The 144179-nt window shown below is 44.6% G+C and overlaps 3 protein-coding genes and 1 pseudogene across 5 annotated transcripts in view; 1 reads left to right on the top strand and 3 right to left on the bottom strand.

The window, feature by feature from the left end:
* Window positions 1-43944, bottom strand: part of LOC130875493 (sodium/glucose cotransporter 1-like) — a 65734-nt gene extending 21790 nt beyond the window's left edge. For 2 of the 3 annotated variants that reach the window (XM_057771391.1, XM_057771392.1), the window contains exons 1-7: window positions 43810-43944; window positions 30668-30739; window positions 26672-26776; window positions 25183-25242; window positions 23947-24051; window positions 5680-5785; window positions 4494-4574 (exon numbers count right to left, since the gene is read on the bottom strand). In XM_057771391.1, coding sequence (XP_057627374.1) covers window positions 4494-4574; window positions 5680-5785; window positions 23947-24051; window positions 25183-25242; window positions 26672-26776; window positions 30668-30739; window positions 43810-43944 — 664 coding nt within the window. The remainder of the gene's footprint in view (window positions 1-4493; window positions 4575-5679; window positions 5786-23946; window positions 24052-25182; window positions 25243-26671; window positions 26777-30667; window positions 30740-43809) is intronic. The other variant, XM_057771393.1, reaches the window with a different exon arrangement.
* LOC130875494 (phosphoglycerate kinase 1-like) lies at window positions 16761-18190 on the bottom strand (annotated as a pseudogene).
* Window positions 43945-67641: 23697 nt separating the features above from the next.
* On the bottom strand, window positions 67642-142093 carry Slc5a1 (solute carrier family 5 member 1). Its single transcript, XM_057771199.1, has 15 exons — window positions 141758-142093; window positions 123143-123214; window positions 110837-110941; window positions 109733-109792; window positions 108493-108597; window positions 87310-87415; window positions 86071-86151; window positions 84341-84561; window positions 84013-84148; window positions 82163-82270; window positions 78029-78179; window positions 77271-77439; window positions 74547-74762; window positions 70971-71076; window positions 67642-68618 (listed from the first exon to the last, which is right to left on the bottom strand). The coding sequence occupies exons 1-15, from the start codon at window positions 141890-141892 to the stop codon at window positions 68395-68397; spliced, it is 1995 nt and encodes a 664-aa protein (XP_057627182.1). The 5' UTR covers window positions 141893-142093; the 3' UTR covers window positions 67642-68394.
* LOC130875431 (nucleolin-like) lies at window positions 95370-97813 on the top strand. Its single transcript, XM_057771198.1, is given in 3 exon segments — window positions 95370-96351; window positions 96354-96793; window positions 96795-97813. Coding segments are annotated over 3 exon segments (2142 nt in total). The 5' UTR covers window positions 95370-95504; the 3' UTR covers window positions 97650-97813.
* Window positions 142094-144179: the final 2086 nt, after the last annotated feature.

Raw genomic sequence — 144179 nt, 5'->3', positions numbered from 1 at the left:
ATCAAACTGAGGGCAGAAATCAACAAAATAGAAACTCAGAAAACAGTCCAAAGAATCAATGAAACAAAAACTTGGTTCTTGGAGAAAATCAACAAGATTGACAAACCCCTATCCAAACTAATTAAACGACAGAGAGAGAACACGCAAATAAATAAGATCAGAAATGAAAAGGGGGACATAACCACAGACACAGAGGAAATTCAGAGAATCGTTAGATCTTACTACAAAAGCCTGTATGCCACAAAACTGGAAAATGCAAAAGAGATGGACATGTTTTTAGATAAGTACCATATACCAAACCTAAACCAAGACCAGGTGAACGATCTAAATAGACCTGTTAGTCGTGAAGAATTAGAAACAGTTATCAAAAATCTCCCTTCCAAAAAAAGCCCAGGACCAGATGGTTTCATTGCAGAATTCTACCAGAACTTCCAAAAAGAGCTAATACCTATACTTCTTAATGTATTTCACAATATAGAAACAGAAGAGTCATTGCCAAATTCCTTTTATGAAGCTACAGTTACCCTGATACCAAAACCACACAAAGACCCAACCAAGAAAGAGAATTACAGGCCTATCTCACTCATGAACATCGACGCAAAAATTCTCAATAAAATACTGGCAAACCGAATCCAAGAACACATTAGAAAAGTTATCCATTATGATCAAGTAGGCTTCATTCCAGAGATGCAGGGCTGGTTCAACATACGCAAATCTATCAATGTAATCAACCATATAAATAAACTGAAAGAAAAAAACCATATGATCATTTCATTAGATGCTGAAAAAGCATTCGACAAAATTCAACACTCCTTTATGATAAAGGTCTTGGAGAGATTAGGGATACAAGGGTCATACCTAAATATAATAAAAGCTATTTACAGCAAGCCGACAGCTAACATTAAATTAAATGGAGAAAAACTCAAAGCCATCCCACTAAAATCAGGAACACGACAAGGATGTCCACTCTCTCCATACCTCTTCAATATAGTGCTTGAAGTTCTAGCAATAGCAATAAGACAACATAAGGGGATCAAGGGGATCCGTATTGGAAAGGAAGAAGTTAAGCTTTCATTATTTGCAGATGATATGATAGTATACATAAGCGACCCCCAAAACTCTACCAAAGAACTCCTACAGCTGATAAACACCTTTGGTAATGTGGCAGGTTACAAAATCAACTCCAAAAAATCAGTTGCCTTCCTATACACTAAGGATAAGGAAGCAGAGAGGGAAATCAGAGAAGCATCACCTTTCACGATAGCCATAAATAGCATAAAATACCTTGGGGTAACTCTGACCAAGGAAGTGAAAGATCTATTTGGCAAGAACTTTAAGTCTTTGAAGAAAGAAATTGAAGAGGACACCAGAAAATGGAAGGACCTCCCTTGCTCTTGGATTAGGAGGATCAACATAGTAAAAATGGCAATTCTACCAAAAGCAATCTATAGATTCAACGCAATCCCCATCAAAATCCCATCAAAATTCTTCACAGATCTGGAGAAGACAATAACCAACTTTATATGGAAAAACAAAAAACCCAGGATAGCCAAAACAATCTTATACAATAAAGGATCATCTGGAGGCATTACCATCCCTGACTTCAAACTCTATTACAGAGCTACAGTACTGAAAACGGCTTGGTACTGGCATAAAAACAGAGAAGTCGACCAATGGAATAGAATAGAAGACCCTGACTTTAGCCCACAAACCTATGAACACCTGATTTTCGATAAAGGAGCTAAAAGTATACAATGGAAAAAAGAGAGCATCTTCAACAAATTGTGCTGGCAAAACTGGAAGTCAATCTGTAGAAGAATGAAAATAGATCCATATCTATCACCATGCACAAAACTCAAGTCCAAATGGATTAAAGACCTCAATATCAGTCCAAACACACTGAACCTGATAGAAGAGAAAGTGGGAAGTACTCTACAACACATGGGCACAGGAGAACACTTCCTATGTATAACCCCAGCAGCACAAACACTAAGGACATCATTGAATAAATGGGACCTCCTGAGACTGAGAAGCTTCTGTAAAGCAAAGGACACTGTCACTAAGACAGAAAGGCAACCCACTGACTGGGAGAAGATCTTCACCAACCCCGCAACTGACAAAGGTCTGATATCCAAAATATACAAAGAACTCAAGAAATTAGACCGTAAAAGGTTAATCAATCCAATTATAAAATGGGGCACTGAGCTGAACAGAGACTTTTCAACAGAAGAAGTTCAAATGGCCAAAAGACACTTAAGATCGTGCTCAACTTCCTTAGCAATCAGGGAAATGCAAATCAAGACAACATTAAGATACCATCTTACACCGGTCAGAATGGCTAAAATCAAAAACACCAATGATAGCCTCTGCTGGAGAGGTTGTGGAGAAAGGGGCACTCTCATCCATTGCTGGTGGGAATGCAAACTTGTGCAACCACTTTGGAAAGCAGTGTGGCGGTTTCTCAGGAAAGTCGGGTTCAACCTACCTCTCGACCCAGCAATACCACTATTGGGAATATACCCAAGAGATGCCCAAACATACAACAAAAGTATATGCTCAACTATGTTCATAGCAGCATTGTTTGTAATAGCCAGAACCTGGAAACAACCTAGATGTCCTTCAATGGAAGAATGGATGAAGAAAGTATGGAATATATACATATTAGAGTACTACTCAGCAGTAAAAAACAATGACTTCTTGAATTTTGCATACAAATGGACGGAAATAGAAAACACTATCCTGAGTGAGGTAAGCCAGACCCAAAAAGAGGAACATGGGATGTACTCACTCATATTTGGTTTCTAGCCATAAATAAAGGACATTGAGACTATAATTCGTGATTCTAGAGAAGCTAAATAAGAAGGTGAACCCAAAGAAAAACATATTAGCATCCTCCTGAATATTAACCTTCATCAGGCGATGAAAGAAGACAGAGACAGAGACCAACACTGGAGCACTGGACTGAAGTCTCATGATCCAAAGGAGGAGCAAAAGGAGAGTGAGCACGAGCAAGGAACTCAGGACTGCAAGGGGTGCACCCACACACTGAGGCAATGGGGATGTTCTATCGGGAACTCACCAAGGCCAGCTGGCCGGGGTCTGAAAAAGCATGGGACAAAACCGGTCTCGCTGAACATAATGGACAATGAGGACTACTGAGAACTGAAGAACAATGGCAATGGGTTCTTGATCCTATTGCACGTAATGGCTTTGTGGGAGCCCAGGTAGTTTGGATGCTCACCTTAATAGACCTGGATGGAGGTGGGTGGTCCTTGGACCTCCCACAGGGCAGAGAAACCTGCTTGCTCTCTGGGCTGAGGAGGGAGGAAGACTTGATTGGGGGAGGGGGAGGGAATGGGAGGTGGTGGCGGGGAAGAGGCAGAAATCTTTAATAATTAAATAAATTAATTAATAAAAAAAAAAAAGAAAAAAAATCCCAGCACTAGGGAGGCAGAGCCTGGCAGATATCTGTGAGTTCAAGGCCAGCCTGGTCTACAAGAGATAGTCCCAGGACAGACTGCAAAGCTATAGAGAAACCCTGTCTTGAAAAACCAAAAAAAGAAAAAAAGAAAGAAAGAAAGACAGAAAGAAAAAGAAAAAAGAAAGAAAAAATAAACTCTAAACTCTAGAGTGTAGACAAGAGTCTTTAATGACACCCAGAGGGACCACTAAACATAAAAATCAAAATATTTCTTCTATCTCTTCATGACAGCTAGGATTTCCAATGCTGTCTTTATCAAGAAATGATCAGAGATGCCAGCATCGAGTGAACAATGCAGGATATAGTTTCAGCCTGCAAATAGCCTGTGAATCAATGTGACTTGCTGAGTCGTTAGCCGCATTCATTTTTACCCAGGTTCTCTGCAAACACAGCACCACATTACCACAGGCCTACACTGGAGACCACTGAACCAAGCTATAGGAAGAGACCAGGGGGCAATTCAAGTATTCCTTGGGTCTGCTCCAACAAGGGTTCTTCAGGGGGAAGGTAATCCTATAAGGATGGCCAGACAGGGCTGGGCCACTGCCCTGAGCTATGGGATATTTGTACACTGTGTGAGGATATATTGCTGTGATTTGTTTAATAAAGAGTCAAATGACCAATATCAAAGCAAGAGAGATGGGCAGGATTTCTGGAGCAAGAGAGAGGAAGAGGAGGAGGAATCTATGTATACAGATTATGCCAGGAGATGCAGAAAAATTTGGACATACAAAAATGGAGAGGAGGTTAAGAAAAAAGTCACATAGTAGAACATAGATTAATAAAAGCAGATTAATTAAAGTTACAAGAGCTAGTTGGGGACAAGCCTAAACTAAGATCAAGCTTTCCTAATTAACAATAAGTCTCCATGTCATTATTTGGGAGCTGGCTGGTGGAACAGAGAAAGACTGGTTACATCAGAGCAGGCAGGCAGGCCAGCCAGACTTGCTCTGTCTTCTCAGAACTCTATACCTCTGCCCCCACCTGCTCAGCGAGCCCCAGCCCCACTTACCAAATCCAGTCAGGATACAAGACCCCACGAGCATGATTGCTGTCTGCAAGGTGTCCGTGTAAATCACCGCTGCCAGGCCCCCTAAGCAGGCAAACACAATAGATCACATGGAGCGCAGGATGCCTGCCTGCTTCCTTTTTCTACCACTCTCTCTTAGCCACAGTGCCCCTTCCAAGAAGCTCCGCCCCCTGCCAACACCACCTGCCTGCCTTCCCTCCCCCACCTTCATCCCTCCCCCGCAATCCTGCTGCTCAGAATTTTTTCTGGTCTTCGCCTCTCATGAAAATACCTACACGGCCTGGGAAAGGGAAGACACTTGTCTCTACCTGAGTGGAAAGGGAAGACACTTGTCTCTACCTGAGTGGAAAGGGAAGACACTTGTCTCTACCTGAGTGGAAAGGGAAGACACTTGTGAGCTTAATGCTAGGACAGAGCTCAAAAGAATGTTTGATCTTTTTGACTCTGTAATGGTAGAGATGGAACCCAGGACTACTGTGTGTGTGTGTGTGTGTGTGTGTGTGTACACATGCATGTGACAGACAAATGTGCCAACTGTAAATTACATCCCAGCTTCTCTAAGGAACGTCTTATCTTCAGGTATATCGGGCACTCAGGTGCCCAAGGAACGCAAGTCCCGCTGTGGCTCCTCCCTCTTCCTTCCTGCAAAGAACGCGTGTCTCTGCCATCCTCAAATCTTACTCCGAAACCTCTTTGTATATCTTTCGTCCACTTCAAAATGGTTTCCAATCTAGTCACATTAAATCTAAGGCTCCCAAGGAACCCCGTACCTGTTTATCGCTCATGCTTTGTGTCTCCTCTCTGCCCGCTACTTCGCAGTACCCACCTGTTTGGTACCTGCATTCTCGCCTTGCTCCCGATCCCCGCCCCACCCATTCCTGCCACCATTCTCCCTTCCCTTACATTTTTTTCACCTGGCATACCTCTAATTGTCCTAGCTTTGCCACATTGCCCACAACCTTCAGGCTAAGCTCTCCCGAGCGCCTCTGAAAGGTTGTCCTGACGTTCCTCCTCCCAGCACGGGAGCTTTCACCGAACATTGACATGGCTTGCCGCGGAGACCAAGAAAATAGCCATTCTCAAACCCTCCCTCCTTTTCCCCTTGCAAGTCTAACCCTGCCTAACCCCGAGGCAGATTGGAGCTGCCGATTCGCTTGAATGGACTCACCTGTGATTGTATAAAGGGCGGTGATTGCTAGTAGGATAAAGATGGCCAGGTAGATGTCCAGGCCCAAGGCTAGATTGATGAACAGAGCTCCAGAGAAGATGTCTGCCTGCAAGGAGAGAAGCAAGGCATAGGCAGAAGTGAGAGGGGTCATCTAGTCACAGGGGCCATTCCTGGGTTCCCAAGCAAGCTATATTCATGATAGCAGTTAGTAGTTCACAAGAAAAAGGACTCTGCGGTTAAAAAAAAAAAATCTATTAAATGCTAGCGTAAACTAATTGAAAGGAGCTTTTGTACCACACCCCTTCACCTTTAATATGGACCACATGCTGTGAATACCTAGCTGAGGGTCATGGGACAAGATGCTTCGCAAATACAGAGAGAGAAAGAGAGAGAGAGTCTGTCGGCATCCACCCACCACCTGCTGCCTTTAGCCATTACTTGACTTGTACACACACATTGGTGTGCACGGGTTTATAATCTCTGTCCCCAAAGCAAGTCTGAATGTTTCAGATCTATAAGTGGGAAACCCAGCCCCCACTCCCCGCTTCTTCAGTGAGGTTTAATTTTACCTGCCTGGCCCAAAAAGAGTTCATCGAGAACACCAAGTGCCTCTTGCATGTTACTATTGTTCCCATGTACATTGTCTGGTGTCATTTCAGGGGACTTGTTCCTTGTCACTGGTGAATTCACTGTGTTCTCTACCCAGTGAAGAAAAGCCTTCAAAGCTTTCTTTGCCTCTAAGATAAAGCTACCTGGCAGGAAGGTATGTAGTTGCTAGTATATACCATCAGAGGGCACCAAAATACCGCGTTACAGGAACTCTTTTTAGATTCACAGGTACCGAAATTAGACTTCTCCTCCGGGAGTGTGTGCGGGTTTTTTGTTTGTTTTTGTTTTTATTGCACACAATTGAATACATTTTAGGAAAGTGCAAAAGGAATCCTGTCACACTCCAAGGAGAGGTCAGCGTGGTTGGACTCAGCTCTCTTGCACGCTCCCCCATTCTCAAGTCCCCCTTCCTCACCCCACTGCAGTTGCTTAGCGCCTGCAGTGTTCAGGCCCCTACCACATCCTCTGCACTCTGCTATGGTTTCAGTGCGTCCCCCAAAAGTTCATGAGTTGGAAACATAATGCCCGAATCCATATCCTGATGCTGTTTGTGAGGCCCTGGGGGTTGGGGGTGATTAGGAGTAAATGACACCAGGAGGGCAGGACCCCCACAATGAGATTATTGACTTTCTAAGAAGGAGGAAAGAGAGCCAAGATTGCAAGCCCCTCTTCACCACATGGTGACACAGCCAGAGAGCCTTACCAGCTGCGGGCACAAGGCCTAGATGGACTGGTTTCCAAAGCTGTGAGAAATCTCTGCTCTTTATAAATCTCTGGTGTTTATTACAGTAGCAATGCACGCTGGACCAAGATATCCACCCCGTGGGATCTCTAGTCTCCTGCCTTCACCGATTCCCCAATATCAATTCCATAGCTATGTGCTACGACTTGACCCCACCCTCCCAAGATGGGGCCCACATCTTAGCTCCAGCTCCAGTCTTCTCAAAGCCCTCCTGCAAGATGCTCTCACCCAAAGAGACCTACGTCATCATCATTCCTGGTGAGGAAGGACAGACAGGATGAGGAGAGAAGAGAGGGGATGGTGAGTCTCTCTCTCACACACACACACACACACACACACCGGCAAATGCACACAAGTGGTGTACACACGTGTGTGTGCACACGTGTGTGCAGCTGCTTTTAAGTGTTAACTAACATAAGCCTTATTTTTATAACATGCTAATGTGTCCAACATAGATAAAGGAAACTTTTGTGCTGAATGGAAAAAAAAAAAAACTCTTCCTCTTATGAATTCTCTCCTTTGGACCCCAAAATACCAGGATTCCTGCTAACAATACCGTAGCTAACTGGATACAGCCAAGCAAGTCCACCTTAGAGCTAACTGAATACAGCCAAGCAAGCCCACCTTAGAGCTAACTGAATACAGCCAAGTAAGCCCACCTTAGAGCTAACTGAATACAGCCAAGCAAGCCCACCTTAGAGCTAACTGAATACAGCCAAGCAAGCCCACCTTAGAGCTAACTGGATACAGGAAAGCAAGTCCACCTGGCCCGAGGGCTCTGGGTTTTGTTTTCAGTTCTTCCTATCTGTCTCAACTCTCCGTTTCCCTGTGGAATTTTACAGTTCACCTAGGTTTGCCACGGGTGTGTATTATTTTGATACTAAAAAGTATTGACATTTACTCATTTCTGCCTATGCTTTTGGGGTTGCAGTGAGGCTGAGATTCTCGAGTCTGCTGCTGGATCCCACAAAGTTCTCTTAGTGGAAACAGAGCGTGCATTACTGTGTAAAGCACAAACTGCCAAGGAAGGTTCAAATCTTGTGGTGTTACAAGATGAAAAGTTAAAACTTCAGCAACAGGAGCTGGAGGGGTGGTTCAGTAGTTAAGAGAACTGACTACTCTTCCAGAGACCCAGGTTCAATTCCCAGCCCCACGCGGCAGCTCGCACCTCTCTGTAACTCAGCGACCTGACTGCTGTCGTTTCCACCACCCAGAGTTGCCAGTGTTATGGCAAAATGCCTAGTTGCCCCAAGCGCCGACACTTCCAGGTTCCAAGGCCACGCATGGGCCATCAAACATTCAGGCAACTTACACAGTCACCCAGGGTCCTCAAGCCTACATGATCTATGTGATTTACGTACAGCGTGGTCTTGTGATCTATGTGTAACATGGTCATGTAAACCTCTGTGCGCATGTGCTAGGTGCTAGACAGCCTTTAAAAGCTGAACATGCCACTCCGCGTTCTCTTCCCACACCAGCTCCTGACCAGCCTGAGCATCCCCTTCTCTTAGTCCCTCCTCTTAAAAAATTCTTAAAGTGGGTTTCATAGTTGTGTGTCTTGTGATCTGTAATCACGCCTGGTAATTTCATTGGTGCCAAGACTCCACCGGCTCTGCCCCACTCAATGAGGGTTGGGACCCTGGACTGGGTTGCTCCTGCCCACATTCCATCTGCCGGGCTGCTGAATTCTGTGCACAACACCAGTACTGTGAGTTCCCCCTTCTGGTCAGCTTAACCATTTGCCTGAACCCAAGTAATTGACCATTGGTTGTCCGGCAACCCTCTAGTGTTCTTCAGAACAGGGGAATGCCCCCAGCCACGGCCTTCATGGCTACAGTTGATCCCTTTGCTGACATTCATCTCTGGTAATTCCCCACAGCTGAGGACTGGGATCCCATTTCTCATCTTGGACTATTGACCCTTAGGATACTCTGCCCTGGTCCCCAGCCCCTGCATTGACAGCCTTGGGGCAGCTTGAACCAATCCCTTGCTCTGTCTCAAGGACACTTTTAGACAAGTTAGCTATTGGGTCTCATCTCTCTCTCTCCCTTCCTTGGCTATGGGAAATAAACTTTCCAGTCCTCAGTCCAACCTCTCCCCTGGGATGTCTTTTGGAGACCCTAAAGCCCTTAAGCTTAATGCCTTATTTACAGACTCCTCAGCTTATCCTCCTTTGCCCGAAGAAATGGCCTAACAATAGATAACAATCTAAAGTGGCCGCCTAACAGCACCTTAGATCCAGCTGTTCTGTGGGAGCTTTCTAACGTCTGCCAGTGAACAGGTAGATGGAAAGAGCTCCCATATAGTCAAGCCTTTTTCTATTTAAGTTCTACATCCTCTGTTGTTGCAATCTGTTCAGCTCACATGTTCCTAGCTATGCCATCTAACTCAGAGGAACACCCCACTTGTGTTCTGGACCATGCTAATGAACCCCCAGTTTCCCGACCTCTCCAGCTCTTCCCCTTCCCCCAGCAACTATCCCTCCTCCCTGCTGCCATGCCACTGCCGCTCCACTCTGGCACCCACTTTCACCCCTCCTCTCACGCACTCTCACTCTCGCGCTGCTAAGGAACCTAACCCTGACCAAACCAAACAAGCGACAGTTTTCCCTTTGCAAGAGGTAGCCAGTGTGGAGGGCTGGTCAAGGTACATGTCCCTTGTAGGCCCATATTTCTGTATGGCACAAGAGCCATTAGCCCGGTCTGAGCTGATCATGTATCTCTGCAGACAAGCTGTCTCTGTTTAACAATATCCAGGATGTGCTGCTCCTAGTTTCTTTTGTTATAAACGGAGATTACCTGAGAAGAGATGTTGGCTGAAGCTGATGACTTAAGAGTTAAGAGGTTCGGTGCTTCCTCCCTTTGTAATTTGGAGGATGTCTTATAGAGATGCTAATTCATGGCCTACCTGACTGCTAGCTTACAGGTAGATGTGGACGTGACTTGAGCCCAAGCACCTGGTTGCCTAGGAGACAGCCTGATGTGTTTTCCCGCTCAATTGATGTGATGATATATAAGGTGTTTGGATAATAAAAGAGAGATCTTCGGAGAGATCTTGCCCTTGAAGGATGACCTGTAAGCTGCGTCTGATCCTTCCTTGCGACTCCGTTTCAGCCTAGTTAAGGAATCTGTATTGGACCCACACAGGCCCCGACAGTTCCTTTCTCACTCTCAGAACAAAAGCTGGGTTCTTACACGTCAGATTCTACCTCTTTCATAAAACAATTCCAATATATTACCCAATCTTATAGTCTCGCCTTTCATGATATTTTTATGATCCTAACTAATAACCTACTTCCTGAGAAGCGCAAGCAAGTTTGGGAGCAGGCTAGAATGCATGCAAAGTTCACCAGACTCATGCAGCCCACCTCCCCTACCCTGGGATTGAGGCGGTCCCCAAGCAGGACCCACACTGGGATTACAACACTCCAGGTGGTTTAGCTAGAGATCAGTTTAGACTTGCTTTCGAACAGGTCCCTGTCAGACTGCCCTCAAGCCAGTAAACTCCTAGGACAGGCAGGAAAAATCCTCAAGTCTTGGAACCCTCACAAAGGTTCCCTTGCAGTACATGAATTTAGATCTGGAGAGCCCAGAGGGCTAACACTCCTCATGACCCGTTTCTTTTCCCAGAGCTTCCCCTGCATTAGGCTTAAACGTAAGCTTTTGGAGAGAGGCTCCTTGACTCCATACGCAGAAGTCTTAGGGCTGACTTTTAAGGTGTACCATGGAAGAGATGATAAAGCCTGTAGACAAAAATGCCAAATGTTGGCCAAGGCCGTCCAATTGGCCATGGCGACTACCCATCCTGCCCGTGCCACTCCCTTGCTCCCTTGTCCCCTCAACCCGGGGCTCAAGAGCCACCGGGCTTATGTTTTAAATGCGGAGAAAAAGGCATTGGGCTTGGGCGTGTCCTAATCCTTATACTGAGACCGTGTCCGAAGTGGTTTGATTTTACTCATATGCCCACAGTCAGACAGGTTAGCTATCTCCTTGTTTTGGTAGATACCATGTCTGGGTGGATTTAAACATTTTCCACTACTATCTAACAAGAGGGCCCAGACAGTTTCTGATGTCTTTCTCTGGGAAATTATTCTCCAGTTTGGAATCCCAGCCTCTTTTCAGTCAGATGATAGCCCAGATTTTAACTCCCAGATCTCTCAAACTCTAAGGCTCTTAACATTCCCTGACATTTTCATATCCCATACTATCCTCAGTCCTCAGGGAAGGTAGAACGAACTAACTGCTCCTTAAAAAATATTCTTGTTAAGATGTTACAGGAATTTCACCTTGACTGGATAAAGCTTTTGCCTCTGGCTCTTTTCAGGCTCTGGATCCTTCCCAAAGGACCCTTTTCAGTCTCGCTCTCTGGACCCATGTATGGGTGGGTGGTTCTGATTCCCGGCCTCTCACTCCTCCCTGCTCGCCTGCTCACCTGCTCACCTGCCCACCTGCTCACGTGCTCACCTCATTATTGCATCACCTCTGCCCCCTCTTATGGGATTTAACTGACTACTCACTATCCCAACCATGCGTCAACCCCTGTCATCTCCAATTAACATCGGAGATCTCTCCTCCAGACCAGCACCCCACATCCCTTTTCCCTAAATGACAGGGCCCCTTTAAGATAGTTCTTGTAACTCCCACAGCTGCCAAGTTTGAAGGCCTCCCTCATTGGCTATACCTATCTCACCTCAAACCCTTTACTCCTCCACCTCGGGACACCTGCTCCTCGTATATACGGTAACTCAAATAGGGCTCTGTTCCAAGATGGGATGCTCTGTCTCCAGTTCCAGAAGAATAAAGTCTCACCACCGTACTCAGCTCTCCTGTACCAGGAACTCCATATGCTCTCCTTTCTGATTCTCCCCTTTTCTCTTTCTCCTGTCTGCCTTACCGATTTCTCGGTCTCCAGTGACATATTCAGATTTCCAGCTAACTGCTCAGCTGTTGTTACAGGGACCATCCTTAGCCACAGAGCTGGAGGTGCACACACTGTCAGATGCCCAGGTGGTAAGGAAGAGTAACAGCCTGGGGACATTCACACCCCCAGACTCAAAAAGGAGTCTCACAAAGTAGATTTCAATATAACAGGTTTATCACGGACTGCAGCAGTGTCTCCTGGACGTTAAGGTAATACTGTGATGCTAAAAGGAACAAGTGCCCTAAGGTTTGCTTAGGTAAACATTAATAGTTTTAATTAATAATTTACCCTTCTCTTCCTCCTCTCTTCTCTCACTATATAGCTTCCATAATCTTAACACTAACCAATAAAATCCTAATAAGTTATGCCAACATTATACTATCATGACCATGAGCTTCTTAATGTGTTTAAAATTTATCTCTTTTTATAAACTTAAACGTTCTCATAAGCTCCAGGGAGCCAAACTGGACCCACCTGAACAGACCAGACTCACCCAGGATAAATATCATTTAGCTTCTCCCCGGTCTCTGGCTCCACGGGAAACTTCCTTCTTCATCTCGAGAACCCTGGGGAACCCCCCTCCCTCTATCTTGGGGATCTTCCTCCCTCAATCACAAGGATCAAAATTTTTTCTAAATGTAATCTGCATCACCAGCATCTCATCGGGTCCAGCCTGCCAAGTGGACAGTTCCACAAAACCTGGAGAACACTGAAGTAACCAGCTACCCCATGGCCAGCATCCCAGCTTTCTCAAGTCTCCCAAGATTTCGATGCCCACAAATCAACAGAAAACAGTCTCAAGAGACCTGACGCCCCCATTCCTGCCCCTCTGCTACCCTTAACCCTCCCCCCAATTTTTATAATAAAGAAAAGGGTAAAATGTTATCATTTCCACCACCCAAAGTTGCCAGCGTTCTGGCAAAATGCCTAGCCACCGCAAGCGCTGGTACTTCCGGGTTCCCCAGCTGCGCGTGTGCCATCAAGTGTTCAGGCAAGTGTCCCATACCCAGAAAAATAAATATGGTATATGTTCACTTATATGTGAATGTGAGCCATTAAGTCAATGATAACCAAACTACAATCCAGAGAATCACAGAAGTCTGGCATAGAGAAAGACTGCAGGGAATAGAGAGATCTCCCCAGGAAAGGGAAATAGAACAGGTAATTATATATGGGTCGGGGACTGGAACAGGAGGGTCGAGTGAGGAGAGGAAGGGGAGAGGGAGTTGAAGGGGGGAGTCCAGGGAGAGACGACTGAAATAAAGGGGTATTTTGAGGGGTAGTATAGAAAAACAGTATAGTAGAATCTTCATAAAATATATATACACATATGAAGGCAATATAAATGAAATTGCCAAGGAATGGGGGTATAGAGTCCCAGCTGGACCTCTCTTGCCACCAAATGAAATTTCCAGTACCAAAAATGGGTTATGTCTAATTGAGTTCTTAGCCAAAGGGGTCCCATGGGAACCCCCAAAATGACCCAGGCTATTGCCAAGGCTATAGACTGCTCCCCACAAACTGAAGACAACACCTATACAATGTCCTGAGCTTGAAAAAAGGGGAGATGGTGCCTACATAGCGCCTTCATCCCTATGGGCTTGTGTTCTTGGTACTGGAAGGTACTGCACCTGCTAGTAAAGGAGAAGCATGCACAGCAATGCAGCTACAAACCTTCCATGTGTAAGGGTGCCCTGCCTGCAATGCCAGTACTGTACACCAGTGCAACAGGGGCACAAAGCTTGTGGGAGTAACCAACCAATATCTGATTTGACTTAGGGCTACTTTAGAAGATGGAACCCATACCAGACACTGCTTGGGAGACCAAGAACATGAGACCAGATAACCCAGATACCTGAGGAAACCAAACACTACTTTCCTACTAAAAGAGCAGAGCTATAAACTGGCTCTAAATAGCATTCTGCTATACATTCATAGCCGAGAGCCTTGCTCAGCCGTCTCCATCTGCAGTATATGAGAACAAATATAAAGATCCACAATTGGACAACGTGGTGACTGAAAGACAAGAAACCCTTGAACATAAATTGGATGTCTCCACCCAATCCCTCCATTCATGGTCTAGGGAACCCTCAGAAGAATAGGAAGAAGAGTGTAGAAACCAAGGGAGATGCAGGCCACCAAGGAAACAAGACCTCCTAACCAACAGAACCTATGTGCCCACATGAGCTCATGGAGACTGAGGCAGCATGCACAGGCCTGCACGGGTCTGCATATGGTGTCCTAGAACTGAAAGATGTGCTCCCATGACCCATCTCTAACCCAGAAGCTGTCTCCAATTGATAACCACTTAAAATGAAAATTCAGTGTCTTCAAAAAGTCTCCCTGGGAAAGCAGACTTCTCACTCAGCCACGGTCAGAGACGCTGCCGTCTGCAGTACCAGATACAGAGGCTCACAACTCACAAGGTGAGGACAGTCAGAGACTTTGGACTACTCAATCCTAGATGAGATGTCTCCATCAAATCCTCCCCTTGGGAATCAGGGAACTATGTCGAAGAGGACACAGAAAGATTATAAGACCCAGAAGGGCTGGATGATGCCATGGAAATAGTTTTCCTGGACACAGTAGAACTGAAGAACTCACAGCAGGAATGATTCAACATATGCAAGTAAATAAATGTAATAAGACACATAAATATATTTAAAGATAAAAAATCACATGGTCATCTCAATAGATAAAGGAAAAACCTGTGACAAAATCCTATAATGCCTTCATGATAAAAGTCCCAGAGAATGTAGGACGAGAGGGAACATACTTCAACATAAAATCTATATATGGAAACCCCACCGTCAACATCATCCTAAGTGGAGAAGAGCTTGAAGCAATCCCATGAAGTCAGGAATGAGACAGGGATGTCCACTATCCCCACTCCTTTCAACACTGTGCTTGAGGTATTAGAAAGGGAAGAGAAGAGAGCCCATGAGGCCTCAGCTCTACACCAAGAACTACAGGCAACCGAGGGATGCGGCAGGGAGACGGTCTTTCCCACGGTAAAGAACTCCAGTCGGTTATCTAACACCAAATGATCAGTCTTGATACACACCCACAAGTAACATTCTACAGACTAAGCGGGTTATATTTAGGAATAAATAAACACACACACATATATATATGTATATGTATATATATGCATGTCACAACAATTAATGAAAGAAGAGGCCATGAATGTGAGAGGGAGCAAGTGTGTGTACGTGGGGAGTGGCTAGAGGGAGGGAGGAGGGGAATTAGTGTGATGATGAAGTAATCTCAAGGATAAAAAAAAGGTCTTAACAAAAATGTGTTTACAATTAAAAATAAATCTAAAACCATATATTGAAAGCTAAACGATCACTTTTCTGGAATATGTTCTACACAAACAAAAGTCATCTTGAAGAAAAAATTAGGAAAATAGTAGAATAATTTGTGTATGTGATTTTAAAACAAATAGCACAGAAAGTTATACATTAGAAAGAAACACCCTGGTCTTGGGAGGCCATGCACACTCAGCGAGCTAACAGCTCTGTCACCAGATGCCCTGTGGCCCTGCAGACATCCCCCTCCTGGAGTGGAGAACAGAGCACACACAAGTCCAGGCCACATGTATGTGACCTTCCCAGAACTGGAATTGTTTGAATTAAACCTAGGAGCTTTAAAGCTTTTTAAAATAGTTTCTAATTAAAAATTTCAAATGTTATAAAGAAAACTTACATTTCAAAGTCATCATTGCCAAAGTTGGTCTGCCCTTGTGATTCTTTAATACTCTGCTGAAATATGGGTAGCAACACCAAAGCTCTCTACCCTCCGACAGTGTGATTATGGAGATAAAAACTGGGAATGATTTATAATTTAATAGTTAAAGAGGGGAAAGACAAGACATATGTGTGTTTCTATATATGTGTGCCTGTGTCTGTCTGTGTGTGCACATGCACAAGTATTCATGAATGCATGTCCATACGGTACTGGAGGCTAAACCCAGGACCTTGTGCATGATAGGCAAGTGCTCTGCCCCTGACCTATATTGGGCTGCTGTGCATGTCCTTCTCATAACTCTATAGACATAATATGGACAAGACCAAAATATGGAAGTGTTTATAGATAAATTATAGAATTATGGGTATTTTCAATGCCAAAAATTCTTCTTAAATGCCATTACTTCTGTACACTTCCAAAGATGGTGCAGAAATGTTAAAACAATAGGTTCTTAACTGATATGAGATGTTTATATATGTAGTGAAAATATGAAATCATAGACTGGAAGACTATATCAAGACAGTGTCCACTTTTTAAGAAGTGGACTGAGATCAAGGGTAGATACCACTAAGTTCTGATTTGTTTCTTTTTAAAATAATTGCTTAGATAAATAAAGTCTGAGTGGCATATTAAAAAAGTATGTGTCATATTTTTCTTTTTTTTTTTCAGCGGACATCTTTATTAATAGATCATCAACTTCTCCACATCTACAGCTGGAATTTCATCTTATTTCCATGCTGAGTCATGAACAGTGACAAAGCCAACCAGACGCTACTCAAAGAGGACTAAGCTTGTATAGCTGACTTTCTTTTACAGGCAGAATATATAGATGCACTCTAGAATGCACAATGGCTTTAGTCACTATGGAATTTAAATGGGATCTTGAAGAGTGTAGACAAATCCCTTTGAAGGAAGGACGAGCTGAGATGCTGTGCAACTGTTTAAGGGTTCCTGGTGCTGCATCTCAGTCACCAGCTGAATCTTGCACTAAGACCAAATGAGATGCAGAAAACACACTAAGTTGACTTAGGGGTTGTGCACAGGAACCAAAAAACAGGAAAATACTAAACATTGCTGAGAGCATCCACCCCAGGAAGGACTTTACCTTCCAGGAGCTCTAGACTGGCACCACCCCCAGTGCTCACATGGCTGACTTTATCCTCTGTATTCCATTTGGCACAGCAAGTGGCAGTGTCTCCTATGATAGTGATGCAACCCCTAGAAGTGGCTTTTACCACCTCATCCATGAGGGACTTGGTTCCCCTGGCAAAAGCTTCCCATTCAAAGACCCCAACAGGTCCATTCCAAACAATCTGTGTGGCTTGAGCCACAGCCTCAGCATATTTCTTGCTGCTCTCAGGACCACAGTCCAGGCCCATCCAGCCAGCAGGTATACCAGAGGCCACAGTAGCTTGGCCAGTCTTGGCATTCTCATCAAATTTGTCAGCAGTGACAAAGTCAACGGGCAAGGTAATCTTCACACCATTTTTCTCAGCTTTAGCCATGAGATCTTTGACAGTCTTGGCTCCTTCTTCATCATATAGAGAAGCTCCGATCTCCATGTTGTTGAGCACCTTAAGGAAGGTAAAAGCCATTCCACCACCAATGATCATCTCATTGACTTTGTCCAACATATTATTGATCAGCTGGATCTTGTCTGCAACTTTAGCTCCTCCCAGTATTGCCAGGAAGGGTCGTTCAGGACTCTCCAAAGCTTTGGCAAAGTAGTTCAGCTCCTTCTTCATCAAAAATCCACCAGCCTTCTGTGGCAGATTCACACCCACCATGGAGCTGTGGGCTCGGTGTGCAGTACCAAAAGCATCATTGACATAGACATCCCCAAGTTTGGACAGTGAGGCTCAGAAAGCATCAATTTTGGCTGGTTCAGCTTTAATCTTGTTCCCAGAAGCATCCTTTCCCTTCCCTTCTTCCTCCACATGAAAGCGGAGGTTCTCCAGCAGGATGACTGTTCCAGCTGCTGGGCTGGCACAGGCATTCTCGACTTCTGGGCCCACACAATCCTTTAAGAAGAGAACATCCTTGCCGGGCAGTGGTGGCACACACCTTTAATCTCAGCACTCCGGAGGCAGAGGCAGGCGGATCTCTGTGAGTTCGAGGCCAGCCTGGTCTAGAAAAGCTAGTTCCAGGACAGGAACCAAAAGCCACAAAGAAACCCTGTCTCGAAAAAAAAAAAAAAAAAAAAAAAAAAAGAACATCCTTGCCCAGCAGAGACTTGAGTTCTGCTGCCACTGGCTGCAAGGAGTACTTGTCAGGCATGGGAACACCATCAGGTCGGCCCAAGTGGCTCATAAGGGCAACTGACTTGGCTCCATTGTCCAAGCAGAATTTGATGCTTGGGACAGCAGCCTTGATCCTTTGGTTATTTGTTATCTGGTTGTCCTTCATAGGAACATTGAAGTCCACCCTCATCACGACCCGCTTTCCCTTCACGTCCAGTTTGTCCAAAGTCAGTTTGTTAGAAAGCAACATTTTGGCAACGCGGTAGGATCAAGAGGCTTGGTCCTGAGGAAGAGCCATATTATTCTTTGTACTTTTGAAGTGTGAAATGTTTGGGGTGGGGTTTTCCACTTCTAAACTTGGTGGATGAGTTAGAGAATACACTGACAGTCTTGGTATAAACGTCTCCTGTATCCTCTCTACATCTCATAGGTCATCCCAGATGGCTCCTTTGCTAAGATTCTATTAGTACTAAAAGAGAGAACAGGGCGGAGGAACAAAAAAGAGGAAGAGGAAAAGAAAGGAAAGGGAGGGAGGAAAGAAAGAAACTTTCTCAGTGCTGCTAAACACTACCAACATGAAGTAACAATTTTAAAGTATGTCCTTCAAAGCCAAGAACGGACAGTCTTTTTCAATGGGGGTAGGAAGTCAGGCATGGTAGCATTGGCTCAGAATCCCAACTGTTAGGGACTTGAAGGTCATCACCTCAAGACCTACAGAGTCCAAGGCTAGTCTGGGCAACTTAGGTGAGAATTTATCTCAAAAGTTTTTTTTTATTTTAAATAAGAATATTTTAAATAGTTCAGTGGTGCGGTGATGGCCTAGCATATACAAGGCCCTTGGTTCATTCCCCAGTAATACACACACATAGCCACAAAAATGGCATTGGAAACCATTCTCCCTTATCTTCTATGGCAAAGGCTGAGACAAGAGCACAGCCCAATACAACATAAACACATTGGCTTATGCTCTGTGGGATTTCCAACAAAATCTTGGTTATAGCAGTGGATGAAAGGCTGGGTTCAACCCAAGCAACATCCTTATTACTCTGAGAGCTGTGCTGAACTCTGTCCATGGGACTCTTGGGAAGCAATAAAACATGGTTTTCACTGGGAAACCTCTGAGAGTAACCGAGCCTTGAGCAGGTTACCTGGCCTCAGCTCAGAGGTTTAAAACTCTGGGATTTTTATTTTATTTTATTTTATTGAGACAGGATCACTCTACATAGCCTTGGCTATCCTGAAACACACTATATAGACAGGGATGGCCTTGAACTCACAGAGATCCTCGTGTCTCTGGTCTGAGTGCTAGAATTAAAGGCGTGTACCACCATACCTGCCCAACCCTGGGATTGAGTGTGTGTGTTTTCTGCCCTTTCGGATCCTAACCAAGATATCTCTGAACACACAGTAAGTCCTCCCTGGCACTAAGGTTTCAGATGGAGAAGCCTCATTACTCAAACTTCTCTCTTGCTGTTTGTCTAAGTGAACAGTCCAGGTCATAAGCATCAAACATTAAGCAAGCGCAAAAGCTTTCATCTCTACCCAGAGACCCAAAATGTGCAGCCAGGGTTGCTGTTAAAAGTTTATTGCAGTCATGATCTCTGATAACAGATCCAGGAAATAGAAACATCCAGTTGTCGGTGATTCATAAAATCTGAAGCTTTATCTCAACTGATTGGACGTATTTGATTGAGATACATCATGTCAGCAAATCTTGCAGAACAAAATGCCTCTTGCAGATTGATGCAGCAGGTGTTCAAGTGAACCATTAAAATCCACAGAATGACAAAGAGACGTGATCACAAGATGGCAGCCACAACTGAGACTCCTTGCCCCTGCTAACCTGTACCTGCAATTCCCTGTCTTCCTCTTCTACCAGTGACACACCTACTAAATCCCTACATCCCTCCAAATCCCTTCTAGCAGGTCCTTAACTGTTCCCTGTCTGGATATGAGTCTCACAAACCCTCTGTGCATGCACACACACATGTACACACAAACTCTTCATTTTCCCTGAGGTTTGAATTTTGACCTGATCTCCACAGAGGATTGTAAGATTCATACAACAAAGAGAACTAGATTAAAATATTTGATGTTGGGAAACCTACTACTTATTCCAGTTCTGCTCCCGTTGAGCCTCGCAGAGCCCTTCCCCTCTCTGTTCAGTTTGTCCATCGGTGAATGTCCATCTGCTTAGATGAGACACTCTCTTCCTTTCCATCATTCTCTGGCTTCATCTCACATGAATATGGGACAGGATTGTGAGACTGCAAGCATTGAACATAGAACTGGACAGCTGTGTGTCTGTATCCCAGCTGTGTGTGCACATATGTGTGCGCTGGACAGCTGTGTGTCTGTATCCCAGCTGTGTGTGCACATATGTGTGCACTGGACAGCTGTGTGTCTGTATCCCAGCTGTGTGTGCACATATGTGTGTGCTGGAGAGCTGTGTGTCTGTATCCAGCTGTGTGTGCACATATGTGTGTGCTGGAGAGCTGTGTGTCTGTATCCAGCTGTGTGTGCACATCTGTGTGTGCTGGACAGTTGTGTGTCTGTATCCCAGCTGTGTGTGCACATATGTGTTTGCTGGACAGTTGTGTGTGCTGGACAGCTGTGTGTCTGTATCCCAGCTGTGTGTACACTTGTGAGAGCATATGGGTGCTTGCCTGTGTGCATGTATCCACACATGGAAGTCAGAGGGAAATGTCCAAAGTCAGTTCTGACCTTCCAGCTTCTAAAGACAGGATCTCTCTTGTTTGTTTCTCTATCAGCTACTCCAGGCTAGCAGGCTCATAAACTTGCAGTCAGTTCTTCTATCCCCTTCACTGTGCTTTGGCTGGGATTACAGATGCATTCCACTGCATCTGGCTTTTTGTGTGGGTTCTGGGGATGGAACCCAAGCCAGTAGGCTTTGTTGCTAGTGCTTTTACTAATTGAGCCATCTCCCCAGCCCTAGTGGTGTGGCTTTTGAGAAAATTACCTGGCATCTCTTGGACTCGGTTTCCTCTCTCATGGTTTGGAAAGTAAAATGCACATCTCCAGCCCTGAAGTATACTGGTAAGAGCCAGAGACGGGGAAAGCCCCCAGTGGGAACCAGAGCAGGACTAAGGCATCTTCCTGAACATTTTCAAGACAGCTTTGGGGTTGCTGCTTAGTCAGTGGGTGAAACAAATATTATGTTACCCAGGGCCTCCAGCCAAGAGCCTCAGAATCACACACAGAAGCAGCCTGCAGCTGTGTCCCGTTCAATTGCCACGTGTGGGAAACAGTGACCACTGGGGAACCTGCTCCTCCTTCATGCTGGGCTGCAAGGGCTGGTGCTTGGCTACCTGGGGACTCTCAAGTCCAAGGAGGTTTAATCAGTAACCTGAAGAGTAGGCAAGGTGATAAGGAGAAGAAAACAAAACAAAATGCCTGGCGCTGGTTATTTATACGACTGCCCTATACCAGTCTAAGGGCAGAGAACCCTTTCCATGGCAACCGCAGCCAACAGACCTCACCAGCTTCAACTGTGACTCATGAATCTGCCCTTCAGAACCGACAGCTGTGTTTCCTTTCCTGCTCACTCCCACTCTCACGGCTACGCCAAGACACAGGCCCCTCTGAGCATCCTGTCCCTTCTAAGGTGTCCCCAACCCCACTGTCTACATCCCCTCTGCTCTGTTCAGGTGGTGCCTCCCTTCTTAGGATGCCCGCCCTGCTCTCTTCGGCATTCAGGCACATCCCAGTCAGGGCTCTGCTCGCTGGTCTCTAGAGAAATAAGCACTGGAAAGTCCAGGATTTTCATCTTGTAACTAAAAACTAACCCTGGAAGGGGGAAGGAGGATGAGGAGGCAACAATCAAGTTTTCACCAGTTGAGGACATCATCGGTATGTGTTGGGGTGCGGGGTAAATGGTGATAGAATTCCTGGTTGTGAGCCCCAACTCCTAAGACAATGTCCTCTCGCCCTCACCAGTGACAGCAGGCTCAGAACCACCCCTGGGAAACAGTGCTGGGAGAATTCAGTGTCCGCATACGAAAGAGCGCATGGACCCGGCCTTACATCCACAACTCAAAACAGATCAAACCCAGGAAAGTAAAAGTTAACACTCTTAAGAGAAAGGCTGGAGAGGGCTCAGTAAATACAATGCTTGCTGTGTGTACACAAGAGCCTTAGTTCAAATCCCTAGGCCCCAGGTACTAGGTAGGATCGCAAGGGTTTACAAGCCCAGCACAGGGGTTGGAGACAGCGGATCCCAGCGGTCAGCCAGTCTAGCTGAATGGTGAGCTCCACAGTCAGTGAGAGACCTTGTCTCAAAAAATGAGGTGGGGAACAATAGGAAAAGAATCTAACAATGATTTCTGACTCCATATGTGCATGCATGGAAGTAAATCTCCATTCTCTTGAACTTTACAGCAAATTCTATGAAATATCACCAAAAACATGAGCAACAAATACAAAATCGGCAATTCCACCAAATGTAAAACCTTTGTGCATCAAAGGATACTGTTCAGAAAGTGAAAAGACAAATGCTTGCAAGTTATACACCCGGTAAGATTCTAGAATCGAGAGTATTATAATGAATTTTTCTTATTGAATAATGAGACAAACAATCCAATTTTTAAATCTTTGTATGTAGGCCAGATCAGAGGATAATATAAGAGGGAAAAATAAATGTGGTATGCTAAAAACTTTAAAATATTTTCTTTGAAGAGCAATCAGTTCGATGTGTCCTAACCCTATGAAAACATTTTTATAAGATTGAGAAATTTGGACAGGCCAAACATTAAGTAATCTGAATTTTTAAATTACATCATTTTTTAAGTTTTCATTAAATGTTATAAAGGCATAAGGTCCTTGGTTCCGAAAGTTAAAGGTGTGTATGCTAAAGAATTGAAAGCAAATGCTATGAACTCTAGGATTTGACTTATAAGTCTGCTGAAAAAATGAGAAGGAAATATTGAACCAAGAGCGGCAACGGGTTGCATTGCTAAAGTCAAGCGGTCTGCAGTAGTTTATCGTGCACGACAGTGATGCTGTAAAGCTTGTGTGCAGAAAACGTTTACTGGGATCCAGATTGGTGCAGCTCCCAACCCTCCTCAGAGCTTCTTGAGGAGCTGGAATTGACAGAGACCCATAGCAGGAGCACGTGCAGAGAGTGGGAGACTCTGGAGCACTTGGCCCTGAATGAGATCTCTGTATCCAGTCCTCTGCTCTCAGGATCTATGCATAAGAGGATGAGATCCTGAGCATCTATCTTTCTGCACTTGGCTTATTTCATTTAACATAATGGCCCCCGTGTTCACCCAAATTGTCAAATGCTGAGATTTTTTTTCTAAGACTGAACAGTGGTGTGTGTGTGTGCGTGTGTGCGCGTGCATGTGTGTGTGTGCGTGTATGTGTGTATGTGTGTGTGTGCATGTTTGTGTGTATGCACATGTGTGTGTGCATGCATGTGTGTGTATGTGTGTGTGTGTGCATGCGTGTGTGTGTGTGTGTGGTAGATTTCCACCTATACCTGCTGATGAACATTTTGGTCGATTCTATACCTTGACTACTGTAAATTACACTTCAATAAACCTGGGAGTTTGTTATTTCTTTTACACGCTGCTTCCATTTCCTTTGGATATATTCCCTGGGGTGGGATGACAGCACACGTGACATCTCAACCTTCCTCTAATCTCGTCAGAGCAGCTTTTTCTGAACTTTCATGAACCTGATGCGTTTTCATCTTACACCACAGTGGAGGACAAGGAATCCCACTGAGCTCCATGGCTCCTTGATGCAGAAAGCAGGACTTTTCCCTAAGGAGCAAGAAGGCTAACGCGCAAAGTCCATAGAAATGTATGGTTGCTTCTTGGGATTGTGAGAAGATGAGCCAATGGCCAGCCTCCCTCCCCAATCCCATCACATGGGCCCCTGGCTATGCACTCACTGAGATCTTGGAATAGTGAGAAGATGAGCCAATGGCCAGCCTCCCTCCCCCTTCCCACCCCACCGGCCCCTGAATGGCTATGCACTCACTGAGATCTTGGTTAAAATGTACAGCAACAAGGACAGAACGGAAAGGTAGATCTGGATCCGCTTGCCTCCAAACCGCTTCCGCAGGTACTCTGGCATGGTCACCACCTGGGTGGGATGAAATGGAGCCAAAGTGAACAGAGAGCCCAGGGCAAGCAGATAAATGGAGTCTATCCTGGTATCAGAGCCTCAGGAGTGGTCACGGATTCAAACCCCTTGTTAGCCCAAGAAGCCTACAAAACAGCCAGGTGCCATTTGCTTATTTCAGCTCCACATACCCTGTCCAGTAGATGTAGGGACACCCTAGCTTTCAGCTGCAATGTATCAAAAGCATCCAATAAACACATGTTCTCTAATACACACATGCCTGGATGTAACCAAGGAGGCAGATGCTTACCCTGGAGAAGGTGTATGCAAATGCACGTATGTGTTTGTGTACATCTGTCTCCCTGCATGTGTCTGTGTGTCTGTCTCCCTGCCTGTGTCTGTGTGTATTTTGTTTTCTATATAGTGCATCTACTCTATAAGACAATGGTAGCCTCTTGCCAATGCCCCAGAGAAGTTATTGTAATGTGACGGTCACCTTGTTCTACACAGGCAGTACAAAGGATTGTAGCTGCAGGCCTTCTCAAACATTCTGCTAGCTCCCTTTTGCAAACCCAGCCACACTTCCTGTTTTGCCTATGTCCTTAGCCTGTTGTCTTCTGGGACCAGTTTGTCACCAGCACTCTGTGAGCCTCCAGAAGGTACAGTCTGCAGCTTGTCCTGTGTCACCTCTAGCTTCCGATACAGACACTCACATGGTGGAGGTGCTTATCTATGTCACTGAAGAGGTGATGATGAAGCTATGTCTGGTCAGCCACAGACTCCAAAACGGGAGGTGATGTTGAGCATAAATGAAGAGGGGGGCATAGTTCTTTTTCTCTCTCTGTTTCCCTTCTAGGGGAGGAAGTAACGGGCTCACAGCAGTGTATCATAAGAACACACTCAGAGAAAGGGTGGAGGATGCTTCAGGGGGCTCTGAATAAAGTAGGGTCACTCAGGGACCTTCCTAGATGGAAGAGCAATCAACCTGCACTGAACAGAGCCAGAGGGACTGTTTGATGCCCCTGCACAGAATCGGGAGCTATTTTAAAACCTAGGACTGGAGGTAGACCTGGACAATTCTCCGTCATTTATGCCATAAAGTCCCCTGTGGCCTCCAAGAGGACAAAGTTGGATAATGGAGCGGTTACTTACCCCAGCCTTGATGTAAATGGGGACAAACACCCAGCCCAGCACAACCACAAAAATCAAGGCCTGTAACCAAAACAAGAGGTAACTCAGATCAGGAGAAACTTTCACATCTCTGCTTCTCTCAAGAGATGCTGAACTGCTAAAGAAAATCCCCACCTCTCCCTCTATCCCTTCCTTCCTTAGGGGCTAGGATAGACTTTGCTACTGGCATGGCCTATGGCAAAAGCATGTGAGCAACATTGGGAGAGAACCCAGGATGCTGCCCATCAACCCAGCCCGGACTCCCCACTGTCAACACAGCCCAGATTCCCAGCTAGAGTTCTGAGTTCTCTTTAATCTCTTCCCTGGTTTATAAGGAATAAAATACCACTTAGAGAAGAAGGGAAAGAAAGAAGGGAAGGAAAGAGAAAGGGATGAGGTAGGGAGGGAGGGAAAGAGGGAGGAATGGAATAGGAGGGGAAAAGGAGATCCAGTAGCATTTCCCAACCCCTAACTTGGCTAGAGGAGGCCTTGTCTTTGAGGACCAAGGGAAAGGGGCTCCTGTGACTGTCATAGCTAGCGGGCCTCTCATGTGAACGCTCCTGGAGTCAAACCCCCTCTGTACCCAGGTGCTTCTGAGGATCCCATAAGATCTCAAGATCCTGAACACAGACTGAGCTGGCTGGCTGCTAAGACTTCGCTGTCATCACATACGGGAAGTTTGGTTCTTAGTGTAGAAAGGTGGGGGCACTTTATGAGGTGGCAGAGCATACTGGGACATCTTTGCGTCCTTGAGAGCACTGTTCAGAAGTGACTGGGGTAATTCTAAAGGGACTCCTCAGCTGTTCCCAGTGCGGGGGGGAGTGTTTTTACAAAGCCAGTCTTGGTTCTATCTAACTCATCTTCCTGAGTGGGTGATGTCTTTAATCATTTGCCACTGACGTTCCACGGTCCGGAGGGAGCCTCACAAGAACCTGTACCATGCTGTTTAAACTTCAGCCTTTAACTCTATTAACTAAATAAGTATGTTTTCTTTATAAAGTTAAGCTGTCTCCAACATTTCATTATGGCAATTATGGCAACGGAAATGGAACTGAGGACTGTTAAGTTGGGAGCGTAGACCCCAGCCCCTGGCATCCATCCCAGCCCCAGGCTTTGGAGTTGCTTTAGTCTGGACTTAAAATTCCAGCATGCCAGGTCCTGACTCCTACCTGGGGAGGGTCATGACCACTCCCACAGGGTATTTAAGGGGGCTCCCAGAGGAGAAACACGTGGGTTAGGGTTTCCATGAGCTCCTTGCTGTCCTGTCTCCTGGTAACGCACTCGGCCACTCGAGAGCATCTTACTTAATAAAATGATGGGCATTTTGATTTGGTTTGATTTGACCTAATTGAACGTTTTTTTTTTTTTTTTTTTTTTTTTTTGGCACTGGCGGAGCTGCCCTTTCCTTATTTTTTCTTAACTAGGACTGCTCCTTCTACCTGTAGGACACGGAGCATCAGGTGATACTCACGATCCATTCAGAACCACCCATGGCGATGCCTGAGGCTGCTCCCGTCCCTGCCAGCCCCACAAAGTGGCCACTTCCAATGTTGCTGGCAAAGAGAGAGGCTCCGATCTGGAAACAAAAAGTGATAAATAAATACAGTTAGGTGAGCAGGACACGCTGGCTGGGACAACGGAAGAAGAGACATGCCCGCCAAACGAAGGCACTTGAGCAATCAGAGACCAGCTGGGGTAATTCTAAAGAGACTCATCATTGAAATCTGTGGGACCACATCCCACAGCAGGCATGGGGACTTGGGAAATAACAAAAACACAAAGAGAGGCTCAAAAGAGCAGCAGGTCACATCGACATCCACATCTGTCGGTCATTTTTGAATCTGATTCAACTGTGAGGAGGCCATGGGAAGTCCCCCAGCCCACCAGGTGCCCCTGAGCCTCCTGGGACTGTCTGCTCAGAAGCAAGGCTGAGCCTTTCACCTCCACACCTGTCAGACCAGGTGGCTGGGGCCTAACACAGGTTCTCAGTGACTGTAGACGATGCTCTTGAAGGAAGTCATTTAGAGACCCCTGACCCCAGACTCCTTGTCAAGAAAGAGAGCAGGGCAGGCGACTTATGTGTGGTTTCCTGCCATGAAATTTTGGGATTTTATGTGCTCAGAAGTAACACAAGATACTATTAATGATAACTAGTCTCTAAATCCACACCACATTGCCATTTTTCTTCTACAAAGGTCCTGGAGGTGCCCCAGGAACAATCAAAAACCACCACACTTTTCAGGAACACACATATATATCTGACAAACAATTAAGATGGTGTTCATTAAATCCCCAAGAGTAGGGGATGGGAGGATCAAACTGAAGAGGGGGCTGTGCATGGGAACCGAAGGAGAAAATAGCAACCTGGGCCTGGAGAGATGGCTCAGCAACCAAGAGGACACATTGCTCTTGCAGAGGCCCCAAGTTCAGCTCCCAGCACCCACGTTCCAAGTGGGAATGAGTGCAGGCCTGAAAAGACCAGAGTGGCTGGAGTGTGATGGACAGGGAAGGGTGGCGTGAAAGTGGGCATTCACAGAAGCGGATGCACCCAGACTACCTCGGGCTGCATAACAAGTTCCAAGACAATCTGACTGTGTAGCGATATACTGTCTCTTGTGGGGGAAAAAAGAGTGCCCAGAAGGGGATCACATGGTCAGGCTCTCTAGCCAATGACCTCCAGGGTCACTATCTCTACCCTATACCCCATCCCTCATGTTGGGTCTACAGGAGTGAACTGTTGTGTTAGATTTTGCACGGGGACTGGAGATCTGAGCGCAGGTCCGCATGCTTGCTGTCCTAGTTAGGGTTACTGTTGCTGTGATGAAACACCATGACAAAAGCAAGTTGGGGGGGAAGGGTTATTTGGCTCACACGAGCATCATGGTCCATCATTGAGGGAAGTTGGGACAGAGACTCAAGCAGGGCAGGAACCTGGAGGCAGGAGCTGATGAGAGACCATGGAGGAATTCTGCTGACTGGCTTGCTCATCATGGTTTGCCGAGCCTGCTTCCTTATAGAACCTGTGATCTCTGGTCCAGGGATGGCACCACCCATAACATACTGGGTCCTCCCACCATCAATTAAAAAGAAATATTAATAAGAAAATGCCTTACAGCCAGATCATTTTCTCAACTGAGGTTCCCCCTTTCAGATACCTTTGGCTTGTGTTAAGCTGACATTAAGTGAGCCAGCACACCTGCACGGCAGCACCCACCGAGCCTTCTGCCTGGTGCTGCAGGTCATGCTCAAGCAGACAAAGCCTTTTCAATGACAACGTTTGCTGTTGACAAGCAGAGTTATGTTTGTGTATTTCTAGTTTAGAAATGAAACCGCGACCCCTTCCGCTCCACCATTCCGATTAGCATGGGTATGTGGTGTGGGAAGTCCTTCTGTATATGTGTTGTTTTTATTGGTTAATGAAAAAGCTGTTTCAGCCAGTGGCTTGGCAGAATAGAGCTAGGTGGGAAAACTAAACTGAATGGTGGGAAAAAGAAGGCAGACTCAAGAAGAAGCCATGTAGTTTTCTGCAGAAGACAAATGCACCAGAACCTTGACGGTAAGCCACAGCCACATGACAATACACAGATTAATAGAAATAGTTAATATAAGATATAAGAGTTATCCAGAAATATGCTTAAGCTATTGGCCAAACAGTATTGCAATTAATACAGATTTTCTGTGCAATTATTTTGGGAGTCTGGGCGGCTAGAAAATGAACAAGCAGCTTCCAACAACAATTTGACTTCCAACAACAGGTATGGATGCTCTAGTTTTTTAACTCTGCCATAAGAACCTGAACTCAGTTGCTCTAATGCTTTGAGCTTCACTTTCCTCTACTCTAAACCAAGAATAAGAATCCTTCTTTGCCATTCAGGTGTGGTGCAGTGTACCCTATAACCTCATCACTTGTGAGTAGAGATGGAGGGACAGATGATCAAGTCCAGCCATGGCTAAATAGCAAGTCTGAGGTCAGCCTGGGCTACATGAGATCCTGTCTCAAAAAGAAAAGGGGGATCTGTACCCCACTTTTAAATTGGATTTTTTGGAATTTTGATGTCTAATTTCTTGAGTTCTTTATACATTTTGGAGATCAGTCCTCTGTCTGATGTGGGGTTGGGGAAGATCTTTTCCCATTCAGTAGGCTGCCTTTTTGTCTTATTGACTGTGTCCTTTGCTTTACAGAAGCTTCTCAGTTTCAGGAAGTCCCATTAATTTACTGGTGCTCTCAGTGTCTGTGCTACCAGGGTTATATTTAGGAAATGGTCTCCTGTGCCCATGCATTGAAGCTATTTTCTAGTGCTGGAAGCCTCGCCACCTCTCCAGGGATGGTGACGTCATGGACACTGCGGGAAGACCTGCAGCTTTTTTTTTTTTTTTTTTTTTTTTTTTTTTTTTTTAGTTTTTCAAGACAGGGTTTCTCTGTAGCTTTGGTGCCCATCCTGGAACTAGCTCTTATAGACCAGGCTAGCCTCGAACTCCCAGAGATCCGCCTGCCTCTGCCTCCCGAGTTCTGGGATTACAGCACAGTGCCTCAGCACAGTTCTCAATATCTGTCCTCACATCCACAGGTAAGTACAGTCTTCACCATCATCAAGAAAAGTCCTCTTAGCCAGGAGGTTGTAGTGGCACACGCCTTTTATCCCAGCACTGGGGAGGCAGAGGTAGAGGGACCTTTGAGAGTTCAAGGCCACCCTGGTCTACAATGAGTTCCAGGACAGCCAGGGACCTTGTTTCAAGAAAAAAAAGAAAGAAAAAGAAAAAATAAAATTCCTCTTTACCATAAATGGTGACCATTACTGAAAACCACAACCAGTCAAAATACAGAGTTGTGGAGCCCAACTCTAAGGGACACATCTACAAAACAATTCCTGTACCTAAGGCTTGGAGAATATTGCAGAAGAGGGAATGGAAAATTATAAGCCATAGGATTAGGGAATTTGCCTTGTAATTGTTCTCCTAGGAATGTCAGAAGCTACAGCCATGAAATCTCACCAGCATGACTGCCTAGAATGGGCTGAACAAGGACAACACTAATAAACACACCAAAGTGGTTGTGAAAACCACCAGGTCTCCCGGGTCACCACTCTGCACAAGTAACTATCAACAACTAAGGGGTGTTGAGAGCAGGAGTGATTTTCCCCAGGTAGAGCATACCAACTGGTTACCCAGTACCAAACACTCAGCTCTGAAAACAGGCATGCAGGTAACATTATACAGACCAAGCAGGCTATTGTTGGGAATACGTGTGTGTGTGTGGGGGGGCATATACAAACATATGTATGCATATACATATAAATACGTACATAAACTTGTAACAACAATTAATGAAGAGAGGCCATAAACTTAAAAGAGAGCAAAGAGGGGGTGTTTAGAGGCAAAAAAGGGAGGGGGAAATGATGTGATTGTATTATAATCTCAAAAAGTAAATAATAAAAAAAAGAAAAGTTTTTTTTTCAGAGGAACTTACCGGCCACCATACCATACTTCGGCCCGCCAGGAAGAAGCCTCCAACCGTCCCCCGGTTAGTGGAGAACATTGCCTGAGGGAGAGAGGGTCAAACCTTTAACAGGAAAGTAGAAGAGCAACTGTGCCAATGGAAGGACGTGCCCCGTCCCACGGGCGCGTCCTTGTGTGCATTCCACTCTCTGAAGCACTTTTCACGCCTTGTCTGCCTGCCTCCTTCCCGCCACAGCCTTGGCGCATTCACATGAAGGAGTTCATAGATGCTCGCTTACATTTGATGGACAGAGAAACTGAAGCCTTAGAACTAGCTTACTCAGCTTAGAACATACTTTCTTCTCAGCAGCTCAGGGAACTTTCTCCAAAATTGACCACATGCTTGAACACAAATGAAGACACAAAAGACACAAGACAATTGAAATAGCTCCCTGCATCCTATCTGACCAGCACAGATTAAATAAAGGTGGCTATCAACAACAAGAGAAACAACAAAAAATTTTCAAACTCATGGAAACTGAAGAACTCACTAGTGAATGAAAAATGTGTGAAGACAGAAATTAAGAAAGAAATGAAAGACTTTCTAGAATTGAACGAAAATGAAAATACAGCATGGCCAAACTTATGAGAAACAATGAAGACAGGTCCAAGAGGCAAGCTCATAGCACTAAGTAACTATATCAAAAAATTGGAGAAATCACATATGAATAACTTAACAGCACACCTGAAAACCCTAGAACAAACAGAAGAAATCATACCCAAAATAATTAGAAGGCAAAAATAATCACTCAGGGTTGAAATCAATAAAACAGAAAAAATATAAAGAATCAAAAAAATCAAGAGTTGATTCTTTGATAAAATCAACACAATTGACAAACTCAAAGCCAAACTAATTAAGAGGTGGAGAGAGAAAATCCAAATTCACAAAATTAGAGGCAAAAAGAGCAACATAACAATAGAAATCAAGGAAATCCAGAGATAAGGACATACTTTAAAAACATGTGCTCTACAAAATTAGAAAATCTAAATGAAATGGAAAAATTTTCATATACACAGTCTACCAAGGATAAATAAAAACCAGATAAACAAATTAAACATAATTATAGCCCCTAGTGAAATGGAAGCAGCCATTAAAAGTCTCCTCCCCCCCAAAAAAGCCCAGGGACAGATGGTGTTAGTGCAGAAATTTACCAGACTTTCAAAGAAGAGTTGATGTCAGTACTTCTCAAATAATAATTCCACAAAACAGAAACAGAAGGAATATTGACCAAATCATTTTATGAGGTCACAGTTTCCCTGATACCCAAACCACATAAAGACCCAACAAAGAAAGAGAATTAAAAACTAATTCCCTCGTGAACATAGGTGCAAAAATTCTCAATAAAATACTTGTAAACTAAATTCAGGAATGCATCAGAAAGATCATCCACCATGATCAAATAGGCTTCATCCCAGACATGCAGGGATGCTTCAACATATGTAAATCTACAAATGTAACCCACAATATAAAGAGACTGAAGACAAAAGCGACATGATCATTTCATTTGATATGTAAAAGGACTTTGACAAAATCCAACACCTCTTCATGATAAACGTGCTAAAGAGACTAAGGATACAAGGGACACACGCTACATAAATAAAGGCAGTTTACAGCAAGTTCATAGCCAGCATCAGCTCAAATGGAGAGAAACTTGAAGCAATTTCACTAAAGTCAGGAACAAGATGAGGTTGTACACTCTCTCCACAAATATTTAATATAGTACTTGAAGTCTTAACCAGAGAAACTAAAGAAGATTGAGGGGGTATAAATTGGAAGAGAAGAAGTCAAAGTATCTGTAATTGCAGATGATAAGATAGTGTATGTAAGTGACCCTAAAAATTCTACCAGGAAACTTCTGTATTTGATAACCACTTTCAGCAAAGTAGTGGAATACAAAATTAACACACAAAAGTCAGCAGCCCTCCTATATACAAATGACAAAAGGACTGAGAAAGAAATCAAGGAAATATCACATATCAAAATAGTCTCAAATAGCATAAAATATCTTGCATGCCCAATCATACTACAAAAGCATTTGTTCAACTATGTTCATAGCAGCATTATTTGTAATAGCCAGAACCTGGAAACAGCCTAGATGCCCCTCAATGGAGGAATGGATGAAGAAAGTATGGAATATATACACATTAGAGTACTACTCGGCGGTAAAAAACAATGACTTCTTGATTTTGCATGCAAATGGATGGAAATAGAAAACACTATCCTAAGTGAGATAACCCAGACCCAAAAAGATGAATATCGTATGTACTCACTCATTAGTGGACTCTAGCCATAAACAAAGGACATTAAGCCTATGTTCACAAGCCTAGAGAAGCCAAATAACAAGGTGAACCCAAAGAAAAACATATATAGATCCTCCTGGAAATTGGAAGCAAACAAGATTGCCGGGCAAAAGTTGGGAGCATGGGGGTGAGGGTAGGGGTGAGGATGACGTCGGGAGAAGGGGAGGGGGGAGAAGGAAGGGAGAAGGGAAAGAATGGGGAGAGCTTGGGGGAGTGGGAGGGTGGAGATGGAGGAAGGGCAGATATAGGAGCAGGAAAGAAGATAGCTACATTAAGGGAGTCATTTGAGGGTTGGCAAGAGACTTGGCTCTAGAGGGGATCCCAGGTGCCCACACGGTTGTCCCCAGCTAGGTCCTTGGGCAGCAGAGGAGAGGGTGCCTGAACTGTCCTTGCCCCACTATCACACTGATGATTATCTTGAATATCACCATAGAATCTTTGTCCAGCGACGGATGGAGATAGAGACAGAGACCCTCATCAGAGCAAGGACTGAGCTCCCAAGGTCCAGTTGAAGGGCAGAAAGAGGGAGAAGATGAGCAAGGAAGTCAGGACCGCGAGGGGTTGGTCCACCCACTGAGTCAGTGTGCCTGTTCTAATGGGAGCTCACCAAATCCAGCTGGACTGGGACTGAACGAGCATGTAATCAAACCAGACTCTCTGATTGTGGCTGAATGAGAGCTGACTGAGAAGCCATTGATAAAGGCATTGGGACTTGTTTCTACTGCATGTCCTGACTTTTTAGGACCCTAGACTATTTGGATGCACAGCTTCCTAGGCCTGGATGTAGGGGGGAGGACCTTGAACTTCCCACAGGGCAGGGTTCCTGCCCTCTCTCAAGCAGGAAGGGGGAGGAAGGAGGGTGAGTGGGGGAGTGGGAGGGGAATGGGAGGAGGGGAGGAGGTGTAAATTTTTGAATGAAAAAAAAATCTTAAAAAAGGGATCCAACAATACCACTCTTAGACATGTATACAAAGGATGTGTCATCTACCACAGAGATACTTGCTCAACTATGTTCATTGCTGCTCACTAATAATAATCGGAAATTGGAAACAACCCAGATATCCACCAACAAATGAATGAATAAGAAAAGTTGGTACATTTACCCAGTGGAATATTACTCAACCATTATTTAAAAAAATGAAATCATGAAATTCTCAGGTAAATGGACAAACTAGAAAAAAATTATCCTGAGTGAAGTAACCCAGACCCAGAAAGACAAATATGCTATGCATTTGTTTATTTGGAGATGGTAGCTGTTAAATTGTTGAACAAGCAGCTAGAGTTTGTTTAACTGCAGAAGTTAGGTTGAGAGGAAGGGACTAAGGGTGAGGGAGGTATCTCCCTAGAAGGAGGAATTGAAGAGATAATGATGGATGGAGGCTGGAAAGGGGAACTGGACTGAGGGAATCAAACAGGAAGCTGCAGGGAAGAAGCGGCAATGGAGGGAATACAGGGAGAGACAGCTAAAGCTAAGGGCCGTTTGAGGGGTCATATGGAGACCTAATGCAATAGAAGCTTCCTAAATTATGTACACAGATGAAGGTTCTAAATGAAATCACCAAATAACAGGGTGACCCAACTGGATATTTCTCATCACCAAATGAAGTTTCCAGTACCAGGAATGGGTTATATCGAAGTGAGTTCTTGGCCAAAGAGGTGCCATGTGAATCCCTAAACCCAGGCTATTGCCAAGGCTACCAGAGGTTCTCCACCAGCTGACAGTAAGGCCCTATTGTTGGAGAAAATACCTACACAACTCACTGAACACAGAGAAGCTGAGCTATGCACACCTACAGTTTCACCCCTGCAGACTAGTGCTCATAGTACGAGAAGGTGCTCTGCACACCTCCAAAGGAGAAAGGTAAACCCCAGCCCATCTATAAACCTTCAGTAGACAGTGGTGCCCTACTAGTGACACAAAACTGTGGCCAACTTGTTGAAATAAGTGCGGCAGGGCTGCGTCTCCGGCACCCGGCCGCCCACATGGCTAGCTTATGCCCCGAAATAATTACACGGAAACTGTATTCTTTTAATCACTGCCTGGCCCATTAGCTCCAGCCTCTTATTGGCTAGCTCTTACATATTGATCTAACCCATTTCTAATATTCTGTGTAGTACCACGAGCTGGCTTACCAGGAAAGATCTTAACCTGCGTCTGTCTGGAGTGGGAGAATCATGGCGACTCCTGACTCAGCTTCTTTCTCCCAGCATTCTGTTCTGTTTAATCCGCCTACCTAATTTTCTGTCCTATCAAAGGGGCCAAGACAGTTTCTTTATTACTTAACCAATGAAACAACAGATAGAAAGATGACCCACCTCCATCACCAACTAATTAACCAGCCAATATGTGATTGGATTTAAATCTATTCCATGGAATGGAACGCATGCCCAGCACTGTGTAAGCAGCCAAGACCAGACTGGCTGAACACTACTGTTCTGCTAAAGGAGCACAGCTATCAATGACTCCTAACATTGCTCTGCTCTTCTCACAGGTGTCTTGCTCAGCCGTCATCAGAGAAGCTTCTTCTGCAGCATCTGGGAACAAATACAAAGACCCATGCCGGACAATAAGCAGAGAGTGAGAGACCTTGGAACACTCAGCCCTAGAAGGGAGGTCTCCACCATATCATTCCCCACAGGTCTCAGGAAACTCCATGTAAGAGGAGGCAGAAAGTGTGTAAGAACCAGAGGGGACGAAAGGCACAAGGCCTTCTTGTCAGGGGCCATGAGAAGCAGGTGGCAACTAGTGTAGATGTCAACCCACTAGAGGCATGGTTATCTGATGGAGGATTAACCCTGTTGGGACAGGGTCTGCAGGACCATCAACTCTGGAAGCTGTCAGTCACATTTGCTGAAGCATCTTGGTGTCTCCCCTATACCTGCACTGTAGTGTGTAATCTCATAAGATGTGTATATGTAATCTCATGATTGCGTCTCAATCTATGGGCACATATTATCTGTGGGTGGTCAGGTAGATGACTTCATTTTAGCTATATAGTTCTGATATGAAAAATATATACTAGGACATGCTTCATAACTGGATCTATCTGTCCCACAAGGACTGTGGACACTGGAAACCCTGCCTTGTTCATTGGTTGATTGGGTGACTTACCCCACTCCATGAGACCATTGATAGAATTTAGTCACACAGTCAAAAACCTTGACTCCCACAGCTAAATCTCCGCTTCCTTCCCTGAGATACATTAGAAGCCAGCTCCCTGCAGCTATCTTCCATTTGGCAGGACATGCAGTCAGGAAAGGAGTCTTTCATAAGAGCCACATTTGGGACCTTCAGAGATAAAGGGATGTGCAAGCTCATTTGAGATTGAGTGCCCTAATTCTCCCATAGCTGACTTGGGAAAGCGCTAACCCAGCTGACCCTCAGTGCTAACCCTAAAGAAAAGCCATCCACTCGCTGCACCTACCCATTTTCCCTTCGCATTTTCCATCACTAACCTCTAGTTAATCAAAGCCAATCTACAAATGAGGTATTTTGTCCAAACCCCCTTTAGTCTTTAGAGCTTATTAAACCAACCTTTCTGCTTCCTAATGCTGCTTTGGCGTCTTTCCAGCCACGCCTCCCCAAACCATAAACTGCTGACTGCGTTTCCCCAGAAAGTTCCCATCTGCCTTATGACCCCGAGAGAAACACTAGGTTTGTAACCTTACGATTACCAGAGAACTGCCTTTGTTTTGTGTGTGCATAAAAACTGGAAACTTTGCAGAACAAAAAGAGTGCAGGTTGAAAAGAATAAAACACATGATTCTAAGAGCGAATTGTGAGCTCATTTAGTTACCCCTTAGACTAAGAATTAGATTCTAAGTGCTTTGCTGCGCTGAGGCATCTGTCCTGAGCCTTGGCAGGAGTCAGTAGTGGACTCTGCTGGCCCTCGATACCTTCTAGACACAAGGCTGGCACACATAGGAACTCACAAGCTTGAGGCAGCGCACACGACCTGCACAGGTCTGCAGCAGATGGGCGCTAGAGCTGGGAGGAGGAGGGGACACACGCCCCCACCCCAACCCAGAAGCTGTCTACAGCTGATAGACACTTGCATTAGCTTCCTGCAAGGGAGTCTCACTGGGGAAACAAACCACTCTTAAGAGCAGGGCCATGCTCAGCAGTGGATGTCAATGCAGAATGAGCTTAGTGCTATCTTTGGAGGCTCTTTGTCCCACAATGTTGTGTCGGACATTTTTCTACCCACAGGTCCTTTGCTTACGTATTGGGTCTTCCAGTTTTGTGTTTTTAGGGGATCCCTGTGTGCTTTTATGTCCATGTGTGTTTTGTGTGCTTTTTCTTTGGCTTTTTCTTGGTGGTTGTTCTGTCCTATTCTGATTGTTTGTTTTTCTTTATCTTATTATATTTTATTAGCATCCATATTTTATTAGCCTCTCCTTATCTCTTTCAGAACAGGCCTTGGCTCCAACATTGAATTTCCTGGTGCTTCTTTTCACTTAAACTGCACATGGTATATTTCTTTTTGTCCTGCTTGCTCCTTTAAAATGTAGACCTGCATAAGAGCGATGGCCAACAAACATCGGAACAATCAGAGTCGATATCGGGATGGCTTATCTGGACTGCTCTTCAGTCTCGAGAGGGAGGGGGAATGGAGTGGGGGGAGGGGGAGAGGAGTGGTGAGAGGGGGAGGGGAGTGAGGGGAGGGGGAGGGAAGTGGGGGGAGGGAGAGGAGTTGGAGGAGGGGGAGGGAAATGGGAAACGGGAAGGAGGTGGAAATTTTTTTCAACAACAAAAAAAATAAATTAAAAAAATAAATTGCTTTTACCTCTAATAAAAGAGGAAAAAATCTATATCAAAACATTACTTTATATGTGTTTAAAGATGCACTTAGCAGTACTGTAAAGAATGTCATTTGGTGTCAGAGAAAGGCATGGAAGAAAGCTAAACACTTGGAACATAATCTCCACTGTAACTGACCGTGCTCCTACAACATCCTCTATAGGAACCTAACCTACGAAGGTGGTGGCACTGGGAGAAGGCATCCTTGGATGTGAAGTAGGCTGCACGATTTTGCCATTGTGACTGGGACCAATGCCTTTGTAAAAGACGGTGTCACTTTCTGTCTCTTCCTCTGGGTTCTTGGAGGACCCACAGTTCGAGGTCCTATCTTGGAAACAGAGATGGAGTCCTTATAGTTACCCAAATCTGCTGGTGTCTTCATCCTGGACTTCCTAGCCTTAGGAGCTATAATGCATGAACTTCTGCTGTTGGAAGTGACCCTGTCTCAAGTGTTTGTTGTGTGAACGTGAACAGAAAGGGAAGTGTTTTGAAACCGTTTGACTCTGCTGTGTTGCATGAGCTTGTGTGAATCTATGAGAACACACATCAGCTTCCAAAAGCCATTTCTCCTGAATGTGGGAATATCATAAGATCATCTAAGAATAAAGGGAAACTGAGCATTTCCATAGGCTTCAAATCTCAGCTGGATTTATACTAAAAGAGATGAAATGTAGTTCTGTTGTGAGAATCTGTTTCCTCTTACCTTCACATCTGTGCTCTGTGTCTTACTAGCCACACCCCGATTTAAAAAAAAAAAAAGAAAGAAAAAAAAAAAAGAAATCTCTTCTCTGAACCAAATTACATTACCATTTTTTTTTCAATTTAGTCTCAGGCTGATTCTTGGGACAAGGGCAGAAAACAGTCACATTCTTTCCCAAAATCTCACACTAGTCTCCAGTCCCAATGGATCTCCACCATCTGCACAGCCCTCAGCACTGCTGAATCATAACTTAGTTCAGGGACATCTTGATCATCCAGCTTTTCTATAAAATATCACACTGGTCCACTCTATTATCACATGATGCTGAATGGACCAGTATTGATAAGGCATATGTACATCAGAGGATGGAGAATGTCCAACCAAAATTCAAGAGGCCTCTATCTCAATGAAATTTCCGGCAGTCCAGTGGCATAGGGCATGTAGAGATATTCCTTCTCTAAGGTGAAGATTAAGTTATTGTACCTGGCCCCACCCATAACCGAGAAAGAAGCACAATGCTTAGTAGGCCTATTTAGGTCCTGCTGACAGCACATTCCTCACTTGGGTGTGTTGCTCTGGCCCATCTACTCAAGCTTTGTAAATCGCGAGCTTTGAGTGGAGCCTGGAACAAGGAGATGGCTCAACAGGTGCAGGCTGCTGTGCAGGCTGCTGTACCACTTGGACCACATGATCCTTGACCCAATGGTACTTGAGGGGTCTATGGCAGATAGGGATGCTGTTTGGAGCCTTTGGTAAGCCCCCGTGTGAGAATCACAGAAGAGCCCCTGGGATTTTGAAGAAAGGCACTGTGATTATCTGCAGACAACTATTCTCCCTTTGAGAGACAGCTCTCGGCCTGCTACTGGCCCTTAATGGAAACTGAATGCTTGACAGTTGTTCACCAAATCACTCATGAGCTGGGTGTTATCTGCCCCATCAAGCCATAAAGTAGGTTGTGCTCGGCAACAGAGGCAGAGGCAGTGAATCTCTGTGAGTCTGCGGCCAGCCTGACCTACAGAGTGAGTTCTGAGATGGCCAGGACTGTGTAGAGAACACACATGCACACACATGCACAAGAAAGAAAGAAGGAAAGAAAAGAAGAAAGGAAGGAAGGAAGGAAAGAAGGAAGGAAGGAAGGAAGGAAGGAAGGAAGGAAGGAAGGAAGGAAGGAAACTAGGGTGTTGGGTCCTCAGAGAGAAGATCCAGGTGTAGCTTACAGTTTCCTGATACAGGAAATGGGGCAGTCATGTCCAGAGCATAGGTCACAATCAGATGGAATAGGAGAAACTGAGGACAAGTGGCTTGAACCTGATACAGGGAGGATTTCTTCTCTTCCAGGACTGTCCAGAGATGGAAACTGGGCCCCAGGGGAGAGTTTCCACTGGAATGTTCTAGGTAAAGCTGTTGGTAACTTGTGAAAACTATTTTCTCAAATGTCCAGTGGAGAGATGTGTGAGTACAGAATGAAGAGGACTGGACTCAGTAACGTTAGGCCATCTTCACGTGCACATGAGGAAAGGAGGACATGAGAGCATCTGGACACTCTCACTCAGTGATGGAGCAGGGACAGAGAGCATCTGGACACTCTCACTCAGTGATGGAGCAGGGACAGAGAACATCTGGACACTCTCACTCAGTGATGGAGCAGGGACAGAGAACATCTGGACACTCTCACTCAGTGATGGAGCAGGGACAGAGAACATCTGGACACTCTCACTCAGTGATGGAGCAGGGACAGAGAGCATCTGGACATTCTCACTCAGTGATGGAGCAGGGACAGAGAACATCTGGACACTCTCACTCAGTGATGGAGCAGGGACAGAGAACATCTGGACACTCTCACTCAGTGATGGAGCAGGGACAGAGAAGAGGGTTTTCCAGGAAGGGCAGTGTCTTGAGGGAGGAGAAAGGAAGGTTAGCATTGGTTTTGTGTCATAAGCTCTGCGTTCTAGTCGTCTGGTGCCGATTTGTCTAAATGACTTCTGGCTACCCATTCCTACCCTCATTAATAAAAGGCAAAGGTTGGGCTCTCTGGGGCCATTCCAACCCAAGCAGTCAATGATGCTAATAACTCAAAGGCCATTCTAACTCAGGCAGCAATGACCCTACTGATTCCAACAGCAAGGGTCTTAATGACAAGCAATCATCTGATTAGGCCAAAATAAAACGGGTTTGAGGGCTGAGGAGATGACTCAGAGGTCAAAAGCACTGATTTCTTCCAGAGGACAAAGGTTCAATTCCCAGCACTCACGTGGCAGCTCACAATTATCTATAACTTCAATTCAAGGTGACCTGACACCCTCTTATGAACTCATAAGACACCGTACATGTGTTGTACATAGACATGCATGCAGGCAGCACACCTGTATACATAAAATATAAATTAATAATAATAATAATAAATTTATAAAAAGAAGAATATGGGTCTGATATTGGGTACTTCAGATTTTATGGGTTCTCTCTGCCACATGTTATTTTTATTTTGCCTTATTCTATTACATTTGTAACTCACAATGACGTGTAGCATTTATCCTTGTTCATGAGCCATACAAAAGTGGGCTGGGGATCAAGATTGGGACATTTACTGTAGTTTTTAACAGCTCTGGTTTGGGTTGGTAGCATATCCCAGCAAGAATAAGGTCAGTGTTTCAATTTAAATAGATATAAAATCCCCTAAAGAAACAACGAGAGATAGTGAAGAAAAGGGAAATAAATATCAAACAGGTAATAGGACAAGGCCCAAAGACAATCAATGAAGAACAACGTTGAAAGAATATAGAGCCCACATAGGCAATGCGGGCATGGATGGTGATGGAGGTGAAGGAACAGTAGCTGCAGGTGATTTTCTAAGCCGAGGCGCACAGTGGGCTGGGGTGCGTCTGTGCAGCCCAGAAATAATTCAGAGACCAGAATGCCCATCCCTAATTCAAGCCTTGACACCTCAGTAGGATAAAGAGGAGTGTTAACTGGAAGACATCCATCGTGTCAAATGAGCAAGGTCCAGAAGCACTGGCTAATAGGAGAAGATTAAACATAGACAAATACTAACAGCTCATTAAGTAGCATTTTAACAGGACAGTGACCCTGGTTCACAGATATTTCAAAAGTGCAAACACCATAAAAGTTGTAAACACTCGCAGGACTTGGAGGGAGGGGGCGCTAAAATAAGTCTGGCTAAGAGCAGCGAGATGATCAGTGCCTGGAAAGCGGGCGGTGTAACTAGCAAATGGTGGACTCGCATCTTGGCTCCAACATCTACCAGTCTGAACTGGAGGGGAGAGGCAGAAAGCAAGCACCATGCTTGAGGGCCTGGTGTCAAGGCAAGGATCAAGACACCTGAAAAAAATTTCCTAGAATCATAAAGACCTCTCAGATTCACATCACAGTATTTGGGGGAGGGAATCCTAAGAACATGTCTGTTTTACACTAGGATAAACTGAGGCTGGCAGGGGGAGTTCGTTCTTCATCATCTAGTTCATCTGTATGAGAACAAGTACTAAAGGTGAGTATTCTAGACACCTGCTTCTGGTAGTGATGAAGAGTCAGCCGCGCTGACCCAGGAGTGACACCCAGAAGTCCTTCCGTTACATGTGGTTCTACAATTCCAAAACAAAAGAGCCCATGCTCCCTTTCATCCTCCCCTGATACAGCTATGTCTATAAAAAGACTAATGCCAACCATCCTTTCATAACTCAAGAGCCCACAGCGGCCTTCACAGCAAATTCAACCTTTAAAGGTGGGTGAAAAACTCGCATGCTCTGTCTGGCTGTTAGGTGTGCCAGCATCATAAATGAACTTTCCAAGTTCCAGGCTTTGAAGAACAAGTTTCTCTCGTTTGGTGTGTCCCCAGAGTCCCAAGAGGAGACAAATGTACTTCCATCTCCCCAGGACCAGGCCACTCTGCTCACCGATTCCTTGCTCATGGCTAACCCCAGAGGTCCTCTAGAAACCCACCACACAAAGCTAACCCTTCCCCAGGAGGGGGCACTGGTCAGCCATAGGCTGCCTCATGCACCTGCTACGCAGAGGCTGCACCATCTGGCTCTAAATTATTTCTTTCCCATTGGAAACTGGATTCGTTGGCGGTAGGAAAGTACCCACCTGCCCTGGGCCCCTCTCTGCAGCTCCTAGCTGTCCCTTTTCCTGTCCCTTAAATTCTTCTTAAAATTTTTAATTTATGTTTTTAAAAAGAAAACAAACTTTTTTATTTTACATACCAATCCCAGTTCTCACTCCCCCATCCTCCCATTTTTCCACATACTCCCCACCCCACCCCCTATCCACTCCTCAGTAGGGTAAGACACTCTGCTTTGCGGAAGGTCCAAGGCCCTCCCTATTATATCTAGACTGAATAAGGTATCCGTCCAAAGAGAATGGGTTCCCAAAAAGTGGCCCCACAGTCTGTCCCATCCATACAACTGTCACCCCAATTCAGAGGGTCTAATTTGGTTCTCTGCTGGTTTCTTTTTCTGTCCGGCTGGAGTTGGTAAGCTCCAGTTAGCTTAGGTAAACTGTTTTGGTGGGTGAGAAGCTAAGTAACAATGTGAACCCTAAGAAAAACATAAATAGATCCATATGGAAAGGGGAAATAGACAAGATTGCCTGAAAAAAATTGGGAGTGTGGGGATGGGGGGAGAAGGGAGGGCAGATTGGGAAGAGGAGGGAGAAGGGGAGGGGAGGAGAACTTGAAGGAACCGGATAGCTGAGATGGAGGAAGGACAGAGATGCGAGCAAGGAAAGAGATACTTTGAGGGAGCCATTATGGGGTTAACAAGAAATATGGCACTAGAGAAATTCCCAGGAATCTACAGGGATGATCCCAGCTAAGACCTTAAGCAAGAGAGGAGAAGGTGCCCGAACTGGCCTTGCCCTGCAATCAGATTAATGACTATCTTAAATGTCACTATAGAACCTTCGTCAATCGACTGATGAAACAGATGCAGAGACCCGCAGCAGAGCACTGGGCTGAGCTCCCAAAGTCCAGTGGAAGAGTGGGAAGAGTGAGAATATGAGCAAAGAGGTCAAGAACTGTCCCTCACCTTCTATCCTAGACTCTGTGGTCCTCTAAATCTCCACACATACCCATCTCAGGATATTCCTGGACATTTCTTTGGGACCCTCCACTTTCCTACACACACACGAACGCTCTGAACTCCTCCCAGCATTCTGGGACATTCCCACTCCCTTCTATAGACCTATAAGCCCATCTTGGTCTTTCGTGGATCAGTGAAAACATGGCATCTCTGTGCACCCGCTCATGCCACACAGTAGCCCTGGCCTCTTCAGTCTATGTCCCAGGACCCGCACATACCCACAGTCCGACAGCCATGACCACCACGAAGTAGATGACAATGACTGAGATGTCAGCCGCATTGCGAATGCGCTCATAGGATGGTATGGGTGAATCTGAGGCGGTGACCGCAGGGCTCAAGGTGCTAATGTCCATGGCGGTGGCGAGGAGTCCCTCTGGCTCACTGGCTCCCCGGGGCCGCTCACTCCTTATAATGCCTTTGAGTTAATGATCAGCCCCGAGGGAGGGGACCCATGGTAGTAATGCTGGGCCCCTGTCACTGCTGCTCTTCACTGCACCTTCAAGAAGCCTCTCCCCTTGTGACCCATTGAAAGAGGAGCCAGCAAAGATGCAGGAGAGACTGCTGGCAGGTGACCGCCCGCAGGTAAAGGCTGTTCCGAGAGCAGGGAGGGGCCTGCTGGGGGTGGTGCCCTCCTGGCACAAAAGTCCTCTGTACTCCCGCAGTGGGCACCCTGCGCAGTTGCCACACCTGGACTGGCACATCCTTCGTGGAGCAGAAAAGGAAGAGCTGCACAGAGGGCCCGAAACACCTGGAGCCAGCGGCGTACACTCTGTGACTCACCTGTGGCAGGTGCCTTTGAAACACACCCGGAGTTTCTGTGAACATGGCTTCTCCGTGTGAAAAATGAGTGCAGGACATTTCAGAGAACTCGGTCAAGTTTTAGTTTCCTGGAGAATATTCTCAGGAGGATGAGATTGCTGTGGCAAGCTCAATATAAATCTTGGCCACCAGCAGCAAACTCACCTGTTCCTGACTTCTCCACAGCCTGCAATCCCCAGGAGCAGTGCAATGGAATGAGAAGAAGGAAACAAAACAAAAACAAAAAACAAACAAAAAAACCCAAAAAACAAAAAACAAACCAGACTTGGAGAAGAGGGGTCTCGCCAGAGACATTTCCTGTCCTAAGTTTCACCTAAATGATTCAACCCACCACAGACAGAAATACTTTTGGGCTGAATTTGTACAGACTGTTTTCCTTGCGACTCCCTAGACAATATTGTATAACAGCTTTACATAGCTTGCACATGGTAGTCAGTGCTACACGTAATCCAGAGACGATTTAAAGCACATGAGAGGACATACATGGGTTGTGTTCATGTATTATATAATTGTGTCATTGTATGTAAGATACTTGAATTTCAATATTGATGGGATCCTGGAACCAAGCCTCCTCAGACAACAAGGGACAATTTGTAATGTGCTTTGAAACCCTTTTAAAGTGTGAGAGATGTCTGGGTGTGGTGACACATCTCTGGTCCCAGCACTCAGGAGACAGAGTCAAAGGGATTGTGATTGGTGACTAGGCTACATATATGGTAAGACCCTGAATCAAAAGAATAAAGCATACAGACAAGAAGATGCCAGAGAATCTCTTTCCAAGATCTCATCAAACCCTGGACATTCAGACAGGTGTCTGAGCCACAAGCCTGGGCGCAGATCACACACAGTGAGCCAAGAGCTGCGCTGGCCCTACAGCCCAGTCCAGGCCAGAGCATCCTGCAGAGGGAGGACTTCTAGAAACCAATTCCCAGGCTAGCTTTGCAGAAGAAGCATGGGGTAACACATCTGCAACATCCCTAGCTTTCCTTCCCATGAGCCTATCATTAATATGCCTAGCATTCAGCATTCATATTAAGTTAAACTTCTGTCTTCTGAGTAAGAGAAAGAGCCCGGAACTTGCTACCTAACTTTGCAGGCACTTGTTTTCCTCGCTTACAAAATGGGGTCAATCATGTCTAAGGCAGATGATTCCGCACATCAAAGGTATCTCACACACAGTGAAATATACATGCAGTGCTCAAGAACAGGACTGATGTCATCACAGTCACCTTCATGGACTCAAAGATGAGGGGCTCTCAGGAGTGCTCTTGCCCTCACAGAGCTGGAGGCGGGCATGGCCTAGGCACAGATAGTTCTTTTGTTTTCACAGTGACCATCCTTGTTTTCCCCTGTCAGGGGCGCTAGGACTCGTAAGGTTAGGTAAATTACCCCAAGCGCCTGCAGATGAAAATAGCCATACTGGTATTCAGTCGATGTACCTGTATTTATTTTAACCATCACTGGAGAGAGAGGGGAAGGGGCAGGGGGACACATCAATAAGTGATGATATTCAGGCCACCACCAGGCCAGCAGCCCTCTCTCCCTCTGACGTTACTCCCATTGGTAGTTGATCCCAATGTCTATAGGTCTCAGACATTGATGTGAGCCATTAATTATGAGAAAGACAAGTTAAATCAGGACAGGTCTTTCTAGGCATCATTTTCTAGCAAATATCTCGGTTTGTTGCAAACTCAGAGATTGAGGTGAGAGGAAGATAGAAAAGGTGTTCATTGACACTCTGATCCTGGAAAGTCCACTGCTCTGGAAGTCACACACCAATGTGACTACATATTATACATGTATTACATCATACTAAGATAATAAGTTTTAATGACATCCAGATGTATTAATATAATTAAGGAAAGCTCTCTAGGCAACTGGAAAATCTTTTCTGGTGAGTGTGGGGTTGGGAAGTTATTCGTGCATTCAGCAAACACCAGGCAAACATTGTTTAAGCGGTAGGGACACGGAGAGGACAGATTAGCAGGCCCCACGTTTAGAGAGCTTAAAACCCATGCAGTACTCAGTGGGTACCTGGGGGCATCCCTTGGGAATTATAAAATGTTTTGGAATTAGAGTTGGGAGTTACACAACATTTCAGTGTGCTAACGACTAGCAAACTGTTTATTTCATAATGGTTAGTTTTACGCTGTGTGAATTTCGCTTCATCCCAATAAATAATGCACAGGCAGGCATATTGCCTGAAGATAATTTTAAAAGTCCTCCTACCTGGATCATTTCTCCCCAACTTGACAGGCTCTGTGTTTCTTGCATTCCATCCAGGTGTTCAACACACCACCTGGGCTGAAAGAAACAGAATTCATTTCCCCATCAAAAGAACCCTCTCCGCCATCTAGTAGCGGATCCCAGTAATAGTGCGTGGAAACCTCTTTCCCAACCCCTTATTCATTCCCTGTGCCTGCTCAGTGTCAGATGCTAGAAATACAAATGTGAATGGCATGCCCGCTCTGCCTCAGGTCAACCAAGGAAAGCGTGCACATGATCCCTGCATTTGGTCGCTGTGCAGGGCCCTTCCTCTCCACCAGCCGCTCTCGCAAACTTCTAGTCCCATTTTCAATCTCTTCCAAGGGGCTCCTCATTTGCCTCCATCCCTAGCCTAAATGCTATCCAAGACACCTCTATTTTCATCTTTCCAACATGTGTATCAATTTTTGATTTATGTTTATATAATTATATTTTAGTATCTATAATCTCCTATAATGTATAAGCTTTTTAAGGATAATGCTAATGTCTCCTGACCCTCACTGTGCCCAGGACTGGGCTGACACATAGTAGGTCCTCAATAAACACTACTGAGTGGATAAATGACACAGATGACATAAACAGTTACAGTGTGACAGATGCTCTGGCTGTGAAGTAAGGCAAGTCTGACTTGGTCCCTTTGAAGAAGGCCGTGACAAGAGCAAAAGGGACAACAGCAAGGGTCAGCAGGAGTCCCTACAGCAGCATGGTGGGAGGGCGGTGTGAGAGCACAGAAGGCGTGTTCCAGGACCGGAAGTACCTGTGGTCTGCATGACTGGACATAACAGCTGGAGACATGGGCAGGCAGTGGATCACAGAGGATCTTCTGCAATATGTAAAGCATGCCGTAATCCATTCCATAAAGCTGTAGGAAACCAATAAAGGCAGGTCCCTAACCTTCATCCGTATCCCCTCAGAGGTGGGCTTCAGACATCTTTGTAGTCCCTAAAATCACATGCACATGGTGGTCAGGTCTGTGTTTTCAGGGAGAAAGGGTCATGACCTTGGTCAGATTCTCAGACTGGCAAAGTAAGTTAAGAACCTCCCCTGGGGCTGGAGAGATGGCCCCGTGGTAAAGAGCATTGCCTGCTCTTCCAGAGGACCTGTGTGAGTCCAGCACCCACATGGCTGTTCACAACCATTTAAACTCCAGTCACAGGGGGCCTGACGCCCTCTTCTGGCCTCTGCAGACACCAGGCATTCACATGGTGCACACACATGCATGCAGACAAAACACCTGTATACAGAAAACAAAAATAATTAAATAAATCTTTAAAAAGTAAAGAAAATAAATGCTTATATACTATGGACGATAAAAGCAACATTTTACATCATGAACCATTTAAAAATAAAAATAAAAGAACCACCACCTATTCTGACCGCACACACTCAAACAATCGACCTCACCCCAACCCGTGGCTTTCACGGTACTCACACAAAACGTGAGCTTCCGTTTCTTGGTTTACTGCCTTTCTCTGTGCAAAGGGCAGCTCTGCTGGGCAGGCTTTGCCTTGCTTACTCTCCTCTGTCTCCAGTGTTAAATACACAAGGCCTTGACAGCTCTTAATATTCAACAAATATTTAATAACTCTATAAATCTTATTATAGCTCTCCTTTCACTGGAAATAAAGGTAGTGTAAGATTTGGCATCTGAACAATTTTTAGACGTAGGCTTCAATGCATCGCCGGGTTTGGAGTGCGCTACCCTCGCCACCACCTACCCCAGGCCTTTCTTTTTACAACCCAGACTCTACCTCAACCCTGAGGCTGATTCAGCTCTCTATACCCTTGCTTTTTCTACATTTTCCTGGGCACAGTCCTCTCTACCGTGCGGACCCAGAATTCCCTGTGACTCAAGTTCCTGAATTTCCATTGGGCCGATTTTTTCTCCTTTGGCTAGCGTTCTGGGTCTCCCACGTTTGATACTGAAGGTGGTTTCACTCAGCTGGAGCCCCTCCCTTCCTTACCAGCATTATCACTTGGGGAAACTGCTCCTTCCTGATCAGTGGCACCCCAAGTCCAAGAGCACAGTCCTCTCTCTTATTGACTCACGCCAGTTGTGGCCGTGAACTAACACAGAATTACTCATCTCGGTAAATATTTTGAAACTCCCTGCAACTCCATGCAGCTGCCATCGTTACAACAATATTAAAGTGATACGCTGCCCCGCCCTCCCTGCCCCATCTTCCTCGGCTGCCCCTGGCACCACCATCCTACTTCTGACTGTGTGGATTTGACTGCTCTAGATACCTCTTCTAAATAGACTCTGCAGATTGTGCTGCTTGGTGTTTGGTTTGTTTTACTTAACACGGTGTTCCCTGGGCTCAGTCACATTGCAATATCTGTCAGGACATTCTTCCTTTCTGAGGCTGGATGACGTTTATTGTATTCTAGACCACATTTTGTTTATCCATTCCTTCACGGTTAGTTGTCTACGTTTTGACGTGTTGTGATTGTATCTGCTATGAACATGACTACATAAGCATTCTAATCTTTATATATATATATTAGTCACAGGGACTTAGTGGTAGAGGACACTTAGTATGTGTGAGGTACTGGGCTCAATCCTCACTATCTAAAGAGGAAAAAGAGAGCAGAATGGCTGAGTAAGTGAATAGATGTGTGACTGGACATGTAAACGATAGATAAGAGATGGATAGATAAGAGATGGAAGGGTAGATGGCTATAGTGATGGATATGGATGATTGGCGGTGGGTGAATGGATGGATAGATGAATAAAAGACAGTGAGCAGAAAAGTGAAAGCCTCTGAATTGAGAGTGAGGAAGGCTGCTCCCTATTTTTCTTAACTGTGACAGTTTCCACATGCATCAGGAGAGACCTCTGAGTGTTTGGACATGAATCTGGGACCATCAAGGGAGTAGACTGAAGCCAGGACCCCTGTGGGTCTGGGCGTGAGTCTAGAACCTCCAAGAATTAGGCCTAAGCCAGGACCTCTGGCAATCCAGGCATGAACCTGAGATCTCTGACAGAATAGACAGGAACCAGAGATCTCTGCGGGGCCAGGCATGAGTCTGGGACCTCAGAGGGAGTAGGCCTGAGCCAGGACCTCTGTGGATCTGGGCATTGGTCTGGGACATCAAAAGGAATAGGCAGGAACCTGAAACCTCTGCGGATCTAAGCATGAATCTGGGACCTCTGAGGGAGTAAACCTGAGCCAGGTCCTCTGCAGTTCTGGGTGCACCTGAGCCTGGGAACTCAGAGGCAGTAGACCAGAGCCAGAGACCTTTACAGGACCAATTTCAAGCCAGGGACCTCCATAGGAGGGGATTCAGACCAGGAATTACAGAAACAAGTCAAAGCTGGTAACAAAGGCCAAAGTAGGCCTGAAACAGCAAACTCCAAGGGAGCAGAGCAAAGCCCCTAGGAGCACTGAGCTATCTCCAGGAACACGGAGTAACCAATGGGGTAACTAGAACTGTGGAACTGACTGTACCACGAGGAACAACCATATGAGCTTTGGATTCACTGGTACCTAGAAGATTAATCAACAGGATCTCAGACAGCCCCAATGACACCTATTAGAGGAAAAGATGAGTAGAAAGGTAAGCACACATGTAACAGCACAAAGAGCAACACAACACCAGTGAAACCTAAAGAGCCTACAACAGCAAGACTTGAACAACTAAATATAGATGAAGCAGAGGAAAATTACCTAAAAAATAACTTCAGAAGAGTGTTTGAAACTCTTAAAGAGGAAATGAGAAATTCCTTCAAAGAAATGGAGGAAATAACAAACAAAAAAATTGGAAGACATTAGCAAATCCCTTAAAGAAAACCAAGAAAAAGCAATCAAACATATAAAAGAAACTATTCAAGACTTGAAAATTGAAATAGAGACAATAAAAAAAACACAAGCCAAGGGAATTATAGAAAAAGAAATCATGAGAAAATGATCAGGAACCACAAACACAAGCATGAACAGCAGACTACAAGAGATGGAAGAGAGACTCTCGGCACTAGAAGAAATAGACTCATAAGTTAAAGAAAAAATTAAATCTAACAAAAACTTAGCTCAAAATATCCAGAAAATATGGGACACCATGAAAAGGCCAAATATAAGAATAATAGGTTTAGAAGAGGGAGAAGAAGTACAACTCAAAAGCACAGAAAATATATTTAACAAAATCATAGAAGAAAACTTTCCCAACCAAAAGAAAGATATGCCTATGAATACACAAGAAGTTTACAGAACGCCAAATAGACTGGATTCAAAAAAGAGTCCTCCTGCATAAACAGGAGGGGTAAACATACTGGGTAAAGAAAGAATATTAAGAGTTGCAAAGGAAAAAAGTCAAGTAACATATAAAGGTAAACCTGTCAGAATTACACCTGACTTCTCATTGGAGACAATGAAAACCAGAAGGTCGTGATCAAGTGTTATGCAGACATTAAGAGACAATGGATGCCAGCCCAGACTATTATACCCAGCAAATTTTCAATCACCATAGAAGAACAAAACAAGATCTTCCATGACAAAATTAGATTTCACCAATACCTAGCCACAAACCTAGTGCTACACAAATACTAGAAGGAAAACTTCAACCCGAGGAAGTTAGCTACACCAACAAAAACACAGACAATTGGTGGTCTCAGAGGCAGCAAATCCCAAAGAAGGAAAAAATGCACAAATTAACATCACCAACAATGAAAACTAAATTAACAGGAGATAGCAATCACTAGTCATTAAATTCCCGTAAATGGATTCAACTCACCTATAAAAAGGCACAGGTGGTGTAGGAGGTTCTTCTGTTCATGTGTTGCTTTCATTGGTTAACGAATAAAGAAGTTGCTTTGGGCCTGATAGGGCAGAACAGAACTGAATGCTGGGAAGAAGGGCAGAGTGGGAGATGCCATGGATCTTCTGCCTAAGAGGGATGCTGGTTAGAATCTTCCCAGTAAGCCACAGTCTTGTGGCAATACACAGATTAATAGAAATGGGTTAAATTAAGATGTAAGAATTAGCCAATAAGAAACTAGAACTAAGTCAGGCGGTGGTGGCGCACGCCTTTAATCCCAGCACTTGAGAGGCAGAAGCAGGCAGATCTCTGTGAGTTCGAGGCTAGCCTGGTCTACAAGAGCTAGTTCCAGGATAGGAACCAAAAGCTACGGAAAAACCCTGTCTCGAAAAATCCAAAAAAAAAAAAAAAAAAAAAAGAAAGAAAGAAAGAAAGAAAGAAACAAACAAACAAACAAACAAACAAACAAACTAGAGCTAATGGGCCAAGCAGTGTTTTAATGAATACAGTTTCTGTGTGACTATTTCGGGTGTAAGCTAGCAGGGAGGCCGGGACAAACAAAGGGCTCCGCTCCCTTGTAACACACAGGCTAACAGATTGGATACAAAAACAGAATCCATCCTTCTTCTGCATACAAGAAACACATCTCAACCTCAAAAACAAACATCATCTCAGAGTAAAGGGTTGGGAAAAATATACCAATCAAATGGAACTAAGAAACAAGCAGGTGTAGTTATCCTAATATCTAACAAAATAGATTTCAATCTGAAATCAATCAAAAGAAACAAAAAGGTCATTACATATTAGTCACAGGAAAAATCCATCAAGAGAAAATCTCAATACTGAACACCTATGCCCCAAATACAAGGGCACCCTCATATGTAAAAGAAACACTTCTAAAGCTTAAATCATACATTAAACCCCACACACTAATAGTGGGAGACTTCAACATTCCCCTATCACCATTGGACAGGTCAGTCAGACAAAAAATGAACAGAGAAATAAGGGAACTAACAGATGTTATGACTCAAATGGACTTAACAGACATCCTTAGAATATTCCATCCAAACAGAAAAGAATATACCTTCCTTAGCACCTCATGGAACCTTCTCAAAAACTGACTACATGCTTGGTAACAAAACAAACCTAAACAAATACAAAAAATTTGTAGTAACCCAATGTACCTTATCAGATCACCATGGTTTAAAACTAGAAATCAACAACAATACTAATTCCAGAAAGCCCACAAACTCATGGAAATTAAACAATGCTCACTTGAAGCATCAATGGGTCAAGGAAGAAATAAAGGGAGAAATTAAAGACTTCCTAAAATTCAATGAAAATGACCACACAACATATTCAAATTTATGGGATACAATGAAAGCAGTGTTAAGAGGAAAGTTCATAACATTAAATGTCTACATAAAGAAGCTGGAAAAATCCCATACTTGTGAATTAACAGAACATTTGAAAACTTTAGAACAAAAAGAAGCAAACTCACCTAAGAGAACTAGACAGCAGGAAACAATCAAATTGGGAGCTGAAATCAACAAAATAGAAACACAGAAAACAATACAAAGAATCAATGAGACAAAGAGTTGGTTCTTTGAGAAAATCAACAAAATAGACAAACCATTATCCAAACTACCCAAAAGACAGAGAGAGAATATCCAAATTAACAAAATAAGCAATGAAAATGGGAACATAACAACAGACATGGAGGAAATAGAGAGGATCATCAGGTCATATTTTGAAAACTTTTACTCCACAAAATTGGAAAACTTAAAGGAAATAGACAACTTTCTGGATAAATATCACATACCAAAATTAAATCAAGACCAGATAAGCAACTGAAGAAATAGAAACAGTCACGCCCAGCCGGAAGGTCCCTGGAAGAGAGTGCAGGGCACCTCCAGCTCCTGCTGCAGGGGCTTCTTTGTTCCACACGACCCTGCCCCCTCACCAAGTTTGCCCTTTTGTCTGCAGGATCCTTGGACTTCCAGGAGTCCCTGTTCTTGTTATGAGGAGATCCATCCAGACAGAGCCTTCATCTGGCGATGGATGGTGATAGAGACAGAGACCCACACTGGAGCACTGGACTGAGCTCCTAAGGTCCAGACAAAGAGCAGAAGGAGGGAGAACATGAGCAAGGAAGTCAGGACCGCAAGGGGTGTGTCCACCCACGGAGACGTGGGACTGATCTAATGGGAGCTCACCAGGGCCAGCTGGACTGGGACTGAAGGAGTATGTGATCAAACTGGACTCTCTGAATGTGGCTGACAATGAGGGCAGACTGAGAAGCCAATGACAATGACACCAGGCTTTGATTCTACTGCATGTACTGGCTTTTTGGAGCCTAGTCTGTTTGGATGCTCACCTTCCTAGACCTGGATGGAGGGGGAGGGCCGTGGACTTCCCACAGGGCAGAGCACTCTGACTTCTCTTAGGACTGGAGAGGGAGGTGGAGGGAGAGTGGGGGGAGTGGGAGGGAAATGGGAAGAATGGAGGAGGTGGAAATTTTTAATAAATAAATAAATATTTTTTTAAAATACTAAAATAATATTTTTAAAAAAGAAAGAAATAGAAACAGTCATCAAAAGTCTTCCAACCAAAAAAAAGCCCAGGACCAGATGGTTTCAGCTCAGAATTCTACAAGACTTTCAAAGAGGAACTAATACCAATACTCCTCAAATTATTCCACACAATAGGAACAGAAGGAACATTGCCAAACTCTTTTCATGAGGCTACAATTACCCTGATACCCACATGCATCAGATAGTATTGTATTGTTTGGATTTTGTTTTTTGCAACAGGGTTTCTCTGTATAGCAGCCCTGGCTGTCCTGGAATCACTCTGTAGACCAGGCTGGCATTGAATTCACAGAGATTCTTCTGCCTCTGCCTCCCAAGTGCTGGGATTAAAGGTGTGGGCCTGACATGGTGGTACATGCTTATAATCACAGCACTCCACTCAGAAGACAGAGGCAGGAGGACCTCTGAGAGTTCAAGGCCGACCTGGTCTACATAGCAAGCTCCAAAACAGTCAGGCCTATACAGAAAAACCTTGTCTCAAATTTTTAATTAATTAATGTTAATTAATATTACTAAGTGGGAAAAGTCAATCTGGAAAGGTTGTGTTTGTGTGACACCAGGGGACAAAACAAAGCTCTGAAGTCCACAAGAAGGTCTGCACTTGCCGACAGTTTGCAGCAGGGAGGGAGGAAGGGACATTGGGTGATTAGGAAGGTGAAATTGGACTGTATGATACTATAAGAATAGATATGTAATAATAGATATATTATCATAATTCACAGATCGTCAACCCTAATATACACTGTGGACTTTGGTTAATAATGAGGTTATCATCCACGAGGAGTTCCGATCCAGAGTGTGGTGCTGGGTGTGTCTGAATCAGAGTTTTATAGGAACACTCTGTACTTTCTATTCCAATTTATTATGAGCCTAAAACTACTTCTAATAAAATAATTGTGCATGACCCATTGATCTAACAATTTATTTCTAAAAATTTATGTTATAAATAAGTAGCATAACATATAGGCAAATAAAAGGGCAAAAAGATCTATATTTAAATTTATTTATTTTGGAACTATTCTGAATCGAAAATAATATGAAATGGCATAAATGTCCATCCATAAAGCATATATATGCATATATGGTATAGCTACACAATGGAATATTACTACATAGCTATTTTTAGAAAGAAAGAAAGAGAGAGAGAGAAAGAGGAGAGAAAGAAATAAAGAAACGAAGGAAGAAAGGAAGGAAGGAAGGGAGGGAGGGAGGGAGGGAGGGAGGGAGGGAGGAAGGAAGGAAGGAAGGAAGGAAGGAAGGAAGGAAGGAAGGAAGGAAGGAAGGAAGGAATCCCAGTCAGTCTGGTGGTGGCACATACCCTTAATCCCAGCACTTGGGAGGCAGAGACAGGTGGACTTCTGAATTCAAGGCCAGCTTGATCTACACAGCAAGTTACAGGACAGCCAGAACAAAGAAGGAAGAAAGCAAGGAAGGAAGGAAGGAGAAGGGAAGGGAAGGAAGGAAGAGAAAGAAAGCCCTCATGTGACAGGTAAGGCAACCAAGAGCTGAAGAATTAGTTTCATATGTAAGTTAATAACATACTATATACAAGCAAATATTTGAAAGCCGTCATAAATATATGCCCATGTAGGCATATACATAGCAACATAAAACACAAGACCTAAGTCTAAGGTGCAGAGACACTTCCTTCTAGACTGGCTTCATCTAGTGAATGGAGAACCCCAAAATGTTCCAAAGTGGAGAATGCTAAAATCTCTGATTCTGGAGCAATTCTGTGGCTGAAGAGGGTCTGCTGTTCAGTCATCCAGCTTCAGTTAGTTCACATGGGTATGTGGAACAAGGGGCTCCTCAGAAATACTGATAGAAGAAAGGAATTGGTCAAGATTGTGTTCAGAAAGAGCAGAGAAGACAATTTAATATGGGCTTTAATGGGGCTGTGGTTCAACCACAGATGAAGGCCTCGTGGTCATTCCTGAAAGACTCCCCAAGGCATGTCTCTCCCCCAGGTTAAACCCTGACCCCATTCATCCCGAGTCACGTTCCTCTGGCCTTCCACTTCTTGAAAAGGAGGCTGGAGAGTCTCCTCGGGTGCAAAGTGCACTCTGAAGTCAGCTGTCCATGTGAAAGGGACATGGTGCCGTGGGGCAAGGGCCACTTCAACTACAACTGTCATGAATGCTGTGATTGCCACCACACGGCGCTGATTCCGGAAGACAGCTGTGCCCTCTGGACTGTGGAAAGCTACTGTCATTGGTGACCTTGACAGCCAGGTCCTTCGATCCTAAAGAAAGCCAATGGCAGGTTTTAGAGTCACATGACTTTTAACAAAAATCGGCTCTTCACACTGAAAAAGGCTAAGAGCCTTTGCCCGCCCACTCATTCGACACTCAGAAAATCAAGGCCCAAAGAGTGAGGGTGGCTTCTCTAAGATCATTGCGTGGCTTGAGCAAGTCATCTCTGTTCTGCACATCCAAAAACATTGCCTCGAACAGCTCTTACAATGTGAGGTTCAATCTGTGTCTAACTTCCCGTGTCCATGGATTGGTAGGATTAATCTAGCAGAAATGACCATCCTACCAAAAGCCATCTACGAATTCAATGCAATTTCCTTCAAATTCCAACACAATTCCTCACAGAAATTGAAAGGACAACGTTCAGCTTCATATGGAAACACAAAACACTCAGGATAGCTAAAGCACTTTTAAACGATGAAAGAACTTCTGGAGGTATCATCACTCCTCATCTCAAACTGTACTAAAGAACAACAGTAATGAAAAAACCAGCATGGTATTGGCACAGAAACAGACACATTGATCAATTAAACAGAACCAGCCTCACAGAAAAAGGTCCAGAGACCTATGGACACCTGGATTTTGATAAGGAAGCCAGAAATACACACTGGAAAAAGGACAACATCTTCAACAAATGGTACTGGTCAAAACAGATGGCTGCATGCAGGAGATGCAGATAGAGCCGTCCCTGTCATCTTGTTCAGAGTGGATAGCTGCATGCAGGAGATGCAGAGAGAGCCGTCCCTGTCATTTTGTACAAAGTGGACAGCTGCGTACAGGAGATGCAGATAGAGCCGTCCCTGTCATCTTGTTCAGAGTGGATAGCTGCATGCAGGAGATGCAGATAGACCCGTTCCTGTCATCTTGTACAAAACTCAACTCCAGACCTCAACACGAGGTCAGATGCACTGAATCAGGTAGAAGAGAAAGTGAAGGGCAGTCACTGGTACAGGAGACGACTTTCTGAACGGAACACTGATGGCACAGGCACTGAGGGCGACAATTAATAAATGGGACCTCAGGAAACAGAAAAGCTTCTGTGGCAAAGGACACCGTCATTCAGACAAAGCAACAGGCTACAGAGTGGGAAAACAGTTTTATCAAGTATACACCCAAGGGAGGGACAATACCCAAAATATATAAAGAACTCAAAAAAAAAAAAAAAAAAAAAAACTGGACATCAAGAAAAAAATGTGGTACAAATCTGAACTGAATTCTCAGAAAAGTAAATTCAAATGGCTGAGAAATATTTAAAGAAATGCTCAACATCCTTAGTCGTCAGGGAAATGCAATTCAAAACTACCTGGAGATATTTCCTCTTACACCGATCAGAATGTCCAAGATCAATAAAAGAAGTGACGTCTCATTCAGCAAGAATGTACACTAGGGGGCACACTCATCCACTACCTGTGGGAGTGTAAACTTGTACAAGGCACGATGGGAAGCAGTGTGATGGTTCACTGCAAAATGAGAGTCAGTGCTGCTGCGCGTATTTCTTCCTTACCCTTCTCCCGCTCTTCTGACCCACCATTCTGCGGCTTCAGGTTTTAGAGTTTCCCCACAGCTCTTGGATATTCAGTCCCACTTTTTTTTTTTTTTTTTTTTTGCTTTCCAGTTTGGGGAGCTGGCCCCATCCTCAATCTCAAAGACTTTTTTCTCAGCTCTGGCTAACAGACTTCACCTTTTCTTCTTTTAATTTTATTTTAATTTTTTATTGTTAATAGTGAGCTATATATTTTTCTCTGCTCCTCTCCTTCCCTCCCCATGCTCCTTTCTCATGATGCCCATACTCCAATTTACTCAGGAGATCTTGTCTTTATCTACTTCCCATGTAGATTAGATCCATGTATGTCTCTCTTAGTGTCCTCATTGTTGTCTAGGTTCTCTGGGAGTGTGAATCGTAACCTGGTTTTTCTTTGTTTTATGTCTAAAAGCCACTTATAAATGAATTCATATTATATTTGTCATTCTGGGTCTGGGTTACCTCACTCAATATCATGTTTTCTAGATCTATCCATTTGCCCACAAATTTCAAGATTTTCCACTGTGTAGTACTCCATTGTGCAAATGTATCACATCTTCTTTATTATTCTTCAGCCAAGGGTCATTTAGGTTGTTTCCAGGTTCTGCTATGACAAATAATGCTGCTGTGAACATAGTTGAGCACATGTCCTTGAGGTGTGATTGAGCATCCTTTGGGTATATGCCCAAAAGTGGTATTTCTGGGTCTTCAGGTTGGTTGTTTCCTAATTTTCTGAGAAATCACCAAACTGATTTCCAAAGCAGTTTGCACTCCCACCAGCAATGCAGAAGTGCCCTCTTTACCCCACATATTCTTCAGCATAAGTTGTCATCAGTATTTTTGATCTTGGCCAGTCTTACAGGTGTAAGATGGTATCTCAGAATTGTATTGTTTTGCATTTCTCTGATGACTAAGGATGCTGAGCATTTCCTTAAGTGTCTTCCAACCACTTTAGATTCCTCTGTTGAGAGTTCTCTGTTTGGGTCTGTACCCCAAGAGTTCTCTGTTTAGGTCTGTACCCCAAGAGTTCTCTGTCTAGGTCTGTACCCCAAAAGTTCTCTGTCTAGGTCTGTACCTCAAGAGTTCTCTGTCTAGGTCTGTACCCCATTTTTTATTGGATTATTTGTTCTTTTTCTTTTTTCTTTTTTTTTTTTTTTTTTTTTTTTGGATTTTTCAAGACAGGGTTTCTCCGTAGCTTTTGGTTCCTGTCCTGGAACTATCTCTTGTAGACCAGGGTGGGGATTATTTGTTCTTTTGATGACCAACTTCTTGAGTTCTCTGTATATTTTGGAGATCGGCCCTCTGTCTGATATGGAGTTGGTGGAAAACTTTTCCTATTCTGTAGGCTGCCATTTTGTATTGTTGACTGTGTCCTTTGCTTTACAGATGCTTCTCAGTTTCAAGAGGTCCCATTTATTAATTGTTTCTCTCAATGTCTGTGCTACTGGTTATATTTGGAAGTGATCTCCTGTGCCATTGCATTCAAGTGTACTGCCCACTTTCTTTTCTATGAGGTTCAGTGTGGTTAGTTTCATATTGAGGTCTTTGATCCATTTGGACTTGAGTTTTGTGCATGGCAATAGATATGGATCTATTTTCATTCTTCTACATATTGATATTCAGTTATTCCAGCACCATTTGTTGAATATTCTTTCTTTTTTCCATTTTATATTTTTTGTTTCTTTGTCAAAAATCAGGTGTTCATAGGTATGTAACTTGATATCCAGGTCTTTGATTCAGTTCTATTGGTCTTCCTATGCCATTACCAGACTGTTTTCAGTACTGTAGCTTTGTAGTAGAGTTGGAAGTCAGGGATTGTGATGCCTCCAGAAGTCCCTTTATTATCTAGGATTGTTTTGGCTATCCTGGGTTTTTTGCTTTGCCATATGAAGTTGAGTATCATTTTTTCAAGGTATGTGAATAATTTTTCTAGGATTTTGATGGGTAGTATCCTGCTACATTGCTGAAGGTGTTCATGAGCTGTAGAAGTTCCTTGGCAGAATTTTTGGGGTCACTTAGGTAAACTATCATAAGTTTATCATCATCAAATAGTGAGAATTTAACTTCTTCTTTTTTGATTTGTAACCCCTTGATCACCCTTTGGTGTCTTATTGCTCTAGCTAGGATCTCAATAACTATATTGAATAGATATGGAGAGAGAGGACAACCTTGTCTTGTTCTTGATTTCAGTGGAATTGCTGGGAGTTTCTCTCCATTTAGTTTGATGTTGGCTGTTGGCTTGCTGTATATTGCCTTAATTATGTTTAGGTATGTTCCTTGTATCCCTGCTCTCTCCAAGACTTTTATCATGAAGGGATGTTGTATTTTGTCTAAGGCTTTTTCAGCATCTAATGAGATGACAATGTGATTTTTTTCAGTTTGTGTTGTGGGAGCTGCGGGCTGCGTTCCTACCACCCAGCTCCCGGCTCCTGGCCGCCTGGCTAGCTTATGCCCCGAAATAACAACACACAAACTGTATTCTTTGGCTAATTCTCACGTATTAATTCAGCCCATTTCTAATAATCTGTGTAGTACCCCAAGGTGCGCTTACCGGGAAGATTCTAGCCTACGTCCATCCTGGGTTGGAGCTTCATTGCGTCTGTCTGAAAAGGAGCTGCCCTGCATCTGAGCTCACTTCCTCTTCCTCCTAGCATTCTATTCTGTTTACTCCACCCACCTAAAGGCTGACAATCAAATGGGCCAAGGCAGTTTCTTTATTAGCCAATGACCTTCCTCCATCAAGTTTGTTTATATGGTGGATTACATTGACCGATTTTTGTATGTTGAATCATCCCTACATCCCTGGGATGAAGCCTACTTAGTCATGGTGGGTGTTTTTCTGATGTGTTCTTGGATTCAGTTTGTCAGTATTTTATTGAGTATTTTTTGCATCAAAGTTCATGAGTGAGATTGGTCTCTAATTCTCTTTCTTAGTAATGTCTTTGAGTAGTTTGGTTATCAGGGTAAGTGTAGCCCCATAAAGACAGTTTGGTAATGTTCCTTCTGTTTCTATTGTGTGGAACATTTTGAGGAGTATTGGTATTATTCAGGTGAGCATTGTTTAATTTCCATATGTTTATGGGCTTTCTGAAATTAGTGTTGCTGTGAATTCTAATTTTAAGCCATGGATATCCAATAAGATTCATGGGGTTATTCCAGGTTTTTTTTTTTTTTTTTTTTTTTTTTTTTTTTTTTTTTTGTATCTGTTGAGGTTTGCTTTGTTACCTAATATGTGGTCAATTTTTGACTATATACCTGCTCCAGCAGAGGTCTCTGGCTTTGACATGATCCCATGGAGGTCACTGGCTTGGGCCTTCTCCCATAGAGGTTGCTGGTTTGGGCCAGTTTCAGCAGTGGTCGCTGACTCAGGCCTTGACTTCACCTCTTTTTATAGTATATTTTATCTCTGGCGTTGATTTTCCTAGCACATCTCAATTCATATGACCCACTTTTCTGTCATGCTGTCTACCTTTTCCATTTGATCCTTTAGCATTACTTTTTAGGAAAATGCTTGCCCTGATAGTTCTAATATCCTTGCGTCTGTGCTCTGGTGTTTGCTCACGATTCACAGATTTCTACCTTTCAGTATGGCTTCTGATTTTTGTTTAAAATGTAGATATGATGTGTCTAGTGCAAGAAACCTAGTACCAGCTTCTATGTGTGCTTACTTGTGCTCTGATGAGTTGTGGCTCCTCATATCCATCTGTCTGTCACTCCAAGTGGACAGAAGTTTGTCATGTGAACTAAATTCTCTAACCCATCTAAGAACAGCTGATTTGTTTGTTCAGACTTTGCTTTGTAGGCTCGCTCTCTCTCTCTCTGTCTCTCTCTCTCTCTCTCTCACACACACACACACGTGTTCAAATTTTACAATGATTTTTATTAAAATGTATCCTATAAATCCTTTTTCTGTAAATCAGCATGGAGAACCAGGTGTGGTGTGCATCTGTCATCCCAGCACCACAGAGGCAGATGTGGGAGGACTAAGAGTTTGAGGACAGCCTAGGACAGGGAGGCACACACACCCTGCATCAGTGCATGGACATCTTTAGTATAAGTACCTGTTTCTTGGTTTCTTTTGCTGTTACATATGGTTCCTTAGCTTGCTTGTTCTTTATTTCAAAGCCACAATTTTGCTATCACAGTAGCACAGTAATCTTTTTTTTTCTGTATAACTGCAACACTGGTAAAATGTTACTCTAATAATGTAGTTTTTGAATTTGGTAAGAATAAGCACACTATCTTATTTTAAGCTTGATATAAATCGGCAATGACCAATGAGCTAGAGCAACAAATGTTAGTGGAGAAAGAAAAAAGGACAAGTTACATCTTTTAAAATATTTTTGTTACTCTTGAGAACATTATATATATATGAAATATGATCATATGCCACACCTACTGTCTCTCCACATGCCCCCCAACAAGTTGTCCCCCTTCTAACTTCATATTCTTTTTTTATAACCCAGTAAGTCCAATCAGTGAGGCCCATATGGGTATGGCATTAAGTCATCCACTGAACCGCGAGAAACCTGCCAGTGGCCACACCCACAAAAAAGAGACAATGATTTCCTCTTTGAGCAGCCATAACCTGCCAGTTATAGTATATAGTAGCTCTTGAGTAGGGGGTGGGGCCTGGAGATCTTCTGTCCCATCTCTGTGACATTCTGGCTGGCTTGATCTTGTACAGGTCTTGTGCAGGTATCCACAACGGCTATGAGTTCAAGAGTGAAATAGTCACGTCAGGTCCAGAAGACTGCATTCCATAGCATTCCTCCTGTGCTCTGGGTCTTACATTCTTTCCATTTCCTCTTCTGGGGTGTTCCCTGGACCTTGAGAAGTGGGTGGGTGATAAAGATGGCCAAGTTAGGGCTGAGCACTCAGTCTTTGATTCACAACATTTTGACCGGTTGTGAGTCTCTGTATTGTCCACTGTCCATTGAAAAAGGAAGCTTCTCGACAAAGGTTGTGAACAGCCCAGTTCTATTACTATAAACATAATTGATTCTATTGTTTCCACATCCTGAATTGACTTATCTCACTCAGCTCCTTATGTTCTCTTGGAGTTCATTCATGTCTTCTTTGACGTCTTTGAACGTATTTATAGTCATGTTCTTGGTTTTCTCTTCTAGTTTCATTTAAGTTGCTGTCATTGAGGGTTATACTAGGATTATTTTTGTACTTGTGTCTCTACCCATATAGAATTCAGTCATTGGTTAAGTGTTTTGTTATTGCAGTTGTTGATTTGCTTCACCTTCCTGCAGTGGAGGTGTTTGTGGTGTTCATAAGAGACTGGGTTATAATCATGTTGGGATATTTTCTTACTTTAGATTGGTGTTTAGGGAATCCTAATTCCCTGAGAGTTGATTGCTATCTGCAACAATAGTCACCACCCAGCAACTAACTATGAAAATAGAGTAGCAGTTGACTACAACACAGTCCCTGTTTAAGTACCAATTGTTTTAGGAAATAAAGAAACAGCATTAGTCCTACACAGTACTAATACGTTAGTTATGTGGGTATGAAAACAGATAAGAAAGAAATCTCACATAGGAAGTGGAGGAGGAGGGCATACATAGAAGGGGGAGTGGCTGAGCAGGGAGAAAGAATTTGGGAATGTGGGAATGGGGGAGTTTGGGTAAAGGTATACTGAAAAGAGGGGTAAAAATATAAACCCAGGTAACACAACAGTCTCAGCTCCTGGGAGCTGAGTCACAGAGATGTTGGTTAGCTTTAACTGGCAACTTGACCCAACTTAGGGTCACCTGGGGTGAGAGCCTCAATTAAAGAATTATCTAGATAAGGTTAGCCCCCTAGGCCCTCTGTAGGAATTTCTTTCTTTCCCTGAGTGTGGGTGTCTCCGTTTCATGGGCTGACCCTGACCTGCACACTGGTGAAGAAGGTTAGCTGAAAGCAAGCATGGGTGCATTTGTTTCTCACTGCTCTTGACTCTGGATGGGATGTAACTAGCTTGAGTTTCTGCCTTGACTTCCCTGAAATTGAGGACCATAACCTGGAGTTAGAAGCTGACTAAACCTTCTCCTTCCCCATTTGGAGAGTTGACCCAGAAGCAGAAGTGAAGCTAGAACATCCTATAAACCAGGGAGGCCTCTGTTCTTTGAGAGATGGAGAGAAGGGGGGTTACAGAGAAATGGGAGGAAAGGTGTGAGCAGCGGGGGACTGAGGAGACCTGCTACAGTGACCTTGGTATGGCATTAATCAGGAATAGTTCTAGAGGGAAATGAGAGCTGTGTGGAGTCAGGCTGATACCAGAGTCTCTGCTCACTCCATGGACTCCAAGGGCAACCATCTGTGTGGGGCTGAAATCTCACTGCACTCGCTGACCTCTGAGGATGCTCTGGCTGGGGGACCAAGTCTCCATGCATTCTTTAAACTGAGAGGGGGACCAGTGGAGGAATACAAAGTCACAGTGTGCTCCCTGACCTCAGAGGGCAACCATGAGTGAAGACTGAAGCTTTGACACATTTCCCTGGTCTTAGAGGTGACCATAGGTGGGGAGCTAAGACTTGGTTCACTCCCTAACCTCAAAGGATAACCTAAAAGATCTAAAGTCTTAAACACTTAAAAGTCTTAAAGTCTTAAATACAGGGACAACCTGTATTTCCAGTTTAATAGCTACATTTTTCATGAGTTGAGATATGGTTATGTTGCCTAGGCTATCTTGAACTCTTGGGCTCAAGTGTTCCTTCTATTTGGGCCTTTCTAGTACCTGAGAAAATAAGCTCACACCTCTGTGCCTGGTTTTGGCTACAATTTTTAATTGCTCAAGTGTGTGTGTGTGTGTCCCATATCTGAATACTAGCCACAATTAAGTTCACTTTCACTTTTTACCTGAAAATTTTCAAAGTTGTTATAGACAGAAGTTTCTGTCCTGCCTGGTCCTGCAGCCATTCAGACCCAAAGAGACACACAGAGGCCTACATTAATCATAAACTAGTTGGTCTATTGCTCAAGCTTTCTCATTAGCTAATTCTTACATCTTACATTAACCCATAATTCTTGTCTGTATTAGCAATATGGCTTAGTACCTTTTATCAGTGAGGCATTCTCATCTTGACTCTTCTGCATCTGGGTGATGACTACAGACTGAGCTTTTCCTCTTCCCAGAATTCTCCTTTTCTGGTCACTCTGCTTATACTTCTTGCCTGGCTCCTGGCCAATCAGCATTTTATTAAATCTTGAAAGTGGCAAATCTTTACAGAATACAAGACTTTTGTCCCACAGGACTCCTCTCCCCTTTTAAGATAAAAACTCTGAATCTAATCTCCTTTGTTTGGCTTTCTTCCTGACCATTATCTATAACAACTTATAACCAACACTCTAAACAAAGAAAAACATCCATAATCCATTTTTTGGGGAATGTGGGCACAGTTTTTCAAGCTACTTCCTGCTGATTTGGGGCACTGATAATCTCATGGGGACCTAAAGAAAATTTATGATTACGGTCAAGTGCTGACAAATATTCCGTGAGGCTTGATCATCTCAGCCAGCAGCAGTCTTGAGGCTTTTCTGGATGTAGAACTCAGACAAAACTACAGCAGAGGTCCTCTGAAATGTTGGATTGTCTGGGCCATCAGCTCTTCTAGGAGATTTTTTCATGGGATCTTCCTTGATCAAACCTGATTTTTTCTTAACCCAGAATGAATCCACAACCTCTCATTTCCTGTGGAAACAAAAGCAAAACCTCTTTTCCAAAGTAACATACCTTTTGACAAGTTTTGAAGTCCAGGTATTTTCAAAATATATATGTTGGATAAATCCAGCAGCATTTATAATTAAATATCTTTTAGCAGCTGTTTCTCTTTTCTCAGCTGTCAAACGATTCAAAGACAATACAATAACATACAGTATCCAGATTCTCTGTGTATTTTCCATCTTTATGTGGCTTTATTTTACTCTCTTTTATTTTTAAATTTTCGAGACAGGGTTTCTCTGTGTATCTTTGACTGTCCTGGAACTCACTCTGTACACCAGGCTGTCCTTGAACTCAAAGAAATCCACCTGCCTCCCAAGTGCTTGGATTAAAAGTGTGTGCCACCACACCCAACTATTGTCTGTTTTTATTTTTTTAAGAACCTTATCCTTTTCTCTCTCAAGCCTATATATATTTTTAAACACACTGTAAACCATTTAGAGGGTTGTTTTTGTCTAAATCTATCCTTACTGTATATCTCTTTTTTTGACTACATGAGTCTTTAATTTGCTAAGTGATTTGGCTAGGATTAAAGCTGTGGCTTTGACAGCTGGATCCACCCCATTTCTTAGCATTTTGAGAGTCTAGCTTCATGGTGGAGACACTGGCCAGAGTCAGGTTTATTGCCAAAACTCTACAGAGTTTCAAGGTCCCTGTCACCACCAAGCAGCATGCTTGTCAGCTATTCATAAACACCATTTAAGTGCTTAGTGGCAGAGCCTCTTAAAAGGGCTGTGAGGTTTGTTGTTTTTTTTTTTATGTTTACGTTTGTCTGTGTGAGGATATGGATTCCCTGGAGCTGGGATTTTAGGCAGTTGTGAGCAGCTGTGAGGTTTTTACAACTAATACTGAGTCAGAAAGCCTTTCTTAAATGCTACATGCTTGCCTCTTGCAAATAGAGCCCGCCCGGAGAAAATGCTGCTACTAAGAAGTCATGCTTAGCTCTGTTCTTTTGTGTCTAGAATTACTTCCCAAGCTCTCTCAGTTTTATGTGGGTATAGTTGTATATGTTGGTGATGCTGCTGCTCAGAAACTGCGACAATTAATTTAAAAAGCATTGCCTTTGAACTCTCACCAATTACAAAACCTTTTCTTGTCTTTTGGTTAGAACTGATTTAAGAGAATTGTAATTTGACAAATTGTGTGATAGTATTGACCTGTTAATTCTTTAGTTAAGATGTTAATGATTAGAAAATGATTAGAATTTGTGTAAGAAAAGTTTGACACTTTCACAGAAAAAAACACACAGCTCAGACAAAATAATTTATTACAATATATACAGTTAATAATTGGCAATGCCATGAACTGAAACCAAAACCATCGAGAGTTCACACCACCCTTTCCACTCACAAGCTTCAATCCTCCCCTTTCTCCTCTCAAGACTCACACCCTACCACCAAGCCCTCTGAGACAGAACTCTGCAGAATTCTGCACCATGCTGGCCCTGAGTAACTCCCCACTTTCCATCTTCTCAGTCTAGCGGAAGGGGAAGGAGACAAGGCCTCAAGCAAGTCTCTCCAGGTTTTCTTTCCTGTAACACAAACCATTCATTGACCCTGGGATCCAGATCTAAGTCCAAGACTTTACTCATCTCTTTTGTAGCTAGCTTAAAATTATACAAAAACATACTGATTTCCTAGCTGCAATGGGGTAATATTACAAAATAATTGAGATTTTGCAAGGATGACTTTAATTCATTAATTTTAAGTTAAGTGAAAATTGTTTTCCCATAGAAAACTAGCTCAACATCAACATTCTTCTTCCTGCTTAGCTCCAGACAGCCAAGCAGTGCCACCTAGAGACAAGGGCATCAGCCTTAGTCTTCTCAGTGGGTAATCACCAACCGGGACACCTTAAAAGGCAACCAATGTGGCCATGGGAACACATAGGAAAGAGGACCTTGGGCTAATTAGGTCAGTGATTCCTGGGAAGATGCACTGTGTCTGGATGGCATATGTCCCTGCAGGAGCATTTGCTCTGTCCTGTCACACAGTGTCAACTTCTAAGAACATATTTCATGTCAACATCAGCACCATGAGGCAGGGCGCCACAAGGAAATGCAGTGTTCTCCAGACTGGACATCAGAGGTATACTTTGTGCAGCCACAAAAATAATAAAAACAAATACAAACTAAGCAGCATCCATCAAAAATGTCATAAAATTCCTGGAGTCAGTATACATTCCTGAGCAGCTAAGACACTTCGTGCACGGCAAACACCAAGATGAGTAACAAACACAGAGACACGCATTGGGTATTTCCTAAAGGCCAGAAAATTCCTGGTGCTCAAGATTGTCTGCACCCCCAATTGGTGTGAGTCCCCGCAATGCAGATAAGTACTGTCCCCTTGAGACGACCACTTTAAGAAACAGATCCTAGGATAAGGTCTCTGTGCTCAGCTTCTGGGCATTCAACCAATTGTAAAAATGATTTTCTTTTTATTAGAAAAAAATCTAAGGTGTGAGTAATTGGGAAAAATATTTCTTAACAATGAAGGAAGAGGAAACAGGTTGGAAAATGGCAGAAACCAGACTACAACCCTTTTTTTAAAAAAAAATCTTATTGAAGAATTTATAAACAGTAATTACAAGCTGGATGTACTGAGGCAGAATAGCATGAGCCCACACAGGCTTCTGTGGCTAAGTCAGACTTTTCCTAGACCTGAGTCAATTTCTCTTCTTAAACTCTAGTAGAGGCAGATATGTGTGCCACACAGGCTTCAAATGCAAAAGTTTACAGCAATGTAATTATTTCCTTCTAGCAACTCAAAAATCACAATATACATATTTAATCCCAATGGGAAAAATTTACAATTTCCCCAAACAACCACAGAATGGTCTAAAGGGAAATACAAAGCCAGCCTTGCCAAGTCTATACCAGAAGGCAGGACTCAAGCAAAATAGGCATGGCAAAAGACAGCCACAGCCAACAGGATGATGCCATTGATGTTCACCACTGTCCTCCACAAAGGCTTCTCAGAAGTGTCTGTCATCTTCATCTTCAAGGCTTCCTCCTCTTCCTTAGTCAGCTTTGGTCCTTTCTCCTGGTCCAGTCCACAGAACAGGTCATATGCCTTCCTGAAACATCCTTTCTCCTTTTGGGGAACTTCTGTTTCTACAAAAAGACATCAAAAGATTATTGGATACAAAGTCTAAGGCAGTGGTTCTCAGCTTTCCTAATGATGTGACTCTTCAATACAGTTCCTCATGCTGTGATGACCCCCAACAATACAACTGTTTCTATTGCTACTTCATAACTGTAATTTTGCTATGAAATATAATGTAAATATCTGATATGCAGATGGTCTTAGACAGCCCCTGCGAAAGGGTTATTTGACCCCCAAAGGGGTCAAGACCCAAAGGTTGAGAACCACTGAGCTAAAGGGACTAGAAAGTTTCCTGGGAAGATACAATACCACAAAGCATTTACATTCTGTAGAAGAATCCTTCTCTTGTTTTCCAGAATGGAAATTGAATACAATTATGAGACAGGGTTGACTTGGACTCTGGCTTCTCATGGTCAACTAATCTGAGGTTTATCTCTTCCAGGACCAATAAAAATGGGCTCTGATTTAGGATAGTCAGGTACGATAATAGATTATGAGAGGGACATGCTAACAACGAGGTGGACAACTGACTTAGGGAGAATAAGGTAAACCCACTCTGAAATACAGGACCCGTATCCGTTTGCTACACCACTGGAAGGCAGGGAGGCTGGCCTGACCCAGAGGAGAGCTGCGGCACTTGCCTATTCTAAGGCCTCACAACAGACCCAGCCGGAGGGAAGGGCCACTCTGACTGGGTCCTGATGCACAGTCACGGCAGTCAGTACCCGCCGGGCTCACAGCACGCAGGTGCACATTAGTACTGCTTGACCAAGCCATGCGGTGGTGCCGACACCCAAGGTGGATGCCCGGCAAGGGAGCAGATTCCCAGCTCAGAGGTCAGTTATGGCACTGGAGACAGACAGGCGTAGTTTCAGATGCCAGCTCTGCCAGTGACCAACTGTGACATCCACCCTACTCTATTTTTTTTAAGGTGGTAGGGTAATTTGTTCTTTTCAAAAATTTTAGTCTGTGTGTTTCCATCATGTATCTTGATCCCATTCATTTTCCCATCCCTTTGCATCCACCCTCAACACCTGCACAAAATTTAAGAAAAAAAGAAAAATAAATTAAGTTTTAAAAGGGGGAAAATTAAAAAATCTCATCAGGGAAGCTGCAGTGTGACACCGTGCGTCATACCATGAACCCCTTTGTCCGTATAGCTTTACTGGAAGTGTTCATTGCACAGAGTCATTGATCCAGTTCGAGGCCTCTGGTTTCTACCTCCCAATCTAGGCTGAGCCTCGCTAGGGCTCCTCCTGGATACCCTGCTGTTGCCCTGTGTTGTGGAGATCCTGCGGCTTTGGGGTCTGCAGGTCAGGTCCTTTTCCCTGATCCCACTCTATGTGTTAGCACAGTGTTCAGAGACTACTGATTGGTACATCCTGGTTTTTATAAGCAGATTAATATGTTTTGCTTTTTTGGGGTGGGAAATGGAGCCTCAATACGTGGCCAGACTGGCCTCCTGACTCCTGGATTATGGGTATGTGCTACCATTCCTAGCTCACACACTTATTTTTGGAGCTTTAGTGGCCAAGTACATACGTGTCTCAGTACTCTGAAGTGAGGTGCCGAGGCCAAGTGGTCCCTAGGCACACGGTGAGCTCGACATCTAGTGGGTCTGCTGCTAGGAGTCTATGTGTCTGATGCCAGACTCGTAACTTTCTCTGCTTCCTCTGTGCTGTCTGCAGGACTAACCTTCCATTTCAGTACCAGATAAAGCTCACGGACCTGAGTACTTAACCTTCCCGTACTTCTACACACCATACACACGCATACACATGTGTGTTTCTCTTCCACATAGAAAAAGTTGCAACACTAAAGATGAAGACAGACTTAATTTAAAGACTAAGCCTGGGGCTGGAGTGGGGGAGCTCAGACACAGAACGCTCTCTTGCAATGTGCTAAGTCTTGATCCCCAGAACTGAAAAAAATCACAAAGTATAAGTCTATGGACACTAAGCATCATGTTAAGCATCAAGAGAGACTGGATTTTCGAACCTAAAGTGGAAAGACATAAGATGCCAAGAGTCTCTGGCCCACACTCTGGTGTCATCGGAAATGGACACTGCTTTGCATACATCTCTGTCTCAGATCAGAGGCTATACTAGAAATCCCTAATCCCCTACCCTGACTGTGCTCCACATCGAGAACAAATTATTCTTCATTCCCTGATTCACTGAGTTCTGCAAAATCTGAGGAGCGAGGCAGCTGAGAGGGTTTCCCAGTGTTGCCCATTTGGTGAGCTTCCTTCAGTGCGTATCTGCACCTGCTTCCACCACCCTTCCCTAGTCCCTGAGAAGAGATGTGAACATTGACGAAGGCATTTGCTAAAGACTTCAACAAGTGGCTTAGGAACAAACCTATCTCAATTGTATCCTTGGGGTCCTCCTGGAAGTCCTCATCTCCTGCGTCCAGGTCGATCCGTTCTTCCTTGCTGTTGCGAAGACTCCAACACAGACGGTACAGCTGTGGAGAAAGCAGAACAGATTACCAGAAAGATCGAACAGTGCCTTAGGCCAAGAACTTGGGGAAACAAGGTGGTGTGGGACAATTGTCTGTATTCTGTCAATTAAATTTTAAATGAATGCTGATTGGCCAGTAGCCAGGCAGGAAGTATAGACGGGACAACCAGACAGGAAGTAGAGGTGGGACAACCACACAGGAAGTAAAGGCAGGTAAGGAGAACAGGAGAATTCTGGGAAGAAGGAAGCCCATTCCTCTGCAGTCCTGGCCCAGCCACAGAAAAAACAAGATGTGACTGCCTCACTGAAAAAGGTACTGAGCCATTTGGCTAACACAGATAAGAATAATGGGCTAATATAAGTTATAAGAGTAAATAAGAAGCCTGAGCTAATGGGCCAATCAGTTATAACCTCTGTGTGATTTCTTTGGGACTTAACGACTGTAGAAACCAGGCAGGACAGAAACCTCGAACAACAGAAAAGTATGCATCAAAAAAGCAAACAAATATGGCCTTGCCATACCAAGAAATCATGGATCACTCTCCCATTGAAATCCCACATAATATATGTAGCATAATCTAGGGAGAGCCTAAGAGGCTGCCTCAACTCATCTCTAAAGGAGGCATCTGCATCACCTCCAGGGCTCAGGGAGAATCATAGGAGAGAAGGGAAAAGAATGGAGAAGACCAGATGGGGAGGATTGTGGGAGCAGCAACTGGACATGACTCCTCCTGCACTGGGGACCTCACTGCACCAGTGACCTGCACAAGATAGGGCTGTCACCATTTCCTCCTGCATGGGGAAGGCACTCAGGAGACCTCACCCCCATGCTGAGGGCCTATGGACAATTAAAGACTGCTGAAGAGGAAGTGCCATTTTCTCCAGTGGGGTAGCCATGACAAACTCCCGGGTTCTGGAGGACTCCCCGCTCACTCTCATGCAAGCAGTCATAATTAAAATCTGTGAGCCAAAGTAAGAGGGGGCTTGCTGGAAAGAAAAGTTTCAGGAGAGACATGGGATGAGATGATAATAGACGGTGTAAATGACCAAATTTAGCATGTTCATATATGAAAGTGTCAAAGAAATACAATAATATTAGTAGTAAAAAAAATTAAGAACAAAAATAAAGGGCAAAGTGAATTAAAAATACAATAAATTTAAACATGCTGGGCCAGTGAGATTGCTCCGTGAATAAAGGAGCGTGCAGTCAAGCATGAAGCCTCGAGTTCAATCCTGAGGATCTGCTGAATAGAAGAGGACAAGCACCTCAGAGTTATCCTCTGCAGATGCCCAAACATGCGTGATCACACATGCACAAAATACATAGACACAATGGAGCTTTTACATTTTTAAAATTAAAAATTAAATGAAAAGAGACTACCTGAAATATTTGTTGTGTGAATGAATTCACTTTTCTCAAATAATTAAATTTGTTCCTTTCATCACTGCTGCTAAGAAAGAAGACTAGAAGTCATTTATGCGAACAAGCATTGTAAGATCTTATTACTGAACACTGTCACACTATGGAAATAAGAACTACAAACTTGGCCCTGTCAACACAGGCTAGAGCAGGGGTGGGTTCTACTGATACAGTCTGGAATGTGAGGTAGGAATTTGCAAAATTCTGTGAGAACCAATGCCATATGTCTACCCCAGTCATGCCTTTTGCTGAATGCCTTGCTTTCTCTACTTTACAAGTGGTGTGGGAAGTCCTCCAGTATATGTGTTGCTTTTATTGTTTAATGAATAAAAAAGCTGCTTTGGCTTGTGATAGTGCAGAACAGAGCTAGACAGGAAAACTAAACTGAATGCTTGGAGAAAGTAGGTGGAGTCAGGAGAAGCCATGTAGCCAGTGGAGGAGACAGATGCGCCCTGGAGTAAACCACAAGCCTAGTGGTAGAATATAAAATCACAGTAATGGGTTAATTTAAGATATAAGAGCTAGCTAGGAATATGCTAGAGTCATTGGCCAAGTAGCGTTGCAATTAATATCATTTCAGTGTGATTATTTTGAGTCTAGGTGGCCGGGAATGAATGAGGAGTCTCCGCCAATACACAAGGAAGCTCAGAGCTAAAAATATTTGAAGCTTCAATGCTTCCAAAGAATGAGATACAGCAAAATGGTTGATACAATGTAAAGATCCCTACCACAGAGCTGGCAAAAGACAAGCTGTAGAATCTGCAGCTATAAATACAGATTCTGTTTTACATTAAGGCTGTCTCAGATCTTGATAATCTGTCAGGGAGGTTAAAGCTCTCTTAGGGATTCTACGAGTGCTTGTATTAGTGTGTGCTGGAGTAAAATGTTCATACAACCCTTTTTCTACAGATAAATGCTACATTGCGTTCCTTTTCTAGTTCTGTTCCCTTGATAACCTGGGAACAATAGAATGTTGTATTATTGGGTCACCAGACTATTTTTATTATAATACGATAGGCCCTTATTTATTATTCTTTGAATTGGTAAAACTATGAAATAACTTTAACCCAATGTCAACATATGCAGCTAAAGAAGTGTCTTATGACTTGTGAAGGCTTCAATTGGGTGGGCATTGATAGTATACTGTGGTGTGAATGTCTCCTCCAAGACAAATACTGGAATGTAATTGTCGGTGTGACAATATCAAGAGTGGGGTATTTTTTTAGATAATCTTTGGAAGGAAGTAATCCAATTACCTCTTAATACTGCTACCTTGGGAGAACCCTTCTGATTAAAAAAAAGAGATGAAGTTTGGCTTCTATTCATTCTCCCCCTCTCTCACAGCACCTTCTGTCATGACACCAACTACCACATTGTTATGTAACATGAAACCCCTCACCATACAAAACCTGTCAACTTTTGACTTTCCAACATCCATATGGTGAGAGAAATAAACTTCTATTACTTATAATGTTGTAAATGCCATTTTTAACATTAGAAATATTATTTATATAATTAATTATAATTATAAATATTGTTTATAATATTATTTATAATATACTTATTCTGTATCATTCAATTATAGCAGCATAAAACATACTGTTAAGGATATCCACTTTAGAAAAAATTCAAAACGTAAGCTATAGTTTAAGTTTCCCTGAGTGGATGATTTTTGTAATTAGGCATGTGTGTTGCAGGACTTCTGGACATTTGGCCAGGTATTTTCACATGAAATACAACTTCTTATTTTGGACAAGGACTTCTGATCTAGAGTATTATGCTGCCTGTCAAGTGACCTCACTTCCCTTTGTAGGCGTTACTCAGAAAGCTGAGTCTTCAGGAAAGCCCCAGGCTGAAGTCTGGGCTTTAAGGAATTGGACAAGACAGTGCTGATACAGCAAGCATCCCATGTTTCCCATCCTGAATCCTTCTACATGAAACCATCCACCAGCTGGAGCTATCTCAGCCCTGTAAAGTGTAAGCCGCTCAGTGGGATGCTGCAGCAAGGACTGTGGAACACGGGCAGGAAAGGTCTCGAATGGATGGATACTCACGTGCACATCTGGAATGGGCTTGGTGAGGAAGGAGATGGCCAAGATGACGATAAGAGTGATAGCAAAGAGGATGATGGCAAAGTACAAATAGTGCACCCCACAGATGATGGTGGGGCAGTTGCTAGGCTCCATGCAGCTCCCGGTTCCATAGGCAAACTCAGTAATCATACGGGAGATTCCAATCAAGAAGCCTAGAATCAGTCCCCAGAAGGCTCCCTGCAAAAGAAAACCCTGGGTTAATTGTGTTGAAACAAGAAAGCAACTAGTGTTCTCATTGTCCTATGTAGAGTAGCCAGAGAATAAACAGGAGAGAAGGCTCCTCCGGGCCATCCACAGCCAGGACACTGATATCAGATCTGGGTCAGAACTGTTAAGTAGCACTTTTCATGAGTCTGTCTATTGTTTCAATGACATGATATCCTGTATCATAAAACAAAAATTCAAAATATAGTGGATTCAAACATTTACTGGCCGGTATAAACTATTTAACAGTGCATATTAAATCAAAACCTTCCTCCTAACAGAAAGGCTAGTTTGAGGGTGAAGGGTGTAGTTCAGTGGTTGAGTGTCTGACTAGAAGTGCGAGGCCATGAACTCAATCCTCAGGACCACAAAAACAAGAGCAGCAATAATTTGAGCCTGCATACTTTCAGCTGATGTCCTCACAAGACTCCCAAGTCTTTCACATTCTGATTTAAGACAATCACTTGCAATTTAGCTTCTCTGAAGACATTTTTAAAAAACACTAAACTAAGTCTTTGAGGAATGAAGAAGAAAGGAACTTTTCCATAAAATATAAAGAGCATTTCCAGCAACCCACAGGTCCTTCCTGCATCACATCTGACCTCTCTACTCTGCCAGATGTCCCACCCCTTTCTCCAGGGTCTCACCTAGTGAGTCTCTCTGACTCATTCACGCCTTCCCCCCAACCCACTTGATCTATCCCAGGACCACACATCCAGGGCCACTGCCTAATCTTGCCTCCTCTGCCTGCATCCAAAGCAATCTCTGACTTCCACCAGGACTGACTCTACCTGATCACAGATTCCTTTTGAACAGCAGCCAACCCCTGCACCCAGCCAATAGCCAACATCCTTCCCCAGGATTCAGTTCAATGAGTCTCCTTGACCCTCCCCATTTATACACTTTACCCAACCTGCCAAATCTGTTCTTGACCCCATAGACACTGACTCAGCCTGGTTTTCACTGAAACCAATTTCTAGGCTTCTGCCAGATTCTACCTACCTGCTTTCAACCCATAGGCCCTTCCCACACCATATCCAACCTTTCCATGTGACCAGATCTACCCATGCATTCCAGTCTAGACCAGGAGGCACATCCTAGACCACCGCAGTCCCCTCTGTCCACCTGACTTCACTCAAGCCATTGCCTTCAGACCCAACCCACAGGTATATGCTCTCCTCTGTCCAACCTGCTCTGTCCACATCAGAACTAACTACAGAAGCCCATACACCAGATACCATTATAAAAATACAAACGATATAAAAGACTGAGCCAGTGTCTTCCATCATCCAACCACCATTCCTGTAGAAAGATTCACCAGTGAGATTCCCTCAGATGAGTCCCAGGATGCAGAATTGAAAAGAACAATCATAACTTCAGCAAAAAATTCAAGTTGAAAGAAGACACAAACAGTTCAACGAAATGAAGGAGAATATACACCTGCGCAGTGCTCAAGAAAACGCAAACATAAGGCTGATGGGAACGACAGAGACAATCGGGATGTGAGAACAGAATTCAGTGAGGAGACAGAAGCCCTGAGGACTGAAGATGAAACGTGGTGATGGAACTGAAAACCCAACACCTCAACTAGGAACCTCACAGGGAAGGCTCGCGAGTACAGCGAATCAAGCAGAAGACAGGATATCAGGACTCAAAGAGTAAGCAGAGGATCTAGGCCAAATAAGCAAGGACTATGAACCTGAAGAAGAAAACAACACAGGAAATGTGAGGCCATGAAAAAAACCTTCAGATTATAGCCCAGATGGGTAAGAACCCGAGCCAATGGCATAGAGCAGACAGCTTCAGTCAGATCCTGGAAGGAAAGCTCCCCTAAGGAAGAAAGGCACACCCATATGGACACAAGATGCACAGAGAACAGCAAATCAACAAGAGCAGAAAGAAGATCCCCACAGCATAGCAGCGTAAAACACTAAGTCATAGAACAAAGACGCAGTGTGGCCCTCATCTCTAACTCACAGCCTGTGCAGTACCACTTGACTTAACTTGTCAAAGAACAAGGGAGGGGACGCTGTCTGGTCACAGTCTGTCACCCCCCACCCAATATAAGACACCTCTGTTCTATTTATTCCTCCTTTGGTAACCAGGGCCTATACCTTTTCAAGTTAGTTCTCTGCAAGGCAATGTAAGCACAGCATTTCAGAGACCAAAATCAAAGAAAATAAAACTAAGTGCCTAAATGGTAAAAAGACCTGATGGAAAACACTATTAGTTGGGACCTTATAGCAGTAACTGGGGGGAGGGGTCAGAGAGAAAGTAGATCTGATACTAACTCCTGAGGGCTCATGCCAACTCTCGGGGGCCCTTGGGATTCCTTGAGGCGTATCCAGCCAAACTTCTAACTGCACATCACTTCTGTCTGAGATCTCTGGAAAACAATCTTTCTCATAGAGAATGTGCAAACCCCCATAAGCGACAGCAGCAGCACACGGGCTTTTGGGGAGCTGCTAGAACGATTCCTACCGGTTCATTGACTCTCTTGCAGAAAACAGCAAGCAGGAAGACAGCTGCGATGGGTGGCCCCAAGTAACTGGTGATGGACTGGATGTAGTCAAAGAGCTGTCCACTCTGAGCCGACTGCACGATAGGTACCCAGGCGATGCTGATGCCGATCAGCACAAGGATGAACAACCTGAAATCAGAGCCCACAGTAGCACATCAGTGTTCTGTATGAACAAATGTGTACCAATAATAAGTAAACATATGCACATACCTACATGTAGAGGTCACCAGCAAATATATATGCACGAGTACTATATAAATATATAACTCATGTTACTGTAGTGAAGCAAAATAAGCAAATTCATTCTGGAGGCTTCTTTCTTGCTCTGCTTACCTGAAAGTCATCTGTGTCTATGAATAACTAAAACTCATTTGACTTTCAGGGGCAGCTTGGCCCAGTGATCTAATGCAAGAAAATCTCACTTTAAAAAGAGTCAAAGTGTAGGTGCTCAACTGTTTCAATGTAAAATGAAATGCCAGGGCTGGGTCTAGCTCTGTGGTGCAGTACTCTCTCAGAATGTGAAAACCCTGACTTCAATCCTCCAGTAGCTCAGAAAATAAAAGAAAGTTCCCGTACATGGCAACTATAACCGGGCACAGAGATAACTCCGATTATACCAAGTACCTGCCAATCTTGCCTAACCGCACTATGGTGGGTGGAACTCTCTGTCACCTTCAGCTCCCCTGGTACATGGTAGAGAGGAGGAAGCTGCATTTACCTTCCTGCAATCATGAGCTCCTTCTCGGATGCTCCCTTTCGGATCTTGGTGTAGACGTCCATGGTAAAGAGGGTGCTGGCGCTGTTGAAGATGGAGGTCAAAGAGCTCATGAGGGAGGCCATCATGACTGACAACATCAGGCCTCGGAGTCCTGAAAGAGAACGGGGTTTTCAGTGACATTCATCACCCTGACTCTGTTTCTTTTTTTTTTTTTTTTTTTTTTTTTTTTGGTTTTTCGAGACAGGGTTTCTCTGTGGCTTTGGAGCCTGTCCTGGAACTAGCTCTGTAGACCAGGCTAGTCTCGAACTCACAGAGATTCACCTGCCTCTGCCTCCCAAGTGCTGGGATTAAAGGCGTGCACCACCACCGCCCGGCCTCTGACTCTGTTTCTTGTGCAGCAGTACCCAAGGTCTGTTTGCCTTTAGAAACCATGCCTGTGTCTCAAATTTCTCTCTCAGAAAGAAGAGAAGTTTCAAGAAATGGACTGTTAGCTTTACATTCTAAGACCACAGCAGGCAATGATTTAGAGACAAGAGAAACATCGGAGACTTTTCAACTAAATGGTGGCGGTGGTGGTGGTGAGTGTGGTGGTCATGGCAGTGGCGGGTTTCCACCCGAGGGGACTACCGTAAGGTCTCTCACCAAAGAGTCATGATACAGAAGAAGGATGTCTAAGCTGGACTGGAGAGAATGAAAAGACATCATGAATGGGAGCCTAGAGAAACTAACAACTCTCATCTGGCAAAGCTGTAGCATAGAGTGTGGTGGCTGCTCTTGGTTATCAGCTTGACTCACCTGGAATTAACTAAAACCCAAGCCACTGGGCACACCTGGGAGCGATTATTTTCTTTATTAAGTCATTTGAGGTGGAAAGACCCACTTTTAATCCTAATCTTTTGAGGTGGAAAAACCCACCTTAATCCAGATCTTTTGAGGTGGAAAGACTCACCTTTAATCCAGATCTTTTGAGGTGAAAGACCCACCTTTATTCTGGACCACACATTCTGATGGCAGCCTGCATAAAGGACTTGGAAGAAGGATTCTCTTGCTTTTTGTCTGCTTGACATCCCACTCACTGGTAAACCTACTTCTTAGGGATTCCGGCATATACTAAGACTAGCTGAGACACCTCAGCCTGCTAAGGTCTTAGAACTACTAGACTCTGGAACTTTCTGTTAGAAGATAGTGATAGTTGGACTAGCTGGACCACAACCTGTTAGGCACACTAATAAGTCACCTGGTGAAGGGAGTCTGTGACACAGACTGATGACCTACAGCAAGACATGTTTTGGGTATTTCTTGGTGGTAGTGGTTGTTTGCTTATTTATTTGTTTTTGGCTTTCTGAGACAGTTTCTCTGTAGCTTTGGAGCCTGTCCTGGAACTCACTCTGTAGGCCAGGCTGGCCTTGAACTAACAGAGAGCCACCTGTCTCTGCCTACTGAGTGCTTGGATTGAAGGTGTGCACAACCAATGCCCAGTTAAGATCTGTTTGAACTCTGCCCTCCCTGACCCAAAATTATGGTATAGAAGACTAAGTAAGGCAAGAAAGGCACCAGTAGGCGGGAAGGAAAGTGCATGATCGTTAGGAGACAAAAAGGGCAGGACTGATGTGGATTAGTTGGGGAACACTTGCTGGCTGAAAAGCTGAAGCTACAAAAGGAACCAAAAGAGGCAGCCTAAGAAGATATGGAAAGGCAAACAGGAAAGACTAACATGAACCCTAAGAGAAAGACTCGAGGAGACAACTGACCAATGCCATTAAAGGCAGTTGAGTGACGTAAGATGAGGGACAGGAATGTCTGGTGGTCTAACACAGGGGATTGAGTAGTCACAGAAGCCAGGTGACAGACACAGTGTTTTGCTGTTTTGCGCACATCTATTTGTTGGTCTCTATTCTACTCTAACACCACGTGCTAGGGTCTCATGTGCGCAGGGGTACAGGGCCCGTTTGGAGAAGTCACACCCTGTTCCTGCGGAGACCAGTGTGACTGACGCTCATGGGAACCTTAACTAATGAGCAGCCAAGTTCAGGTGAGTAGTTAAATATACTTCCCCTTTTATATGATTGGAATACAAATGCTCTGTGCATAAAGCTCTGGAGAGAAATTTAAAAAGAAATCTAGGCATGCTGGTGAGCCCCGGTAATCCAAGCACTAGGGAAGTTCAGACGAGAAGACTAACGCCAATTCAATTCAAGGCCAGCCTGGGCTACATAACGAGACTCGGCCTCAAGAGGAAACATGAATACATAAATACACGAATACACACACACACACACACACATACATGAACACACACACATACATGCATGAATACACACACATACATACATGAATACACACATATATACATGAATACACACACACACGAAAGAATGAAAGGCTGAGGTGGCTCAGCGGGTAAGGTATTGGTTACAGAAGCATGAGGACCTGAGTTCAGGCCCCCAGCATCTACATAAAGCCAGGAACTGTAGCTCATAGCTGTAACTCCAGAGCTGATGGGGAAGATGCAGATACTGGGGCTCCCTAGTCAGCCAGTTTAGAAAAAACTGAGAGCTCCAATTCAGAGAGATAAGCATGTTTTAAAACAAAACAAAACAAAAACTCCATGGCTTAAAGCTCATGGGATATCTTGGAAGACAGGGTAAGAAGATTATAAGACCCAAAGGACCAAAAAGTCTACTGTAAGACTGTGTCTCCTAGAAATGGCAGGGAAGTTTCATGTATAATACCCCAACAATATGGCTGCTTAAGCAATGCCTGAACAAGGCGACACCAATGTAGACATGCTAACATGGAAGGGGTCCCAACCATAGGCAAAGGACCACAGGCAACTAAGGGGCATTAGGAGTAGGAGAAATAGTCTTCCCCTTGGGATAAGCTCCTAATTAGTTATCTAATACCAAGTGGTCAGCTCTGAAATCATATACACACAAACACTAAATGGACTCCGTATGTGCGTGCGTGCGTGCATGCGCGTGTGTGTGTGCATGCGCACGTGTAAAATTTTATAAGACAGGAATTTGAGAGTGAAAGGGGAGCCATGGAAGGAGTTGGGGAAGGAAAGGGAAGGGGAAATGATGTGAATATATTCTAATAACAATAGTAATAAATGTAGCAGGAAAAGAGCTGTTACTATAAATGAGTGAAAATGCAGGCGATTGCAGATGTCAGTTAAAATGTTCTCTACAGATGTCTGCCTCCCTCTGACGTGCTTAACATTTCCATCACAGTGTGGATTTTTAAAACTGTGAGGAAAATAAGGTGCATGGGCCAGTGCAGTGGCTTTACACACACACACACTCTAAATACCAAGATGAGATCACTCAGCATCTGCGTTTCTGTGACTGACTCTCTCACTTCACACCCTGCTGCAGCATCCGTGTTCCCAGATGAACAGATCACCTTCTCGTGAGTCTGAATGTCACCCACTGCTTATGCAGAGCACATTTTTATCCATTTATAATTAAACACTAAGGTTGGTTCCCTGTCTTGGCAATTGTGCACAAGCCTAAAATGCACACTAGAATTCAGTTGTCTCTTCAACATAGTGGTTCCATTCCCTTTGGATATGAACCCTGTACAGAGAATGGTGAAATTTATGGTAGGTCTACTTTTCCCTTAGGTGCTTCTACCCTGTTTTCCAAAATGGCCATTGTAAGTTATAACCTCTTTGTTTAATTTTTTTTTTTTTTTTTTTTTTTGGTTTTTCAAGACAGGGTTTCTCTGTAGCTTTGGAGTCTGTCCTGGAACTCTCTTTTGTAGACCAGGCTGGCCTCGAACTCACAGAGACCCGCCTGCCTCTGCCTCCTGAGTTCTGGGATTAAAGGCGTGCGCCACCACCGCCCAGCTGTTTAAATATTTTAAAAGATTACCGAGACAGGCATGGAAAGGGAATTTCTCCCCCCACCCCAACAAGATTTCGTGTCCTTTCTTAGCCCGACTAATGGACAAGACCCAGGGTGATAGACTCCAACTAAACCCATGTTATGAAGACATAAATTAAACTCAGAAACACAGAAATGGGACTTTCTCCTTAGAACACAGCCCTGGCCTGGAAAAGCCTCTGTCCCAGAACGCACTCAAAAGTCTAGGTGGAGCCTAAACCAAATTGACCTCCCAAGAAAGTCTCACCATTAGGCATGAGCTCCACCACCAAGGTTGGGTAGGCGATGTTGCTACAGCCAACTGAGGTGCCGCAGTACTTCTGACATTCCGAGGGGACGACACAGGCGATCTTGTCTAGAGAGAGATGAACGGGTGCATCAGTGAACTCCCATTGGGTAGCAATGGCTCTGATGGTTGCAGTATTTACCATAAAGCAACACTTCAAACAAGACATTCCTGCCCGGTACCCAGAAACAGCAGCAGGGAAAGAATGTTTCCCAGCTAAGACCTCTGTGCCATACATACCCTGGTCTGTTATCCCTGACACATCTGGATATTCCCACAGCAGAGAAACATGGTTCTTAGAGGACAGAAAGGAAACAGAGAAATAATCTGGAGGGAAGGGAGGAGGCACTGCCATCGACCTCAACAGCTTGATGACGAATATGAAGGTTATCTGTGACCCTGGTTTTCAGGGTTTTTTTTTTTTTTTGAACAGCTCTTAGACATATAATCAAATCCCTAGAAAACCAAGGTGACTCCCAAGATTTGAGAAATCTGGAGCAGTAATAAAGAAATAGACTGGAAGGAGAAGGGAACTAGATATAAAATCTTGGAGAAAATTCTAGAAACTTATATAGAATTTGGTTCAACAACATTTCTTAAATACTCATTTAGCACTGTACCACACAGCATCAATTCATATACTTATTATAAATAAATATATTTATTCTAAATAAATATATGCAGTAGCCATTAGGGTATGAGCTATTCCGTTTGCTCAACAGGTATCCTTCAGCATCCACATGTGAATTGTTTCTGGGTACTCTTTCCCCAGTGGATTACAAAGTCTGCAGAGGCTCAGCCCCTAATTAAACAGCATAGTGCCTGCTCTAACACACGCACATCCTCCCCTGAAGTCATCTGCAGGTTGCTTACAACCTAGAATAACCTAGAAGTGCTATGGAATTAGCTGTTGTTTTGAAAATTGAGAAGCAAAACTTACATATTTTCATTATAGGTGCAAATATTTTAATATTTTTCAATAGGTGGTTGGTTGAAGATCTACAGAGGTGTGAGTTATGAATATGGAAGGCAATTATATTTTCCTCATGGTGTACCAGCCAGCACAGGAATATGAGAGCCAAGCGGGGCGTGCCACCAAGGACAACACAGCCAATGCCTGCCAGCTATTCTGGCTTCATTTTGGGGGGTGCTTGCCAAACGGTCACTCTGTGGTGAACTGTTTACTTCTTGTTGTTATTTTGCATTTCAAAGCAGTTTTGATTCATAATAGCTAACCAAAAATTATTTGTACTCATAACAACAGGCCAGAAAAAGACCAAAGGTGAATCTGCCAAGGCGGGACACCTGGAAGGAAACAGGGCAGAGGGCACAGGGCCAGCAGCAACTGGCTGGGCCTTGGCATTAGAATTACAAAATAGATTATTAGACCCCACTACAGGCCTGGGGTCCAGGGTGCAGAACTGCAAGCGAGCAAACACTGTTCCTGGAGAGGGAACCTGGATGATGTCATGAGTGTGGGAGATTAGGAGAAAGAGAGGAGACAACTGTCAGTGTAAATGAGAGACCTGGTCCTCTCCTCCCCTCGTGGGCGCCAGAGATCAGTTCAGGTTGTCAGGCATGGCGACGAGCTCGCTATCAAACAACTTTAAGTTTTTAAAAAGAAAATAAATAGCAAATTGATTTTAAAACAAATAGGTAAAGACAACCCCAGGAATTCTGTGTCTCCAGTGTGCACACTGCCTGACACAGGCAACCCTGCCGCTTGGTAATCATGGCACAAAAGAAACGGAATGAAGGAACCGGAGAGCTTCCAAAGTCCGTTGGAACTAGCAAAGGAAAAAAGGAATTACCTGTGTATAAAATCCGGCTGACCATCCCTGTCATGACCATGAGGAACATGGGCAACAGCTTCAGATAACCACACATGGTACAGCCGGCCTTCACGTGAGACATGTTCTTAGCTGAGAGGCAGCGCTGCACGATGACCTGTCAGGAACATCCCAGTGAGAAGCTGTGCAGGCTGGGAATTCTGGGACCCCCTGACATGCCAGCTGCCCTGTTTTGGTCTTTAGCCTTGGTTCCCAGCAACCCACACCTTCTTCATTTTCAACCCCAACAGCCTGACAGGTGGGAGTCTCTGTCATGCACCCTGTCTGCTTCCATACCCAGACTGCATACCTGGTCTGTGCACCAGTACCACAGGGCGAGGATGGACAGGCCAAAGATGAGCCCAGGCCATGGAATGTCTCCTGTGATAGGATCTCTGAATATGTGGAAAGAGTCGGCCCTGGGAGTGTAACATTCTTTCTTGACGGTCATATTTCCATCAGAAATTATAGATGGGATGGCATTCATGTACTTCTCCATGAAGGCATCATATCCTCCTATTTCAGTGAAAGCTGAAACATTTGGAAAAAAAAAATACTGAAAAATTAACTCCTTGTCGTGATTTTATGTCTAGTATCTTTGACACCAAGAGAACACCAGCATAGGGAAACACCCATGATGTGTGGTTTGGAGTAAATGATCCTCCCTGTAGACCTCAGGCTTCTCATTTCTAAAAATGGGAGTGTTAACTGCCTCGCCTTCTTGGGAGACACTGGCATTTCAAAGCAACAACTTGCGGCAGTGCCCTGACCGCACACGGTCTGGAAAGGGAGGGGCCTCATTAAAGGAAGACTCGGCCCTGGACCACGTGCAGACTGTTGTTCTTCAAACCCCAGCTGTCTGCATGGTCTTTAGAACTCAGAACACAGAGTAAGGGACACACACTGGCCTTCTGGAGACTGGACACAGGCCGGACAGCTGGCCCAGGGATGCCTGGGAACGGAGCAGGGATCAGAATTTTGTCAGCTCCCATCTCAGTGCTGCCATCCTAGCCTGTGCTTGCTGACCCAGGGCCTGCGGGGGAAGCAAGTGAAAGTCCTTAGAAAGCTAAACTCTAGAGTGTAGACAAGAGTCTTTGAATGATGCTCAGAGGGTCCACTAAACATAAAAAAATATATATATATCTTCTATGTCCTCATGACAGCTAGGATTTCCAATGCTGTCTTTACAGACAAAGACAATTTCAAGAAATGATTAGAGAAGATGACAGTGAGTGAACAATTTTTAAATTTTGTCAAATGAAACACTAAAATGAAAAATCATCCATCACCAACAATGCATAAACATTGGCCTCTTAACATCACAGTGTGTGCAGGATATAGTTTCTGCATGCAAACACAGCCTGTGAATCTGCGTGACTTGCTGAGTCATTAGCTGTATTCATTTTTACCAAAGTTCTCTGCAAACACAGCACCATATTACCACAGGAGACCACTGAACCAAGCTATAGGGAGAGAACAGGGGGCAATTCAAGTATTCCTTGGGTCTGCTCCAACAAGGGTCCTACAGGGGGAAGGTGATCCCATAAGGATGGCCAGACAGGGCTGGGCCACTGCCCTGAGCTAGAGAGAGCGTTATGGGATATTTGTACACTGTGTGAGGATATATTGCTGTGATTGATTTAATAAAGAGTCTAATGACCAATATCTAAGCAAGAGAGATGGGTGGGATTTCTGGGGAGGAAAAGAGGAAGAGGAGGAGGAATCTTGGCACACGGATTATACAGAAAAAGTTGGACATACAAATTGGAGAGGAGGTTTTTTTAAAGTTACATAGTAGAGCATAGATTAATAAAACCAGATTAATTTAAGTTACAAGAGCTAGTTGGGGTCAAGCCTAAACTAAGATCAAGCTTTCATAATTAATAATAAGTCTCCATGTCATTATTTGGGAGCTGGCTGGTGGGACAGAGGAAGACTGGTTAAGTCAGAGCAGGCAGGCAGGCCAGCCAGACTTGCTCTGTCTTCTCAGAACTCTATACCTCTGCCCCCACCTGCTCAGCGAGCCCCAGCCCCACTTACCAAATCCAGTCAGGATACAAGACCCCACGAGCATGATTGCAGTCTGCAAGGCGTCCGTGTAAATCACCGCTGCCAGGCCCCCTAAGCAGGCAAACACAATAGATCACATGGAGCGCACGATGCCTGCCTGCTTCTTTTCCTACCCATCACCCTCTCTTCTCCATAGTGCCCCTTCTGAGAAGCTCCGCCCCCTGCCAGCACCGGCTTCCTGCCTTTCCTCCCAGGCTCTAATCCTGCTGCTCAGAATTTTTTCTGGCCTGCGCCTCTCAAGAAAATACCTACACGGCCTGGGAAAGGGAAGACACTTGTCTCTACCTGAGTGGAAAGGGAAGACACTTGTCTCTACCTGAGTGGAAAGTATTTGTTGTGAGCTTAATGCTAGGACAGAGCTCAAAAGAATGTTTGATCTTTTTGACTCTGTAATGGTAGAGATGGAAGCCAGGACTCACTCTCTCTCTCTCTCTCTCTCTCTCTCTCTCTCTCTCTCTCTCTCTCTCTCTCTCTGTCTCTCTCTCTCTCTCTGTCTCTCTCTCTCTCTCTGTCTCTCTCTCTCTCTCTCTCTCTCTGTGTGTGTGTGTGTGTACACATTCATGTGACAGACAAATGTGCCAACTGTAAATTACATTCCCAACCTCTCTAAGGAATGTCTCATCCTCAGGTACAGGGGGCGCCCAAGGAACGCAAGTCCCGCTGTGGCTCCTCCCTCTTCCTTTCTGCAAAGACCGCGTGTCTCTGCCATCCTCAAATCTTACTCTGAAACCTCTTTGTATATCTTTCGTTCACACAGAAATGGTTTCCAATCTAGTCACATTAAATCTAAGGCTCCCAAGGAACCCCGTACCTGTTTATCGCTCATGCTTTGTGTCTCCTCTCTGCCCGCTACTTCGCAGTACCCACCTGTTTGGTACCTGCATTCTCGCCTTGCTCCCGATCCCCGCCCCACCCATTCCTGCCACCATTCTCCCTTCCCTTACATTTTTTTCACCTGGCATACCTCTAATTGTCCTAGCTTTGCCACATTGCCCACAACCTTCAGGCTAAGCTCTCCCGAGCGCCTCTGAAAGGTTGTCCTGATGTTCCTCCTCCCAGCACGGGAGCTTTCACCGAACATTGACATGGCTTGCCGCGGAGACCAAGAAAATAGCCATTCTCAAACCCTCCCTCCTTTTCCCCTCGCAAGTCCAACCCTGCCTAACCCCGAGGCAGACTGGAGCTGCCGATTCGCTTGAATGGACTCACCTGTGATTGTATAAAGGGCGGTGATTGCTAGTAGGATAAAGATGGCCAGGTAGATGTCCAAGCCCAAGGCTAGGTTGATGAATATAGCTCCAGAGAAGATGTCTGCCTGCAAGGAGAGAAGCAAGGCATAGGCAGAAGTGAGAGGGGTCATCTGGTCACAGGGGCCATTCCTGGGTTCCCAAGCAAGCCACTTTGACCAAAGGCTGGAGAATTCAAGTCTATTCCTTATATCATGTTAATGAAGTCTGTTGCATCTCCCTTCCTCTTTTGGAGTGAAGTATATAAGCGTGTGAAAAATAAAAAAAGGCAAATTCCGTATTCACTGAATGTCCCTCCTGATGCTGTGCTGTGTTTTTTTCTCTTATTTATCTTATATCTCTGTTCCTTTTGCTTAATAATTCTAATCCTCGTGCGCCTACCCTGGAATGTAGGAGTTCTGTCGAAACTGGACTTAGATGGTGGGCAGCACAACATGGTGCTTTCGACATGCAAGCAACTGCTTATAAGTGTTGACTAATATTTGTCCTGTTTTTATGATGTGCTGCTTGTATCCAACATAGATAGAGGAAACTTTTGTGGTGAATTGAAAAATAACTAATACAAACTCTCCCTTTTATGAATCCTCTCCTTGGGACCCCCAAAATACCAGGATTCCTGCTAAGAACACCTTAGCTAACTGGACACAGCCAAGCAAACCCACCTTAGCGCTAACTGAATACAGCCAAGCAAACCCACCTTAGCGCTAACTGAATACAGGCAAGCAAGTCCACCTTAGCGCTAACGAATACAGTCGAGCAAGTCCACCTTAGCGCTAACTGAATACAGTCGAGCAAGTCCACCTTAACGCTAACTGAATACAGTCGAGCAAGTCCACCTTAGCGCTAACTGAATACAGCCGAGCAAGTCCACCTGGCCCGAGGGCTCTGGGTTTTGTTTTCAGTTCTTCCTATCTGCATCAATTTTCCATTTCCCTGTGGATTTTCCCCCTCTTCCTTTCCAGGGAATTTTACAGTTCACCTAGGCTTCCACGGGTGTGTATTATTTTGATACTAAAAAGTATTGACATTTACTCGTTTCTGCCTATGCTTTAGGGGTTGCAGTGGGACTGAGATTCTCGAGTCAGCTGCTGGACCCCACAAAGTTCTCCTAGTGGAAACAGAGCGTGCATTACTGTGTAAAGCGCAAACTGCCAAGGAAGGTTCAAATCTTGTGGTGTTACAAGATGAAAAGTTAAAACTTCAGCAACAGGAGATGGAGGGGTGGTTTAGCAGTTAAGAGAACTAACTGTTCTTCCAGAGACCCCATTTTCAATTCCCAGCATCCACATGGCAACTCACACCTCTCTGTAACTCCAGTTCCGGAGGAGATCCGATACCCATGGCAAAAACATCAATGCTCATAAAAATAAAATATTTAAGCCGGGCGGTGGTGGCGCACGCCTTTAATCCCAGCACTTGGGAGGCAGAGGCAGGCGGATCTCTATGAGTTCGAGACCAGCCTGGTCTACAAGAGCTAGTTCCAGGACAGGCTCCAAAACCACAGAGAAACCCTGTCTCAAAAAAATAAATAAATAAAATAAAATAAAATAAAATATTTAAGGGAAAAAAAAACAAAACTTCAAAAAAAATGGTGAATACTGAAAATGCAATGAAATAAAACGTTGAAAATTCTGAACTGAACGAGCCAAGCAGCCATTTGCAGAACCACGTGACCTCACTGGCACAGAGACTCACACACACATACACACACACACCGAAACTTAGGCTAAACACTGAGGGAAATGGTGGAGAAAGCAAAACAAGAATGCCAAGATTTATCAAAAGCCACACTGGAAAAGTGCAATTAGAAGCTGAAAGTTGAGTTTGCTCTTTTGTGACTGCGGAGGAAAAACAGATACAGTGAGTGGTTGGAAGAAAAGCATAAACTTCCTGGGCGAATCATGGAGAGCGAAGAAAGGATCGCTAATCAAGCTAAGATTAAACTACAGTGACCTGCAAAGGCTCAGAGAAGAGAAGCTCTTCGGGGAAACAAACTGAAGAGACTACAGGAGAGAGTGGAAGCCTCGGAGGCAAAGAACAGATTAGAAACAGATCAGATGGCTTTAAAGAGACAAAAGATTCCATCTGAAGACTGTACAATGCTTCAAAAATGACAAAAGGACAGACAGAGAAGACAAAATGAATTTCAAAGTCTCACTCTAGGTCCTAACACACCTCCAAAAGCGTCCATGAACCACTAACCGTCCTTGTCAGCCACTTCTCCTGGCCTGGAACTCTCTTTCCTTATACGCAGAAAGAGACGAGGCTTCTCTCTGATTCATAAAACATAAAGAGACCTAGAGAAGAACTAGAGAAACTCTGATCTCCCGGGGAATGGTGGAAGAAGGGGGTGAAGGCAGAGGCTTAACAAAGCACACAGTTCAACGTGTGGCATCCAGACACTTCATCATTGTCTGCCACAATCCAGGAACCACCTCAAGAAAGGTAAAGAGATGAGGAGAGGGAACCTGAAATGACCCTATCCTATACTGATGAATATCTTACATATCACCTTAGAACCTTCATCTGGCGATGGATCGAGGTAGAGACAGCGACTCAATTTGGAGCAACGGTCTAAGCTCTTAAGGTCCAAATGAGGAGCAGAAGGAGGGAGAACATGAGCAAGGAAATCAGGACCACGAGGGATACACCCACCCACTGTGACAGTGGATCTGATTTATTGGGAGCCCACCAAGGCCAGCTCGTCTGGGACTGAATAAGCATGGGTTGAAACTGGACTCTCTGAGCATGGCGGACAATGAAGGCTGATGAGAAGCCAAGGACAATGGCACTGGGTTTCGATCCTAATACATGGACTGGCTTTGTGGGAGCTTAGCCTGTTTAGACGCTCACCTTCCTGGACGTAGATAGAAGACCTTCGTCTTCCCGCAGGGCAGGGAATTTGGACTGCTCTTCAGTATCGAGAGGGAGGGGGAATGGTGTGGGGGGTGGAGAAGAGGAGTGGGGATAGGGGGAGGGGAGTGGGGGGAAGGGGCAATATTTGGGAGGAGGGGAGGGAAATGGGAAACGGGGAGCAGGTGGAAATATTAATTAAAAAAGAAAAAAAAAAAAAAGGTAAAGAGAACATGCTGTGCTGCCTACGCTCCAGAATCTGAGGATCATACAGATGAGAGGGGAGAGTGCTGAGAGCTTCAGAGATATCTAGAATATGTATTGACGGTGTAAAAAGTAAAGGAACTAGTTTATTAAGGAATCCAATTCTCAAATTATCCATTTTTACTTTGTTGAATGTTTCTGGCATTTTTCCTGAAATATGTCCATCTTGAATTCCTTTTTCCTCATCTTTGAGCTATGTGCTCATCAATAACAAGATCAGCCAACATTTGGTTTATTATATTCAAAAGTTATAAACCTCAAGATTTTTGGAAAAGACTACTTAAAAGTCTAAAAACACTTTAAAGTTTCTAAATATAAGCTCATTATAGAAATCTTTACTTTTTTAAAGTTGTGCACTTAGTTTATTAAATAACTTAATAAATATTTTTGTACTTCAGAAGTATTGATGTTTGTTTGGCTGTGTTTTCAAGGCTGATCGCTTTGTATCGATCAAGCAGCCAGCCAGGTTTGTTATTGTCATCCTCCTCATCATCGTCACCATCATCATCGTCATCATCCCGGGAGGGAGTCCCTCTCTCAGGCAGCAGCTGCCTGTAGTTCCTTGTCTAGGAGTGGGACCCCATGAGACCGATCCCCTTCTGTGTTAGCATTCTGTTTCAATGCTGCCATTGTTCCTGTCCTGTTTGTGCAGGCATTATACAGACAAACAAATACATGGATATATACATATATATGTCAAAAATAAGTTTTTAAAGACTATCAATATGAGCGTAGGGTGATTTGGAAGGGGTTGGAGAAAGAAGATTTGGGAGGTTCTGGGAGAAGAAATGGAAGGGGAAAGTGATGTGATTATATTTTAATTAAAAATGTATAAAAAGGCCATCCGTGCCTTCTCCCCCAGCCTGCCAAATGTAGCATGGGTACCACATCTGGTACCCTGGTCTATTCTAGTCAATCCTGCCTACACCAAAACCAACCTCCAAGCTTCCACCAGTCCCTGTCCTACCTACCACCCACCACAAGTCACATTCAACCTCTCCATCCAGCCAGACATCCCGCTTCCTTCCCAAGGTCTAGCCCCTGCGTTTCCCTGACCTCCCATCACATCTTCTTCTGAGCCCACCAGATCTATTCTGGATCCAGCATCTGGGGTCTAACCTCTGCGGACTGTACCATAAATGGTCTTGAGGCGTCTGCCAGTATCCTCCTCTCTACTTACTCTGAAAGTCACAGGCCTCTCGCATGCCATATCCAATCTTTCCAGCCAGATCTACACCCACACGCCAGGCATGGACGAGAAAGCCCGCCCTGACCATCAGCCTACCCCCTCTGTAAACCTGACCTTCCACCCAAGCCATTTGTAATCTCCAGGCCCAACCTGCAAGCACATGCTCTCCTCTGTCCAACCTGCTCTGTCCACATCAGAACTAACTACAGAAGTCCATACACCAGATGCCATTATAAAAATACAAACGATATGAAAGATTGAGCCAGTGTCTCCTATCCTCCACTCACCGTTCCTATAGAAAGATTCACCAGTGAGAGTTACCCAGATGAGTCCCGGGACACAGAATTGAAAAGAACAATCATAACTTCAGCAAAGAATTCAAGTTGAAAGAAAACACAAACAGTTCAATGAAATGAAGGAGAATATACACCTGTGTGGTGCTCAAGAAAACGCAAACATAAGGCTGATGGGAACGACAGAGACAATCGGGATGTGAGAACAGAATTCAGTGAGGAGACAGAAGCCCTGAGGACTGAAGATGAAACGTGACGATGGAACTGAAAACCCAACACCTCAACTAGGAACCTCACAGGGAAGGCTCGCGAGTACAGCGAATCAAGCAGAAGACAGGATATCAGGACTCAAAGAGTAAGCAGAGGATCTAGGCCAAATAAGCAAGGACTATGAATCTGAAGAAGAAAACAACACAGGAAATGTGAGGCCATGAAAAAAACCTTCAGATTATAGCCCAGATGGGCAAGAACCCAAGTCAATGGCATAGAGCAGACAGCTTCAGTCAGATCCTGGAAGGAAAGCTCCCCTAAGGAAGAAAGGCACACCCATATGGACACAAGATGCACAGAGAACAGCAAATCAACAAGAGCAGAAAGAAGATCCCCACAGCATAGCAGCGTAAAACACTAAAGCCACAGAACAAAGATGGTGTGTTCAAAGCTGAAAGAAAAAAATGCAAGTCACATATAAAGTCACACGTCAGAACCACAGCTGGATTCCCGGTGGAAATTTTGGCAAGTCAGCAGAGCCTGGAGCAACGCACTCCAAGTCCTAAAAGACTACTATGTTAACCCAAAATAATATACCCGGCAAAGCTATCTGCCATGACTGAAGGAGAAAGAAAAATTCCCCATGACATAAACAGCCTAAAAACTTTTATCCAACAAACCAAACCCAAGGAAAATGAGGAAGAAACGTGGGGAGGAGAGGAATGGGCACAGCAGCGAGACCACAGGAAGAAATCCCAGCCATGATTGTCAAAACACAAGCGAAACCTTGCTGCTATCCCAGCCTTCCTTCCCTCCCTGCATCTCTGTCAGTGTTGATACCTAGGAACTCTCTCTACCCAGGATCCCAGTGGCCACACCTGTAGGGACTTAGGTAGGCAAATCACACTGTCCTCCATACTGTCTCTCCATTCTCTCCCTCAGTCCAGTAACAACCTGCTAACAGGTGCCCATCCTCCACCTCAGCTCATTCAGCTCCTCCACCTCCTCATTCACCTCCTCCACCTCAGCTAATTCTCCTCCTCCACCTCAGCTAATTCTCCTCCTCCACCTCAGCTCATTCTCCTTTTCCACCTCAGCTCATTCTCCTTCTCCACCTCCTCATTCAGCTCCTCCACCTCCTCATTCACCTCCCCCAGCTCAGCTCATTCACCTCCCCCACCTCAGCTAATTCTCCTCCTCCACCTCAGCTAATTCTCCTCCTCCACCTCCTCATTCACCTCCTCCACCTTCTCATTCACCTCCTCCACCTCAGCTAATTCTCCTCCTCCACCTCAGCTAATTCTCCTCCTCCACCTCCTCATTCACCTCCCCCACCTCAGCTCATTCACCTCCTCCACCTCAGCTAATTCTCCTCCTCCTCCTCAGCTAATTCTCCTCCTCCACCTCCTCATTCACCTCCTCCATCCACCTAAGCTCCGTTCACTCTCCGTTTACTGGAGACTCCAACTCTGGGTTCAGACTCAGGTTCCTGCTAACACTTCCACTCCTGTCTCTCTGGACAATTCTCTGTCGTACTGAAACCTATTTTCAGGAACTCCCCTTCCCACCATACCTCCAACTCCTTCAAGGCCCCACTTACAGTCGTGAAGACATGATTTATAGTCATATGATTCCCCTTAGTGCTTTCCTGAAGCACCTCTCAGTCCTTTCCTTAGCCCACCTCTATTGCTTTCTGCTATCACCAACCATGCAGAGCACTCTGTACCAGAAAACTGCAGCCAGCACACTTCCCTAAAATGCAGAGAAGGAACAGAAACCAAGAACTGAAACACCCAACCAACTAATACAGGACCAGAAATCAACACAATTATCCCAATCGAATCATCCTAATCTAATCTAAGAGGCCTAGGGAAACAAGGAAGGCAATCCTAAGAGACAAGTTCATAGTGGTAAGTGCCTACATCAAAAACTTGGAGACACCTCATAATAGTAACTTAACAGCACACCTGAAAGCTCTAAAACAAAAGAAATCACACCCAAAGAAGTAGAGTCAAGAAGTCACCAAACTAAAAGCCAAAAACCAATACAATAGAAAGAAAAAAAGACAATACAAAGAATCAATGAAACAAGGAATTGGTCCTTTGATAAAATCAATAAGATTGGCAAACCTTTATTCAAATTCATAAAGGGAGGAGAGGAGAGAGAAGATCCAAATGAACAAAATTAGAGATGTAAAGGTGGACCTAACAACAGACACTGAGGAAATCCAGAGAGTCACGATGAGATGCTTTAAAAACCTGTATTCCGCCAAATTGGAAAACCCAAAAGAAAAGGATAATTTTCCCAGTGTGAACCACCTACCAAAGTTAAATCAAGATCAAATAAGCAATTTAAACAGAACTGTAATGCTCAGTGAAATTAAAAGCAGAATTTAAAAGTCTACCACCCTAAAAGGCCCAGGGACAGATGGTTTTAGTGAAGAATTTACCAGGCTTCAAAGAAGAGTTAATCTCAATACTCCTCAAATTATTCCATAGAATAGAAACAGAAGGAATATTTCCTAATTCTTTTACTGATGGAGGGGTTAATTTTATTGGTTAAATAAAGAAACTGTCTTAGCCCTTTAATAGGACAGAAAATTAGGTAGGCGTCTCAGACTCCGCGGGGGCCGCAGTGGCTCTGCGCGGATGATATAGATATAAATAATTTACATTGGTATAGATTTTAAGGTCAATTTTGTTATATGTATATGTATTTCTGATCTTGATTAAGGTATTATGATTGTGTAGTTCATTTAAAAATGTAATGTATAATTAGAAAATATAGGTTGCTACTGGATAATCATAAATAATAGTCAAGCTTGTAGTCATGTTAGTTAGATTTTCTAGATGTACATAGATATATTTCAGCTAGATAGGCATTCTTCATATCTTTCAAAGACTGCAAAATATGGCATTTAAATGTTTTAATAACTTAGGACTTTTCATGACAATGAGACACGTCTGCTCCTGGCAGCACCAATCTACTTCAAGAGAAAGATGGGCATTAAAGAGGCTCCTTATGGAGTTTGATAGCCATTTGGGCATGAAACTGCTCATGCCTGGACTGTTACATAAACTAGACACAAAGAACTCGCAGAAAAAGGACTGCTAAACTTGCCTAAAGGTGAGATGGTCTTTCGGGGTTCCTGACTCATGAAAGAGTCTGCGAGACATTCTACAGGACACAACAAAAAATGACTAAACTGACGCTAGCTGTAGCTGGCAGTCAGTCGTACGTGCTCCCGTGTCTTCAGTGCCCGCCGCTGCCGTCGAGTTCGCGTCGGTTCTCCCGGGCTCTTCTGAGCTGCCCACTCTACCGCACGCGCCGCCGCCGTCATCCGCCACCATGGTGAAGCTCGCAAAGGCCGGCAAAACCCACGGTGAATCCAAGAAAATGGCTCCTCCCCCAAAGGAAGTGGAAGAAGATAGTGAGGATGAAGAAATGTCAGAAGATGAAGAAGATGACAGCAGTGGAGAAGAGGAGGTTGTCATCCCTCAGAAAAAAGGCAAGAAGGCTACAACTCCAGCAAAGAAGGTAGTTGTTTTACAAACAAAAAAGGTTGCAGTTCCCACACCAGCTAAGAAAGCTGCTGTTACCCCAGGTAAAAAGGCAGCAGCCACACCAGCCAAGAAGGCAGTCACACCAGCCAAAGCAGTTGCAACACCTGGTAAGAAGGGAATCGCACAAGGAAAAGCATTGGTAGCAGCCTCTGGTAAAAAGGGAGCTGTCACACCAGCCAAGGGCGCTAAGAATGGTAAGAATGCGAAGAAGGAAGAGAGTGATGAAGATGAGGACGATGACGAGGACAATGACGACAGTGATGAGGATGAAGATGAGGAAGAAGAGGATGAATTTGAACCTCCAGTAGTGAAAGGAGGGAAGCCAGCAAAAGTAGCTGCTGCTGCTCCTGCTTCAGAGGATGAAGATGAGGAAGATGATGAGGACGATGATGATGATGAAGAAGAAGAAGATGATGACTCTGAGGAAGAAGCTATGGAGATCACATCTGCTAAAGGAAAGAAAGCTCCTGCAAAAGTTGTTCCTGTGAAAACCAAGGCTGTGGCTGAAGAGGATGATGAGGATGATGAAGATGATGAGGATGATGATGAAGAGGAGGAAGATGAAGAAGAGGATGATGAAGATGAAGAAGAGGAGGAAGAGCCTGTTAAAGTAGCACCTGGAAAAAGGAAGAAGGAATGACCAAGCAGAAAGAAGTCCCCGAAGCCAAGAAACAGAAAGTAGTGGAAGGCTCGGAATCAACAACACCTTACAATCTCTTCATTGGAAACCTTAATCCAAACAAGTCTGTTGCAGAATTAAAAGATGCCATCAGTGAACTTTTTGCTAAAAATGATCTTGCTGTTGTGGATGTCAGAACTGGTACAAATAGGAAATTTGGCTATGTGGACTTTGAATCTGCTGAAGACCAAGAAAAGGCCTTGGAACTCACTGGTTTAAAAGTGTTTGGCAATGAAATTAAACTAGAAAAACCAAAAGGAAGAGATAGTAAGAAAGTTCGAGCTGCAAGAACACTTTTAGCAAAAAACCTTTCATTCAACATCACTGAGGATGATCTAAAAGAAGCATTTGAAGATGCTGTGGAGATCAGAATGGTTACCCAAGATGGGAGTTGTAAAAGGGATTGCTTACATTGAATTTAAGTCTGAAGCTGATGCACAGAAAAACCTTGAAGAGAAGCAGGGGACAGAAATTGATGGGCGATCTGTTTCACTCTACTACACTGGGGAGAAAGGACAACAAAGGCAAGAAAGACCTGGAAAGAATAGCACTTGGAGTGGTGAATCAAAAACTTTGGTTTTAAGTAACCTTTCCTACAGTGCAACAGAAGAAACTCTTCAGGAGGTATTTGAGAAAGCAACTTTTATCAAAGTGCCCCAGAACCAACAAGGCAAATCTAAAGGGTATGCATTTATAGAATTTGCTTCATTTGAAGATGCTAAAGAAGCTTTAAGCTCCTGTAATAAAATGGAAATCGAGGGCAGAACAATCAGGCTGGAGTTACAAGGACCCAGGGGATCAGCTAATGCAAGAAGTCAGCCATCCAAAACTCTGTTTGTCAAAGGTCTTTCTGAAGATACCACTGAGGAGACCTTAAAAGAATCATTTGAGGGCTCTGTTCGTGCAAGAATCGTTACAGATCGGGAAACAGGTTCCTCTAAAGGGTTTGGTTTTGTAGATTTCAATAGTGAGGAAGATGCCAAAGCTGCCAAGGAGGCCATGGAAGATGGAGAAATTGATGGAAACAAAGTTACTTTGGACTGGGCCAAACCTAAGGGTGAGGGTGGCTTTGGTGGCCGAGGAGGAGGCAGAGGAGGTTTCGGAGGCCGCGGTGGTGGCAGAGGAGGAAGAAGCGGATTTGGCGGCAGAGGAGGCCGGGGAGGCTTTGGAGGTCGAGGAGGCTTCCGAGGTGGCAGAGGAGGAGGAGGGGGAGACTTCAAGCCACAAGGAAAGAAGACGAAGTTTGAATAATTCCTTCCATCCTAATATTTCCCGATTCATTTTAAAGAAAGGACTCTGGGGTTTTACACTGTTACCTGCTAAAAATGACAGAGCCTTTTAAGGACATTTCCAGAGGTTTTTTTTCCTACAGTCTTTTTTTTCTTTTTGCGTTGGGGTTGTAAAAGAATGTTTATCATGTTTTTTTTTTGTTTGTTTTTTGTCTTTTTTTTTTTTTGCTTCAGTGACTTTAGGACAAATTAAAAGTCCTAAGCTCTGGTGCCAGATTTGTACCTTCCTAAATGTTCCTTTTGGAATGATGCTTAAGAGCTCAGCAAGACCAACTCTTCTATTCAGACAGATTCTGAGTAGTGGGGATTTGAGGTGTGTTCTACTGCTTTCAAGAATTCCGGCTAAAAAAAGTGAAAATTAGTTTGAGGGGAGGAAGCACAGCAGTTTCTGAACTGGAAGGTTTGTTGAAGATGATGCATTTGCACCTCAGATGGTGGGTGTACTGGACAATTGGTGGTGAGAAACACATGGATCATTGCTGAGATGGCAGTAAAGTAAAGCCATACAAGAAAAAAAAAATGACTAAACTGTCTTTGGAATTTCCTGCTTGATAAAAATGTCTGCTGGATACTATGGGCCTAAAGGCTGAAGATGGATGCCCCAACGGTACAGAAAAACTTTGAGTAACTGTCCAGGCAGCGAGATGTCTCTGTCATTTCTAGAGTTTTGGATCTCTTGTTTGCTTAGGTAATATTATATCCTTCTGGAGTCTTTGATGGAGTTAAAGAATGGTTAGTTATAGTTATAGTTTTCCTTAGTTATGATAAAAGATAAAATAGATATAAATATTGTAACTTTAATTCTTGCTTGATAACTGTTTTGCTATATGTAATCTTACTATGTTAAAGTGAAAGCCTTTCTTTTTTGTTTAAACAGAAAGAAGGGGAAATGATGGAGGGGTTAATTTCATTGGTTAAATAAAGAAACTGCCTTAGCCCTTTAATAGGACAGAAAATTAGGTAGGCGGAGTAGACAGAAGAGAATGCTGGGAGAAAGAAGCCGAGTCAGGAGTCGCCATGATTCTCTCACTCCAGACAGACGCAGGTTAAGATCTTTCCTGGTAAGACAGCTCGTGGTGCTACACAGAATATTAGAAATGGGTTAGATCAATATGTAAGAGCTAGTCAATAAGAGTCTGGAGCTAATGGGCCAGGCAGTGATTAAAAGAATACAGTTTCCGTGTAATTATTTTGGGGCATAAGCCATGCGGGTGGCAGGGTGCCGGGGACGCAGCCCCGCAGCTAGATATTACAACATTTTACAAGGCCATGGTTGCTCTGATACCTAAACAACATAAGTAAGACTCAAGAAAGAAAGAGAATTATAGAAAGTTTTCCCTTATGAACATAGATGCAAAATTCTCAATAAGTACTTGCCAACTGAATCAAAGAACACATTGAAATGATTGCCCACTGTGATCAAGTAGACGTCATCTCAGAGACACAGGGATGGGTTCACATATGATAACAATAAACGTAATCCACCAGATAAGCAAATTGAAGACAAAAACACATGATGATCTTGTTAGACGCACAAAGGGCCTTTGACAAGCTTCCTAAACCCTCCATGATAAAGTCCTGGAGTAGGAATACAAGGGATATCTTAGCACAATAAAGGCAGGATACAGCAAGCCCATAGCCAGCATCAACTCAAAGAGAGAGAAATGTGGAATATTCCTTTACACTATGAATATATGTCACTCTGATTGGTTTAATAAAGAAGCTGGCTGGCCAATAGCTGAACAGGATAAAGTGAGGTGGGAGAGCGAAACAAAACAATGGAAAGAAAAGGCTGGATTGGAGGAGTCACCCGCAGACGCAGAGGGAAGTAAGGTGGGCACGCCGTACTGAGAAAAGGTACCAAGTCACATGGTAAAACATAGATAAGAAATATGGGTTACACCTGGAAATTGGAAACAGACAAGATCACCTGAAAAAATTGGGAGCATGGGGTGGGGGGTAAAAGGAAGGGGAGATTTCATCTTACACCTGTTAGGATGGCTAAGATCAATAAAACAAGTGACAGCTCGCACTGGTGAGGATGTGGAGCAAGGGGAACACTCATTTATTGCAGGTGGTAGTGTAAACTTGTACAGCAACTATGAAAATCAGTGTGGCTGTTCATTACAAAGATAAGAATCAATCCATCTCAAGATCCAGCTACCACTCTTGTGCATATACCCTAAGGACACTTTATCCTACCACAGGCGCACTTGCTCAACCATGCTCATAGCTGCTCCATTCATAATAGCCAGAAGTTGGAAACAACCCGGATGTCCATCAACAGATAAAGGATAAAGAAAATGTAGTATATTTTACTCAACTATTTTAAAAATGTCGTTTCAATTATTTAAACTGGGGGCTGGAGAGATGGCTCCATGGTTAAGAGCGCTGGTTGCTCTTCCAGAGGTCGTGAGTTCAATTCCCAGCAACCACATGGTGGCTCACAACCATCTGTAATGAGATCTGGTGCCCTCTTCTGCCATGTGGGCATATATGGAGGCAGAATGTTGTATACACAATAAATAAATAAATCTTTAAAAAAATAAATTAATTAAAAAAATAAATTATTTAAACTATTTAAATGTCATTTAAAAATGAAATCATGAAATTTACAGGTAAATGGATGAAACCAGAAAAATATCCTGAGTGAGATGCCCCAGAACCAGAAAAACAAATATAGTATATGTTCATTTATATGTGGATGTGAGCCGTTAAGTCAATGATAACCAAACTACAATCCAGAATCACAGAAGGCTGGCATAGAGAAAGAGAGTGGAGGGAATAGAGAGATCTCCCCAAAAAAGGGAAATATATGGGTCGGGGACTGGAACAGGAGGGTCGAGTGAGGAGAGGAAGGGGAGAGGGAGTTGAAAGAGGGAGTCCAGGGAGAGACTACTGAAATAAAGGGGTATTTTGAGGGAAAGTATAAAGAACTAGTAAAGTAGAATCTCCACTAAATATATACACACATGAAGGCAATATAAATGAAATTGCCAAGGAATGGGGGTATAGAGTCCCAGCTGGACCTCTCTTGCCATCAACTGAAGTTTCTAGTACCAAAAGTGGGTTATGTCTAATTGAGCTCTTAGCCAAAGGGGTCCCATGGGAACCCCAAAATGACCCAGGCTATTGCCAAGGCTATAGACTGCTCCCCACAAACTGAAGACAACACCTATACAATGCCCTGAGCCTGAAGACGGGGAGTGGCACCATGAATGTGAGAGGGAGCGAGTGTGTGTATGGGGAGTGGCTAGAGGGAGGGGGAAGGGGAAGAATGTGATGATGAAATAATCTCAAGGACAAGAAAAAGGTCTTAACAAAAATGTGTGTAAAAATTAAAAATAAAATAAATATAAAACAAAGTATTGAAAGCTTAATGATCACTTTTCTGGAATATTTTTTACACAGAGAAAAGTCTTTTTGAAGAAAGCTAACAGCTCGGTCACCAGGTGCCCTGGAGTGGGGAACAGGGGGCCCTGCAGACATCCCCTCCTGCAGTGGGAAACAGAGCACATACAGTCCAGGCCATATGTATGTGACCCTTCCCAAAACTGGAACTGTTTGAATTAAACCTAGAAGCTTTAAAGCTTTTTTAATAGTTTCTAATTAAAATTTTCAAACGGTCTAAAGAAAACTTACATTTCAAAGTCATCATTGCCAAAGTTGGTCTGCCTTTGTGATTCTTTAATACTTTGCTGAAAAATGGGTATCAACACCAAAGCTCTCTACCCTCCAACAGTGTGATTATGGAGATAAAAAAAAAAAAACTGGGAAAGATTTATAACTTAATAGTTAAAGAGGGGGAAGACAACACATGTGTGTATTTCTATATCTGTGTGTGTATGTGTGTGTGCCTGTGTGTGTGCCTCTGTGTGTATGCGTGTGCACATGCACAAGTATGCACGAATGCATGCCCAGATGGTATTGGATGTTGAACACAGCACCTTGTACATGACAGGCAAGCGCTCTGCCCCTGAATATACTGGGCTGCTGTGCATGTCCTTCTCGTAACTCTATAGACATAATATGCACAAGACCAAAATACAAAAGTGTTTATAGATAAATTAGAGAATTATGGGTATTTTCACTGCCTAAAATTCTTCTTAAATGCTATTAATTCCATACACTTTCAAGGATGGTGCAGAAACATTAAAACAATAGGTTTATATATGTAGTGAAAATATGGAATCATAATAGAAGACTACATCAAGACAGTGTCCACTTTCTAAGAAGTGACTGAGATTAAGGGGAGATACCACTAAGTTCTGATTTGTCTCTTTTTTAAATGAATTGCTTAGATAAATAAAGTCTGAGTGGTAGATATAAAAAAAAGTGTGTGTCATATTATGCTTTGTACCTTTGAAAGGTGAAACATTCGGGGCAGGTTTTTTCATTTATAAACTTGGAGGATGAGTTAGAGAATACACTGACAGTCTTGGTATAAACGTCTCCCATATCCTCACTGTGTCTCATAGGTCATCCCAGATGGCTCCTTTGTTAAGATTCTATTAGCACTAAAAGGAGAGACAAACCAAAACAGGAGGGGGGAACAAAACAGAGGAAGGGAAGAGGAAAGCGAGGGGGGGAGGAGAAGAAACTTTCTCAGTGATGCTAAGCACTACCAACCTGAAGTAACAATTTTAAAGTATATCCTTCAAAGCCAAGAACTCACATTCCTTTTCTATAGGGGTAGGAAGCCAAGCATGGCAGCATTGGCTCAGAATCCCAACTGTTAGGGACACTGAGGCAGGAAGGTCATCATCTCAGGACCTACAGAGTCCAAGACTAGTCTGGGAAACTTAGGTGAGAATTCATCTCAAAAGTTTTTTATTTAAAATAAGAATATTTTAAATACTTCAGTGGTGCGGTGATGGCCTAGCATATACAAGGCCCTTAGTTCATTCCCCAGTAATACACACACATACCCACAAAAATGGCATTGGAAACCATTCTCCCTTATCTTCTATGGCAAAGGCTGAGACAAGAGCACAGCCCAATACAACATAAACACATTGGCTTATGCTCTGTGGGATTTCCAACAAAATCTTGGTTATAGCAGTGGATGAAGACTGGGTTCAACCCAAGCATCATCCTTATTGCTCTGAGAGCTGCGCTGAACTCTGTCCATGGGACTCTTGGGAAGCAATAAAACATGGTTCCCACTGGGAAACTTCTGAGAGTAACAGAGCCTTGAGCAGTTTACCTGGCCTCAGCTCTGAGGTTTAAATCCCTGGGATTTTTATTTTATTTTATTTTATTGAGACAGGACCTCTCTACATAGCTCTGGCTATCCTGAACCACACTATATAGACTGGGATGGCCTTGAACTCACAGAGATCCTCCCGCCTCTGGTCTGAGTGCTAGAATTAAAGGCGTGTACCACCATACCTGCCCAACCCTGGGATTGAGTGTGTGTGTGTGTGTGTGTGTGTGTGTGTGTTTCCAGCCCTTTTTGATCCTAACCAAGATATCTCTGGGCACCCAGTAAGTCCTCCCTGGCACTAAGGTTTCAGATGGAGAAGCCTCATTACTCAAATTTCTCTTGCTGTTTGTCAAAGTGAACAGTCCAGGTCATAAGCATCAAACATTAAGCAAGCGCAAAAGCTTTTATTGCTTCCCAGAGACCCAAAATGTGCAGCCAGGGTTGCTGTTAAAAGTTTATTGAAGTCATGATCTCTGATAACAGATCCAGGAAATAGAAACATCCAGCTGTCAGATGATTCATAAAATCTGAAGCTTTATCTCAACTGATTGGACGTATTCGATTGGGATACATCATGTCAGCAAATCTCGCAGAACAAAATGCCTCTTGCAGATTGATGCGGCAGGTGCTCAAGTGAACCATTAAAAAAAATCCATGGAGTGACAAAGAGATGTAATCACAAGATGGCAGCCACAACTGAGGCCCTTGGCCGCTGCTAACCTGTACCTGCAATTCCCTGTCTTCCTCTTCTACCAGTGACACACCTACTAAATCTCTACATCCCTCCAAATCCCTTCTAGTGGGTCCTTAACTGTTCCCTGTCTGGATATGAGTCTCACAAACCCTCTGTGCATGCACACACACATGTACACACACACACACACACACAAACTCTTCATTTTCCCTGAGGTTTGAGTTTTGACCTGATCTTCACAGAGGATTGTAAGATTCATACGACAGTAAGCCAAAAGATTTGAGTGTCGGGAAACCTACTACTTATTCCAGTTCTGCTCCCATTGAGCCTCACAGAGCCCTTCCCCTCTCTGCAGTTTGTCCATCTGTGAATGTCCATCTGCTTAGGACACAGGATGAGACACTCTCTTCCTTTCCATCATTCTCTGGCTTCATCTCACCTGAATACAGGGCGGGATTGTGAGACTGCAAGCATTGAACCTAGAGCTGGACAGCTGTGTGTCTGTATCCCAGCTGTGTGTGCACATCTGTGTGCGCTGCACATCTGTGTGTCTGTATCTCAGCTGTGTGTGCACATCTGTGTGCTGCACATCTGTGTGTCTATATCTCAGCTGTGTGTGTGCACATCTGTGTGCGTTGCACATCTGTGTGTCTGTATCCCAGCTGTGTGTGCACATTTGTGTGCAGCACATCTGTGTGTCTGTATCCCAGCTGTGTGTGCACATCTGTGTGTGCTGCACAGCTATGTGTCTGTATCCCAGCTGTGTGTGCACATCTGTGTGTGCTGGACTGCTGTGTGTCTGTATCACATCTGTGTGCGCTGGACAGCTGTGTGTCTGTATCTCAGCTGTGCGTGCACATCTTTGTGTGCACGCACAGCTGTGTGTCTGTATCCCAGCTGTGTATACATATCTGTGTGCGCTGGACAGCTGTGTGTCTGTATCTCACTGTGTGTGCACATCTTGTGCACTGGACATCTGTGTGTTTGTATCCCAGCTGTGTGTCTGTATCCCAGCTGTGTGTGCACTTGTGAGAGCACATGGGTGCTTGCCTGTGTGCACGCATACACACATGGAAGTCAGAGGGAAATGTCCAAAGTCGGTTCTTACCATCCGGCTTCTAAAGACAGGATCTCTCTTGTTTGTTTCTCTATCAGCTACTCCAGGCTAGCAGGCTCACAAGCTTGCAGTCAGTTCTCCTGTCCCCTTCACTGTGCTTTGGCTGGGATTACAGATGCATTCCACTGCATCTGGCTTTTTGTGTGGGTTCTGGGGATGGAACCCAAGCCAGTAGGCTTTGTTGCTAGTGCTTTTACTAATTGAGCCATCTCCCCAGCCCTAATGGTGTGGCTTTTGAGAAAATTACCTGGCATCTCTTGGACTCGGTTTCCTCTCTCATGGTTTGGAAAGTAAAATGCACATCTCCAGCCCTGAAGTATACTGGTGAGAGCCAGAGACGGGGAAAGCCCCCAGTGGGAACCAGAGCAGGACTAAGGCATCTTCATGAACATTTTCAAGACAGCTTTGGGGTTGCTGCTTAGTCAGTGGGTGAAACAAATATTATGTTGCCCATGGCCTCCAGCCAAGAGCCTCAGAATCACACACAGAAGCAGCCTGAAGCTGTGTCCCGTTCAATTGCCACGTGTGGGAAACAGTGACCACTGGGGAACCTGCTCCTCCTTCATGCTGGGCTGCAAGGACTGGTGCTTGGCTACCTGGGGGCTCTCAAGTCCAAGGAGGTTTAATCAGTAACCTGAAGAGTAGGCAAGGTGATAAGGAGAAGAAAACAAAACAAAACAAAATGCCTGGCGCTGGTTATTTATACGACTGCCCTATACCAGTCTAAGGGCAGAGAACCCTTTCCATGGCAACCGCAGCCAACAGACCTCACCAGCTTCAACTGTGACGAATCTGCACTTCAGAACCGACAGCTGTGTTTCCTTTCCTGCGCACTCCCACTCTCACGGCTACGCCAAGACACAGGCCCCTCTGAGCATCCTGTCCCTTCTAAGGTGTCCCCAACCCCACTGTCTACATCCCCTCTGCTCTGTTCAGGTGGTGCCTCCCTTCTTAGGATGCCCGCCCTGCTCTCTTCGGCATTCAGGCACATCCCAGTCAGGGCTCTGCTCGCTGGTCTCTAGAGAAATAAGCACTGGAAAGTCCAGGTTTTTCATCTTGTAACTAAAAACTAACCCTGGAAGGGGGAAGGAGGATGAGGAGGCAACAATCAAGTTTTCACCAGTTGAGGACATCATCGGTATGTGTTGGGGTGCGGGGTAATAGAATTCCTGGTTGTGAGCCCCAACTCCTAAGACAATGTCCTCTCGCCCTCACCAGTGACAGCAGGCTCAGAACCACCCCTGGGAAACAGTGCTGGGAGAATTCAGTGTCCACATACGAAAGAGCGCATGGACCCGGCCTTACATCCACAACTCAAACACAGATCAAACCCAGGAAAGTAAAAGTTAACACTCTTAAGAGAAAGGCTGGAGAGGGCTCAGTAAATACAATGCTTGCTGTGTGTACACAAGAGCCTTAGTTCAAATCCCTAGGCCCCCAGGTACTAGGTAGGATCGCAAGGGTTTACAAGCCCAGCACAGGGGTTGGAGACAGCGGATCCCAGCGGTCAGCCAGTCTAGCTGAATGGTGAGCTCCACAGTCAGTGAGAGACCTTGTCTCAAAAAATGAGGTGGAGAACAATAGGAAAAGACATCTAACAATGATTTCTGACTCCATATGTGCATGCATGGAAGTAAATCTCCATTCTCTTGAACTTTACAGCAAATTCTAAGAAATATCACCAAAACCATGAACAAAAAATACAAAATCAATAATTCTGCCAAATGTAAAACCTTTGTACATCAAAGGATACTGTTCAGAAAGTGAAAAGACAAATGCTTGCAAGTTATACACCTGGTAAGATTCTAGAATCCAAGTATTATAAAAAATTTTTAGCCAGGCAGTAGTGGCGCACGCCTTTAATCCCAGCACTCGGGAGGCAGAGGCAGGCGGATCTCTGTGAGTTTGAGGCCAGCCTGGTCTACAAGAGCTAGTTCCAGGACAGGCTCCAAAAGCTACAGAGAAACCCTGTCTCGAAAAACCAAAAAAAAAAAAAAAAAAAAAAGGCATTTTTGTCCTTGAACATGGAGACAAACAATCCAATTTTTAAGTCTTTGTATGTAGGCCTGACCATAGGGTAATGTATAAGAGGAATAAAATAAATGTGGTACGCTAAAAACTTTAAAAATATTTTCTTTGTTTTACAATCAGTTCGATGTGTCCTAACCCTATGAAAACATTTTTATATGATCAAGAAATTTTGGGCATGCCAAACATTAAGGTATCTGCATTTTTAAATTGTCATTTTTTAACTTTTTATTAAATGTTGTAAAGGCATAAAGGTTATTGGTTCCAAAAGTTAAAGGTGTGTGCTGAAGAACTAAAAGCAAATGCTATGAACTCTAGGATTTGACTTACAAGTCTGCTGAAAAAATGAGAAGGAAATATTAAACCAAGAGCGGCAACGGGTTGCATTGCTAAAGTCAAGCGGTCTGCAGTAGTTTATCGTGCACGACACCGATGCTGTAAAGTATATTGCTTGGAGATTTTTAACAACTCCTTGAATTTTCCCTTGTGTATATGGAAGAGCTGGAGAGATGGCTCAGTGGTTAAGAGCATGTGCTGCTCTTCCAGAGGACCTGGGTTAGTTCCCAGCACCCACGTCGAGTGGCTCACACTCGAGAGGATCCAGTGCCTTCTTTTGGCACATGGATTCACACACACATATTCACACATATATATTCGCATACACATATCCACACACATATAGAGACAGTCACATGCACATATCCACACACATATTGAGACAGTCACATGCACATATCCACACACATATAGAGACAGTCACATTCACATATCCACACATAGAGACAGTCACATGCACATACACACACAGAGACAGTCACATGCACATATACACACACAGAGACAGTCATATGCACATATCCACACACAGATACACATGCACCCACATGGCAGTTCACAGCGGCCTGTAACTCTAGTTCCAGGGAATCAAATGATAGGGCACTAAGAGTGCACACACACACACTCACACACACAAACTGACACGTGAAGGGGGTGGTACAAGGGAGAATCAGGAACACAAAACACCCATACACATAAATTTTAAATTAAAAAGAAACATTTTAAAATCTATTTCTATAAGTTTAATTTTTTTAAACCCCACATATAAAAGAGATCTTGAGCATTTATCTTTCTGCACTTGACTTATTTCATTTAACATAATGGCCCCCGTGTTCACCCAAATCGTCAAATGCTGAGATTTTTTTCTAAGACTGAACAGTGGTGTGTGTGTGTGTGTGTGCGTGTGTGTGCATGCACATGTGTGCGTGTGTGTACATGCACATGTGTGTGTGCGTGTATGTACATGCACATGTGTGTGTGTGTGGTAGATTTCCACCTATACCTGCTGATGAACATTTTGGTCGATTCTATACCTTGACTACTGTAAATTACACTTCAATAAACCTGGGAGTTTGTTATTTCTTTTACACGCTGCTTCCATTTCCTTTGGATATATTCCCTGGGGTGGGATGACAGCACACGTGACATCTCAACCTTCCTCTAATCTCGTCAGAGCAGCTTTTTCTGAACTTTCATGAACCTGATGCGTTTTCATCTTACACCACAGTGGAGGACAAGGAATCCCATTGAGCTCCATGGCTCCTCGATGCAGAAAGCAGGACTTTCCCCTAAGGAGCAAGAAGGCTAACACACAAAGTCCATAGAAATGTATGGTTGTTTCTTGGAATAGTGAGAAGATGAGCCAATGGCCAGCCTCCCTCCCCCTTCCCACCCCACCAGCCCCTGGCTGGCTATGCACTCACAGAGATCTTGGTAAAAATGTACAGCAACAAGGACAGAACAGAAAGGTAGATCTGGATCCGCTTGCCTCCAAACCGCTTCCGCAGGTACTCTGGCATGGTCACCACCTGGGTGGGATGAAATGGAGCCAAAGTGAATAGAGAGCCCAGGGCAAGCAGATAAATGGGGTTTATCCTGGTATCAGAGCCTCAGGAGTGGTCAGGGATTTAAACCCCTTGTTAGCCCAAGAAGCCTACAAAACAGCCAGGTGCCATTTGCTTATTTCAGCTCCACATACCCTGTCCAGTAGATGTAGGGACACCCTAGCATTCAGCTGCAATGTATCAAAAGCATCCAATAAACACATGTTCTTTAATACACACATGCCTGGATGTAACCAAGGAGGGAGATGCTTGCCCTGGAGAAGGTGTATGCAAATGCACATATGTGTTTGTGTCTGTCTGTCTCCCTGCATGTGTCTGTGTGTGTCTGTCTCCCTGCCTGTGTCTGTGTGTATTTTGTTTTCTATATAGTGCATCTACTATATAAGACAATGGTAACCTCTTGCCATTGCCCCAGAGAAGTTATCCGAATGTGACTGTCACCTTGTTCTACACAGGCAGTACAAAAGATTATAGCTGCAGGCTTTCCCAAACATTCTGCTAGTTCCCTTCTGCAAATCCAGCCACACTTCCTGTTTTGCTCCCTATGTCCTTAGCCTGTTGTCTTCTGGAACCAGTTTGTCACCAGCACTCTGTGAGCCTCCAGAAGGTCAGTCTGCAGCTTGTCCTGTGTCACCTCTAGCTTCCGATACAGACACTCACATGGTGGAGGTGCTTATCTACGTCACTGAAGAGGTGATGATGAAGCTATGTCTGGTCAGCCACAGGCTCCAAAACGGGAGGTGATGTTGAGCATAAATGAAGAGGGGGGCATAGTTCTTTTTCTCTCTCTGTTTCCCTTCTAGGGGAGGAAGTAACGGGCTCACAGCAGTGTATCATAAGAACACACTCAGAGAAAGGGTGGAGGATGCTTCAGGGGGCTCTGAATAAAGTAGGGTCACTCAGGGACCTTCCTAGATGGAAGAGCAATCAACCTGCACTGAACAGAGCCAGAGGGACTGTTTGATGCCCCTGCACAGAATCAGGAGCTATTTTAAAACCTAGGACTGGAGGTAGACCTGGACAATTCTCCGTCATGTATGCCATAAAGTCCCCTGTGGCCTCCAAGAGGACAAAGTTGGATAATGGAGAGGTTACTTACCCCAGCCTTGATGTAAATGGGGACAAACACCCAGCCCAGCACGACCACAAAAATCAAGGCCTGTAACCAAAACAAGAGGTAACTCAGATCAGGAGAAACTTTCACATCTCTGCTTCTCTCAAGAGATGCTGAACTGCTAAAGAAAATCCCCACCTCTCCCTCTATCCCTTCCTTCCTAAGGGGCTAGGATAGACTTTGCTACTGGCATGGCCTATGGCAAAAGCATGTGAGCAACATTGGGAGAGAACCCAGGATGCTGCCCATCAACCCAGCCCGGACTCCCCACTGTCAACACAGCCCAGATTCCCAGCTAGAGTTCTGAGTTCTCTTTAATCTCTTCCCTGGTTTATAAGGAATAAAATACCACTTAGAGAAAAAGGGAAAGAAAAAAGAAGGGAAGGAGGGAGAGAGGGAGATAAAGGGAAAGAGAGGGAGGCTGGGGGAAGAAAGAAGGTAGACCAGTAGCATTTCCCAACCCCTAACTTGGCTAGAGGAGGCCTTGTCTTTGAGGACCAAGGGAAAGGGGCTCCTGTGACTGTCATAGCTAGCGGGCCTCTCATGTGAACGCTCCTGGAGTCAAACCCCCTCTGTACCCAGGTGCTTCTGAGGATCCCATAAGATCTCAAGATCCTGAACACAGACTGAGCTGGCTGCCTGCTAAGACTTCGCTGTCATCGCATACGGGAAGCTTGGTCCTTAGTGTAGAAAGGTGGGGGCACTTTATGAGGTGGCAGAGCATACTGGGACATCTTTGCGTCCTTGAGAGCACTGTTCAGAAGTGACTGGGGTAATTCTAAAGGGACTCCTCAGCTGTTCCCAAGGGGGGATTTTTACAAAGCCAGTCTTGGTTCTATCTAACTCATCTTCCTGAGTGGGTGATGTCTTCAATCATTTGCCATCCACACTGAGGCTCCACGGTCCAGAGGGAGCCTCACAAGAACCTGTACCATGCTGTTTAAACCTCAGCCTTCAACACTGTTGACTGAAGAAGTACCTCTGCTTTACAAAGTTAACCTGTCTCCGACATTTCATCATAGCAACGAAAATAGAACTGAGGACCAGCTCCTTCTACCTCTAGGACACGGAGCGTCAGGTGATACTCACGTTCCATTCAAAGCCACCCATGGCGATGCCTGAGGCTGCTCCCGTCCCTGCCAGCCCCACAAAGTGGCCACTTCCAATGTTGCTGGCAAAGAGAGAGGCTCCGATCTGGAAACAAAAAGTGATAAATAAATACAGTTAGGTGAGCAGGACACGCTGGCTGGGACAACGGAAGAAGAGACATGCCCGCCAAACGAAGGCACTTGAGCAATCAGAGACCAGCTGGGGTAATTCTAAAGAGACTCATCATTGAAATCTGTGGGACCACATCCCACAGCAGGCATGGGGACTTGGGAAATAACAAAAACGCAAAGAGAGGCTCGAAAAAGCAACAGGTCACATCGACATCCACATCTGTCGGTCATTTTTGAATCTGATTCAACTGTGAGGAGGCCATGGGAAGTCCCCCAGCCCACCAGGTGCCCCTGAGCCTCCTGGGACTGTCTGCTCAGAAGCAAGGCTGAGCCTTTCACCTCCACACCTGTCAGACCAGGTGGCTGGGGCCTAACACAGGTTCTCAGTGAGTGTAGACGATGCTCTTGAAGGAAGTCATTTAGAGACCCCTGACCCCAGACTCCTTGTCGAGAAAGAGAGCAGGGCAGGCGACTTATGTGTGGTTTCCTGCCATGAAATTTTGGGATTTTATGTGCTCAGAAGTAACACAAGATACTATTAATGATAACTAGTCTCTAAATCCACACCACATTGCCATTTTTCTTCTACAAAGGTCCTGGAGGTGCCCCAGGAACAATCAAAAACCACCACACTTTTCAGGAACACACATATATATCTGACAAACAATTAAGATGGTGTTCATTAAATCCCCAAGAGTAGGGGATGGGAGGATCAAACTGAAGAGGGGGCTGCGCATGGGAACCGAAGGAGAAAATAGCAACCTGGGCCTGGAGAGATGGCTCAGCAACCAAGAAGACACATTGCTCTTGCAGAGACCCCAAGTTCAGCTCCCAGCACCCACGTTCCAAGTGGGAATGAGTGCAGGCCTGAAAAGACCAGAGTGGCTGGAGTGTGATGGACAGGGAAGGGTGGCGTGAAAGTGGGCATTCACAGAAGCGGATGCACCCAGACTACCTCGGGCTGCATAGCAAGTTCCAAGCCAATCTGACTGTGTAGCGATATACTGTCTCTTGTGGGGGAAAAAAGAGTGCCCAGAAGGGGATCACATGGTCAGGCTCTCTAGCCAGTGACCTCCAGGATCACTATCTACCCTATAACTCATCCCTAGTGTTGGGTCTACAAGAGTGAACTGTTGTGTCAGATTTTGCATGGGGATTGGGGATCTGAGCGCAGGTCCGCATGCTTGCTGTCCTAGTTAGGGTTACTGTTGCTGTGATGAAACACCATGACAAAAGCAAGTTGGGAAAGAGAGGGTTATTTGGCTCACACTTCAGCATCATGGTCCATCATTGAGGGAAGTTGGGACAGAGACTCAAACAGGGCTGGAACCTGGAGGCAGGAGCTGATGAGAGACCATGGAGGAATTCTGCTGACTGACTTGCTCATCATGGTTTGCCGAGCCTGCTTCCTTATAGAACCTGTGATCTCTGGTCCAGGGATGGCACCACCCATAACAGACTGGGTCCTCCCACCATCAATTAATAAGAAATATTAATAAGAAAATGCCTTACAGCCAGATCATTTTCTCAACTGAGGTTCCCCCTTTCAGATACCTTTGGCTTGTGTCAAGCTGACATCAAATGAGCCAGCACACTTGCACGGCAGCACCCACCGAGCCTTCTGCCTGGTGCTGCAGGTCATGCTCAAGCAGACAAAGCCTTTTCAATGACAACGTTTGCTGTTGACAAGCAGAGTTACGTTTGTGTATTTCTAGTTTAGAAATGAAACCGCGACCCCTTCTGCTCCACCATTCCGATTAGCGTGGGTATGGATGCTCTAGTTTTTAAACTCTGCCTTAAGAATGTTATGAGAGACACAGACAATGAGGCTTCGTTGGGACATTTACTGATGTGCTGCTTAAAACAGAGGAAAACATGTTTCCAACTAAAATGCTCAACTATAGGAAAGCGATTTGATAAATTAAGATTCACACTAATGGTGAAATACTACGAAGTCATTAAATTAAATGAAAGCTTTGGAAATTTTGCTGTAACAAGGGACATGGTCATGAAAAAAAAAATGAAAGCAATGCCTACAATACCGGCCCTCGGGAGGATTACCATAAATTCCAGACTGCCCTGGTCAACATAGTGAGTGCCAGCCAGATCAGTTAAGCTATGTCGGAAACCTGTCTCAAAAACTCAAAATGGAGACAGGTCAGGTGGAGCACTCCTGGATCCCAGCACTTCAGAGTGAGGACAGGAACTTCAGGAGTGCAGTTACACATCAATTGCAGCCAGTGAGGGCACAAGAGACCTTGCTTCAAAAATAACACAAACATATACCACATATAACATAGCCTGTACATATGATCCTCAAAATATTTAAGTGCGTGTATGTGTGCATATATATATTGACAGGTAGATCCAGATTCAGGCATGATTATTTTTGAAAGAGAAACACAGAACACACATTTATTTATTTTCACTTTTTAGACTTTTCTAAATGTTCTACAGTGTTTTATGAACTTAATTATCAGAACCCAAGTCTTTAAACCCTCCAGCACCCTCTCAGACTCACTGACAGAGCCCGAAGACTGAGAACAAAGCGGGCAGGTAAGGTCAGTATCGTGTTATGTAAAAATGTCACCAAGAGCTGGGAGACGGTTGCTCAGGTTAAGGGACCTGGCTGCCACATTTAACAACCTGAGTTCAACGCCCAGAATCTAAATGGTGGGAGGAAAAAGCGGTTCCCACAAGTTGTCCTGTGACCTCCACACGCACGCATGGCATGTGCATCGGGTCAAATGCGTACACAGGAGCACGCTGTCACTTAACTACACATAGAAATGAATTAAACGTGCCAGAGGCCACTGACTGCTCACTACAATTGCATTCTGTATGAGAAGTAGAAAAGAGACGTCTGACTCCCAGCTGAGCTGGCATCAGAGCTCGGAGGAGCTCAACCGTGCTGTTTGCAAATGAAAACAGAACTACGTCACCATGGGGAAAAGTAATTCTAAGTCCACACTGATGTTGTGTATCGGGTGTGGGTTCACGCGGGTCTGTGGATAACAGACACAGAGGCGCTCGCAGGATGATGTCTAGCTTTTCTAGATGGAGTAGACTCTCCAGAGCTTAGCAAAGGGCATTTCTGTTGTTAACCAGTTTACACCTTTAGCAAGTTAATGTTCATATTCCTAAACTTCCATTCTAAGCTCCCCAAAGGGCAAATGCAAATTCTCAGTTAATGGACATTCATTTTGCGTTGGCTTTGCACCTTTAGAAAACTCAGACAAGATTCACATATTTCTCTTTCTTTTTTTGTTTGTTTTTTATTTTTTTGTTTTTGTTTTTCTGAAACAGGCCTTTTCTGTATATCTTTGGAGCCTGTCCTGGAACTTGCTCTTGTAGACTAGGCTGGCCTTGAACTCATAGAGATCCACCTGCCTCTGCCTAGTGAGTGCTGGGATTAAAGGCATGTGCCACCACTGCCAAGCAAGATTCATATATTTCTAACAGAAGGTACCAGAGACAAAAAGGCAGCAGTTACAAAAGACAGATTAAAGCGAGGTGCTAACTCCAGAATCAAACCAGCTGCAGCTCTGCAGGAGCTCTCCCTACACACTGACCAAAGAACAGCAGCAGCCTGTGCACACCCAAGACCCTGCATTACTCCTCCTCTGGGCACAGGGGGCGCTCTCCAACCTGCGTCTAATACTGCCCTTGACATAGCAAATTACAGGACCTGAACTCAGTCGCTCTAATGCTTTGAGCTTCACTTTCCTCTACTCTAAAGCAAGAATAAGAATCCCTCTTTGCCATACAGGTGTGGTGCAGTGTACCCTATATCTCATCCCTTGTGAGTAGAGATGGAGGGACAGATGATCAAGTCCAGCCATGGCTAAATAGCAAGCCTGAGACCAGCCTGGGCTACATGAGATCCTGTCTCAAGAAGAAAATTGGATTATTTGGAATTTTGATGTCTAATTTCTTGAGTTCTTTATATATTTTGGAGATCAGTCCTCTGTCTGATGTGGGTTTAGTGAAGATCTTTTCCCATTCAGTAGGCTGCCTTTTTGTCTTATTGACTGTGTCCTTTGCTTTACAGAAGCTTCTCGGTTTTAGGAGGTCCCATTTATTTATTGTTGCTGTCAGTGTCTATGCTACTGATATTATATTTAGGGAATGGCCTTCTGTGTCCATGCATTGAAGGCTACTTCCCACTTTCTCTTCTATCAGGTTCAGTGTGGTTGGATTTATATTGAAGTCTTTAACTCATTTGGAATTGAGTTTTGTGCATGGTGATAGATATGGATCTATGTGCATTCTGCTACATGCTGACATCCAGTTATGCCAGCACCATTTGTTGAAGATGCTTTCTTCTTTCCACTGTATAATTTTAGCTTCTTTGTCAAAAATCAGGTGTTCATAGGTGTGTGGATTAATATGGGGGAGGAGGACTTGAGGGAACGGGATAGTAGAGGTGGGGGAAGGACAGAGACAGAGAGCAAGGAAAGAGGGATCTTGATTGAGGGGGCTGTTATGGGGCTGGCAAGAAACATGGCACTAGAGAAGTTCCCAGGAATCCGCAAAGATGACCCCAGCTAAGACCCTAAGCAATAATAGAGAGGGTGCCCAAATTGGCCTTGCCTTGTAGTCTTATTGATGACTTAATTATAATTATCTTAAATGTCACCATAGAACCTTCATCCAGCAACTGATGGAAACAGAGGCAGAGATCCATAGCAGAATTTTGGTCTGAGCTCCTAAAGTCCAGTTGAAGAGTAGAAGGAGTGAGAATATGAGCAAAGAGGTCAAGACCATGAAGGGTTCACCCACTGAAACAGTCTGCCTGAGCTAATGGGAGCTCACCAACACTGGCTGAACAGAGGAGGAACCAGCAGAGGACCAAACTAGACCCTCTGAATGTGGGTGACAGTTGTATGGCTGGGGCAGACTGTGGGGCCACTGGCAGTAGGATTTATCCCTACTGCTTGTACTGGCTTTTTGAAACTCATTCTTTTTGGAGGGATACCTTGCTCAGCCTATATAGTAGGGAAGGCCTTGGTTCTTCCTTAAAGCAAAGTGCCTTGCCCTCTCTGAGGAGTGGATGGAGGTGGGGTGGAGGAGAAGGTGGAGGGAATGGGATGAGGGGAGGGAGTGGGAACTAGGATTGAATGTAAAATGAAAAAAAAAGATAGTTTTGGGGTTTTTTTTAAACTCTTTTAATTCTTTAAGACAAGGTCTCTTATAGCCCAGGTGGGCTTCAAGCTAATTCTGTAAGTGAGGGTGCGCATGCCCTTCTGACCCCCCTCTCCAGTGCTGGGATATGGGTGTGAGCTGCCATGCCTAGCTTCTGATGTCTGGAGGTCAGTTCTCAGGGAAGCCAGTAATAAAAGATAGGAGCTGTTAGGCCTGTCCATGAGACACCCATAACAATGCTTGGAGCAGTGGCAGATATCTACACGCATGGACAGACAGACAGACAGAAAAGACAGGTGTTTTAATAAAACAAAATAAAAAAGAAAGAAAAGAAAAGGGAAAGAGAGAGAGAAGAAGGCATTGTCTGACATGAGGTGGCATGTGAGAGAAGCCTCTGAGACACCTCTCTCTAAAAAGACTCGTCATTGTGAAGAAAAACGTACAATGCTGTTACCAGTGTTACCAGCGCAAGTTTCTATAGACTACGCCAGAATTCCTGAGAGACACCAAGGTTGTTCCTTTCGGGAACAAGATCATCACAGCTCAAAAGGAAAATGTTCTCAGCTAACTTCAGGCAATTACTTTCTTTAAGGGCCATGACATTTCAGTATCTAGCGCTGCTCTGTTTCCTGCATCCGTTGTCCCCTCAGGGGTGACACTGAGATTCCTGGGGCCTCCTCTCTATTCGCTGGGTCCTGCTATAGCCATGCAATGATGCTCAGACGTGAGCTGCCCCAGGACATGAAATGTGCATTCCTCTGTGTTTCAGGTAGCTGTGGAATGCTGTTATGTAAGTAGGCTCTACCCAATGGTTGGCATACACTCATACCACAGGTATATTGATTGTTTGCAATTCAGATTTAACTGACCATCCCATATCTCCTAAATATATCATCCTATATCTTGCTAAATCTTGGGTCTCATTCGAATCATCTGAATAAATTAATACGAATTGCTGGGGCACACCCCAGAGTTTCTGATTCAGTAAGTCTCGGTTAGGACTAGAAAAATTGTGTTTCTAACAAGGGTACGGGTCTTGCTGGTGCTACTGCCCTGGGTACCACTCTTTGAGAGCACCATCCTGGCAGAATAAAACAGATAGAAAAACACTAACTTCTGTGATGTCTCTGTTAGGCCTTCATCTTACCGAGTGCCCACAACAGCTCTGTAAGGTTGGAATTCTTCTCTCCCTATCTTCACGTTATGGAGGAGGGGCCTAAGGGTTAGAGTTACAGAATGATTTGTCCAAAGTTCCGGAACCACAGGAGGCTGAAGTCTCCGGACCCAGGTAGAGAACACAGCATCACACTGACTTGGCTTCCCTCCCTCTCCTTCCCCCTGAGTACGCTCTCCCAGAGGTCCCCAGAGGTGCACTGTGGAGTAACAACCTTCTGTCCATCTCTGTGGACTCTGGCACAGCCTGTGCTTGTCTGTGCTGAGTTTGTTTTCTGTCTTCCTTCTCCCTCTCAGGAATCCTGGTTAATCCTGGTTGGCATCTTTTTGGTTTGTTTGGGGTTTTTTGGGGGGAGGGGGGGAGTTGCTGGGATTTTTGTTGGGTTGGTTAATTGATTGGTTGGTTTGGTTTGGTTTGGTTTGGAACTCACTCTGTAGAGCAGGCTGGCCTCAAACTCACAGAGATCCACCTGCCTCTGCCTCCTAAGTGCTGGAATTAAGGCTTCTCTTTTCAACACAAAAAGTTTGGAGAGATTTGACATTTGTCTTTTGCCATCTCTTAGGGATAGTGCTTCCTGGCTTTAGACAGAAAATAAGGAAAGGCTCATATATTCAGAATATTGTTTTTCCAAACATCTGGCAAACATTCAGACACAAGCTCTGCTCCAGAGTCATCATAATCTCTGTTTACTCTTTGAGCTCATGTCCCCAGAAACAATAACTGTCATTACCGCTGCACACGCGTCTGCCCACTGAAAGATCCGCAGGGGCAGAAAATCAGGAAATCATTGCCAACCCTGGTGCTTTCCCAATGGCTTTGGCCACCAAAGGCAAGTGGAGTTGTTCAATGGCGCTGGAGGTCACAAACAAGCCCGTCAAGCCAGCCACCCATCTAGATGAGCCTCTCTTTGGAATCCTTAGCAGCTAAGGGTCCCTCACTGAGGGCGTGAGCTACCATGTCTGTGTCCCTCCCACACTGGTCCTCACATAGGTCTTTAAAGATATCCTGCTCCTTCCAGCCCAGGGCCTCTGACCATTCTGGAGAGTGGTGGCTTGGTTGTGGGGTGGGAGATTTTCAGGTTTTTCATTTGGAGGTTTTAGGAGGGTTTGGGGCTCTTTTTTTTGTTTTGTTTTCTTAAATTACTCACCTCTGATTTTCAAATGGGTGGCTTATTCTATTCTCTTTAATTTTAATTGGCACATAATAATTATGAATACTTATGGGACACAAGGTGACATCTCAAGGATCACCTCAGGTGATTGGTATAAACAGATCAACATTTTTCATTTCTGGCTGGCCCCTTAGGATCCTTCTGGTCCTGGCCTTAAAGCCCTGTCCTCTGAAAGGTTTCCCTAGCCCGCCTTTGCAGGTTAAGGAACACTCTACTTTATCCCGCCCACTCTTGATTCAAATACATTTCCTGCTGAAAACTTACTGCTGCCCATAATTTCACAAATACTTTCTAAAACTGTGGGTGGTGTGTATGCGTGATCTACAAGCTCCTGCCATAGAGTCTAGCTCACGGCCGGCAACAGCATGCTGTTGTATAAAGAAAGGAAAGAGGACCGGATGAATGGATGAAGATACAGCCAATGGAAGAAGGCCTAAAAATGGGATATAATAACAATGATGATAGGTGTGTGTGTGAATGCCTATAATTTCAAACTCAGGAGACTGAGGCAGGCAAAAGATGATTTTTGAGGCCAGCCTGGGCTGCACAGTAAGACCCTATCTTTTTTTTTTTTTTTTAAGATTTATTTTTATGTATACAGTGTTCTGCCTACAGGCCAGAAGAGGGCATCAGATCTCACTACAGATGGTTGTGAGCCACCATGTGATTGCTGGGAGTTGAACCCAGGACCTCTGGAAGAGCAGCCAGCACTCTTAACTGCTGAGCCATCTCTCCAGACCCTATCTTTACAAGAAAAAAAGAAAACTATTACAATGGTGATGATGATGGTGATCACTTGGGAAGCAGAGGCAGGACATTCAGGAGTTCAAGACCAGCCTAGGCTATGTAGATCTTGTCTCAAAACAACAAGAAGAACAAAATATCTCTATAAGACAGAAGCGGGCAGATGGGGCAAAAAATATTCACTTCAAAGGAAATCTCATTGGGAGAAGTGTCAAATTTTGCCAACACTTGACTCAAACAGAAAAAACAAATTGGGCCTGCCTCTGCCTCCCAAGTGGCTGGGATTAAAGACATGTGCCCGGCGTTAGCTGCAGTTTATGTAGCTTTTGAAGTAAACCCTATATTATGAAGGTAATTTACAATTAGGAGCAAAGATTCTGGAGTCAACCTGCCTGTTTAAAACCTTAACTCAATGCGTTCCTCCCTGCATGGTTTTGGGTGACTATGTCTCTGTGTGTCTCAGTTTCTTCCATGAAAAAAATAGGTCTACAGAGTGAGTTCCAGGACAGTCAGGACTGTTACACAGAGAAACCCTGTCTTGAAAAAGCAAAACTAACATAAATAAATAAATAAATAGCCAGAGATAGTGAGGAAGTGGCCCACACCAGGCCTACCCAAGAGGTCTGGTGCAGCATGACTCTATAGACACCTTCATCAGGACAAGGCTTGTTTTCCCAGAATTACCACCATGGAACTGAAGGATAAAGGAGCAATGTTCTCTCCCCCCCCGCCCCAGGGACAGAAATTAGGAAGAGTTTTAGGAAGGCTTTGCACCCTCCGAACTTTCTCTACTCTCAGCCTCTGTGAGGCCTTTGCACCAGAGAGCCAGACACATCTCAATGCCCGAGGCAGTCACCAAGGAAGGCCAGGCATGGCCACCTACAGACAAGTCTGCCTCCCCCCTTTCTGGAATGTCGGCCCATATTCGCGTCAAGGATTTTTTTTTTAAGTGACAGAAAGGAAAGGCCTGGCCCTCATCGCAGGTGACAGAAGAGACACAAGCTGGCAGAGAGGACAGAGCCGGCCAAGGTGGCAAATGAGACAGAAATCACTTCTCCCAGGCTTCTGAAAGCCAGCTACTTGTCATTCCCGCATGCTTCTTCCTGGGACTTTGTGCATTCTCTGCCTCCCCTGGTTCCCTCTCTGCCTCTCTGATTCATGAGCTCCCTGCACCAGCTTCAACAGCCTGCCATGTTTTCCCTAGGTGGTCTTTGGCCCCTGGTAGCAGGATAAACAGTTGATCTTCAGTGTGATGGTCAGGTTTTAAACTCAACTTAGAAGTAAAATTATGCTAGGCATGAAAATGCATGCCTGTAATTCCAGCACTGAGGAGGCTGAGGTAGGAGGATCTTGTATTCAAGGCCACCCTGAACTACAATGTGAGGCTGACCCTGCCTGAAAAAGTAAATAAATAAAATAAAAATAAAAATAAAATCAGGTATATTTCCTAAGACAACACCTAAGTTTGAGGTGTTGTCCTCTTCCTCAGGGATAATTTTCACTGGGGTTTCTTTCTAGCCCTAATTGAAAACTGTCTTGGTTTTCAGAATAGTCTTATGCTATATCTATCTATTGCCCCATCAATGTCTACCTCAGGACCTGAGCAGTCAGAAGAACTGGGGAGGGAGTCCTGGTTCTGTGCAAACCTGGGCTAGCCATGCAGTGACTCATCTCCCTGCTGTCCTTACCTGGCCAGATCACTCAGGAGTCAAGCAGATAAGTCTTGCAATGCTCCACTGACAAGAACAAGAGACAAACCTGAGAATGGCCAAGGCCTCTGTTCTCAGACTTTATATACAGTGTCCTTAGAACAACAAAGTTGGCCCTCTGCCAGTTTCTTTTTTAAATAAAGTTTTATTGGAACACAGCTACACACATTCATTTTTGTATTTCCCATGATGATATTTACCCTTAGGAGGGTTGTGAGAAGTCAGGACTTCTTTTAAAATATGGACTTCATAAAATTAAACAGCTTCTGTCCAGCTGAAGTGTAATCAACCTGGGCAAGAGGAAGCCACAGACTGGCAGAGGATCTTTGTCAATCAACATCTGACAGAGGTTTACTACCCAGAATAGATAAAGAAAATTGTTCCTTCTGAGAGCCAAAGGCCACCTATCCATACCCCAGCCCCAGGCATGAGAAGCCCTCTTTTGAGTTTTTGGGCTAGGTTGTCTAATGCCCCCACAACATTAGAGATTATTCAAATTGCCCTTGCCTGCCCCCCAAGAAGTAAAAGGTAAATTCCTATTGCTAAAGACATCATGTACTTTAGACACAGTGCCCAGAGGTCCTTGAGCTGAAACTGACCTGAGTGCCCCCTCCCTGAGGACTAGCTTTCATGGCACCAGAAGGATCCATGCAAGCTTCCAAAGAAGGGGAACAGACAGTCCTGCCCAGCGATGACACCTGTGAACCATAACAATGACCCGTGTGTGTGCCATAATGCCACAGGTACCTCAGGGTGCAAACACCTTAATGCTAAGCAAGAGCTGTCTAATTGGACTTATATAGTGATATTTTATTTATGTTTTAATAAATAAAGCTTGCCTAAAATCAGAGGGCAAAGCTAAGCCACTAGAGGTCTGGCAGTGGTGACACACACCTTTAATCTCAGGATTTGGGAGACAGAGGCAGAAGGATCCCTTTGAGTACAAGGCCACCTTGGGCTACACAAGATCAATGCAGAAACAAATCCAGGTGGTGGTGGCTCACACCTTTAATCCCAATACTAGGGAATTATACACCTTTAATCCCAGTACTAGGGAATTATACACCTTTAATCCCAGCACTAGAGGGAATCTGAAATGGGAGGAGAGAGAGGCTTAGTCCGCTCAGTCTGCGGTTGCCCAGCCACGGAGAGGTGAGACTTCTCTTGCAACTTGGCCGTTTGCTTTTCTTGTTTTCGGGGTGAATCCCATATCTGACTCTGGGTTTTTATTATTCGTGCTATAGACTCGGGAAGTGCTCACAGGAGGGAAAGCAAGTCTAGTGCTGGAAGCCTCGCCACCTCTCCAGGGCTGGTGACGTCATGGACACTGCGGGAAGACCTGCAGCTTTACTAAAGCAGCGCAGTGCCTCAGCAGTTCTCCATGTCTGTCCTACACCCACAGGTAAGCATAGTCTTCACCATCATCAAGAACATTCCTCTTAGCTGAGAGGTGGTAGTGGCACACGCCTTTTATCCCAGCACTGGGGAAGCAGAGGTAGAAGGACCTTTGAGAGTTCAAGGCCAGCCTGGTCTACGAACTGAGAACCCCTGTTTTGAGGGGAAAAAAAGAAAAAGAAAACTCCTCTTTACAATAAATGGCAACCATTACTATAAAACACAACCAATCAAAATACAGAGTTATGGAGCCCAACTCCAAGGGATACATCTATAAAACAACTCCTGTACCTACGCTTGGAGGGGAAAGTACAGGCCATAGGACTGGGGGATTTGTCTTGCAGTTGTGTTTCCTAGGAATGTCAGAAGCTACACCCATGAAATCTCACCAGCATGACTGCCTAGAATGAGCTGAACAAGGACAACAATGATAGACACGCCAAAGTGGCTGTGAAAACCACGGGGTCTCTGCCCTGCACAAGTAACTATCAACCACTAAGGGGTGTTGAGAGCAGGAGAAGTAGTTTTCCCCAGGTAGAGCATACCAACTGGTTACCCAGCACCAAATACTCAGCCCTGAAACAGGCATGCAGGTAACAGTATACAGACCGAGCAGGTTATATTTAGAAATATATATGTTTGTATGTTTGTATATACATACATATACACTTGTAACAACAGATAATAAAAAGAGAGGCCATAAATCTGAAAGAGAGCAGGAGGGGAGGTTTAGAGGCCAAAAGGGGGGGGTGATATGATTATAATATAATCTCAAAAAGTAAATAATAAAAAAAGAAAAGATTAAAAAAAAGAAAAATTTTTTTCAGAGAAACTTACCGGCCACCATACCATACTTCGGCCTGCCAGGAAGAAGCCTCCAACCGTCCCCCGGTTAGTGGAGAACATTGCCTGAGGGAGAGAAGGTCAAACCTTTAACAGGAAAGTAGAAGAGCGATTGTGCCAATGGAAGGACGTGCCCCTTCCCACAGGCGCGTCCTTGTGTGCATTCCACTCTCAGAAGCACTTTTCACGCCTTGTCTGCCCGCCTCCTTCCCGCCACAGCCTCGGCGCATTCACACGAGGGAGCTCATAGATGCTGGCTCCTGTTTGACGGACAGGGAAACTGAAGCCTTAGAACTAGCTCTGCAGGTAGCCTACCATGTGACTTTGAGCAAGTCACCCCTTCTGGACCTGTTCCCTTGTTTTGTTCGTATGTTAAACAAGGGGAATGGGATGTTTTTGTATCTTTTTTACATGCACACCACGGAGTAATGAAATATCCTACCTTTAAATAGTACTAACGGGTATGTAAATTATATATAAATAAAGCTGTTAAGAAAAAAATTTAAATGTCATAAGAACCTAAAGTGTTAACACTTAGTCTTACTTAAAAGACAAGATGTTCAAGCTCAGCTCAACTCTTTTCTCTCTGAATGAACACGGGTGCTCACTAGGGTCGTTAGTTTGCAATATATTGTGACTGAGTCGAGAGGGCAGAAGAAAGTCCTGACGGCAAGAAATACTTCACACAGAGACAGTGCTTCCCCAAGTCTTGAAGGAAAGGTGGGGTTTTGTTCATCTGAGGAGGGGGAGCAGGGAGGAGATGGGGAGAGGCAGCTTAGGGTTGAGGTAGAGCGGCTCACAGTCTGTGGGGAAGGCATTGGCAAACAATGCTGGCTGCTGAGCCTGGCTGAGACCAGCGAATATGGACAGGTGAAAAGTGAGACAGAATCACGGCTCTCAAATGTCAGGCCAAAAAGCGCAGTCTTTTTTCACAGAAATGGGGAACCACTGAAGGTTTGGGAGCTGACTAATAGCCTATGTCTCCAAAACATGAGGAGCAGACTCTCTCAGCTCCTTTGAAATTGGCACCTCTCCGTCTGCAGTCATTCCCAGCGCAGCCTTTGGCTCAGTGCCGTTGGCCTGGCTTCTAGGTCTCTTCCCCTCCCCCACTTTCTCTGTCACTGCCTCCTTTCCAGACACTGTTAATGACTGATAGTGGTCCAAAGGAACTAACCTCTGACGTCATTCCTGCAGCAAACGTGTCTGCAACAGGTGCACCCTTATAGGTGAGCAGACTGTACAATGTGGGGAGAGGGGGTGGAAACCTTTGGGAAGTATGGCCTTTATGCATCCAGTCAATCAGCAAAGATGTATTGAGCACCTCTGTGTGTCAGGAAGTAGCAACGAGAGCACTCAAGTCTTTCCAGACTCCTGGCAGTGTCCTTCCTCCCACAGCCATACTCTGAAGACTCGGTGGTGCTCTTCCTGGGAATAGTTGAAAGACCCTACAGACCCCCTCCTCAGAACCCGCAGCTAGCAGGCTCCCTGGGAGAACGTCCTGTTTGCTTGAAAGATTCTCAGGATCAGCAGCTAGCCTGCTCTCGTGAGAGGAAAACAGGATATCTATAAGATAGGACATCTACAAAGCAGGATGACTTCAAAGTAGGATACCTATAAGATAAGAGCAGGATGTCTGCTGCCAGACATCCATGCTGGGAGAGGAAAACCATTCATGCCCCCCCCCCCCGCCTCATTCTGATAACCACGCTTCTGCTTCTGTAAATTGCTTTTTGCTGCCCTCTTTCCTATAAAAAGTCCTCCTCCCAGTCTACAGGCGCGCAAGTCCTCCGAAAGACTTTGCTGCCCGCAGGTACCTGTGTCTACCTAATAAACCTCTTGCAGTTTGCATCCGACTCGTGGTCTCGGCCTGGTCTGTGGGTCCGGGGTCTCCACCTGAGGAAAGGTCCCTACCGGGGGTCTTTCATTTGGTGCATTGGCCGGGAATTGAAGGCCCCCACCCAGGGACCACCGACCCACCATCGGGAGGTAAGCTGGCCAGCACCGATTTGTTAGTCTGTGTCTGCGTCGTTTCTGTGCTTTGTTAACTCTGTACACTCAGATCTGGGTGCTCTGTATCTGGCGGGCCCAGGAAGGAGCTGACGAGCTCGGACTTCCACCCCGCAGCCCTGGAAGACGTTCCAAGGGTGTCTGGAGCCCTGAATTAGGTGGCAGCTTTTTCCGGAGCTCAATCTGTATCCCAAAGTCTTGCTTTGCTGACTTGGGTCTGAATCTGGAGACTTTTCGGTGCTCATCTGACGGGCCACATTCCAAAGGTGGCCGGAGCCTGATTTTTCACAGTCTCCGTCTGAAGTTTTGCTTTCGGTTTTGCGCCAAAGCCGTGCTGAGCGTCCATATTGTTTGTGTCTGATTGTTGGATTTTTGTGTTTAAATATGTTCTTTGTTTTTGTATATCTGTTTGTGCTCGAGTCTAAATCTGGTACCATGGGACAATCGTTAACAACCCCTCTTCACTTAAGAAGGGGGGAAAATTGGGGTTTTAACTGTTTCTCAGAGACTGGAACTGATGGTATTTAGTAACAACAATGTCTGTCATTGTACTCTTACTGGAATTGACCTGATGATATTTGTAACTGCTTATAGAAGTTGGAAAAGTTTGACACACCCTGTAAAATGTTGAGCCTCCTCCATATGCAGGATCAGATAGCCCAGAGGGACCTGAAGCGGCGATGGCCGAGGGGCCCCCACAAGAATCCCCGGCCCTCTCACCTATGGCTGGCCAACAGAGGGACAGACGCGAGCCGCCGCCTGATTCCACCTCCCACGCCCTTCCCCTCCGAGAGGGTCCGAATGGGCAGCAACAGTACTGGCCATTCTCAGCTTCTGATCTCTATAACTGGAAACAGCATAACCCTTCCTTTTCCAAAAACCCAGTGGCGCTGACTAATCTAATCGAGTCTATTTTAGTCACCCACCAGCCCACCTGGGATGATTGCCAGCAACTCTTGCAAGCCCTGCTGACCTCAGAGGAAGAGCAAAGAGTCTTTTTGGAGGCTCGGAGAAACGTTCCAGGCGACAACGGTCACCCAACCCTTTTGCCTGACGAAATTGACGAGGCCTTCCCTCTGACGCGACCTGATTGGGACTTCACCACAGCTGCAGGTAAGGGACACCTACGCCTCTATCGCCAGCTGCTTATAGCGGGTCTCCGAGGGGCAGCATGCCGCCCCACTAATGTGGCTCAGGTAAAGCAAGTGATACAAGGGAATGAGAAAACTCCCTCTGCCTTTTTAGAGAGGTTTAAGGAAGCATACAGAATGTATACTCCCTATGACCCAGGGAACCGGGGCAGGCCATTAGTGTTTCAATATCCTTTATTTGGCAGTCCAGTCCGGATATCAGAAGTAAATTACAGAGGCTGGAAGGTCTGCAGGGGTATACAATACAGGATCTGCTGAAGAGGCAAAGAAAGAGAGAAGGAAAGGAGAATTTACAAGTATATTCAGAGGAGCAACCAATAAATGAGGAAAGAGACATGAAACAGAATAAAGAATTAAGCAGGCTGCTGGCCACTGTAGTTCAAGGACAAGAAAGAGAGGGAGGTAGGCTGGGAGAAAGGAAGGGGGCCAAAATGGACAGGGACCAATGTGCTTATTGCAAAAAAAGAGGCTCTTGGACCAGGGCATTCTCATCCCCTGCCGGTCACCATGGAATACCCCCCCTTTTACCAGTAAAGAAACCAGGGACTGGGGACTACCGGCCAGTGCAGGATTTGAGGGAGGTCAACAAAAGGGTGAAGGACATGCACCCCATGGTCCCCAACCCCTATAACTTATTGAGCACTCTGCCACCATCCCACGTTTGGTATACCATATTAGACTTAAAGGATGCCTTCTTCTGCTTGCGGCTGCATCCGGAGAGCCAGCCCCTTTTTGCCTTTGAATGGAAGGACCCAGATCTTGGTCTTTCGGGTCAATTGACCTGGACTAGGCTCCCCCAGGGATTCAAGAACAGCCCGACCCTCTTTGATGAGGCTCTGCACCGGGACCTGGCGACTTTCGGGTCCAGTACCCCACCCTGACATTGCTCCAATACGTTGATGACCTCCTTCTGGCGCCGCTTCAGAGAAAGAATGTCAGGAGGGCACAAAGTCCCTCCTACAGACATTGGGACAATTAGGATATCGGGTATCAGCCAGGAAGGCTCAGATGTGCCAGAAGCAAGTCATTTACCTAGGTTATCAATTAAAAGATGGACAGAGATGGCTGACCGAGGTGAGCAAACAGACTATCACTAACATCCCTGCCCCCCGGAACCCCCGCCAGCTGCGAGAGTTTCTGGGAACAGCGGGATTCTGCCGCCTCTGGATCCCAGGGTTTGCCAAGATGGCTGCACCCTTGTATCCTCTAACTAAACAAGGGACAATGTTTGATTGGGGAGAGGAACAGCAGAGGGCTTTCAAAAACATTAAGAAAGCCTTACCAGCCTCCCCTGCTTTAGGCCTCCCTGACATCACCAAACCCTTTGACTTGTTCGTGGATGAGAGACAGGGTTACGTCAAAGGGGTCCTAACTCAAAAACTGGGCCCTTGGAGGCGTCCTGTAGCTTATCTCTCAAAGAAACTCAACCCAGTTTCTTCAGGGTGGCCGCCCTGTCTGCGAATGGTAGCAGCTATTGCAGTCCTCACTAAAGACGCGGGTAAACTAACCCTGGGCCAGCCACTGACTATCCTGGCACCCCATGCGGTGGAAGCCTTGGTCAAGCAGCCTCCAGACTGCTGGCTCTCCAATGCCAGCATGACTTACTACCAAGCCCTGCTCCTGAATGCGGACCGGGTGCAATTCGGACCTGTGGTCGCTCTTAATCCCGCGACCTTGCTCCCCCTGCCTGAGGACCCGGAACACCACGACTGCCTCCAGATCCTCGCAGAAACACACGGGACCAGACCGGACCTGACGAATCAACCCCTCCGAGATGCTGACTATACTTGGTATACGGATGGCAGCAGTTTCCTGGCAAATGGGAAACGAAAGGCGGGGGCAGCAATGACAACAGAGACTGAGGTAGTTTGGGCAGAAGCCTTACCAGCAGGCACCTCCGCCCAGAGGGCTGAACTCATCGCTCTGACCTAGGCACTCCGGATGGCAGAAGGTAAGAGACTGAATGTTTATACGGATAGCCGATATGCATTCGCCACGGCTCACATACATGGGGAAATTTATTGAAGACGAGGGCTGCTGACCTCAGAAGGAAAGGAAATTAAAAACAAACTTGAGATACTGGCACTCCTGAAAGCCTTATTTTTGCCCCCAAAATTAAGTATTATGCACTGCCCTGGGCATCAAAAAGGCCATAGCCCTGAGGAAAAGGGAAATAGGCTGGCAGATAACGCTGCTTGAGAGATTGCTATAAAATCAACCAAGACCTCCCAAGCTCTCCCCTTGACGAACCCGGAAGAGGCCCAAGCCTCCAGTTCGCTACCCTATAGTAAAGAGGACATTGATCTCCTAAAGAAAATGGGGGCCACATATGACCCCGAAAAGCAACATTGGGTTTTCAAGGAAAAGATTGGTATGCCAACAAAACATACTTATAAAATAATAGACTACTTGCATAAATTGACTCATTTGGGGCCAAAGAAGATGAAAACCTTGTTGGACAGACAGAAGTCAGGCCAATACCTCCTGAACAGGGACGGAGCCCTGCAAAAAGTGACTGATGAATGCCAAGCCTGCGCTCAGGTAAATGCAGGCAGAACCAAGCTTGGTCCAGGAGTTCGGGCACGGAGACATTGTCCCGGAGTACATTGGGAGATCGACTTTACAGAGGTTAAGCCAGGTCTCTAGGGGTACAGATTCCTCCTGGTGTTCATAGACACTTTTTCAGGATGGATAGAAGCCTTTCCCACCAAAAACGAAACCTCAAAGGTGGTGACCAAAAAGCTCTTGGAAGAAATATTTCCCAGGTACGGAATGCCTCAAGTCTTGGCACCGATAATGGGCCCGCCTTCGTCTCCCAGGTAAGTCAGTAGGTGGCCAAACTCCTAGGGGTCGAATGGAAATTACATTGTGCGTATAGACCCCAAAGTTCAGGACAGGTAGAATGCATGAATAGAACAATTAAGGAGACCTTATCCAAATTAACGCTTGCAACTGGCACTAGAGACTGGGTGCTCCTCTTACCACTGGCCCTGTACAGGGCCCACAACACCCTGGGGCCTCATGGACTGACTCCTTTTGAAATCCTATATGGGGCTCCTCCCCATTTATAAATTTCTTTAATTCAAACATTGCCGATTTTGCTAACAGTCCTTCTCTGGAGGCTCATTTACAGGTGTCTACAGATTGTGCAGAGAGAGGTTTGGAGGCCACTCGCCGCTGCTTACCGAGACCAACTGAACCAGCCGGTGGAACCGCATCCCTTCCAGATAGGAGATACTGTTTGTGTCCGCAGACACCAGACCTAAAACTTGGAACCTCGGTGGAAAGGCCCTTACACTGTCCTTCTGACCCCCAATGGCACTAAAGGTTGACGGCATCACAGCCTGGATCCACGCCTCACACGTTAAGGCCGCCCATACAGCTGACAAAATGGAGCCCGCCGCAACCCCAGCATGGAGAGCCCAACGCACTCAAAACCCCTTAAAGATAAGGCTTACCCGTGGGGCCCTTGGATCATTATATGGGCCCTACTAAGACTGGGGATGGCGACATTCCCGGGATATGACTGCCATCACCCGGGGGGTGGAGGGGGACGACATGGGACCAGGAACAAAGACTTCTATGTTTGTCCAGGACAAAACACACAAAAGGGACATGGAGGGCCGGGGGACGGTTACTGTGCCCAATGGGGTTGTGAAACGACGGGGGAGGCTTACTGGAAACCCTCCTCCATCTGGGATCTAATCACGCTCAGACGAGGAACCACGCCTGGGTACTCGGGAAGGGGACCCTGGACTTGCGGGGGGAAAAGCTTGTGGCCCTTGCTATGATATCGCTACCGCTACCAATGTCCAGGACGCCACCCCAGGAGGTAGATGCAACCCCTTAGTCTTAGATTATGGAGACCAGCCAATTTAGACAACTTCAGGCAGCCATGCATACTGATATCAAGGCACTGGAAGAATCGGTTAGCGCACTTGAAGAGTCATTAACCCCCCCTCTCAGAGGTAGCCCTACAAAACAGGAGGGGGCTAGACATGTTGTTTTTACAAGAGGGAGGGTTATGCGCAGCACTCGAAGAGGAATGTTGTTTCTATGCGAACCACACTACGACAAAGCTTAGAGAGAGGTAAAGACAGACACAAAAGCTGCTCGAATCACAACAGGGATGGTTCGAAGGGTGGTTTAATAAGTCTCCCTGGTTTACGACTCTATTGTCTCCTCTGATGGGTCCCTTGATTGATTGTCCTCCTTCTGATACTCCTGTTTGGGCCCTGCATCTTAAACCGCTTGGTCCAGTTTATGAAAGACAGGCTGTCAGTTATTCAGGCCCTAGTGCTGACCCATCAGTATCATATGGTACAACAACAAGAAACCGAGGTTCCATAACTGCTTAGAGTAAAAGATTTAACTCTGTGATAAAAGAAAAGGGGGGAATGAAAGACCCTACAGACCCCCTCCTCAGAACCCGCAGCTAGCAGGCTCCCCGGGAGAACGTCCTGTTTGCTTGAAAGATTCTCAGGATCAGCAGCTAGCCTGCTCTCGTGAGAGGAAAACAGGATATCTATAAGATAGGACATCTACAAAGCAGGATGACTTCAAAGTAGGATACCTATAAGATAAGAGCAGGATGTCTGCTGCCAGACATCCATGCTGGGAGAGGAAAACCATTCATGCCCCCCCCCCCGCCTCATTCTGATAACCACGCTTCTGCTTCTGTAAATTGCTTTTTGCTGCCCTCTTTCCTATAAAAAGTCCTCCTCCCAGTCTACAGGCGCGCAAGTCCTCCGAAAGACTTTGCCGCCCGCAGGTACCTGTGTCTACCTAATAAACCTCTTGCAGTTTGCATCCGACTCGTGGTCTCGGCCTGGTCTGTGGGTCCGGGGTCTCCACCTGAGGAAAGGTCCCTACCGGGGGTCTTTCATAGTAAGGTGGCAAACAGACCCAAGGAGCAGAGAAGGCAGCTGCCACTGAACTAGAAATAAATACTAAAAATTTAGGCTCTAGAAATCAACTGGGAACAATCACTCTGGAGCCAATTCTGAAGTTAGAAACCAAGGAACAGAACATGTGCCAACAATGACAAGATCAGATATCGGCACCTAGAATTACAATCATCCCAAATCCAGATGTCTACTCACTAGTGTCAAAACACAATCAATAGCAACCAGGACCACTGCAGCTCAGCAACCCCACCCTGCTACTCACAGATAACTCTCGACATCAATGATTTCGATTCCCCATGAAAAGGACACAGACTAACAGAATGGATGCAAAACCAGGATCTTTCCTTCCGCTGCACTGCATCAAAGAATACACCATAACATCAAGGATAGACATCAACTCAGAGTAAAAGGATGGAAAGAAACACTCCAAGCAAATGGGCCAAGAAACAAGTTGGTATAGCCATTTTAATACCTGACAAAATAGACTTTAAACCGAAACTAATCAAAAGAGATAGAGATCATCACTACATACTCATCAAAGGAAAAATCCACCAGGACATTACATTTCTTAACATCTTTGCATTAAAAACAAGGGTAGCCAAGTTCATAAAAGAAACACTACTTCAACTTAAATCACATATTGACCCTACGCACTGACAGTGGGAATGTCAATATCCTATTCTTGCCAATAGAAAGGTCATCTGGACAAAAGCTAAACAGAGATGCTGGATCTAACTGACATCATAAAACAAATTAACCTAGCAGATATGTGCACAACATTTTACCCAAACACAAAAGAACATACTTTCTTCTCAGCAGCTCAGGGAACTTTCTCCAAAACTGACCACGTGCTTGGACACAAAGGAAGACACAAAAGATACAAGAAAACTGAAATGGCTCCCTGCATCCTGTCTGACCAGCACAGATTAGAGCAGGCTATCAACAATAGAGACAACAGCACAGATTACAGCTGGCTATCAACAACAGAGACAACAGCACAGATCACAGCTGGCTATCAACAACAGAGACAACAGCACAGATTACAGCTGGCTATCAACAACAGAGACAACAGCACAGATTACAGCTGGCTATCAACAACAGAGACAACAGCACAGATCACAGCTGGCTATCAACAACAGAGACAACAGCACAGATCACAGCTGGCTATCAACAACAGAGACAACAGAAAGTTTTCAAACTCATGGAGACTGAAGGACTCACTCGTGAATGAAAAATGCACGAAGACAGAAATTAGGAAAGAAAGTAAAGACTTTCTAGAATTGAACAAAAATGAAAACACAACATGGCCAAACTTATGAGAATGAATGAAGACAGGTCCAAGCTCACAGCACTAAGTAACTACATCAAAAAATTGAAGAAATCGCATAATGAATAACTTAACAGCACACCTGAAAACCCTAGAACAAACAGAAGAAATCACACCCAAAATAATTAGAAGGCAAAAATAATCACTCAGGGTTGAAATCAATAAAACAGAAAAAATATAAAGAATCCAAAAAATCAGGAGTTGATTTTTAAGAAAATCAATATAATTGACAAACTCAAAGTCAAACTAAGAGGTGGAGAGAGAAAATCCAAATTCACAAAATTAGAGGCAAAAAGAGCAATATAACAATAGACATCAAGGAAATCCAGAGATTATGAGGACACACTTTAAAAACATGTGCTCTACAAAATTAGAAAATCTAAAAGAAATGGATATTTTCTTGATATATACCATTTACAAGGTTAAATCAAGATCAGATAAAAATTTTAAGCATACCTATAGCCCCTAGTGAAATGGAAGCAACCATTAAAAGTCTCCCACCAAATAAAAGCCCAGGGACAAATGGTGTTAGTGCAGAAGTTTACCAGACTTTCAAAGAAGAGTTGATGTCAGTACTCCTCAAAGAATAATTCCACAAAACAGAAACAGAAGGAATATTGACCAAATCATTTTATGAGGACACAGTTTCCCTGATACCCAAACCACATAAAGACCCAACAAAGAAAGAGAATTAGAAACTAACTCCCTCATGAACATAGGTGCAAAAATTCTCAATAAAATACTTGTAAACTAAATCCAGGAATACATCAGAAAGATCATCCACCATGATCAAATAGGCTTCGTCCCAGACATGCAGGGATGCTTCAACATATGTAAATCTACAAATGTAACCCACAATATAAAGAGACTGAAGACAAAAGCGACATGATCATTTCATTTGATATGTGAAAGGACTTTGACAAAATCCAACACCTCTTCATGATAAACGCGCTAAAGAGACTAAGGATACAAGGGACACACGCTACATAAATAAAGGCAGTTTACAGCAAGTTCATAGCCAGCATCAACTCAAATGGAGAGAAACTCAAAGCAATTTCACTAAAGTCAGGAACAAGACAAGGTTGTACACTCTTTCCACAAATACTTAACATAATACTAGAGGTCTTAGTTTGGAAAACTAAAGGAGAGCAAGGGGGCCAAAGGATCTTGAATTGTGGATGATGTGATAATATATATAAGTTACCCTAAAAATTCCACCAGGAAACTCTGACAGCTGAAATACACCTTCAGCAAAGTAGCAGAATACAAAATTAACATACAAAAGTCAGTAGCCTGGGCTGGAGAGATGGCTCAGTGGTTAAGAACACTGCCTGCTCTTCCAAAGGTCCAGAGTTCAATTCCCAGCAACCGCATGGTGGCTCACAACCATCTGTAATGAGATCTGACACCCTCTTCTGGTCTGCAGGCAGAGCACTGAGAATACTGTATACATAATAAATAAATAAACTTATAAAAAAAAAGTCAGTAGCCCTCCTATATATGAATGACAAAAGAACTGAGAAGGAAATCAAGGAAATAATACCTTTCACAATAGCTTCAAATAATATAAAATACCTTGGAGTAACTCAAACCAAGCAAGTGAAAGACTTTTATGATAAAAATGTTAAGACATTGAAGAGAGAAATTGAAGATGATATCAAAAGATGTAAGGATCTCTCATTCTGGCAAATCATTAGGAATAAAACAGGGAAAATGGCCATCAAACCAAAAACAATCACAGATTTAATGCAATCCCCATTAAAATTCCAGCACAATTCTTCACAGAATACTGTGGGACAATGGTCTGTATTCTGTCCCTTGTATTTCAAATAAATGCTGATTGGCCAGTAGCCAGGCAGGAAGTGTAGGTGGGGCAACCAGACAGGAAGTAGAGGCAGGGCGATGAGAATTCTGGGAAGAGGAAAGTTGCAGTATGCAGTCCTCACCCAGACAGAGAGGAAAACAGACATAGAGCAAGCAAAATGTGACTGTCTTGCCAAAAAAGGTACCAAACCACACGGCTAACACAGACAAGATTTATGGACTAATATAAGTTATAAGAGTTAATAAGAAGCCTGAGCTAATGGGCCATTCAGTTTATGATTAATGTAGGCTTCTGTGTGATTTCTTTGGACTTAACTGCAGGGACCAGGTGGGACAACAACTCGGTCAAATGAGAACTTGAAAGAACAATTTTCAGCTTCATGTGAAAACACAAAAACTCAGGATAATTAAAGCAACTCTTAATGATTTTTATTAATGGTTACTGGAGAACTGTCACCATCCCTCATCTAAAATTGTACCACAGATCAATAGTAATAAAAACCACACTATGGACACCTGGCTTTTGATAAAGAAGCCAGAAAATCACACTGGAAAAAGGCAGCATCTTCAACAGATGGCGCTGTTCAGAATAGACAGCTGCATGCAGGAGATGCAGAGAGAGCCGTCCCTGTCATCTTGTACAAAACTCATTCCAGACCTCAACATGAGGTCAGATGCACTGAATCATGTAGAAGAGAAAGCGAAGGACAGTCACTGAACTCATTGGTACAGGAGACGGCTGTCTGAACAGAACACTGATAGACAGGCACTGAGAGAAGCAATTAATAAATGGGAGCTCAGGAAACACAAAAACTTCTGTATGGCAAAGGACACCATCTCTCTAAAGAAGAGACAGGCTATGGAATGGGAAAAGAATTTTAGCAAGTACACATCCTTTATAGGGCTAATATTCAAAATATATAAAGAACTAAAAACACTAAGAATCAAGAAAACAAAACAAAAACCATTAAAAATGTGGCGCAGACCTAAACGGAGAATTCTCAGAGGAGGAAACTCAAATGGCCAAGAAGCACTTAAAGAAATGTTCAACATCATTAGTCATCAGGGAAATGCAAATCGAAACTACTTGAAGATTTCATCTTACACATATCAGAATGTCCAAGACCAATAAAGCAAGTGACAGCTCATACTAATGATGATTTGGAGCAAGGGGAACACTCATCCATTACTGGTGGGAGTGCAAGCTTGGACAGTCACTATGGAAATCAAGGTGGCTGTTCATTACAAAGGTAGGAATCGATCTATCTCAAGATCCAACACCACTCTTGGACATGAATACAAAGGATGAGGCATCTACCACAGAGACACTCGCGCAGCTATGTTCATTGCTGCTCTATCATAATAGCTGGGAACTGAAAACAACCCAGATATCCACCAACAGATGAATGCATAAGAAAAGTTTAACCAGTGGAATATTACTCAACTATTAAAAAAAAAAAAAAAACCAACGAAATCATGAAATTCTCAGGTAAATGGACAAACTAGAAGAAAATCATCCTGAGTGAAGTAACCCAGACCCAGAAAGACAAATATGCTATGCATTTGTTTATATGGGGATGGTAGCTGTTAAATTGTTGAACAAGCAGCTAGAGTTTGTTTAACTGCAGAAGTTAGGTTGAGAGGAAGGGACTAAGGGTGAGGGAGGTATCTCCCTAGAAGGAGGAATTGAAGAGATAATGATGGATGGAGGCTGGAAAGGGGAACTGGACTGAAGGAATCAAACAGGAAGCTGCAGGGAAGAAGCGGCAATGGAGGGAATACAGGGAGAGACAGCTAAAGCTAAGGGCCGTTTGAGGGGTCATATGGAGACCTAATGCAATAGAAGCTTCCTGAATTATGTACATAGATGAAGGTTCTAAATGAAATCACCAAATAACAGGGTGACCCGACTGTATATTCCTCATCACAAAATGAAGTTTCCGGTTATATCGAATTGAGTTCTTGGCCAAAGAGGTGCCATGTGAATCCCTGAACCCAGGCTGGGACTTGTCTGGGTGATTAGGAGGATGGTCTTTCATTAGCTGTGTAGTTCTGATATACAGAATATATGCTGGGACAAGTTTCATAACAGGATCTATCTGCCCCACAAGAGCAGAGACACTGGAAACCCTGCCTTGTTCTTTGGCTGATTGGGTGACTTACCCCACTCTGTGAGACCATTGAGAGAATTTAGTCACACAGTTAAAAACCTTGACTCCCACAGCGAAATCTCCGCTTCCTTCCCTGAGATACATTAGAAGCCAGCTCCCTGCAGCTATCTTCCATTTGGCAGAGCATGCAGTCAGGAAAGGAATCTTTCATAAGAGCCACATTTGGGACCTTCAGAGATAAAGGGATGTGCAAGCTCATTTGAGATTGAGTGCCCTAATTCTTCCATAGCTGACTTGGGAAAGCATAACCCAGCTGACCCTCAGTGCTAACCCTAAAGAAAAGCCATCCACTCGCTGCACCTACCCATTTTCCCTTAGCATTTTCTATCACTAACCCCTAGTTAATCCTAGAAATGTGCTGTTTTGTACGAATGCCCTTCACAATTTAGAACCTATTAAGTCAATCTTTCTGCCTCCTAGTGCTGCTCCGGTGGGTGTCTTCCTAGCCACACCTCCCTGAACTGAGTTTCCTGGGACAGCTCCCATCTGCCTTATGACCCCAAGAGAAACACTAGGTTTGTAACCTTATGATTAACAGAGAACTGCCTTTGTTTTGTGTGTGTGTGTGTAAAAACTGGAAACTTTGCAGAACAAAAAGAGTGCAGGGAGAAAATAAAAACACATGATTCTAAGAGCGAATGTGTGAGCTCATTCAGTTACCCCTTAGACTAAGAATTAGATTCTAAGTGCTTTGCTGCGCTGAGGCATCTGTCCTGAGCCTTGGCAGGAGTCAGTAGTGGACTCTGTTGGCCCTCGATACCTTCTAGACACAAGGCTGGCACACATAGGAACTCACAAGCATGAGGCAGTGCACACGACCTGCACAGGTCTGCAGCAGATGGGCGCTAGAGCTGGGAGGAGGAGGGGACACACGCCCCCACCCCCAACCCAGAACCTGTCTACAGCTGATAGACACTTGCATTAGCTTCCTGCAAGGGAGTCTCACTGGGGAAACAAACCACTCTTAAGAGCAGGGCCATGCCCAGCAGTGGATGCCAACACAGAATGAGCTCAGTGCTATCTTTGGAGGCTTTTTGTCCCACAATGTTGTGTCGGGCATTTTTCTACCCACAGGTCCTTTGCTTACGTATTGGGTCTTCCAGTTTTGTGTTTTTAGGGGATCCCTGTGTGCTTTTATGTTCATGTGTGTTTTGTGTGCTTTTTCTTTGGCTTTTTCTTGGTGGTTGTTCTGTCCTATTCTGATTGTTTGTTTTTCTTTATCTTATTATAATTTATTAGCATCCATATTTTATTAGCCTCTCCTTATCTCTTTCAGAACAGGCCTTGGCTCCAGCATTGAATTTCCTGGTGCTCCTTTTCACTTAAACTGCACATGGTATATTTCTTTTTGTCCTGCTTGCTCCTTTAAAACGTAGACCTGTATAAGAGTGATGGCCAACAAACATCGGAACAATCAGAGTCGATGTCAGGCTGGCTTAAAATCTCCACAGAAAATTACACGCTATCATCCAATTTAGCTTTAGGCATATTCTTGGGACAAGGGCAGAAAACAGTCACATTCTTTCCCAAAATCTCACACTAGTCTCCAGTCCCAATGGATCTTCACCATCTGCACAGCCCTCAGCACTGCTGAATCATAACTTAGTTCAGGGAGATCATACCATCCATCTTTTCTATAAAATATCACACTGGTCCACTCTATTATCACATGATGCTGAATGGACCAGTATTGATAAGACATATGTACATCAGAGGATGGAGAATGTCCAATCAAAATTCAAGAGGCCTCTATCTCAATGAAATTTCCGGCAGTCCAGTGGCATGGGGCATGTAGAGATAATCCTTTTCTAAGGTGAAAGATTAAGTTATTGTACCTGGCCCCACCCATAACCAAGAAAGAAGCACAATGCTTAGTAGGACTATTTAGGTCCTGTTGACAGCACATTCCTCACTTGGGTGTGTTGCTCTGGCCCATCTACTCAAGCTTTGTAAATCGCGAGCTTTGAGTGGAGCCTGGAACAAGGAGATGGCTCAACAGGTGCAGGCTGCTGTGCAGGCTGCTGTAACACTTGGACCACATGGTCCTTGACCCAATGGTACTTGAGGGGTCTATGGCAGATAGGGATGCTGTTTGGAGCCTTTGGTAAGCCCCCATGTGAGAATCACAGAAGAGCCCCTGGGATTTTGAAGAAAGGCACTGTGATTATCTGCAGACAACTATTCTCCCTTTGAGAGACAGCTCTCGGCCTGCTATTGGCCCTTAATGGAAACTGAATGCTTGACAGTTGTCCATCAAATCACTCATGAGCTGGGTGTTATCTGCCCCATCAAGCCATGAAGTAGTTTGTGCTCGGCAACAGAGGCAGAGGCGGTGAATCTCTGTGAGTCTGCGGCCAGCCTGACCTACAGAGTGAGTTCTGAGACAGCCAGCCATTACACACACATGCACATATCCAAAAAAGAAGAAGAAAGAAGGAAAGAAAGGAAGGGAAGGAGGGATGGAGGGAGGGATGGAGGAAGGGAGGGAGGGAGGGAGGGAGGGAGGGAGGGAGGGAGGGAGGGAGGGAGGAACGAAAGAAAGAAACTAGTGTATTGGGTCCTCGGGGTGAAAATCTAGGTGTGGCTTTCCAACCCAAGCAGTCAATGATGCTAATAACTCAAAAGCCATGCCAACTATTCATCAATGATCCTATTGATTCAAATGGCAAGGGTCTTAATGACAAACAATCATCTGATTAGGCCAAAATAAAACTGATTTGAGGGCTGAGGAGATGACTCAGAGGTCAAGAGCACTGACTTTTTCTAGAGGACCCAGGTTCAATTCCCAGCACCCACATGGCAGCTCACAATTATATATAACCTGAATTCCAGGTGACCTGACACCCTCTTATGAACTCATAAAACACTGTACACATGTGGTTCATGGGCAAGCATGCAGGCAGTATACCTATATACATAAAGTCATAAATTAATAATAATAAATTTTTAAAAAGAGAACATGGTCTGATGGTAGGTGCTTCAGATTTTATGGGTTCTCTGCCATGTGTTATTTTTATTTTGCCTTATTCTATTATGCTTATGACCATCTAAAAGTGTAGCATTTATCCTTGTTCATGAGCCATACAAAAGTGGGCTGGGGATCAAGATTGGGACATTTACTGTAGTTTTTAACAGCTCTGGTTTGGGTTGGTAGCATATCCCAGCAAGAATAAGGTCAGTGTTTCAATTTAAATAGATATAAAATCCCCTAAAGAAACAACGAGAGATAGTGAAGAAAAGGGAAATAAATATCAAACAGGTAATAGGACAAGGCCCAAAGACAATCAATGAAGAACAACGTTGAAAGAATATAGAGCCCACATAGGCAATGCGGGCATGGATGGTGATGGAGGTGAAGGAACAGTAGCTGCAGGTGATTTTCTAAGCTGAGGCGCACAGTGGGCTGGGGTGCGTCTGTGCAGCCCAGAAATCATTCAGAGACCAGAATGCCCATCCCTAATTCAAGCCTTAACACCTCAGTAGGATAAAGAGGAGTGTTAACTGGAAGACATCCATCGTGTCAAATGAGCAAGGTCCAGAAGCACTGGCTAATAGGAGAAGATTAAACATAGACAAATACTAACAGCTCATTAAGTAGCATTTTAACAGGACAGTGACCCTGGTTCACAGATATTTCAAAAGTGCAAACACCATAAAAGTTGTAAACACTCGCAGGACTTGGGGGGGGGGCGCTAAAATGAGTCTGGCTAAGAGCAGCGAGATGATCAGTGCCTGGAAAGCGGGCGGTGTAACTAGCAAATGGTGGACTCGCATCTTGGCTCCAACATCTACCAGTCTGAACTGGAGGGGAGAGGCAGAAAGCAAGCACCATGCTTGAGGGCCTGGTGTCAAGGCAAGGATCAAGACATGTGAGTTCCCGGAACAGTCCCAGGGATTGCAAAACCTTAGGCAATCCACAATCGCCTGTGACTTCAAGTTTCTCTTTTGTAAAATTATAATTGGCTTTCCTGTTCTCCCTGTTCCGTGACTTTTGTGTGAAGAGCATTACCCAGCTTATCACTTGTGCCCATTTTACTTGAAAGACAAATATTATCCAGGGCATGGATCACACACCCTGCAAGGTTATTGACCCTAAGGTCAATAATAAGAAAAGTGTTCTAGAATCATAAAGACCTCTCAGATTCACATCACAGTATTTGGGGGAGGGAATCCTAAGAACATGCCCATTTTATGCTAGGATAAACTGAGGCTGGCAGGGGGAGTTCGTTCTTCATCATCTAGTTCATCTGTATGAGAACAAGTACTAAAGGTGAGTATTCTAGACACCTGCTTCTGGTAGTGATGAAGAGTCAGCCGCGCTGACCCAGGAGTGACACCCAGAAGTCCTTCTGTTACATGTGGTTCTACAATTCCAAAACAAAAGAGCCTATGCTCCCTTTCATCCTCCCCTGATACAGCTATGTCTATAAAAAGGCTAATGCCCACCATCCTTTCGTAACTCAAGAGCCCAACAGGACACCTGCTGCCACAGCGGCCTCCACAGCAAATTCAACCTTTAGAGGTAGCTGAAAAGCTCGCATGCTCTGTCTGGCTGTTAGGTGTGCCAGCATCATAAATGAACTTTCCAAGTTCCAGGCTTTGAAGAACAAGTTTCTCTGGTTTGGTGTGTCCCCTGCGTCCGAAGAGGAGACACATGTACTTCCGTCTCCCCGGGACCAGGCCACTCTGCTCACTGATTCCTTCCTCATGGCTAACCCCAGAGGTCCTCTAGAAACCCACCACACAAAGCTAACCCTTCCCCAGGAGGGGGCACTGGTCAGCCATAGGCTGCCTCATGCACCTGCTACGCAGAGGCTGCACCGTTCTGGCTCTAAATTGTTTCTTTCCCATTGGAAACTGGATTCGTTGAAGGTAGGACAGTACCCACCTGCCCTGCGCCCCTCTCTGCAGCTCCTAGCTGTCCCTTTCCTGTCCCTTACAATCTATCCTAGTCCCTGTGATCCTCCAACTTCCCCCTCAGATGGGGATCTTCCCTGGGCCTTCCTGACAGGCTCCCTTGGCACCCTCTACGGTCCTACACACAAGCCTCCTGTGCTCTGAACTCCTTCCCAGCATTCCGGGACATTCCCACTCCCTTCTCTAGACCTATAAGCCCATTTTGGTCTTTCGTGGATCAGTGAAAACATGGCATCTCTGTGCACCGGCTCATGCCACACAGTAGCCCTGGCCTCTTCAGTCTATGTCCCAGGACCCGCACATACCCACAGTCCGACAGCCATGACCACCACGAAGTAGATGACAATGACTGAGATGTCAGCCGCATTGCGAATGCGCTCATAGGACGGTATGGGTGAATCTGAGGCGGTGACCGCGGGGCTCAAGGTGCTAATGTCCATGGCGGTAGCGAGGAGTCCCTCTGGCTCACTGGCTCCCCGGGGCCGCTCACTCCTTATAATGCCTTTGAGTTAATGATCAGCCCCGAGGGAGGGGACCCGCGACAGAGGGGCTGCGCGGCAGTAATGCTGGGCCCCTGTCGCTGCTGCACGCTGCACCGCACCGTCGTGAAGCAGCTCTCGGAGTGCCCAGTTGAAAGAGGAGCCAGCAAAGCGGCAGGAGAAACTGGGCGGCAGGCAATCGCCTGCAGGTAAAGGCTGTTCCGTGAGCAGGGAGGGGCCTGCTGGGGGTGGTGCCCTCCTGGCACAAAAGTCCTCTGTACTCCCGCAGTGGGCACCTTGCGTAGTTGCCACACCTGGACTGGCACATCCTTCGTGGAGCAGAAAAGGAAGAGCTGCACAGAGGGCCCGAAACACCTGGAGCCAGCGGCGTACACTCTGTGACTCACCTGTGGCAGGTGCCTTTGATATAGACCCGAAGTTTCTGTGAACATGGCTTCTCCGTGTGAAAAATGAGTGCAGGACATTTCAGAGAACTCAGCCAAGTTTTGGTTTCCTGGAGAATATTCTCAGGAGGATGAGATTGCTGGGGCAAACTCAGTACAAATCTCCTGACCACCAGCAGCACACTCACCCGTTCCTGACTTCTCCACAGCCTGCGTTCCCCTTGAGCGGTGCAATCTCCAATGGAAGGAGAAGAAGAAGAGAAAAAAAGAGGGGTCTCGCCAGAGACATTTCCTTGTCCTGTGTCTTCACCTAAATGATTCAACCCACCACAGAAGGAAATACTTTTGTGCTGAATTTGTACAGACTGTTTTCCTTGCGATTCCCTAGACAATAGTGTATAACAGCTTTACATAGCTTACACATGGTAGTCAGTGCTACACGTAATCCAGAGACGATTTAAAGCACATGAGAGGACATACATGGGTTGTGTTCATGTATTATATAATTGTGTCATTGTATGTAAGATACTTGAATTTCAATATTGATGGGAAACCGGGCGGTGGTGGTGCACGCCTTTAATCCCAGCACTTGGGAAGCAGAGGCAGGCGGATCTCTGGGAGTTCGAGGCCAGCCTGGTCTACAAGAGCTAGTTCCCGGACGGGCACCAAAGCTACAGAGAAACCCTGTTTCAAAAAACAAAAAACAAAAAACAAAAACAAAAAAACCAAAATCAATATTGATGGGATCCTGGAACCAAGTCCCCTCAGACAACATAGGACAATTTGTAATGTGCTTTGAAACCCTTTTAAAGCGTGAGAGATGTCTGGGTGTAGTAGTACATCTCTGGTCCCAGCACTCAGGAGACAGAGTCAAAGGGATTGTGATTGGTGACTAGGCTACACATATGGTAAGACCCTGAATCAAAAGAGTAAAGCAGGGGCTGGAGAGATGGCTCAGCGGTTAAGAGCATTGACTGCTCTTCCAAAGGTCCTGAGTTCAATTCCCAGCAACCACATAGTGGCTCACAACCATCTGTAATGAGGTCGGGTGCCCTCTTCTGGACTACAGGCATACACACAGATAAAATATTGTATACATAATAAACAAATATTTTTTAAAAAAAGAGTAAAGCATACGGACAAGAAGATGCCAGAGAATCTCTTTCCAAGATCTCATCAAACCCTGGACATTCAGACAAGTGTCTGAGCCACAAGCCTGGGCGCAGATCACACACAGTGAGCCAAGAGCTGCTGCCAGACCAGACCAGAGCAACCTGCAGAGGGAGGACTTCTAGAAACCAATTCCCAAGCTAGCTTTGCAGAAGAAGCATGGGGTAACACGTCTGCAACGCCCCTAGCTTTCCTTCCTCGGAGCTCCTCAGGACACTCCCTCAGCCTCTTGGCAGGGAGCAGAAGGAAAAATGCAAGAATTCACAGCTGGAAGCCAGGGGCCGGGTTCAAGCTGGTTCCTCTGCCAAAAGGCCTTAGGCACTCACTCCTCTCTCTCAACCTGTTTCCTCTTCAGTCAAATAGCTAGACATTCAGCAGCTGATCCCTAAAAAGACCCTAGTAGCAGCAGACTCCAGCCAGGCTCCTGAGCGCCCTGGCTCTCAGCGGAGACAAGCCCTGGACGTTTGTATATCAATGCCTGTCAACCTCCCTGTAGCCTCAACTCTACCCCCTGCTACACCTCTCAGGGATGACATGTTCTACAGCTGGATGGTTATTTCTAAAACCAAGAAAGGGAAACACCGTCGTTGTTATAAAGGATCAGGCTCCTCCCTGGATGCCACCACCCTGCCCCGAACCCACCAATGCCTAGCATTCAGGCACATTAAGTCAGA

This window comes from Chionomys nivalis, chromosome 6, assembly GCF_950005125.1.
Source record: "Chionomys nivalis chromosome 6, mChiNiv1.1, whole genome shotgun sequence".
In the NCBI taxonomy this organism is placed as follows: Eukaryota; Metazoa; Chordata; class Mammalia; order Rodentia; family Cricetidae; genus Chionomys; species Chionomys nivalis.
The sequence above is the reverse complement of the archived record's forward strand: the minus strand, read 5'-3'. Positions and strand labels throughout refer to the sequence as shown.

Bases quoted from the DNA above. Each gene is read 5' to 3' on its own strand.
- Slc5a1 (XM_057771199.1), bottom strand. From the start codon at position 141,892: ATGGACATTAGCACCTTGAGCCCCGCGGTCACCGCCTCAGATTCACCC. The intron at 87,416-108,492 runs GTGAGTGCATAG...CTCTCCTTGCAG, and splicing joins ACATTTTTACCAAGATCTCT to GCAGACATCTTCTCTGGAGC. The intron at 71,077-74,546 runs GTGAGTATCCAT...CTTTCTCCACAG, and splicing joins AGCCCATTCCAGATGTGCAC to CTGTACCGTCTGTGTTGGAG.